We start from the raw sequence: 138987 nt of genomic DNA on the forward strand, positions 1-138987 counted from the left end.
ATTCCTGGACCCTTTCCTTCAACTTGTCCCACCAGGGCCCTCTGAGACCTCAGGGCCCTCCAGCAACCCCGATATCTTGGTCCTCTACCCCCTGGGCAGCCTCCTGAGGCCCAGGGGAGCCCCACCTTCTACACCCACCCACCTGTGACATTCTGCTCCAGAGCGGGAAAGCTGATGTGCGTGACTCCAGAACCCAGGGGCAGGGTGGCTGAGGCCCAGGACTGGGTTCCGGGGCTGCCACCACCAGCAGGGCCCTGAGACACGGTCATGGAGGCTCTGAAGAGCTCGCTTCCTGTTCCGTAAGGATGCTCTAATCTCCCCTCCCACGCCTACCTCATCCAACCCCAGACAAATCAGAAAACCTTGCCTCCCTATTGGGAAAGCATTCCCACCCCCTACCCCTGGGACCTCTCCAGCCCAGGTCCTGCTGACCTAGAACATGAGCGGGGGGTGATCTACTGGAGATCTGGAGTTTGGGCCCCGAGGGGTAACATATGGTGTGGCCTGGGTGTCCAGCTGAGCCTCCTGCACCCCTGCCATCCCTGGTGCGTTCACTGGGCCTGGAAGCCAGACCATGGGCCTGCCGGGTGGGCACCGGCTGTGAGATGGGACTGGTTTCCGCCCAGCAGCCCAACCCTCCCTCGCCCGAGGCACCCGGGCTCTCCCCTATCAGCTGAGTTTGGGACCTTTCAGATTGAAACACAAAAGCTGAGCTACTGGATGCAAACTTGTCCACGTGGTTCTGTAACTGGGGTCATGCCCATTCCCAGAGAGCTTTCATTGCTGGGGAAGGGGCTCAGGCACATACAACAGAGACCCTAGTTAGTGACCTTAGAGGGGTAGGAGGGACTGGAGAGGGAGGGAGGTGAGGGAGAGCCAGTCAGTCTAGCAGGTCAGCTCTTCAGCCCCCTCCCGTCACCAGACCCCAGCAGCCCCCCATCATGCTCTCTCCCTCCATCTCTCTCTCCCCACCCCCTCCTGAATATGGGATATTACACACAGGCTGGATATGGAATCTTTCTGGAAAAGCAACATCCTTATTCACAACAGCTGGGCTGTCTCGCAAGAGGTCTTCAGTAAACACACTGGTTTCTGTAAGTCAGTATTCAGGCCACATTTTTTATGTATATATGCTGCTTTAAGTTTCTAAATAAACTTTTTTTATTTTAGAATTGTATTAGATTTACTGGATTGTTGCAAAGATAGTACAGGGAGTTCCCATAGACCCCTCGCCCAGCTTGCCCTAATGCTACCTAACATCTTACGTTCATATAGCACATTTGTCGTAACTAATGAACCAATATCAATACGTTACCTAAGGCAACAGCTCAGAGATATTGCGGGTTCGGTTCCAGACCACGGCAATAAGTGAATATCGCAAGAAAGCAAGTCTCAGGAATGTTCTGGTTTCCCAGGGCATATAAAAGTTATGTTTACACTGTACTATAGTCTATTAAGTGTACAATAGCATTAGGTCTAAAAAAAACAATGTACAAACGTTAATTTAAAATATTTTATTGCTAAAATATGCTAACCACCATCTGAGCCACTGGTAAGCTGTAACCTTTCTGCTGACGGAGGGTCTGGTCTGGATGCTAATGGCTGCTGACTGATCAGGGTGGTGGTAGCTGGAGGTTGGGGTGAGTGCGACAATGTCCTAAAATAAGACCACCATGAAGTCCACTGCGTTAACTGACCCTTCCTTTCGTTAACGATTTCTCTGTCGTGTGCGATGTTGTTTGCTAGCATTTCACCCACAGTAGAACTTCTTCCAAAATTGGAGTCAATGTTTTGAAACCCTGCTGTTGCTCCATCAACTAAGTGTGTGTAACATCCTCAATCCTTTGTCATCATTTCCACAATCTTCACCGAATCCTCACCAGCAGTAGGTTCCATCTCAAGAAAACACTTTTGATGGCCAAAAAAGCCCATGAAAAGATGCTCAACATCACTGATTATCAGAGAAATGCAAATCAAAACTACAGTGAGGTATCCCCTCACACTGGTCAGAATGGCCATCATCAAAAAATCCACAAACGGTAAATGCTGGAGGGGGTGTGGAGAGAAGGGAACCCTCTTGCCTTGTTGGTGGGAATGTAAATTGATGCAGCCACTATGGAGAACAGTATGGAGGTTCCCCCAAAAATTAAAAATAGAATTACCATATGACCCAGCAATCCCACTACTGGGATATACCCAGAGAAAAACATAATTCAAAAAGACACGTGCACCCCAACGTTCATTGCAGCACTATTTACAATAGCCAGGACGTGAAAGCAACCTAAATGTCCATCGACAGAGGCATAGATAAAGAAGATGTGGTACATATATGCAGTGAAATATTACTCAGCCATAAAAAGGAATGAGATAATGCCGTTTGCAGCGACATGGACGGACACAGAGATTATCGTACTAAGTGAAGTGAGTCAGACGATTATACTACTCATATATGGAACATAATTTTTAAAAACTGATAGTAATTAACTTAATTACAAAGCAGAAACAGACTTATCGATGTCGAAAACTAATTTATGATTACCAAAGGGGAACCATGGGGGTGGGGGGCGTGTATAAACCAGGAGCTTGGGGTGAACATACACACACCACTATATATAAGACAGATAACCAACAAGGACCTCCTGTACAGCACAGGGAATTCTACTCAATACGCTGTGATAACCTGTAAGAGAAAAGAATCTAAAACAAAATGAATACATACATATATATGTACAACGGAATCATTTGCTGTACACCTGAAACTAACACAACATCGTAAATCAACTTTACTCAAATAAAATTAAAATTTAAAAAAAGCAAAAACTATGAGATTGAAGTTGGTAGATGTTAAGACGTAAAGCATGAGTTTAGGGCAAAGGTCAGCAAACTAAAGCCCACTGTCTCCTTTCGTAAATAAAATCTTATTACAACACACACACTCACAAAAGACATCACTTCCTTTGCTCATCCGTAAGAAGCAACTCCTCCTCTGTTACAGTTTTATCATGAGGTTGCAGCAATTCAGTCACATCTTCGGGCTCCACTTCTCATTCCAGTTCTCCTGCTATTTCCACCACATCTGCAGTTCCTTCCTCCACTAAGGTCTTGAACCCCCCAAAGTCATCCAGGAAGGCTGGAATCGACTTCTTCCAAACTCTTGTTAATGTTGATATTATGACCTCTTCCCATGAATCACGAATGTTCTTAACCATATCTAGAAGGGTGAACCCTTTCCGGAATATTTTCAGTTAACTTTGCCCAGATCCATCAGAGGAATCAGTATTTATGGCAGCTGTGGCCTTACAAAATGTATTTCTTAAATAATAAGACTTGAGAGTGGAAATTCCTCCTTGATCCAGGGGCTGCAGAACGCATGCTGTGTTAGCAGGCCTGGAAACATCACTGATCTCATTGTATATCATCTCCATCAGAGCTCTGGGGTGACCAGGTGCATCGTCAATGAGCAGTACTATTTTGAAGGGAATCCTTTTTTCCGAGCACTAGGTCTCAAGAGTGGGCTTGAAATATTCAGTGAACCATGTAGTTAACGGATGTGCTGTCATCCAGGCTTTGTTGTTCCATTTACAGAGCACAGGCAGAGTAGATATAGCATTATTCTTATGGGCCCTGGGATTCTGGGAATGGTAAATGAGCACTGACTTCAACTTGCAGTCGCCAGCTGCATTAGCCCCTAACGAGAGAGTCAGCCTGTCCTTTGAAGCCAGGCATTGACTTCTCCTCTCTGGCTATGAAAGTCCCGGATGGTGTCTTTTGCCTGTAGAGTCTGTTTTGTCTACATTGCATATCTGTTGTGTAGTGTGGCACCTTCATGAACGATCTCAGCTAGATCTTCCGGATAACTTGCTGCAGCTTCTCCATCAGCACTTGCTGCTTCACCTGGCACTTCGACGTTACGAGACGGCTTCTCTCCTTAAACCTCTTCAGCCAATGTCTGTCAGCTTCAGACTTTCCTTCTGCAGCTTCCTCGCCTCTCTCAGCCTTCACAGAATTGAAGAGCGTTAGGACCTTGCCCTGGATGAGGCTTTGGCTTAAGGGAACGTTGGGCTGCTCTGATCTTCTATCCAGGCCACTCGAACTTTCTCCATACCAGCAATAAGGCTGTTTTGCTTTCCTATCATTCGTGTCTTCACCGGAGCAGCGCTTTTAATTTCCTGCAAGGACTTTCCTTTGCCTTCACACCTTGGCAAACTGTTTGGTACAAGAGGCCCAGCTTTAGGCCTATCTCAGCTCTTGACATGCCCCCCCTCACCAAGCTTCGTCATCTCTAGCTTTTGATTTAAAGTGAGAGCCGTGCAACTCTTCCTTTCACTTGAACACTTGGAGGTCATGGTAGGGTTATTAATTGGCCTGATTTCAATACTGCTGTATCTCAGGTCAAAGGAAGGCCCTAGGAGGGAGAGAGAGAGACAGGGAACAGCCGGTCGGTGGGCCAGCCAGAACACACACATTGATCAATTCAGTTCACCGTCTTATATGGGTGCCGTTCATGGCTCCCCAAGCCGTTACGGTAGTAACCTCGAAGGTCACGGATCACCATAATGGATATAACATTAATGAAAAAGTTTGAAATACAGTGAAAATTCCCCAGATGTGACACAGAGACACAAAATGAGCACATGTTGTTGGAAAAAAGGCACCAACAGACTTGCTTGACTCAGGGTCGCCGCAGACCTTCAGTTTGTAAACAACACAATGTCTGCTGTGTGCAATAAAGTGAGGTGCAATAAAACGAGGTTTGCCTGTGTTTGTGTCCATAGTTTACTTTTCTTTGTTTTTTCCCTCATGTCCTCCTCTGTCCCAGGACCCCACCCAACATTTAGTTGTCACGTCTCCTAGGGCTCCTCTGGGCTGGCATGGTTTCTCAGACTTTCCGTATTTTCGATGACCTCGACAGTTTTCAGGAGATTGCTCAGGGATTTTGTAGAATGTTTTCAGCTGGGGTTGGTCTGGTGTTTTTCTTGTGGTTGGACTTGGTGGTGGGTTTGGGAGGAAGACCCCAGAGGGGAGGCGCCCGCCTCATGCCATCATACCAGGGGTGCAGGCCATCACCAGGGCTCATCACTGCTGGCGTTGACCTTGATCCCTGGCTGAGGTCGTGTTTGCCAGGTTCCGCGCCATCTCCACCTCCATGAAGTTCCTCTTTCTCTCACTCCCTGTAGAGCCCTCTTTATAAGGAGGTCACTGGGCACAGCCCACGCTCAAGGATGGTGGGTCAGGCTCCACCCCCTAGAGGGCAAGCGTCCACGTAACTCCTTTGGAATTCTTCTGCAGGGAGATTTGTCTCTTGTCCACCGTTTGTCTATTTATTCAATCATGTATTTATACGAGTTACAGGCTCACGGATATTCATGCTATCCTTCGAGTTATCATCCAATCCAACTTTATTTATTCTGTCCCAGCTCTGGTTGTTACAGCTTCAGCCATTGGGAACTGTGCCAGCCACATCCTGTGTCCCCCTGACGACCCCACTGTCGTGCTTCTGTGGTTCCTGCGGGGTTTTTTTTTACTTTTACTTTCTAGCACGACAAGATGCTCCAGGCTCATCCTGGCCATTTCCTGCCCCAGCCCTAGAATCAGCCATCTCCCGCAGAAGCCTTGGTCCTTGCTTTGGAGCATGGTGTTAGAAACCAAGATCTGGGCGCTGGGGTGCTCGGGGCTGCTGGGAGCTGTGTGTCACTTCCAGTCTCTCTCAGCTGATGGAGCAAGGAAACTGTGTGTATCCTACGCTGGGCTGTGTTTACACATAATTATAGGTATTCTCCATGCAGCCGTCTGTAGGAAGCCAAACCTGAGTGTGTACTGCATCTCCAGCTCTGAGCCACTGCCATGCCGATCATTCGAGCACCTCCCCTGCTGGTCTGTCCCTCCCACTCTAGCAGCTACATGCCAGGTCCCCCCCCCAACCCCCACCCCACGGCCCGGTTCAGTTCCAGTGTAGACATACAACAGCGTCAGATATCAGAGCCGTCAGCCCGCAGCCCCGGAAACAGCTTTATCAATTTAAGTGCGGCCTCACACAGTGCGTTTCATCTCTAATTTTACAAACCCCACTCGTCTCCAAAGCTGCTAGCTCAGCGGCTGTTCCCTCCACCCTTTCAGTGAGGTTGATTCAGGAAGGTTGTTCTGCCACCGTCTGCACGCCAACCTGGGATTCTCCCAACCTCCTAAGTAATTCTCTTTATTTGCACGCAGTAAGGCTCCCTGTTTGTTCAGTAAAATCCTGTGGGTTTGGACAAGTTTGCAGTACCCACCAGTAGCCTCGTACAGAATAGTCTCACTGCCCTGAAAATCCTGCATCTCACCTACTCGCTCCCCACCGGAGCCCCTGGCAACCACTGATCTGTTTACCATCTCTATAGTGCGACCTTTTACAGAATGTTGCATAAATGGAATCATGTAGTATGTAGCCTTTTCTCTTTCTTAGGCTTTTTCACTTAGCGATACGGATTTATAATTCCTCCCTGTCTTTTCGTGGCTTGACAGCTCATTTCTTTTTTATTAAGAGTGTTCCCTCTGTCTGGATGGACCTCAATCTGCTTGTCCATTCACCTACTGAAGGACATCTTGGTCGCTTCCAGTTTTCGGCAATTATGAATGAAGCTGCTGTAAACGTTTGTGTGCCAGTTTGGGGGTAGACTGCCAAACTGCTTTCCAGAGCAGCCCTCCCCAAGCCCTCTGGAGAGGAGGTGAAGTACTGGGGGGAGCCTCCCCTGACGCCCCTGCGGTGGCAGCCTCTCCCCTTTCTGAGCTCTCAAATGGCCTTGGGCATCTAAAGAGTTTGGGCCCACCGCCCAGCCCCTACCCCGCCTCCCTGAGGTCTCGGCAGCAGATGGAAAGGGAGGTCCCCAGGCATCTCTGCCGGGCTGCCCCGCCCCAGCACCCGGGGCCCCACCTGCCCCACTGGGCAGCCTGGGCTCCGAGCAGGCGGCAGGGCGGGCTCACAATGGCTCCTCTCCTGGCAGGAGCGCCGCCTGGAAGCCGGGGGCCGGGGTTCCACTGCTCCAGCTGAACCCGGGCGGTCACCTCCTCTCCGGGCCTCAGTTTCTTACCTGAGCAACGGGGCTACTCATGTTTGGAAGGATCATTACTCTGCTCTGAGCCGTCCGCCACAGCACGTGCTCATTACAGGTCTCACCCATCCATAGAAGGGAGACTGAGGCCCAGCAGGGAAATGTTTTGTCCACCAGTCTTTCCTGGGGGCAAGGCGGCCAGGAAAGCCTCTGTGAAGCACGTTGGCGCTGGGACCCCAACCCATGTGCCCCTCTGGGCTGCGGGCCTGGACTCACCTCTGCCTTGTGAAGACGGGAACCAACCACAGTCCCACAGGCGGAAGCAGCTTTTTCCAGCCCCGCTGGGTGCTGAGCACCGTGCCTCACGGGCTTCGGGTCGGAGTGTCCGCGGCAGTCCTACCAGGTTAGGGCAGGGCCCCAGGTGTCCAGGCAGGGAGGGCCTGGGGGTCAGGCTTGGGGACAGCTGGGCCAGGCCGTCCAGCGGGGGGTGGGATAGGGATGTCCGGGCACTCCTGGATTCAGACCCAGGGACCCTAGTGGGGTAGAAAGCCCCTCAGGGTGGGGCTTGGGCCTGGTAAGTGTCATCCATGAATGACTGCACAAACTCCCCTCCCCGGAATTCCCAAATGCCCAGGGCTTGGCCACCCACCCGGGCAGCTCTGACCTGCCCTTGGATTTTCACCTTCAAGGACACGATGGTGGTGACCTTCCTGGTCCCCCCGCCTGGAACTGGGCCCGTAGCCCTGGCCTCCTCCAGATGTGGCCCCAGGCCAAAGCTTCGAGGGCTCCAGCCCCCGCCCCTGCCAGGTCTGCGCCTCTGTGCAACAGTCCCTTCGCACGGAAGTGACACAGGAAGTGGCGACTTCAGAGCATTTTCTGGATGACCAAGGTCTTGTACACCTCATCACAACGGCTCTGGGAGGTGGAGGCGTCTGTCCTCGTGGTGGGGACGCGGAAACTGAGGCCCAGAGAGGGCGGGACCCGGCCTGCCCCACCTCCCGGCCCAGGCTGAGCGCACAGTAGGCCCTGCTGGGCATCCCTACTAAGCACCCGTGCCGCCCTCGCTTCTCCCACCCCAACCTTCCGATGTGACCAGCTTGGGGGAGGCGGCCTGGGCATCAGGATTCCGCGAGGCTCCTGGTGATTCTATGTGTAGGGCATCGGGACCCACTGCAGCGCGGGCTGCAGGGATGAGAGGGACAAGGGACCGGAAGGACCAGGGTGGGCTTTGCCCCAGCATTTCCAGCAGGGGGCAGTGCCGCCTCGCACCTGGGGCAGCTTGGCCCCGAAGCTTCTGTTCCGAGGCACCCAGCGCACCCTTCTACAGGGGTCCCTCATAACAGAGGTGGGGGGCTGGGCTGGTCCTGCCTCTGGGCCCCGTTGCCCGACTCAGAACTCCTCCCAGGGGCTCTGTCTGCATCAGGGAGGCTGCCCCGAGGCTGCAGCCCCCTCCCAGCCTCCTGTGGGTTCTCCGGGCATCCATGTAGAAGGCTTCTGCGGCTGGGTGGGGTCGGGGGGTTTGAAATGGCCAGTCCACTCTGACACTGAGTCCTCGAGGTCACCGGCAGTCGGGACGCCTCCCCTAGGGACAGGACGGATGGGAAGTCCAGAGGCAGCAGGCTGGCCGTTCCCCGCGTGGACCCTCAGCCACACTGGCACGTAGTAGGGCAGCAGCCTCTCCTCGTCCTGGCTGGGGACGACTCACTACTGCAGGGCAGCCCCCGTGTTTGGGGGCAGATGGGATTCTGTGTGGGTAGCAGGGGCTCAGGACTGAAATCGTGACAAGGCCCCTCTGCCTAACCCTCCACATTCCGGTCACTTCCTGCCTGAGGTCTCAACTCCCCTGACCATCTCTGCAGGGTTCTCGTCACTCCGGGTACGGCAGCCCTCGGGCCCCGTGATGACACCTACTCTTCTGCCCTCTGCATCCTCTGCTGGACATCGAGGCCTCACTGGGGGGCTCACCCCACCTTCCCAGGGTGCCCCCCCCATTTCCTACACATGCCCTTTCTCCAATCACACCGCCTGCTTGCTGACGGCAGGGCCAGCCCTTTCCTGTCACTGGGCTCCGGCACCCAGCCCAGAACCTGTTATCCAAGGGAGCTCAGCACGGTTCCATCCCAAAACCCCCCACCCAAATCTCACCTCTCAGGTTACAACCCCCAAGCCCTGCTGACTCATCCTGTCACCACCTGATCCTGCTGGTGATAAACTTATCAAGCCCAGCATCTCTGGTCCAGGGGGACCGCCCTGGGCAGGAGTCACCATGGCAACTGGAGGCAGCAGAGGGGCCAGAAGCCAGGTTGCCAAGCGATGCCCGTAGGCAGCCTGGGTCTCCGCTTGACTGGAGGCTCGCCAGGGGCACAGCTCTCCTCAAGAAGCCGGGTGTCGGAGCCCTGCCCACCCGGACTCACCCACCTCTCGGCCCCTCCGCCTACCAGCCCCTCTGCTGCTGTCCCTCCGGGGTGACGTCAGCCCAGGTGTGCTCCCTGGAGCCTCTGTCCTGGACGTTTGGGGGATGCTGGCCCTGGATAGGTCCTCGGTCACTGCCCTGCTCGGCCTGGGAACCCGCCTCTCCCTGCTCTTCCCCCGAGACCCCCGTGGCCCCTCCTCGCCCTGCAGCCATTGCAGCCATTCCTCCTCAGGGCCCACTTACGCCTGTGCCCCCGCACCCTGCCCAAGACACCCCTGCAGGATCCACCCGTGGAGGCCGGGCCCAGAGCTGGGCCAGGGTAGCCAGTGGGCCTGGGCATGTGGAAGGCAGGGCAAGGGGCCCTCAGTGGGTGGCAACCCTCCAATTCTCCAGGCCCCCCAGGGCTGACCCACTTTTCAGACCAAGATGAGGCCCCCACGGCTGGTATTATTTGAGCTTTTATGACAGGAAACCAGAGCCGGCCGGTCCCAGCAAGGCCCGGAGGCGGTGGGAGGCTGTCTCCCTGTGCCCGCCCCTTCCAGGAGGTCCAGGCTGAACTCCGGTGGGCAAGGCCACGCCCTCACTCTGGGGAGGCCCTCCCAAGCAGCAGCAGACCTGGCAGCGGGTCTCGGCGGCAAGGCCTCAGCACCCTGCGCTTCCAGAGTCCCACTGGCACAGCCTGCAGCCCTGGTAGGGACGGGAGCCGCTGAGTTTGTGAGGTGGTGTGTGTGCATGTGCGTACGAGCGTTTGTATGGGTGTGAATGCGCGTGTCCCCATGTATACTGTATGTGCACGAGCACATCTTGGGGGGGTTACCAGGGGAGCCCCTGCCTCTTGGGCCACAGGCCTCGTGGTGAGATTCATGCCCTCCTGCCGGAAGCCACCTTTGCCCTCGGTACCATGTGTCCGGCGCCACCGGGCGGGACTCTGGCCCTCAGGGTTCCCAGCTCCAGGACACCCCCGGGGCTCCCTGGAGGGTACCTGCTGGCTGGAGGTGCACGAGAGGGTTCGGGGACCATCACCAAACTGCGGCCAGGCCCAGCCCAGCCCCCGGACAGCATGGGGACGAGAGGGAGAAGGGGCGTCGCTACCTGCTCCCTAATGGGGCAGTTCCATGATGTCACTCATTCTGTGGCTGTGTGTGAACCTCCCGCCCGTTCAAGCCAGTGTGGACACCGGGGCTGGGCTCGGCCCACACCTGGCCCCTCAGACGCTGAGGGCAGCCCTCTCGGGAGGCCTCTGGACGGGGCCCAGACCCAGAGGCAGGCTCCCGGAGCTCTGTGATCAGAGCAGACCCAGGAGGAGAAAGGGCCCGGGGGGGCCCAGGGCGCAGTCTCACCATCCTGGACAGGCCAACACCGCCGTCCGGGGTGCAGTTGGGGCACCTGGTGTGGACCCGGCCCAGGTCAGGGCGAGGCCGGCAGGCCCTCCCCGTCCAGGGCGGCCAGAAGCCCCCGGCGTGGCTGACTTCCAGACCGACAGGAAAACCCCATCAGCACAAAGGCAAACTGAATGGGGATGTATTTTTAAACACTCATGTTTTGTTTGTTTCTCCTCTCACGTTTGGCTTTGAGTTTCTCTTTTCCACAATTCTAACACCATTGTTCGTGCATCCCCGGCACCTGCGGCCGCGAAGTTTTCGAGAACAATCACGTGGGGAAGTAATTTCACAGTCACAGAGTCTCGGGAAGGCCAGCTGGCAGCAGGGACAGAACAGAGCAAGGCTTAAAAATTACTCGAAAGGGGAAGAAAACCCTTGAAAGTTTCAGGCCCACCTTTCTGCCCCAGAAAGAAAACATCTATGTGCAGCGGTTTCGTCTGAAGCCCGTGCCCCGTCCCGAGAGCTCCCTCCTCCGCTCCACCTTGCGTGCCAACGTTGACTCAGAAAGCTTTCGCCTCAATCTCTAGAAGCAGAAACAAAACAAGTCCCCCCCTCCCCGCCACATCCTCCAAGTATACATGAGGGATAAAATTACATTTGTACAAAAATAGATTTTTTTCTACCTTTCCCGATGCTTTAGACATCTCTTTTCTCTGTATGTATTTGTCATCCTCTCTAAGTGTGAGCTACGCATCCCGGCTAAGGCATTCTAAGGACTGGGAACGGCTAAACCTGTTTGCTCCAAAGCATCTTAAAATAGATGCATCTCCTTGCCACGAGATATCCATTCGAACCCGGATTTCACCAAAGGAGGGGTCCTTACGTACTTGCTTACATGAAGCAAATCTGTAGGAAAACGGGGGGTTGGGGGGGGAGGAAAGTCTTGATTAAAAATAAACAGAAAACGCTGGTAACTGGTACGTGTGTGTGGATGGCAAGCAGGTCTGTGCACACAGCGTCTCTGTACAGCATGTACATTGTACACCACACACCTGCGTGGGCAGGGACCGAATTCTGTGATGGGGACGACATCAGCTCATTACCCACTGGCTGCACGTTCCAGCCGGTGGAGGAAGCTCGGCATGGTCTCCGGCACTGGCCACCGGCCTGCCAGCCCGAATCCTTCCGGAACACGGCGAGTGTGGCGCCGTCTTCCGCCCCCCCCCCCCCCCCCGGGGGACGAGAGGGCCAGGGGCTGACCCGGGAGTCATCTGGGCGGACGTCCCCGGGCAGGCCAGCTTCCAAGGAGACGCCTGACGGGGGACGAGCCGGAGTCTGGCTTTGCCAACACCTTCCAAACCCGGGGCGTGGTCGTCTTCACTCCTCGGCCTCGGGAGGCCCATCTGATGTCCGAGCAGGGAGGGGACGTGCACAGGATGGCTAATGAGCTGATGTTAGTGCTATCTTTAGAAAATTAAAGATTGTCCCACCAAAATAATAATAATAATAATAATAATTACAAAAAATCACCTTAGTTGAACCAGATTGGTAATACTACTGAAGGTCTGGTTAAATAAAAATCCTACCTCTCTACTGAGCAATGTGCCGTTTCCCCACCATCATCTTTCAAACAGCACTGCATGACAACATCGACGACAGCGGACCGAGGAGAAGATGAAAGGGCAGCCCCCAAGAGCCCGAGATGCTGCCGTGCCGGCGGGACCACGGGAGGCTGAGCGGCGAGGGGCCAGGGAGTTTCCGGCTTTGGGAGGGGGTGGCCTGGGGACCTCAGTGCTTTACGGGCAGCCAGCCCACGAGGCCGGCCCCCAGCAAAGCGCCCCATCCTGGATTTTTCCCACTGGAGCCACCACGTTCCCGAGGGGTCCAGGGCAGCGGGAGGCGGCTGGGCGTGGACAGGGTGCATCTGGCTGCAGAAGGCACCAGGGTGGCGGGCCGCGGGGTGGTCCACGTTCCCAGGGGGAGGGGGTCCCAGAGGGAGGCCCCTGAGGGTGCCGGCGTCCCTCTGCCTGACACAAGCGTGCCCCAAAGGCTGCCAAGACTTGCAGGGAGAGTCTGGGAAGAGGGACAACTAGGCAGGCGTGGGCTCGCCCCATCTCTGCCTCAGATGGTGGACGGGGCTGGGGGTGCCTGTGTGGCAGGGGACGCCTCGCCTGGGCCACCACGTTAAGGGCGGGGTGGGGTGCCAGAGAAAGGACGTGTTTATGGAAGCTTCCACATCTTCTGTCCAGGTGCCTCACGCTTAGCTCGGGCCAAACCCTGGAGGGCAAAGAATGGACCCCCTCCTCCCTAGAGGCCTGGAGGCCGGCATCTCCCCTTCCAGCCCCAGGGGCACCCTTGCAGCACCCGGGGAAACAGACTCGGGGGGAGGGCATCCACAGCCCCCATGCCCACCCCCGCTCTGGGGCCTCTCTGGTGGGGAGCGGCGGGAAGAAGACAGGCACCACAGAGCATCCCCTTCATGGGCTGAGAAGACAGGACTCTCCTCCCCAACCCCTACCCCCGGCCCCCCAGCCCCCCGGCCCGGTTCAGGCCCCCCCGACTGACAAATGCTGGGTCCATGGAGTATGAGGCATGCAAATGGAAAGTACTCAGACCAACGGGAGGGCATTACAGTGCAAAAGAGGCCAGTTCAACCTGAGAGACCCTGACCCCGCCCCCACCCCAGGGGCAGAGGGCCTGCCTGCCTGGGTTGGGTGAAAGGTTCAGGGGTGGGTGCAGGGCTGGGTGGGGTGCCCTCAACCAGAGCAGGTGTTGATGGAGCTCCCACAAAGGGCTCCATCAGCCGGCCAAGACAACAGCCGGGCTGGCTGTCCCCGAGGGGCATCCAGCCCCGGCCCAAGGGTGCTGGCACTCAACGGTTCCTGACCCCAAGAGTCCTCTGGACAGAACAGCCAGCGAAGGGGCCTCTCTACCCAGAGCGTTCCAGAATGGACCATCTGCCCCCTGCCCCGAGCCATGCGCCCACAAATCCCTCCTTCAACGTGCACAGCTGCCCAAGGACCCTCTGGGGAAAGTGACTCTCCTCTCCTCCCGTCCCTGTGGGCCTCCTTGGTGATGACCTCTGCCCTTGAGAGGTCAGCAGAGCCCAGGTCGGCATGGCCCTCCAGTGCTTCCAGGAGGGCCAGAGACCAGGCTAGCCCTCCAGGACTGGGGACTGGGGTCAGCCTTGGCCCTGGGCACAGACTGCAAGATTTGGGGGTGGGGTGGGGGTTGGTTACCCAGGGCTGGACAGGACCATGTGGGACAAGAAGCTGAAACCAGGACGATGCAAAGAGAGAAATGAGGTGGGGTGGGGTGGGCAGGTGACTCCAGTCCCTGCAGCCTTGAGGTGGCCCCAAAACCCTGCACAGAGGTCAGCTTCTGTTCTGACTGGCTCGGGGACAAAGTTGAAAGTCATCTTTGGAAACAGGGGTTGCTCACCCTTCATTCTGAGGGGAGACAAGGCTGCTTGCCCCAGAGCCCCTCCCGTCTTCCCAGGGGGCAGGTGGAGTCTTTTGCAATGAAATGCCAACCCCCCCCCACCTGTTCCCTCCTCCCAATTGTGGGTGAGGCCGGGCTGGCAGGTTGCCAGCACACACAGGAGACAGAGGGATCCCTGCAAACAGAGGACCTCGCGACAACAAAACAGTGACGGAACAAAGCCACCCTCTGACCGCTATAGCTCCGGGGGCGGGGGCCTGAGACCCCGTGAGCCGCCCGGGCTCCCCCGGGGCTCACACCAGTTCCTGCCACTCCGGCTGCCACACCAGCATGGCCACTGCCCGGTCCAGTCGAGTAGTACTGAAAATAACGAGGGTGGCAGCACATCTCAGGCTTAGCAGTGACAGGCCACGCCCCCAAGTCCAAACATCCAGGCAGAGGAGGGGCGGGGCAGGCTCGGCTGAGAAGAGCTGCTGGCAGCCGGGCGGAGCGGCCGGACCAGTGGGTGCGAAGAACGGCCACGGGCCTAAGTCATTTGGTGCGGGGCTTCCAGCATCTCCATGAGGAAGGTGTCGATGGGCGTGTCCCCGATGAGTTTGAAGAAGAAGAGGTGTTCCAGGCACTTGAGGCCGATGGAGCGCAGGGCCGGCAGACGAAGCAGCAGCTTTGCAAACCTGAGGGACAGGAGCCGCGTGAGGGGCGGGCGGGCCCTCCCACCCTCCGTCCTGGCGCCCGGCGGCCCCCTGGGGAAGGGACCAGGCTCACTGCCCCATCCCCCTGAGGCTGCCACGGCAGGAGACCCCCAGGGTGGAGATCCAGGATGAAGGTCCAGTGGCGAGACAGTGGCCGGGCTGGGGCAGGCTGAACGGGGTTTCGTGGGGAAGCTACGACACGTGAGCTTTCTCCAGTGCAAGAGGGAGCCACGGTAGGATTTTAAACAGGAAGAAGGGCTACGAGAAGAGATCTGAGTACCAGCAATGCCCCTGGGGGGCGCCAAAGGTGAAGCCGCTCCTGAGCTGGGAGCAGGTCTGAGCACCAACAAGCCCTTCTCAGCAAGGACCAGCCTCCAGGGGGCCCCATGCCAGCGCCCACCTTCCCCAGAAAGAGCTCGGCCAGAGGCACCTGATGCCCAGACAGGGCGGGTGGGAGAGAAGGAGGCTCCGCGGGCCGTGCCCACCCCCTGGGGAGTTTCTGGGGAGGACGCTGGGTGGGGGAGGAACACAGGAAGACTTTGGGAGCCTCTTGGAAAAGGGACGCCAGGCTTAGTGGCCCGGCTGCCAAGGACAGTTGCCGTGGGGGGGTGACGGGGCCACATGCCCCTCCAGTGACATCCACATCTGTCCCCCATGCCGTCCCCATCCCACGTGCTGCCTGGTCTCTCCACATGCCCCTCCAGGGGCCCCAGGGCCTCATTAATTATTAACAGTGTCTGTATTTCAGGGGGAAAAGCCCCGTGCTTGGCTGCAACACTACCCGCGTTTTAAAGGCAGAAACGCAGCTTAGAGGCTGGAACAGGGCCAGAGAACGAGCTGTTTTCTGCTGAGCTGGCGAGATGGGCTAGGGCGGGAAGCCAGGAAAAACAGGCGGGCCTGCCACCCCTCCTCTCATCCTCCTCCGGGAAGTTTCACTCTAAACCAAACCAGATGAGGCTGAGCAAGACAGTTAACCCTGTGTGGCCCGTGTGTGCCAGTCGGCGGGGCGGCCAGCGGGAGAGGGAGGGGGTAGAATCAGGACAACAGATTTGGAATGCTGTGAAACCACTGATGCTTCCCCTTCCCCTGGACACCCACGGCACGCCTGGCACTGTGGACCCAGAAAGGAGACAATTCCAGCCCTTCCGGGGCCCACAGTCGGCCAGGAGAGACGGGCAGGTCTGCAGACCACGGCCATCTACTCTGCATACGCTTATAAACCACCTACTATGTGCTGGCGTCCTTCCCTGCTAGGGGTGAGCACGCCAGGCCCCTACCTCTAGCGGTTCCCTTTGGCAGGCGGAGGAAAGCACTGACTTCGTTCACGTGCTTTACAGCGACAAGCACCTACTGTGTGCCCGCGCTGGGCCCATCTTTTTGGTGGGGCTACAAGGAAGCGTGAGAGCGTGCCCACTGAGGCCGGGAGAGCGCCTCAATCCCCCACTGCCCTGGGTGAAGGCAGGGTGTCGCCTTCTAATTCACAAGAGTGTCTGAAGGGCTGGTGGCGGGGTCCTGCCCTGGGCAGGGGGTCTGCAAAGAAACCCCGAGGTCCGTCCAGGCAGAGGCTGGGCCGAGGCTCACCTTCCTGGCTGCTCGGGGTACTTGTGTTTGCAGTACGCCTCCAGGGACGCGTAGACCTTCTCGCGAAGCGCCTCCACCTCGGCCGGGTTTGAGAGCCCCTTGGAGTCTGTGAGGGAGCAGGGGCCGCAGGTAAGAGCCCTGCCCGGGGAACCTGCCCCAGGGACCGAGAGCCCCGACTCAGACGAGGCTGCTCGAGCCCTGGCCCTGCCGCTTGCTTGCTGGCCACTTGACCTTGGGCCAGTCCCCTGACCTCCTGCCATTCAGCCCCATCTGTACAGTGGGATGGGCCTGCCCCCGGGGCGGCTCCTGGTTACCAGGGAAACCGGGTGGACTCCAGAGGCCTCTGCTGCGTTGGGTCTCAGCCCCTTGGAGCCAGATGAAGGCTCCAAACCCTCTTGTACCTGAAAGAGCCAGACCCACGCTATGGGGGGCCCTGAAGCCATCCTGAGCCCTGGGACCCTGGCGGCAGGGGCCCAGTCTGGAAGGCTCTGCCTGTGGACGGAGATACCCGGGACCAGGGTCGCCAAAACCCCCAGGGCCCAGGGGTGAGGCTTAGAAGCACGGGCCGCCCCGGCTCATCTTCGTGAGCTGTCACAGGCCTCTCTCTGAGGCACTGAGAGCCCCCCGGCCGGTCAAAGCTTTGCTAATAAGCCCCTGTGCTTCTTTATCTCCTGAAGTCACCCAGCAAGCTGACAGTGGACGAGCCTCTCTCTCTCCCCACTGCCCCCGGACAGCAGTCACCACTGGGCGTCTGGATTTGGGCTCACACAGCCCTGAGTCTGGCCCCAGCCAGGCATGGTCCATCCTAGTGGCTCAGGGGGCAGAGGCTAGAGCCTCCCTGCTGCTGGTTTGAAGCTGACGCAGCCTCCGGGGGCTCAGCCATGGAACAGGACTGCTGTCGGTTGGCCCGTGAGTCCCAGACCAGGGGGTCCCACACCGGCCCTGCCCTGGCTGGCTGATGTCCCAGTAGGAGCACTGCGGTCCAGTGTGAATGCCATGGTGGCTCGGGGTCCTGGGCACCTTGGGAACATGCCAGGCTCCGCTGCAACTGGGCTCCCCCAGGCCCTGGGGCTCTGCCAGCTCTGGACATCTCCCTTCTGTCCCCAGCAACCCCACGCCTGGGCCCCAACAGGTGAACCAGAGCCAGGAGCCAAGCCACGCACGACTTCAATGGGGATCCCGCCAGGCAGGGCCGAGACACGTGGCTCAGCCTCCCATGCCGGCAGGGTCACGGGCTCGAGCACAAAGCTGGGGAACACACGTCCCTGGCAACGGGCTGTCCCCCACGAGCGGACTCCATCTCCACCCCAGCCCGGCCCTCAGCACTGGAGCCGGTGGAGGGCAAGGAGTCAGGGCCCGTGACCCCTAGGGCCGTCCCATCCTCCCACCGCCTGGTCAGCTCCCTGCACCTCCCCCTAGAAACCCTCAGCAGCCCCAAACCTGCCCCCGGTGTCCCCGTCCACCCCCCAAAACATGCGGGCTCCAGAACTCCGGCAGCAGAAGCGCGCGAAGAGGCCGTCTCCTCTGGAGCCCAGGATGCCGGTGCGAGTGGGGCCTCGCTTTGGACACAGCGCCCAAAGGCCCGGCCAGAGGCCTCACCAAACCGCAGAGGATGAGCTCGGCTGCGCAAGCCTTGCCCGACCTTCACGAGGGCCTTGGGAAGAAGGTGGCATGGCTGTGCCCCCATCGTAAGAGAGACACCGAGGCTCGGAGAAGGGGCAGGTCGCCGACGCTGCAGCGCCCGTGAGCAGTGGGGCTGGGCTGAGAGCCCGGGGACTCTAGTCCCACAGGTGGGCTGACACCCGGGCCTGGACAGCAGGTGAAGTGGCAGGAAGGCAGTACCGGGGTTGAAGAGGACGATGGCGCGCAGGCAGCCCAGCTCCGTCTTGTCCATCTGCATGTCCCGCATCTTGGACACCAGCTCCGTCAGCACCCTGCGGGGGAAGCAGGCAAATGCCGACGTCCCAAGTCAGACCACGACCCTCACAGGACCCGCCAGGAACCCCAAAGCGCTCGGGAGGCCCGCTGTGGGCCTGGAGGGCAGCTGAGAAGAGCCAGGAGACCGGGGGAGCTGCCCAGCCTGTCCCACCCCGCCCCGGGGGCGCCATGCCTCTTCCTCAAGAAGGTCTGCGAATGGGATTTTATCCTGGGGGGCCAGAGACTAAGGAGGAACCTCGTGACAGCCGGGGCGAGCCAAGGCCCCGCACGTCCAGGGCAAAGCCCACCGCCACACGTCCCCACGGGGATGCAGACCAGACACGGCGGCCTGAGCGCCGCATTCCTGCCGCTCCCCGGAGTCCGCCCACGGGAAGGCACTTCCCCAGCTCCTGGGCTTCCTGGCTCCTTCCTTGCAGCCGGAGCAGGCTCCGTTCCACTTCCCGACACCGGCCACTTATTACATTCCCATCACCGTCACCTCTCTAGCAGCTGGAACCACAGAACTGTCAGCTGGGTGCGTGACTGAGGCTGCACTTCTAAACATGCCCCCAGAGGGACGTGCTCTCCAAAGAAGCCGTCTGTGGGCAATAAACCCCGCGCTCCACAGCCCCTTTTGGTGGCACTTCTGTACACGAGCTCGTTAAAGGCCCTGAAACGTCCTGTGGCAAAGACACATCCCTACACTGTCTAAACCAGTGCTTGCCCACAGTACGTGGTGCCCCTCTGTTCTCCCTGAGCTGTCCCACGGGGCAGCAGGGCTCCCACATTTATCCCCAGGGGGCTACAGGAGGGGCTTCTGCTGCTCCCCTCTAACTTCAAGGCTCCTGTACTCGGGGGCTCGCCTGGGACCCCTCCCACCACCATTCCCACCCCCCACGCCCTGCCACTCGCTCCTTCCCACTCACCACTCCTGTACCACGCCCCCCACACCCGAGGGACCCTGGGACGCCCCTCCCCAGCCCTTCCCACTCTGGCTGGCTGAGCTGACACCCAGGTCCCCAGGTCCCCAGGTCCTCCGGGCTCTTAGGCAAGGCCCAGAGACAGGAATGAGTAGCTCCTGTCCGCCCTGCCTGGTGCAGCACAGGTGGGCCATGATTCTGGAGGCACTTGAACGGAGCCCCCTGCCCACCGCCCAGCACTGGCCCCCTGGCTGTGTGCCGAGGGGCAGAGAGCGGTGTCTCCACCGGGGACACGCCAGAAGCAGCGCTGAGATGCAGCCGGGCACCCGGGGACAGGGTGCGCGCGGGCTCACAGGCGCTGCGATGCTTTTAGTCTCAGCTCGTAAGAGTCTCCGCCGCATCCGACATGACAGTGCCACGGAACAGCATCTACGGCACAGTCTCCCTTTGCATTAAAAATAGGGCAGCTTTCCTTCCCATGGGCAGGACTTGAAAACATACTTGGAGAAAAGTAAACCAAAAACGTCAGCTGCAGCTGTCGGGTGTCCCCGGAGGGATTTTAACCTCAGTCCTTGCACATCTCTGTATCTCCGCAAGTACAACCCTCGTGAACAGGACAAAGGCCAAGCAGGTCACGGCCGTGGGCTGGGCTGGGCCCCCACCTGTCAAAGATGGCGCCCACCCCCGCGCTGTGGGCGCTATTGCGGTGGACGTGCAGCCCGGTGGCCAGGAGGATGCCGTCCTTCACGGCTATGGAGCGGTGGGAGAAGGAGGCGATGAGCAGCTCGTTCCAGCCTGCGGCGGGGAGAACACACGGTCACTGCTGTCTCCAGACCCCCGGGCCGCCCTGCCCCCGACCCCCGTTGGGCCCCCCAGAGGCAGCTCTCACCCTCCCAAGCCACGGTTCCCAAAGTGGGCTCCATGAAACCCCGAGCCCATGACCGTTCCACAGAAAGGAAGTTCCCAAGCATGGACGTTTGGGGGATGCCTCTACAGTGCGTGCAGTAAAGGCCCCGAGAAGTCCTGCACAGAGCATGTCCTGTAGCGTAGTTTAACCCAGGCTCCCCAACTAGGGTGCCAGGGAAGTCTCTCTCTGCAAGTGCCAGACACTTGTGCCACGGAGCACAAGGGAGCTCCCAGGACCCTCTCCAGGCGGCCCCGGAGCAGCTGCCGCCAGTCTGGCCCCCCACGGCAAACTCCCAGAGACTGACATTTTGTGGATGCCACAAAACAGTAAATTATTGAGCTGAAACAAGGCGTGTTTAGAGCCAAAGGCCAACTCACCGCTCTGTCTACATGAGGCCCTGGCGCACCCAGAGTAGGTGCAAGGGCTACAAAGAGGGATGGAAACGATTCTGTGAGCAAGTGTTTCGATGACCCTATAAACTGAACAGCATGAATCATCCCACAAGACTGTCACCAGTGACCGTCACAGCCACCACTCCTGAGTGCCCTGAAGGTTCTGGGCTGGTGGCTGCCAGTATCACAAGAATCATCCCATTGAATCCTGATTCAACCCTACAAAGCAAGTATTGGCCCCGTTTATTATGCAGAGGAAAATTGAGGCCCAGGGAGAGGAAGGGGCTGCCTGGTCAGTGAATCAGAATGCCCTCCAACCCCTGGTCCCAGACTTCCCCAATCCCTACGGGTCTGACGGCTCTGGGTGTTGGGTTTTGTGCCCCAGAGTGAAAACTCCTTTGGGCACGGGCTCTCCCCGCCCCCAGGTTCAGCGCGAGGGACACCCCGCTGGCCAAACACCAGGGCCAAGGACCAGAGCTCTGCGAGGGGCCAGACCAGCCCCCCAGCGCCTGCCCTACCTGCCACTCTGCGATCACTCTGCCTCTCTCCCTCCCATCCCCCACTGAGGCCCACCCAGCCCCTTCCTACCTCTGACCCTGCTGCCACCTGTCCTCCTGCCCCAAGAGTGGGCCCAGCAGGCGCTGGGCTGGCCCGATGCTCCTGTGGCCCCCAGCACAGGCCCGGAGCACGCAGGTCAGCAGGTGCACACCGCAGGGCCCAGTGCGCACGTATGGACCGGTGGGGCGGGGCTCCCGCCCAGCACCTCCCAGCTGGCCCGTCCCTACTGTCTCTCTGGCAGGAGCTTTGCGCCAAGGACCCCAGTGTCCCAGCAGAAACCGGCTTCCACGCGGCAAGGCCGTCATGCCCACTTTCCAGATGAGAGAACGGCCTGGAGGGCGGGCGGCTGCCTTGTCGGGACTCCAAAGCTGCCGCTCCCATCCCCCGCCCCCGCCTGCCCCCAGGTTCCAGGATCTCCCTCACCACCTGTTCGGCGTGGGGTGTGTGCTGAGCACCGAGCGAGCTGTTTTTGCACCAGCTTCGCGCATCGCAAGCCCAGCCTGGGAAAGGGGCTGCGGCCTGAGTCGGGGGAGAAGGCAGAACACACAGACCCCCAAGGGCAGCCCTTGCTGGACATGCTCACCCCTCCCTCTCCACAGGTCCCCCAGACGGCCCGTCACCCCTCTGAAGGCCACTAGGAGAGACCCCAAACTGAATCCTTCCTTATGAGGGAGGGGAGGAAAACCCAGGCTGCGGTGGGCAGTGCAGGAGCAGAAGCCCCGGCCCGTGCCCCTTCCCCTGCGGCCCCACACAGCAGCAGGAAGGCCACGTCCCACCCGCGGGGCCCCAGAGCCCCCGCCCCTCTCCTGTCCACGCCTGCCCAGCCCCCGCCAGGCCCGGCCACTCACCTGCCCGCAGCAGGATGACCTGGTCGTCCAGGGGCAGCTCGGAGAAGTGCGGGATCCGCTTGGCCCACTCCACCAGGGTGAAGAGCTGTTTGTCAGCCGCTTGGCAGATGTTGGTGACAGGGTCATTGGGCTGGGGGAAGGGGCACCACGGTGAGCACCGAGCAGAGAACGCGGCCCCAGACCAGGCCCCGCCACACGCCTTACCCGGCAGTGGCGGCTCAATAACGCCCCCAGTGACACCCACGTCCTATACCCCAGAACCTGCTAATGTGCCACCTTACCCGACAAAGGGAACTCTGCAGATGCGGCCGAGTTAAGGGTTTTGAGATGGGAGGTTACCCTGGAAGAAGTGGGTGGGCCCAGTGCCATCACGAGGGTCCCTACTGGAGGGGGGAGGAGGTCAGAGCAGAGAGAAGGCATGAGGACGGAGGCCGAGGTCGAGGAGGGAAGACGCTGCCGGGCCCGAAGCCGGAGGAAGGGCCGGGAGCAGAGGAACGCGGGCAGCTCCGGAGCAGGGACAGGCTGGGCAGCAGCTTCTCCCCGAGAAGGGCCAGCCCTGCCGATGCCCTGATTTGGCCCAGGGACACTGAGCTCAGACTTCTGACCTCAAGAAGCATAAGATACTAAACTCTGTGCTGTCTTAGGCACTTGATTTGTGGTCACTTGTCCTAGCAGCCACAGGAAGGACACCGTGCTACGACCCACTCAGTCCCCACCGCAGCCCCGGGGGCTGGGGCCGGGTGACCCCGTGTCACAGGCCAGACTAAGGGGTGGCACACAGAGAGGGTGCATCAGAGGCCCCTCCAGAAAGTTCTAGCCAGAAGGGGACGCCCCGGTCATTCTCAGAGACGAGGAAACCTAGGCGGCCTCAGCGGCACCCTGCTGCTCCCGGCTCCAGCCTGTGGGGCTCGGGTGGAGAACCCTCTGGGCCCGGAGACGGGGGGACCGAGGCCCGTGCACGGGATGTGGAAACCCCTCATTCCAGAAACCATGACGGTCAGGCAGCCACACGGGGGAGGCCCCCTCAGAAGAGCTTCCCCTGACAGAAACCATCCGCCCTCCAGTGACGTAGCCTAAACAACCTAGCCCCGTGAAGGGCCTGCTGAGGGCTCTCGTGGGAGGCCCGGTGACAAACTGGCACCGAGGCCACCAGGGTGGACAGAGCCAGGCATGCAGAAAGGGGACCTGGGACCCCGGGAGAGGCGGCAGCCGGGGAGCGTGGCCAGTTGGTCCGCGGACCTCAGGGGGAAGGGGCAGACAGGCACCAGCCGCTGGGCGCCCCCGCCTCCACCTGCTCTGCAACAAACCTCCCAGGAGCGTCAACCAGAAGTCCACACACTCGCTGGGCCCCGGACACCACGTGCCCAGGACACCCTGCGGGCATCGCCCACCCCATCCCGTCTGATGGACAGTGGCAGCCACGGGCACTCACACGAGCGAAACACCCAGCAGCTAGCGTGCCAGAGGCCAGGGCCAGGTTCTCGCCGGAGCCACTGCAGCCAGGCTGCACTCCCCGGGGACCGTGCTCCTTGCCCTTCCACGCCGCAGGGCAGCCCCTCGAGGTGAGAGCACAAGCCTGATGGTGGGGGGCATGGGGGAGCCATGCAGGGGGAAGCAGGGGGCATGGGGAAGACCCGAGGAGAGCCCCAGGGGTCGGGCCTTCTCCCTGGGCACCGGCCAACAGTCCCCTCCGAGCCCTCAAGGGGCCCAAAGCAGGCCCGGGGCACAGGCCGTCACCCTGAGCCACTCCCGGGCAGGCCGGGGCCTTGTAGGTGAGCACAGTCACGCCTAGAGCTGGGGGCGACGTCTGCCTGCACAGTGGGTGCAGGACTAGGCCTGGGGGGCTGCCCTGGGGGAGGGGCCTCCAGCTCTGCCCTGCTCCGTCCCGCAGGGTGGTCTCCAGCAAGTACTTGACTTCTCCGAGCCTGGATTCCCGCTCAGAGACAAAACAGGCCTCATTCAGCGGCAGTTTCTGGAGCTCCAGCCCGTGCCTGAGAGGGCGGGACCTTCCCTGTCCTAGGAGGTGACAGCGGGATCCCCAGGCAGAGGCCCGAGGCTGCCCCAGGGCAAAGAGGTGTCGCTGGTGTCGAGAGAAGGGGCCTAACGAGCCATCCCCGGGGGGCGGAACCCAGGCCAGCCCAGCGCAAGCTGCAGCACGAGGGCAGGCCCTCTGCCCGGCCGGCCCGCCTGCCTGTCCCCTAGACCCCCCTCCGCCTGCTCTGAATTTGTGGAGAGAGAAGACGGCAGATTTGTTTTCTTCCCAATAATGTCCTTACTTGACAAAATTAAAAGCTGGCAGCCCAGGACTTCTCTTTCGGGGTTTCGACTCAGTCGTGAAGCCCTCCCCACCCCGCACTGGGACCGGAGAGGGGGCGTGGGGTCGGGCCGGACCACAGACCAGATGGACTGCTGAGCATCACAGCCGACGGGAGTCATTCTACGAGAGGCCGAGAGGCGGCACGCCCAGGAGAGGGCCCGCCTTCCCTGGCACGCAGCCGAAGCGGGCGTCTCAGAGGGGCCGTGGTCCTGGGGCATCACAGTGCAGGGCAGCAGGGCGACCCCCCACAGATGAGACGGGACCCTCACACTCGGAGATGGGGGTGGGGGCCACGTGAGAGCGCCTACGGGCAGGGCAGGGTCCTGTGGGACAGCCTGATGGCAAGGATGGAGAATTGACCCACCGCACACGCTGCGGTGTGGCCCCCACGTGCTAGGGGCCGTGAAGAGTAACGTCAGGGGCTCTGAGCCCACAGGACAGGGGCACCAGTGGGGTCAAGAGAGAAAGGGGCTCCGCGAGGAAGTGACACCTCTCTGAGGCTGAAGCCCGAGGAGGAACAGAGGGAGCGGCACATGCAAAGGCCCTGGGGTTGGGGGTAGGGAGCTGGGCAGGTGTGTCTGGTGCCGTCTGGGCCACCGTGAGCCAGGGAGACCTCAGGGCAGGCCACAGGGCTGTGGTCCCACCCTGACCACACACGGGAGACACAGATGTAGTCTGGACCTAACGCTGCCCGCAAACCTGGGGCAGACAAAGAACCCCTGAAACCCGGCTGGACGATGGGCCAGAGACAACACGAAGCTTGAAGGTTACCATAAAGTCCTGGGCTTTGAGACAAACAACCGAAACCTCACCCACCCGACTGGGGACATTACAGAGGGGGTCTCCCTCCCAGGAGCGCGCCGGGGCCACAGTCCCCAGAGCAGGGCGGGTGTGCACTCACCGAGCTGGGGTTCAGCCCCACGTTTGCCTCCACGTACGTCTCGGTCTTGGGTTCGACGGCCAGCTCGGCCTCCAGGATCTTCTCCACGGGCATGTCCTCGTTGGCGCTGCTTGTGGACTCCACCTCGTTCTCAGCCCGGTCCTTGCCCCGCTGCCGCTCCTCCTGCACAGCTGAGGCACGGGGAGGCTTCCAGTCAGCCCGCAGCTCCCGCGGCAGCCCCTCCGCCGCCAGGGCCCGAGCAGCGCGCCCACAAGCTGGCCGGGGCCGGGGAGAAGGATGCTGCTCAGAGCCGGCCAGACTGCGGCCCCCTTCTCTGCCCCAAGCCTGGCCTCCTGGAGGCTGTGTGCTCTGAGAACAGAACACGCTGCCTCTCATTAATTCATTCACCTACTGGTCACCCCAGGACCCGCCCAGTGCCAGGGCAGATGGGACCCAGCTCTCAGGAAACTGACAGTTCAACAGGGATCTCAACGTGGAGTGAGAAGGGCTTTGATGGGCTACGGACTGAGGCAAAGCCAGGAAGGCTTACCGGAAAAAGTGACAATGAAATTGAAGGAACGGGAAAAATAGGGAGAGCAATGCAGGCAGCAGAGGTAGCACGTGTCAAGGTCTAGAACCAGAGCAGAAATGCTGCTGACGAAAGGGCCTCTCACGTCAGCTAGGGAGCAGGACAAGGGGTGCAACGGTGGGGAGCGTGGCCGAGAACAGGGTCCAATGTGCCCCAGGAAAAGGATGGGGTGAGATGCAGATCTCTGATAGTCCCTTTCTGCTGCGGGGAGGAGAGGGGCTGGGGGAGAGCACAAGCTGGGTCAAACCCAGGCTTGAGACGGGACAGCCCGGGCTGGCCGGGCAGGTGCGGGGGTCCAGCACGAGGGTAGAACCTGAACAGATGCTGCAGTCGGGGCAGCCTAGTTTCTGGGAACCCAGGGAGAGAAGCTGATGGGAGGAGGCGGAGAGGGAACGGTTCATTCCAACACATCCCCGCGGAGACCCAGGTGGGAGGGAAGGCCGAGGGGACCAGGCACCCCACGGCTGGGCGTTCACAGACCCTCGACTTCACAGCCCATGCAGCTCAAGCCGCCCTTTCCCAAGACGGGCCGGGACCTCCCTGAGGTCACCCAGCAGGCCCAAGGCGACGCTGAACCAGAGCCAGGCTGTGGACCCCACCCAGAGCCCCGCAAAGACACAAGAAGGCTCCCGGGGGCTTCTGCAGCGCCCTCTGCTGACCCTCACACCCCCACTTCCTCTGCTGGGGACACCAAGAGCCCTGGACCCAAGGAAAGGAGGCCTGGCGGGGTGGGAGAGGCTGCCCACACAGCACCAGCACGGGGGAGCCCCTGGGCGTATTGGGCCTGTGCCTCCCCAGGGACGCGCCAGATGCCACTAAGCGAGGGCCGCAGCACCAGGACGGGGCCCACCACCGCCGCCGGCCGCCCTCCCTTGGTCCTGCTCTGCTGAGCCAGAGCAGATGTCCAGACGTCCCCCGACACTCCCAGGGCGCCCACGGCCTCCTCAGGACCAGCTCCTCAGCCCCCACCCCACACAAGGCTTCCTGGGGCCCCTGGAGGCCCCAAGGCAGAACAGGAGCTTATGCGAGGCGACTTCCCGAGGGCTGCAGTGAAACTTCTCACACACTCCCAAGCCCCACAGAGGGGAAGGCCCTGCACGCAGCCCCCAGCATGGAGCCTTCCGGAAGCCGGGAGGGTGCGGCCCCTCGGGGGACTTCCCACGTGCCATCACCCCTCTGGGCCTCAGTCGAGGCTTACCGTCCCCTGCAGGAAGTCTGGACCGGGCAAAACACAGTGCCCTGTTCCCGCAGACGCCGCTGTCACGGGACTGCCCCCCACCCCGCGTACCTCCAGACCCACCTGCCCTGCCCAGCTCCGGGGCCCGAGCTCGGGGCTGCCTCACCCCGGGCCCTCTCACCCTTGGCCTCGGGTGGGTCTTGTAAACGCAGGGGACCAGCAGGAGGGAGGAGGGGGTCCGTGGCTCTGGTGCCCGCCCTGCCCGGCCACGGTTCTCAGCGGCCACTTCCTCCTCAGGCCACAGCTCTAGGGGCTCTGCCGGCCCACCCCCGCTCCGTCCTCCAAGCCTGGGGGTGTGAGGGCTCCCCTCTCTTGCTCCCTGGGGGTCCCCCGGGCCCGTGCGATTCTTGGAACACCGCCCACAGCTCTGCAACAGTCCATGTGGACCCCTCTCCAACACGCCGGCCCCGCCAACGACCGTTCAGACCCTCTCCGGGCCGCGGGGCTCCCTGAGGGCCGGCCCTGCATCCTTCCTGCATCCACAAATGGCTATTTACGGATGGCCCCTGCCAGGGGCTGCGCTCTCCGAGACGCAAACGCTGACTCGAGTGAGAGATTTTCCATCCGTGTGGCGAGACTCAGGACAGAGGGCTGGCCCATGCTTCAGATCCACCAGCTGGGCCCTGGAGCCAGGCGGGAGGCCTCGAGTCAGAGTTTTTGCAAGCCTGGTGCTTCTGGAAAGTCTGACAGCCGGTGGGGCTGGGTGGGGAGCTCAAGCTGGCCGGCCTGGCTCTGGCCTCTTCCGACACAGCGGATGCTGGGCTGGAGCAGGGCACCTCCTCGTGTCGCCGTCTGCTACAGGGGACGGGGTCACAGACCAGAAGAGTGGACCCGGTGGGTGGCAGCCACACAGGCTGATCTGGACCAGCATCCGGAGTGATGGGGACCCTGGCAGGCCGGTGTCCCTGAGACCCTGACGGTGGGGGTCCCCAGGGTCTGTCCTCTGAACAGAACCCTAAATCCTCAGAGCTGGGACACAGCTGAGAGGCACGTTTGAGCAGGTGGGGAAACAGGCCCAGAGCACCAAAGGGGTGCGGCTGAGCCCTCAGGAGAACAGGCGGCTTAAAGCTACAGGCTCTGGAATCAGACACTGCTCTGCCCCAGCTGCTGTGTGGCCCCGGGCGAGTCCCTAGCCTCTCAGTGCCCCAGCTTCCCCAGCCACAGAGTGACAAGGTCGGCACCGGCCTCCAGGCTGGATCCGCAGGAGGCACCCTCGGGACGCTCGCGGCTTCGTCCCCGCGCACGGCGGCCCAGTTTAAGGGGCTCTCCTCCCCTTCCAGATGGGACAGGGTGGCAGGTGGGGGTCCCTCAGCACTTGCCTCCTACGTGGGGGTGTCCGGAATTAATTAGCGAGCGCTCTGTGAAGCGCTCTGAAGCCATGAAGGGCCGGGCCGCTCTGAGCAGCATTGTTACAAATGTTATTGTTTTATTTAAACACGGGGGGGGGGGGGGGGGGCAGGGGGGAGGGGCTGGGGATTCATGCTTAGCCAGCTCGACCACCTCTTAGACGTGGCTGTGTTTGACTTATGTCCGCTGGCGCCGGGAAGCCTCGGGTGGGAGGCGCCGGCCAAGACAGGGCCTCGTTAACCTCGCAGCCCCGAGCCACGGGCAGAGGGGCCGGCACGGGGAGGGGGCGCTGCCGGGAGGGCAGAGGAGGCCGGCCCCCACGCCGAGGATCCCCAGGAAAGCCCCTGGGGCCGACCCTCCCCCAGCAGCCGAGCACACGCCTGGGAGGGACACTCAACGCCCAGCATAAGCAGGGTCCCCGGCGTCAGGAGACAGCTGGTGCCGGACGTCCTGGGGAGCAGCAGCCCACAGCCAGGGTGGGACCCCCGCCCCGTGACCTGCACAGTGCCCACTGCCGCCCTCCGGCTCCTGGGACCGGGCAGGAAGCCGCGAGGTGGGAGGGGTGTCTGGGCGGGGTGGGGGTGGGGGGACCACAGGCCTGCCACCTCCTTTGCTTTGGCACCGCCAGCGGCTGGGCCCTTCCTCCATCCCCTGTATGGCCCCCGGGGCAGGCAGGGCTGGACTTCTCCAAGGGCCCTGGCCCGGCTGCCTCTTCTCAAGGCCGGCGGGGCATGTCCCTGTCAGAGGTCACAGGGCGAGTTATGTCCCCCGAGCTCGGAGGACACATCCCTCCTTCCCTCAGGGGGCTCAACCCAGGACAAGACGCCTGCACACAAGAATGATCACGTGCAACATACACAGGCACGCACACGGGTTCACACGCTTGCACACACGCTGCGGCCCCCACTCTTTGACCCCACCACCCGCCAGGCGCGGGGCTGGCACCCGCCATGTTCCCTCCAACAGGCCCTTCGGGGAGCCTGCCGACACCCCCATGCACCGCGTGGAAACTGAGGCTCGGAGAGGCAAGGCCACGCGCCCCACCTGCACAGGGAGGCGGGGGAACCAGCGGGGGCCTCTCCGCAGCCGCTGCGGGGCCATGCCCGCCGGCGCACACGCATCAGGCATTGCCGTTTCCACACCCCAGTCCCTCGGAGGCAGAGGACGGGGCGCAGGAAGGAAACGGGGAGAGGCCTTCCTCAGAGAGAAAGAAGGAAGCAGAGGCGGGGCAGCGGGTGACCCTCCAGCCTGCTGCTGTCAGGTCTCCCCCGTTCAGACGGGAGCACAGGCAGGCCCCCGAGCCCCGCAGCTGCACGCCCAGGGGACAGGCCCGGGCTCAGCCTGGGGAGGGCCGGCCCGCGGGGCAACTCCCACCTGGGCCCCACCAACCCCGGAATGCTGCGGAACGAGCCCCCAGGGGCTGCGTGTGTGCGCACGCCCCTGTCATTGCCCGACACGAGACGCCGTGGGCCTGCCGCGTCCCTCCTTACCAGCGCGGGGGCAGGGTGCCCGTCGGCCCTCCCTGCGGTCGGCCGGTCCAGGGGCCAGCCCCAAGCCTGTGTCCCACCTGCCCCAGGGGTGTGATCACAAGCCTCTCCCAGGGGTCGTGCGGCACCGAGGCCGGTCAGCATGGCCGCCCGTGTGGGGCTGGCACCTAGGAGGGCTCAGACCGGCCCTGGGGGCGGACAAGCCACATCCTGTGTGCTCCCGGCCAAGGCTGGGGTGGCACTCCAGGCCCCCGTCCCCCTGGGCCCCACTGTGCCCCAACTCATGCTGCCACCAGCCCTGCCACCGCCAGGGAGCCCTCCTGGTGGGGGTCGCTCGAGGACAGCAGAGAGGAAGGAGGCTGCCTCAGGTCCAAGCCCCCTGCAGGGCCGGCACTGAGGCTGCGCTGGGGCCACCCGTCACTCCTCCCGAGCGAGAGCGAGGCAGTGGGCCGGGCCCCGCAGGCGACGGGAAGCACGACGGGCGCTGCCACCCACGCCAGGACAGAGCCTCCTCCCGTGGCCCCAGGGCTCGCAGGCCGCACTGCGGCGGTGAGGAGAGTTTTACGTTGTGTTGGGAGCAGGGGAGGGCGGTGTAGGAGGGTCCTGACCGCCTGCTTGTGACTTATAAATCCAGCAAGAGGCAAGGGGGTGGGGGGGGGGTCCTGATGGGATCAGGTATTTATCTAATGGCCCATAAATCAGGTCTGCCTCTGGATCGCGCCCAGCGCTCCAGATTTATGCACCAGACGAGAGACGGGCGGCGTGGCTCCGGCCCAGGCAGACGGGAGCAGCCCGGCCCCGCCAGTGTGGCCCTGAGACCTCCGCGAGCGCCCCTGCCCCCTGCACCCCGTTTCTCTACCCGGGAGGTGTGGGAACAGCGTCACAGCACCACGGCTCAGAGTGTGTGCGACAAGGACAGGGCCCCCAAAGAGGCTCCGCACACGGCAGGCGCTCCTAACAGCCCCCGGTGAGCACAGGGTAGGGGTCAGACCCGGTGCCTCCCCAGCCCCGAGCCTGCAGCTCCACTGGGACAGGAGAGGGGTGTCATCCACTCTCCCCCAGGCCTTGGGGGAACAGGCAGCTGGGGTCTGCCCAAGGCTCATAGGTGGACAGGCTGAGGGGGCCTTGGGGGGGGGGGTCAGCGTTTCCGGGAAAGCCCTGGGGACCCGTGGACGGTCACTCTCTGGGGCCCCACAGTGCACCACATCCACTGAGTTTCTCGGCCTCGGCGTGCGCTGACCCCGGCAGCTGGGCACGGGGTCTGCCAAACACCCTTCCACTCTTCTGGTGTCAGCTGGACATCTGCCCACCCAAGCCTTGCCTGATGTCCACGGCTGGGCCAGGGGCCCACTCTAGGCTCCCACAGTGCCCTGGGCTTCCCCTAAGGCAGCACTGCTCACACCTGGGGGGCCCCGCCTGGCTGTCCGACGGTCACTGTGAATGGACGGATGCCCATGGCTCGCTGCTGTGTGCCCAGCGCCCGGCGTGGTACCAGGCACCAGGGGTGGCCAGCTCAGCAAGCGAGTGACGTCACTCTATACTGTGGTGCCCACAAGGGAGCCCCGAGCCGCAGCTGCATGTCAGGGTCCCACCTCCCCTCAGCACACTGGCACCTGCCCTCTGGCCAGGCTCCACATCTGGATGCAGTCTGATCTGCTGCCCACCACACGCTTGCCCCCTGCCCAAGTTTCCATCCTTCAGGAACCACGCTGCGCTCACCACCTCCAGGAAGTCCACCCTGACTACAAAGGGTGGCCAGAGGAACCAGGGCTGGGCACAGGCCTCCCCCAGCCAGGCACGTGCTTCCTCTGCCCTCTTGCTGGTCTAAAGGAATAGATCTGCACTGGAAGCCAGAGGCCCAGGCTCCAGCCCGACATGTGACCTTGGACAAGCCCTGGACCCTCTGGGCCTCAGCTTCTCCACCCACACAAAGAAGGGTGGGCCAAGGTCTCCATGGAACACGTCCCCTGATCAGGAAGGCCCGGAGCCCAGGCCGGCCCCTCGCTCACGCTGAAGCCCAGGAGGCACCCCGCACCTCACCAGCGGCTACCACCGAGCCCCAGCACATCACTGCACCGCACAGGCAGCCTCGCAGCCTCAAGGAGCAAATCCCGCGGGACCGCACGGCCCAGCTGAGGTTTCGGTTTCCCAGCAAGAACAAGTGGGGCTGAAGAGATAAACAAGTGAAAGGAGATGAAAACTGCAGTCCCCACGAGAGAACAGTCCTGGGTGGTGAGACGCCAGCCCGAGACCCCGACAGGAGCCGGTGGGAAGGAGGTGGAAAAATACAAGCCACGCGTGGACCATGGGAACAGCCGCAGCGGAGAAGGGATCCCAGACAGCGCCTCCTAAACCCACGAGGCCCCAGGCACGAGACACTCAAGCAGAGACGCAGACCAAAACTGAGAGAAGCCACCCAGAATACAGGAGCCACCAAACCTGCGCTGGGGAAACCGAGGCCCACGGACGGCAAAGGGCTACGAGGAGCCACCCTGGGCTCGGGCCCAGGTCTGGCTGGACAGCTTGACAATCTCAGCGACCTCAGGGAAGCGGCCTTCCGTGCTACGCGCCCCCACCCGCCCCTAATAAACGTCACAACCCAAGGCCGAGAGACCCGCAGCCCGAGTCCCTCTGCTGGGAGGACCTGGGGTCGCAAGGCACCCCGGCCAGATCTGTAGGAGGAAGCACAACCCAGGACCAGCTGGCATCCAGCACGCTTGGGAATGTCCCGATGGTCTCTGGAGTTCCCTGCCCCACCCCCGACCCGGGTCTCCTCGACCAGCCCCTACTGAGCAGCGGGAACAAGGCTCCAGGACCCCCACGCACGCCTTCCTGGGCTCGCTCATTCAGTACCCGCATCCCCCACCCCCAGCCTTGGCTCCCGCTGCTTCTGCCTCTGCCTCTCCCAGAGCCCAGGCACTCGGCCGGGCCCACTATGACCTTGAAGAGGCTCTGATCAATGTCTGTCCCCAGCGGGGCTGGGAGCCGCCAGCAGGCAGGACCGAGAGTGTCTCTTCCGTAATCCCAGAGCCTAGCACACGGCAGGTACTCAGGAAAGAGCCGGTAAGCGAGCTCACAGCCCCCGGAGATGTGCTGCCAACAGAGCAGCAGCCGACCCCATCATCAGAGGCATGCAAAGGAGGTCCGGGCAACCGCCACGTCCAGAACCACACCCTGTGCTCCAAGAAGGGAGAGGGCCAGCACCACCTACCTTCGCGTTTCATGCCCATGGCCAGGCACTTCTGGTAGCGGCAGTACTGGCACCGGTTCCGCTGCCGCTTGTCAATCAGGCAGTCTTTGTTGTCCCGGCAGGTGTAGGTCAGGTCCTTGCGCACCGTCCGCTTGAAGAAGCCCTTGCAGCCCTCGCAGCTGTACACCCCATAGTGCTTGCCTGCAGGTGGGGCGGCCGTGAGCAGCCTGTGGCCAACTGGCAGAAGGGGCTCGTCCCACCGGGGTAAGGGAGCCAGCCTGGGAGCGCAGCAGGGCTGCATCCCGGCCCCGCCCAAGACCTGGACCCCGGGGTCCTCGCCGTCTCCGCGTCTGAGATGGCGGCCCGAGGAGGTCGGCCATCCTGCCCCCGGGGCTGCCAGGCTCGGGAGTGGGACGTGAAGGGCCCTTCACCCGGGGCACAGCCCTGCTGCCCCCATGCCATCGTCACCACCACAGCTGCCTCGTCTCTGGAAGCCTCAAAGCCACGCTGCCGCTTACCATCTCCCGGACGTGGACACACTAGAAGGTCCCGGGTGAGCGGCTCGGAGCTCCAAGCAGCCCCCTGTTGGCCAGGGGCCCTGCCGTCCCCACTGTGCCCTCGGCGGCTTACCTGAGGAGCGGTCCCCGCAGATAGCACAGATGTGCTTGGTGAAGGACGCCATGTTCCCTGAGGGGTGGGCCGGGACTTTGAGGACGCCGTTTAGGCCCAGCGGGGGCTTGATGTCCTCGCTGCTGCTGACGGGGTTCATGGGCGAGTTGAGCTGAGGGGGGGGAAGCCGGGGTCAGCCCTGGCAGGCTGCTGCTAGGCACCTGCTGCTGGGCCAGGAAGGTGCTACCACACACCCCCTTTACTGAGAGAGAAACTGAGGCTCGGAGAAGGGCCTTGCCCACCCCAAGCCACGCGGAGCGGCAGGGCCCAGCCCCGCTGAGCGCAGGCGGGATGCCGGGCACTACTTACTCAGCCAGGCTGGGAGGCCGTCCTGCCCTCAGGGCCCGACCCTCCCGCAGGACCCCAGGCTCGAAGGAGGACCCGCAATGCCCCTGCTCACACCCTCTGCCCCTCGCCCACCTAAATAAGAACTGCCTGCCATTACTGGGCGCTCCCCCGACAGGACAGCGAGAGCGCTGGGACCTCTGGTGAGGCAGGCGCTTTGGGGACTCCCAACCCATAGATGGGCACCGAAGCCTGGTCCCAGCAAGGAGGGAGGAGATCCAGGGTCCACCAGCAGGCCACACTGCCCCGGCCTCGGCAGGCAGGGTCGGGGTCTTGGATCGTGTGACCCAAGGAGAGAGGGAGGAGACAACATCCCTTACACACACACACACCCCCCTCCATCCCTCCCGCCATCCTGACACTGCTCCAGGAAGAAGGGTGGGAAGCTCACCGGTCACCCTGGCAACAGCTGCAGCGGCTGCAATGACACAGCAGTTTTGGTTCCGCTGCGCCCACCCCAGCTCTCCCATCAGCGCCAAGGGCCCCGAGGTGCTTCCCGCCGCATCCTGTGCGCCAGCCGGCCCCCACAGGCACCAGGACGCCAGCTGGGCGGCCCCCCAGCACCCCGACTTCTGCAAACCCCTGACAAAGGCGGAAGTCAGGTCCTACGATGTCTCTGGATGGACAGCAGCTGCCACGCTGCCCCCTGGTAGCCCCAGGCTGGGCCCCTCCTGCACAAGGGAACCTCACCCCCTTCCTTTCCCGTGGCCCCCAACCCCCTACTCCCATCCCCCTTTCTCACGGGACGGGAAGAGCCGGGTGCTCAAAGCACAAACCATCCCAAAGGCTGTTTCACACCAGCCCCAGCGCCTGCAGGGATTCTTCCAGCCCTGGACAGGTCTGGATTCTTCTGCTCAGGTGGGCTGTGGTTCTGTCAGGTCACTTAACCCCACGGGACTCGCAGGGGGCTGCAAGGAGGCCGGGAGGCCAGCCCCGGCCACCTGGGGCTGTCAAGATGCAGGAGGTGGGGCGAGAGGGCGTCCAGAGGACCCCACTGCACCCAAGAACACGTACCCCACACCTCCAACCGCCCCCGCAGGACCTGCAGGCTTCAGGAGCATCTCCCAGATAAGCCTCAACTAAGCAGGGGCGCTGACTGTTTGCTAAGGGCCACTATGCACGGCACCTGTCACGTGGAAAGCCCCTAGTGAGCAGGGAGAGCTGCCCTCCCCTTTCCAGAGTGGACACAGAGGTTCAGGGAGGTCAGGGGACCTGCAGAGAGCCCATGGGGGCTAAGTGGCCGAGCAGGTGTGAGCTCAGGCCCCTGGGAGCCACAAGCGCTGAGGGACTCCCCGCACACTGCAGAAGGGACAACCGGGGCCCCAGGGGACGGGCCGGCCCAGAGCCGCTCAGTGATCCCATCCACCAGACCATCCACTGAGCATCCAGCCAGGCTCCCGAGGCCCCGAGGAACAAGCCCTGCCCAGCCTACGGAGCTCGCCCACGGCCGTAGGCGGGACGGCCACAGCTTATCTCGGGATTCTGCCTCCTCCATTCCCTGTGTGACTGTAGGGAAATTATCTAACCACTCTGGGCCTGACGCTCCTCGCGTAAAAACTGGAGAAAGCTGAGTGCCTCCGTCCCAGGGCTGCCATTGGGGCAACGGAGTGATTCACGGGCAGCGCCAACAGCAGAGCTCACGAAGCCAGCCTGGGGTGCAGCCTCTGCATTAGCACTCGGGCTTCCGGGGGCCGCCGCTAGGCCAGCTGGGCCGCGGACAATGGAAGGCGGCGTCCCAGGCAGAGCCCCCCCCGCCCCGCCCGGAGCAGACGTCTGGAGGTGGGGAAACCAAAGGACTGTTGGGAAAAGGGCAGGAAATCCGTGCGGCCGGGAGTGGAGGTTCAGCAGCAGGGGCCGGGGGCAGGCCTTGAGGGGCCACTGGGCGCGTGGGAGCAGCGGGCGCAGGCTGGAGGCTGGCACGAGGCCTCTCTCGGGCTGCGGGAGCCCGGCCGCGACTCCACGCGGCTCTGGATCCGCTAGGCGGCACCGAGGAGGGGAGCTTGGGCGTTTCCTCTTTCTGTGGTTGCTCAAACCATGCCGGGTGGGTAGGGGCCACCTGTCCTCTCTCCCAGGCCCCCACGTGCAGGCCCTCGGGCCCGGCGCCTCCCCTAAGGAAACAGGCAGGCCGCAGCACCAGGGAAGCAGCTGCAGGCAGGATGGATGGAGCCGTCAGTCACGGTCAGTGTCGTGGCCAAGCTGGCTCCCAGGCCACACGCTGAGGGCATCCCTGCCCTCCCGGGCTCAGGCTTCCTTCCCGTGGGCACAGCAGTCAGCCCCGAGGCTCTGGGGAGCCCTAGGAGACCCTGCACGTGTGTGAAGATGTAGGCTGGTTGTAGCCCCATCCTCACCCTGGGCCTGGGGCCTCCACTTCCCTTCTCTGCCTCAACTGGTGGGTCCTGGCACGGCCGCCATGGCAAGGCTGAGGGGGACAGGGGTCGCCCTTCTCCCTCCCTAGCCCCAAGCTGGTGGGCCTTGGACTGGTCCACAGCCCCCAGGACAGAGCGCGGGGTGCCTTGTTCTGCCAGACACGCACACCCACCCACCGTGGGCTCAAAGCCCCCCCCCCGCACCTATGGGGGATGGCTCCCCTCCTGCACTCCGTCCCGTGTCCTAGGAGACCCGGGGTACCAACAGCCCCTTCTGGAGGCCAAAGACTCCCTGGCGTGCCCAGAATGGGGGTCCCATCCCATTTCCCCTTTCATATCCTTGGCAGGTATCTCAGTTCCCGCAGAGCCTACAAGACTTACTGAAATAACCACCCGGCTCCATCAGGGCCCCCCAGGTCTCCTCGCCGCCCCTCTCTTCCACGCCCACCGTGCCCTTCCTTCCTGGCCCATGCTGGTAAGGCCCATCACCCACGGTCAGGACGGGGTGGCAGGCCCTTGGCCCCGCTGGCCTCCATCTGCCCATCAAGGCAGGTGGCGAACGCCATGAAGCACACGTGGCCTGCTGGACGCCCCGTCACAGAGGCCTCCCAGCTGTGGTGCCCACAGTGAGAACAGGCAGGGACCACGCAGGCCCTGCTCCAGGGAGGCTCGCCAGGCTGGTGAGGCCAGGAGACTGAGGCGCCCACACGTGCCAGGCCCTGTGGGCGGGCTCTGGGATGTGGTGGGGAATGTTCCCTGGGCTGATGGAGCCCCCGAACCCGGGGAGAGAGGCGGGGCAACTCGGCAACAGTACCTGAGGTCCAGCCTGGCCCTGCCCAGACCCACCCCCGCGCCGTTTCCATTTCCCTGCAGGGTGGGGTCGAGGAGGAGGCCCTCCCTGACAGCAGAAGTCAGAAAGCCTCACTGGTTCCGGCCCTGTGACTTTGCGGTTGTGGTTTTGAGGCAGGGTGTGGGGGTATGTCCCCCTCGAGCTCCACCCACACTTCCATGAATCTGGGGAACCCCAGGTTTCCAAGACAAACTGCTGAAGCCTAGAAGCTGAACTCAGGGCCCAGGGAAGGATTTACGGGGGCAGGGGTGGAGGCAGGGGTCAGGGGGACTGAGGCCGCGCACGGGGCTCAGACCACGGCTAAGCAAACTGCGGCCTGATCGACCTACGGAGGAACAGGCAGACGGCTGACCAGAAGGGCAGCCGTGAACGTCTGGGACACACGGGGTTTGTTCCCCACCCTCACCCCCTCCTAAGCTCCACTCCCGCCCTCATCCCCTCATCAGCCTCACGGGACCTGCGGCCCCTCGCTCACAATCAACCTGCATTCAACAAGCACCCACCGTGTGCCAGGAACCTGGCTGTGTGCAGGGAACAACAGAGAACAGGGTGGACGTGGCCCCAAACCACCACTCGCCAGCACCGCCCACCCTTGCCCCCAGACGGGCTACCAGTGCCAGGGGGCACCAGGCTCCCTCAAGGTTTAGGGGGCATCACTGCCACCCTCGGGCCCTGCCCCCGCACAGCCCTTGCTCCAGACTCCACACCCAGGCTCCTGCCGAACGCCTGCCCGCGGGGTGTGCAGGGCAGGCACCAGGCCCGGGGGCCAGCAAGGAGCCTCACGGGGCCCTCCCTGGGAGCCAGCCTCTGTCCTGGTTCGCAGGGGACAGGGTGCAGGCCCAGCCCTCGTGTGCCCTCCCGTCGAGCAGCATCGTCAGGGTGTGGCGGCCATACGCTCACAAGAGCACGGCCGGGCCCAGGAAGGCAGCCAAGACCCCCGTGCCAACACCTCCGGCCTACTGCCTGCTTCTGGTGACAGGTGACATGAGGGGCCACCTGAGGCCCGAGCTCCTCCGCACCCGTCCTCCAGGCACAAAGGGGCTGATGAGGTGGCCCCGGAAGAGCCAGCAAGATGCTCCACCAAGACCAGCTCTGGACAGGCCCAGCCGATGGAGCGGGGGAGGGCTGTCCTGCAGGCAGCGTGGCTCCGTGGGCAGCTCTGGGCCGTGGAGCCTGCGCCCGAGTCCCTCTCTGGCCGCTGTCCTGCAACCCCGTGGAAACAGCTCCCAGAGCTTCCCCCACGGAGCCCTCCTCTAAGGGGACCTCCCTCTACGGGGATGAGAGCCGGACCCAGACTTGAACGACGCTCAGAGCAAAGGGGGTCCCACCAATGTCCAAAAGGACAGTTTGAGCCCCAGAAAGAGGGAAGACCCCTGGGATTCAGCAGATCTCCCAGGCATCCAGTGAGAAATCCACCAGGAAACCCCCAGAGCCAGGAGAGGAGATGCCTAGCAGGGGTCCTGGGCACTCAGGACAGCTCTGCAGGGGTTCAGACGAGAAGCGCCCAGGGGAGGGTGGACCAGGCCTCGGGGGTCCCCACGGCAAGAACTGGCTGAGTCAGGCCCACCAGGTGCCAGCAGCTTCCTGATCTGGACCCAACCCCGAAAGCCAGGCTGTTCAGAGGAGCATCTGGGCAAACACGACCACAGAGACCACCGAGCCTGGCAGATGAGCCTCGGGCCTGGCACCCCCGAGGAGGCAGCATCTGCCCGAGCCTGGGGGTCGGGGCAGGGAGCACCGAGACACCCCGTGTGGGGAAGGGTCCGGGCCTGGGCACAAGAAGGGCAGGCCAGGGGACGACGGGGCTCCAGGTAGGCGGCTTCAGCCTGAGGACCTAGGAGTCCCCACCCTACAGAGCTCCGAGTCCTAGGGGCAGGTCCCCCCCGCACTGGAGGGGGCCTCGCTGGGACAGAGGGCCGGCGAGGAAGCTTGGTCACTGACCCCCGAGGGCCACGGGTGCAGGAGCCGGCCAGACCTGAGCTCAAACCCAGGCGAAGGCTGCCTCTCTGACACTGTTTCCAGAGAGGAAAGGTAGAAGTGACAGCACCTGCCTCCCAGGGTCCACAGGACTATGCGGGTAAAGCCAGGCCCCGCCCCTCTGGTCCAGGCCCCGCCCCCGCACTTACCTGGGGGCTGCCGGTGCCGAAGCCCAGTGTGGGTGTGGTGGGCACGGACATGGAGTGGGGGCCCATGGGGGAGCTGATGACCGAGAAGGGCGGGCCCATGCCGTTGATGGGGGAGCTCAGGGTGCTGATGGGCGAGTGCAGCTGTCCCGGGGAGCCGAGCGAGGAGCCGATGCCGGGCCCCAGGGAGGGGTGCAGCGAGGGGGCGGCCATGGAGCCGCGCCCCGTGGGGGAGTTGAGGGAAGAGGAGTTCACCTGCGTGGAGAAGTCTGTAAGACAAGAAGCCACAGGAGGCCAGTCAGGAATCCACACCTGAGGGATATAGCCTGGCCCGCTACCCCTCAGGCCACAGCTACCACACCAGGCCGTGGAAGGGCAAGGGACCCCCACTGCCATCCTACGGCTCCCCAGCAACACGAGGCCAGGCCAGCCATGCCCAGAGCTCCCCTCCAAGGCACCAGCCCCACCTGGCCCAACTTTAAGGTTCAGGCTGGGCCCCAGGCAGATGCCGGAAAAGCAGGCTGACAGCTGCTCTCAGATGCCTATCTGGGCAGGGAGGCCAGATGGCTGCCCCTGGAACCCTCAGCACCCCAGGCCTGTCCACCTGGAATGCCTGGTGGCCGGGAGTTGCCAGCCCCTCTGCCCATCTACTCCGGGGGTCAAGGTGAAAGTCTGGGGATAATAAAAATAATGAAGGCTGACATTTTCAGAACACCCACTATATAGCAGAAACGGTGCATGTCCTCAGTGGAGATGAACGCACGGAGTTAGGAGGTACACGGCGGTCCTATTATCCCATTTTACAGATGGGGAATTGAGGCCCTGTGTTTTTACCGCTGCCCACAGCAGGGCAGGCCCAGCACACAGCCTGGGCCTGCTCAGGTACCCCAGCGGCGGTGGCCAAGACAACAGGCCCCCAGGCCCCTCTACCTCATGGGGCCCCAAAGAATACAGCTTCCTGTGTGCCCAGGCCTGGTGGTGTGTGGCCTGAGGCAGGGGAGCTTCCAGGCAGGCCTGGTGGAGGGGGCCCAGGTGTGCACCAAGCCTGCAGACGGGCAACCCACAGAGGCTGCGGCAGTGAGAGGCCGGGACCTCCCACACACCAGCCTTTCATGCCAGGGATTTCAAAGCCCCACCAGGCACTAATTGGGCCTCCCCTCCCTACCCTGAGGGCTCAACAAGAAGCTTCCCCAGGAAGGAGGCTCTCCGGGTGAATCCACTGCCCTGGGGCCTGAGCAGACCGTGGGGAACTCAGAGAGGCCCAAACAAGGCAGCATGAGTCAGAGCTGCAGGCCACAGCTAGTCCAGTCCGGCCTCTGGCAGGGTGTCCTGAGCAAGCCACGCCCCCTCAGTGGGCCTCAGCCTTCCCATCTGCAAAATGGTCTCTCGGGCCCTTCCCGCCAGGCCTGCAGTGATCACACATGCTTCTGAGAAGTCGAGCGGGCCACGGGTGTGATCGGGCGGCCCCCGTCCACGTACCCCCAAGTTGAGGGACGTGCCCTGCTTGCACCACCCAATAGCCACAGGAGAACTTCGCCTGCCTGAACCTCGGAGCGGCCGTGCCCCGAGCGGTCCCTGAGCGCCAGGCTTGGAGCAGGAAGAAGCCTTGTTTATTTGTGCATCGCCCCCAAGTCCTCTCACCCACTTTGGTCACCGGTGCAAACTGAGTCTCGGGGACAAGCTGCAGGACACCGCTACCAACAGTCAGGGCCGGGTAGACCCGACTCAGGCCAGAGCTGAGCTTCCTCCAGGGCCTTGTGGACTTGTCCATGGAGGTGTTGGGCGGTGGCCAGCCCGTGGGGTGGGGTGGTCCCCGCAGGAACATGGGAGGCTCTGCCAACCCTGGGGACCCCCTTCTCTGGGAGCACTTACCCATTTCCATCCTGTAGCCCCCAGCCTGCTGGGCACCTCCTCCCTTGCCTGCCCTCTGAGGGAGGAGGGGCACGGGAAGGGGGCCTAGAATTCCCTGCCAGGGAGTGGGGGCCTGCCTGCCACTGCACCAGCAAAAGAGCCTCATCTGATCCGTCTGAAACCGTTGCCATTCACAGAACTGGGAATAAACCATTTCACTGAACTTGAAAATAAGAGCTTAAAATTCCAGAACCAGATGGCGGCACCTATTGGCAGAGATGGGTACTGCAAGCCAGCCCTATTAGTCATTAAGCTCCCTGCACCCACAAGGTCTGGCTGCACATCCTTGACCTCACGGAATGCTTGTGACCCTGTCCACCCACCTGTGACAGACAAGGAAACGGGCACAGGGAAGGTGCAAAAGTTACCCAGGCACACACCCCAAAACCTGCAGCTGCCCCTAGGCCGAGCAGCCACGGTTCTTTCTACCAGGCCCCTGGGACAACTGGAATGCCCATTTCACCTGGCCCTTGACCACCCCTGCATGAGGAACCCTGAGCCAGCTGGTCCCTGTCCAAGCCCACCCTGCAGGATGCAGGCTAGCGCTGGCCCCTCCCCTTTACTCAGTCCCGAGAAGCACACCTCCGACTTCAGGCGGGGAGGGCAAGGGAAGCAAGATGGACATTACTACATCCGTTTTGCAGACACCTCCACCAGAGAGCACGGGGGGCAACTGCTGGGGCTCTCGATCGGACAGGGGTCCCAACCCCAGCAGCGCGTCCAGAAGCCTGAGGGCCTGGCCACCCTAGGGAAGCAGCCCACTCTTCTCCCCAGCCTCTGGGAACGAGATGGGGGTCTGGGGCCAAGAGGGAGACAGCACTCCGGGATTCTCACAGCTTCCTCACCTCCACCCGCTGCCCGGAAATCTTGGGAGGACTGGGGGGCTCTGAATGGGAGAAGAGGACGGGGTGGGGGACTTCTCGAGGGCTGCTCTCCTTAAGGGGCAGAGTGCAGCCGGGAGCGCCATGGGGCCCAGAGCCTGTCGGGGCCTCTGCTGCGGGCCGGCTACACCTGCGGGGTGTGGGGAGCCGGGCTTCCCGTTCACACAGCTGCAGAAGAGGCTCCCCAGGTCCACGCTGGGCCTATGGGGCCTGAGCTGCTTGATTATTTGTTTGTTTGTTGCTCCCTGGCAGGAAGGGGTGGGAGAGGCAAGAGAAAGCTTTGGCCGGAAGGGAGGAGGGAGGGAAGTGGCTCCTTAGACCGACAGCTACCAGGCTGCACCCCAAAGCTTCTGCAGCCCCTCAATTCTGGGAACCGTGAGGAGGGCAACAACGAGATGGAAGGAAACTGGGCAAGACAGGAGGAGCCGGGTACAGGGGGGCAGGGGGCCTCCGGTAAAAAGGGGGGGGCCAGGGGAAGGGGCACCAGCCTCCAGCCTCTGCGTGTGGCCCGTCTCCCAAATGCAAAGGTCGCGGCCCGGTTCCTGAGCCCAGCCCCCATCCTCTGAGCCCCAGGGTCACGTGTACAGCAACTGCTCCAAACCAGGGACTGTGAGCCCCTGGGAGGGGCCACCCCGGCCAAGACCCACCTCAGCGACCCCCACTCTGGGCCCTTCCTGTTGACACAGAACATCCACAGCAGACACCTTCCTGGGGCCTGGGTGACAATGGGCAGCGGGTATTTTCTGGAGTCCTCTGGAGTCTGGCCAGGAAGGGGACGTTAGGAGGAAAAGGGAAAAATGCCTAAACACCCCCTGCTCGCAGAGAGGCCCCGCCCTGCCCTCCACGTGCACGCAGCCTCTGCCTTTTCCGGGCCTCTATCTGTCCCCACCCACTGATAAACAGTAGATGCGATAAGGCGCTATTCTTGAAGTCATACTTTGGACTCGCAGGGGACTTGTCACCAGCGGTCACCACACGCTTATCTGATCCTGGGCTGCAGGACACCAGGCTCAGGCCCAGACCCCACCCTGGGAGCTGCTGACACCCAGCTCTCCCCACCCAAGGGGGCGCACGGGGCCTCGGAGGGAGGGGCAAAACCCAACTGCCGACTCCTCCCCCCCCCCACCGCCGCCCAAGAACCCGGGCCTCGCCAGGCCTGAACCCAGCACCTCACACCGCTTTACACCCTCCATGCCCCTGGGGACCAGCAGTAATCCGTGAGACTCAGGACTCCACGGAAGGAGACCATGGCCCGGGAGCTCACAGGGACCTCCAACAAGAGACAGGCCCCCGTCCAGGCAGGAGGACATCCCAGCAGCCCCAACACAGGCAAAGGGACTTCAAAGAGCTAGCAGATTCAGTTCAGGAAGGCTTGCGTGGAAGAGGTGATGGACAGATCTCTCCCTTGGCACAAAAAGCGTTTTAGGCCAACTGACTCTAAAATGCAAATACCTGGAGGCCAGATAGGGAAGCCACGGAGCAGAGATGGAATGCCCTGGAATGCTCGGTGCCCAGAGCAGGAGAGCAGTAAACCCCTGGGCCCCCAGAGTATATGGGTGTGAAAAGTTACATTCAGTAAAGTTAAAATAAAGAATGTTCTCACGGTAACTGACAAGGGCACAGGCTGCTCCTTGAGGTAGTGAGTTCCCCGTCACAGCTGTATGCAAGCAGAAACTACAGCCACCACTCAGGAGTGGCCAACCAGGTGGGCCCTGAGGTCCCTCTGAGAGAGGGAAGGGACATTCCCCGCCCCCCCACCCCCCGCCAACAGTCCTGAACTGCACGGGCTCCCTCCAGAATGCCCGCCAGGACCCTCCTGCCCCCCCGCCCCACCCCGGAACCCCCAGCAGGAAGCGGGGGAACCCCCACCAACTCCTTTCTGGTCTCTGCCAGACAGCCTGGGAAGGCGGGGGAGGTGGCAGGAAATACCAACCCCGCTGAGGCTGCCCGGCTGGGGCGGGGGTGAGCCCCTGGATCTCCAGCCCCTCTTCGGGAGCCAGGGAACCCCCGACTCTCAGAAAGGGGAGCTCAGGGCTCCTCCGCGGCCCTTCTGAACCTACAGGGCCGATCAGGGCAGGGTCCGGGCGGGCCACAGACTGGGGTCGAGAGCCCAGCCAAGCAGGAAGCCCAGCAGAGGGAGGGGAGGGACAGGCAGTCCAACCGAAGGAGCACGGGAAGGAGTCCCGTGGGGCTGGAGTGAGCGGGAACTTCAGAGGGGGCCGTGCAGGACAGCACGGAGGTGGGAGAGGGGGCCAGGAGGGGAGAGGGGCACAAAGGGGGGAGGGGAGCCCCGAGGGTGCCAGCTCCCTACCCTGACAAGAATGAACACAAATCCGCTCCCCCCCCCCACCGCCCCGAACCAAAACCCCACCACGGGGGTGCTGGAGAGCCCTCGGGAGCTTTCTGGGACGCCTGCCTCCAGACCCCACCTTCCGGAAGGACTGCTTCCCCTGCCGCCCAGGGGAGGGAGAAGTGGCAGCCCGCTGGGGACTGTGGTGGCACCGTGGCGGTCGGGGTTTGGGGGAAGCTCGGGGTGGTTGGTGCAGGGGAGGGTGGGGCAGGAGGCGTCCACAGGCTCCATGGGGTGAGGGGCCTTCAGGAACTGCGGCGGCAGGGGGTGGGGGACAGACGTGCCCCCGACAGGGGTGTGCCAGCCCTGGTGGGGAAACGCCCACCACTCAGGTTCCTCTTCTGTAAAATGGGTACGCCGACAGCAAAAGCTGCTGTGACAACCCACAGGATGGGCCCCACGAGCCCTTGCAGGGTAGGGCTCCAGCGCAGGCCATGTGCCTGCAGGGGGTGGACCTACCACCTCCAACCCCAGGGGGCATGGCCAGCTCACTGCCTCTGGCCCAGTGTCAGTTTACAGCTCAGGTGGCCTAGCCTGAAATTTCAGCTCCTCTGGGGTCGCCCTGCCCTCTCCCCAACGAATGCCCCCAGCCCCAAATCTCAGCCCCCGCTGAGGACACAGGTCAGCTCAGCCCTTACACACGATCAGGAGAAACTCCCGCCTGCCTCCGGCTCTCCCCCAAGAGCCTGGGGCCTCAGAACAGGGTCAGATAGGGAGCCCACCGGGCAGGCAGCCTCAGGGGCGCCTACGGAGAAGCCCCCAATGGGCCAGGAGGGACCCAGGCCCAGCAATCCGTCGGCCTGCAGGGACCATTACTCAGGTCCCAGCTCCACACCAGAGCCCAGGGTGGCGCAGACCTGCCCAGACCCCAGGGGAGAGAGGAGGAGGGGCAGGGTGAACCAAGGCATGCACCTCCTTCACCCCACACCCCACCGCTCACAGACGCCCACTGGTCACCCGACAGGGGCTCCACCCCCTCCCCAGGCCGCATGGACAGCAGCAGCTGGCCTCTCCCAAGTACTGCTTCCTGGCACCGCCCTACCCAGCCCTCCGTGACACAGGCGGGGATGCCCGAGGGGAAGGGGGCAGGAGGGGGCAGGCAGAGTGGACGCCGAGGAACAGGCAGGACACTGCTGGGTGAGGGACAGTCACCACATCTCCAGCAACCTCAGGGCTGCTCGGGAGCCCAGAGTGACTGGGGGCTGCAGGCCCGGTGGACAGAGGCTCCACCACCATCATCACCACCTGAGGGACCCCTTGCCCTGCTCCCTGCACAGACAAAAGGCTGAAGCCCTAAGAGGCGGATGGTGACGCTGAATGGCTTTTGCCACAGGTGACAAACGGACGATGTTTCGGGCTCTGATGGCCGTCCTGAGCCGGCCAGGGCTGGTGAGGGGCGGAAGGAGGAACGGGCAGTGGCGGCAGCCGCCCTCACCCAGCACACTCGTACAGCCTGGGGGCACCGTGACCGGGCCGCTGTCAGGGAAGTGGGGAGCACAGCCGGGAGGAAAGGGGGGGCCAGGAGGGGCTCCGTGTGACCAGCCAGCCAGTGCCTGGGCCTGAAAGGTCCAGGAGAGAGCTGAGGGGTAATGGTACCAACGCACTGGGGTGCTAGGGCCAGGGTCTTGGCAGGAGGCTGCCCCCCCACGCCCACCCTCCAGAAGCTCACGGTCCAAGAGGGCTGCGGCCACAGCCCTCACACGAGGCCCAGCTCGACGGTCAACCAACGTGTCTCCACCACTTTCCCCCGATTCCTGCGGTGGGCGCTACCACCACCCACCAGGCCAGTGGCACCCAGGCAGATGTCCGAGGGGGGTGCTACCTGGCGGTACCCTAGGCGCTGAGCTGCACCTGGGGTAGCACCGCTCCAACCACCACGGTACAGAGGAGGGATCTGAGTCCCAGAGCCGCGTCCACTACCTAACTGTCCGCAGCTTACGGAAGCACGCTCGGGGAGAGGGGCCTGGGGGGTGCAGGGAACACCCTGGCCGGACCCCCAGGAGGTTGGGGCCGGACTCCTCCGGCCCAGCTCCCTGGCTGCGTCACGCCCCTCTTCGCCAGGCCACGCGGCGCGCGCCTGGTGCTACAGGAAGAAGCCGCTCACAGCTTCAGGGTGACGGGGACCAGGGCCTGCTACTGGGACACCTCCCTCCTGGCTCCATCCTGCACCCTACACAAATGCCCCAAAGGCTGGTTCAGGAAAGGTCAACTCCCCACCTTCCCCGCCCCCTTCCCCATGACTGTAGGGCCTCCTGGACCTCGGGGCACGGCCGGTTTTTCAGGAGAAGCCAGGTGGCCACAGGCAGAGCCAGTCCCTGGCAGTCCTGTCCCCAGAGGCCTTGGGAAGCTTGGGGGTTGGGGGGGGTGTTCACGGTCAGGACTGGCAATGACAGCTGTGCCAACGTGACTCTGAGACCCAACCCAGCGCCGGGCTGCCACTCGGGTGCTGTTCCTCCATCCAACCAGCAGGGTGACCACCCCAGGGTGCAGGCCACAGAGCCACCACCTGGGGCCCCCAAACACGAGGCCGGTCATTTTAGGAGAACTCCAAGGCGTCTGACTTTAAGGGGAGGTTTCCCCACTCTCCCCGCCCCAGAGGCGGCTGTGGGCCAAGCGTTCACTAGCCTCACTGACTGGACCACCACCCAACCCAGGGTCCCAGAGGTGCGAAAGGCCAGCCCAGCTGGCACCAAGGAAGGAGTCGGGAGAACACGGTTGACAGGCAGTGCCCGGCTCAGCCCCATCCAGCAACACTCCCTCCAGCTGGTTCCAGAAAGGAGCCCCCCCCCCCACAGGAGGGCTGCCAGGTGGAGGCAGCACAGGGCCACCCGCCCAGAAAGATGCCAAGGGACAGAGAGAGAGTCCCCAGAGCTGGTTTCCAACCCCGTGGCCGGAGGCCCTCGGCAGGCCAGCCTGCACCCCTGCAGGGCCGTCCCCTCCCCCGGGCATGGCAGGCAGACGACCCCGATCCACCGCTGGACCACTGGGCCATGCCTCCTGTTCAGTGGCCTAACACGGGGTGCCCGGGGGAGAGGCTGGGGAGGGGCAGCAGCCGACCCCCAGGCCTGCTGGAATCCCCAGGGGGGAAGCACAGGCACAGAAAGGGGGGAGGGACAAGAAGGACGGGGCCACAGAGCAGCTGGGGAGCCAGCGGCAAGTGAACCTGCGTGTGATGCCGCGAGCACCGCGGCCTCTGCAAAATGGAGATCCCCAAACCCACGGCCTGCTGGCGGCCCCATGGCTTGGGAACCCCCCCCCCCCCCGCCCTGACCCCGCAGTGAAATCAGAGGCTCCAGAACACAGAGCTAGAGTCTAACAAGCAGCTCCTGTGTGGCTGCCCCGAGCCAGCGTTGATCACAGGGGCTCCGAAAAGCCTGGGGACGTGGGCATGGCTCCGTCCCACCTGCAGAGGAGGAAGGGGCTCAGGGAGGGAGGGGCACTCCCCAAGCCAGAGCCGGAGTCAGCGGCCGGGGACCAGGACCCAGCTCTCCACCCTGATACTCCCAACACACTTCACTCTCACACAGAGCCCCCGCAGCCAGCCTGGGTGGCCGGCAGAGCTCCAGGCCGGACCCGGTGCCAGCAGGCACGCCCACCGTGGGGTCGAAGGGCACGGGGAGCTGGGAGCACGCTCACCTCTCCGGGGTCGGGCAGGGGCTCCCGGGTGCCGCAGCCTCCTGTCCAGGCAGCACCCCTGAACCGTCCCCAGCACCTCCAGGGCGCCGGCCCAGATGGCGGGTGGGGGGGCGCGGAGAGGGGGGGAAATTCCTGATGAAACCCCGCCTGCTCGACGGCAGCCTGGGTGGTGGGGGGCCCCGAGCCCGTGGGCTGGCTGAGGCAGTTTCTCTTCAACAGGAAAAGAATGACGCTTGTTTCATTTTGAGCCGCGTCGCTCCGGCTGGCTCAGGGGCCCGCGGCCCGGCTCTGTCGTGGAACGCCTGTGCTTTCCACCCCCACTACAGCTGTTTTTCTCTCTAACTTTCTCGCAGCCCCTGCCGGCGTCGGGAACATGTTTGCAGACACTCAGGCCCAAGTTCGCCGGTGTCCCATCCACCTGTGCTGGAGTCGGGGGGCTCCGTGCCAGGTGGCCAACCTGTCCCAGTAGTGTGGAGCGGTCAGGGAGAGATCAGGGCCCGCCTCCTCTGGGCCCGGCGTGGGCTGGCCTCTCCCGGGGCGTCCCCAATCCTCCCACTGCCCTCCGAGCATCGCCACTTCTCGGATGTGGGCACGGATGCTTGGCACCTCCAGCGTGTGGTAGCCCAGGGCTGCACAATGGGCGGGGCCGGGCCAAGCCGGAGACCCTGGAGGGCAGAGCGCCAGCCCAGCTCCCGAGCGGCTCACGCACGGCAGGCTCTCGGAGACCCCGACTGCTGCGTGCTGAGAGCCCGGCCCCTCAGCGTCCTGCCCTGAGCAGAGGCTGACCCACACCGCGCTGGCTCAGCCAGGTCGCCAGGCTGGTGCCGTCGTGGGCGGAGGCACAGATGGCAGGGGCTCTGCAGACAGCAGACAGGACCTCACCCATGAGACAGACCGAGAACGGGACATCCGCCTGCTGGAGCGGGGCTTCCCCATCTCGGCCGCAGGAGGGGCACCTCCCACTCGGACCAGCACAGCAGCCCCAATCCCACCACTCCTGCAGCAGGGCCTGCAGCCTAGCCGGCTCTCCCCTGCTCTGGAGAGGCCCCCTCCTTCAAAGGGCAGCCTCCGGGGGCGGGGCGGGGCGGGGGGACCAGCCTCTGAACCCCCTTGGGCCGTGTCGCCACTGTGCGGGTTCAGCTGGGGGCCCACGGGGCTGGCAGGATTGGTTCCCAAGCTGAGATGCGACTCTGCTACCCCTTGGGGACCTGCTGTGTGACAGGGTCTACCCTTCATCCCCGCCCCCAGGCCCCCAGCAAGTGCAGGGACAGGAGAGTGGGTTCGACTCTGCACCAGGAAACGGAGGCCCAGGAGGCCCTAGAACCTCCACCCCCGTCCTCACAAAGCACTGAACCGCGTCCCCAGATCTCCGACCTAAGGCCTCATTCCTGACACACCTTGCCGGGGCGGAGCGGCCAGGAGGCTGAGAACCTTCTCATCCCACAACAGGCGCTTTTCAGGGGCTGCTACAGCAGCAGAGGGGACAAGCCAGCTGACCCCGCAGACGCGAGGGTGGACGTGTAACAGGCAGCATCCGTGCCCCATGACCCCCTGCCCTGAGAACCCAGATGGGGCCTCAGCAAGCACCCATGGCAGCACCCAGCCCGGCCACCCAGCCCACAGGGCCTCCAGGCGGGAGGGGGATGGACAGACTGACAGTTGGAAAGTCTCTCCCTGGGCCCGGATGACCATGACCTCCGTCCGCACAGCACCACCCCCCGGGAGTGACCCACCAGCCCCTTCGTACAGACGAGAGCCTCAGGTGGCCAAGCTCAGATCTGGCTGTGGCCAGGACCCAGCCACTGGCTCTGCGTGCCCTTCCCATGGCCGCCCCCTGCACTGGTCACTTGGCAGTATGGCCACCGTCCACTCAGTCACCACCAGAACCTTCCATGGCTCCCCACCACAGGCCCCAAACTCCAAAGCCCGCCCCCCACCTTGTTCCGGCCACCTGGGGCCGGGGCCTCTGCCCTTGCACCGCCGCCTCAGTGTCCCTTCCAGGCCCTCTCGGCTTCACCAACGACCACAAGCAACCCCCGGGGGGGCCGAGGTCAGGGTCAATGCGGGGAGGGAATCTGGGAAAGTATGTTTCCACTGCTGGCTCCTGCCCTTGGGAATATATCTGCCGACAGCTTCCAGCGACTGTGAACCACGTGCGGTTTTGAACACAGGATGGGGGCTGGGGGCTGCCCACCGCGCAACCAGCCAGGTGACCGACACGTGCTCCCAGCGGCAGGGCCGTGTTGAGGGGCCTCAGTGACCAGACCTGTGCCCAGGGGTGCTGGAGCTCGGTGAGGCCCAGCTTGGAGGGATGGGGCAACACCAAGGCCTAGGGGGACACACCAGGCAGGCAGCAGCCTCCAGCTCTCATGGCTGCCGGAGGGAGGGGGGTGCCCCTCAGCACCTGACAAGGAGAAGCGGGGACCCAGAACCATGCCTTCCAAAGCTCCAAACCCACCCCGATTCCCCAAACCCGCACGCAGTCCACAGAGCTGCCTGGGAAGCAGGGCTCAGTCCCTCCTGGGAACATACAGCCCGCTGGACGTCTGGGGAGCCCTTAGCACCTGGCCCCGCGAGTGATCAGCTGTCACCTGCATCGTCAGAGAGAGGACAGTAAAGTACCACCTCACTCTGTCAGAGGCCTCGAGTGCAACACCCACGCCTACCCAGACCCAGGAGGGCTGCAGATCCAGGCACGGGAAGACCCCAGGTACTAAGAAAGCCAAATGCACGCGAAACAGCAACTCCAGAAACTAAAAGACTTCACGCGTTTGGCTCAAGGAGACGCCCTTGCTCAGAGCCTATTGACTCAATGTTACCCACTACGCTAACAGGCCTCTTTGGATGATTTCCCAGAGAAGGACAAGTGGAAAAAGCGAAAAGTGGTAGCAAGAGATGCTATAGGTGGGAGACAATGGGAAAAAAAAAAATCAACCCACCATCTATCAGCCAAGTAGGTGCATGCTCCACGCAGAGAAACCCAAAAATACCCTGCTCTCATTTCCTGTGTGTGGCCAGAATAACGGTCCCAATCCCCTGCAGGGAGACAGGCAGCATGCCCGGCAGGACACTCAGAACACCCAGCCCAGCCACCAAATGCCCACGATGACCCCTCGTCACACTCCCATGGGTTGCAACAACCAAAATGCGCCCCTCGTACACATACGCAGCTTCCAGTTGAGAACTCTGGAAAGAAGTCAACACGTTCCCCACTCTCCCTACGAGCACAGAGCCTGGCCTAACAGCCCGGGATGTTTTCTGTATGAACGTAATTTTAGATGATTTTAAATGTTCTGTCACGTCAAGAGACGAACTGACCTGGAAAATTCTCTTTCCTGCGCTCAGTTTACAGACAAGGAAACCAAAACCAAGGGCTGAAGAGGCCTGTCCAGGGCCCCGTGTGTGGGGGTGCTCAGTCCTTGCCCTCGAGGAAGAGCTGCCGGAGGGGTGTGAACGCAGACCCCCACTCACGCCTCCGGAACAGGAAGGCACAGCCCCCAGTCCAAAACACATGCCACAGAGCTCTTTGCTGCAGGAAGACGGGGCCTGTGAGGAACCTCGGGCTCAGAGACTCAGACCTGGAGTGAGCCTTCGCGGTCACTCAGGGAGGATGGGAGACACCGAGCCCAGAGACGCCCAGGGCCGGCCCCAGGACACAAGCACACCCTGAGTGCCCGTCCCTGAAATCCTGACCGAGCAGAACGTGGGCAAGGCTTGTAAAGGGCAAGGTAGGGTGGGCAGCCCCCCAGTCAAGACGGCCCAGCGCCCCCGGCTGCAGTGTTCTCTCGTTTTGGGTCCCAACTCCAACACCAAGTGGTTCCCGGAGATGGCCCAGTGCAGCCTTGCCGGGCGTCCACACCTTCCACACGGCGTGAGGAAGGCCAGGTCACGGCCCCCTCCAGGGAGATGCAGGCGAGGCACCCGAGACGTGGGGGGCTGAACGTTCACAAATCACAAAAGGCCTTTAAAACGCCTGGAAGAGCCAGGTGGTCCCGGCTCCCACCCCGGTTGCCACATCTTGCTGGAGGCCCTCCCCTGAACCTCCGCGTGGCCCTGGGAAAGTAACTTCACGTCTCTGGGCCTCGGCTTCCCCCAGAACCTGGGCACAGGGGAGCACGTCATCCTAGGGGCGTCGGTGAAGGGTCAGTGAGTGACCCACACGAGCCCCGGCTCAGGGTGAGCATGAAGAAATGGAGCTCCTTGTAACCCAACGAAGGGAAGCGGCCCGTGAGCCGGGCCAGGAGGGGAATCAGGTGTCGGCCCCCCATAAGCACGATGGGGGAGACCGGGACCCGCTGGGATTCCAGCCTCTGGCCTCCCTGCAGGCCTCCTCCCTGACAAACCCCTCACCACAGGAGCCGGAGTCAAGACCCAGGGGCGAGCCGGGTCCAGGGCCATCTGTCCATCCCGGGCCGGCTCCGGGCAGCCCAAGCCCCGTGCGGCCTCATCACAGGGTGCCTGTGGCTCCCAGAGCGGACGTTTCCCACACCAGACCCAGGAGGATGGTCCAGGTCCACCACACCCTCCAACCAGACAAGTCCCCGCCATCCCCAGCCTCAGTTTCCTCATCTGAAAAGCCAGACCCCAAGAGGCCCTCCAGGGAGCCTCAAGGCAAGGAGAGGAAAAGAGCCAGCCCCTTTCCCTTCCCCACCCAAAAACCCGTTGGCCCAGACACCCAGGGCAGGCCAGAGCCCAGCAGCCCCGGCCTCGGGCCGGGGGCAAGAATCGGGACCCCGACCAGATGCGTCGAGCACAGCCGGGCACCTCACGTGCGCTGGGCAGCCGTGACTGGCCCTAGACAGGCACACTCTGTGCAGACACCCAGCACCGGCCCGGCTCTCCCCACCTGTCCCCCGCATCCCCCCGCCCCGGCGCGGTCACCACGAGCACCGCACCCTACAGACAAGACACAGGCACCTCCCAGGCCATACCGCCCCCAGTGCCCCCCAAGCCCAGCCCTCACCTGCCGGCCACCTGAGGTCGCCCGCCCGCCAGGCCAGGCCACCTCCCGAAAGGCCAGAAGGTGCAGCCTCATGGCCAGGGCGGGCGAGAGGTCCCCCCACGGGGGCGGCCCCATCAGCCCCCGGCCCGCCGGCTCAGGGTCCCACGGCCTCTGGCGATGCTGCACGGTGGACGAGCAAAGCAGCAGAAGCCGGTGAGGAAGGAGGCCCGGGAGGGCCAGCGTCTCCGCCAGGCAGCTGGGAATCCACCGGAACTGCTGAGTTCCCCTTTCCCAGGGCCGCCCGGCCCACCACCCTCACCCAGACACCTGTGACCACAGGCGGCTCCCGCTGGCCGAAGCCAAGTGCTTCTCAGAGGAGAACAGGGACCCCAGCCTCGTTTCCTCCACCTGAGAGCAGTCTCAGCCTTCAGACGACGCGGCGCATGGGACCCTCGCCCAGCCAGGGGCCCAGAAGAGGGAGAGGGCAAGGCCCAGACCGGAGTTCAAATCCACTCCTCCACTGCCAGCTGCGTGGCCGTGGGCAAGTCAGGAGACCTGGCCGAGCCCACTTCCCCAGCTGCAGGCTGGCGTGAGGGCGCGGGGATGGGGCACGACAGCTCCCCGACGCGCTGCCAGCCGGCACACCCAGTCACGCTCATTCGCCCATTATGTGCGGGCCTGGCGGGGGTGGGGGGTGGGCTGGAAGAAGCCCAAGCAGCACTCGTGGGGGCCACAGACCCCCGCCCACCCTCAGGTCCCCACCACGCCTCCCCCTGCTCCCCGACAGGAGCATCCTGTACCCTGACGCGCCAGCAGCGAAGGTCCTGCGGGAGGGACGACGGCGCAGGCGCAGGCCGAGCAGGGGAGAGGCGGCGGTGCAGCAGGGCCTTGACAGCCGCTGGGAGCCCCCCAGCCCGGGAAGCAGGGCCTGGACAGGACTAGACAAGCCCCGGGTGGGGGCTCGGCCTCAGAGCGGGTGTGCAGGAAGTACGGAAGGAAGGAAGGCTTCGTGGCCCCCGGCCACCCTCCAGCCACACAACGGGGTCATTCTCCCGGGGCACAGAATGCCTTTTGTAGCCCATCAGCCAGCAGCCCAGCCCAGGGCCGGCGGTGGAAGTGAGGGTGCGGGGGGCTATATCACACGGCCTTCAGCCCCGCTGCGCTCTGGCAGGCAAGTGGGGCATCCTCAGTCCCTGCCCCCCGGAGGCCTAAGGTCCAACCAACACTGTCCACATCAGGCTGCAGGGGCCGAGGCTGCCTGCACACGGCCTGCTCTGTGGCAGCTGGCGGCCAGGCCGGCCCCGGACAGAAGGCAGGCGGTGCCCTCACTTGAGCACATGGAAACCCTGCTGCCCACTCCAGGCCTGGCACTGGCCGTGGGGCAGGGTCGGGGCCCAGGCGGCCTCGCTCGTCCAGCAGGACTCCTACAGAAGGACCAGGGACTCCCGCCCACGCTGACCCGGCTGCCGGCCCAGCAGCAGCCCCCCTCCCCTGCCCCCCAGGCGTCTCCAGCGCACCCCACCATCATGCACCCATCCGCTCGCACGGCGCTCTCCACCTGAGACCCAACTTGCTGTGGGACCCGGGCAGGTCCCTTCCCTCCAGGGGGCCCACCACCCACCCCGCCCTGACCATGGAGGTCCACACTCACCGGAACCCACTAAAGTTTGGGGATCAAGGATGAAGAGGGAAATCCCCAGGGGTCACACTGCAGAGTGGCGGGTCCAGGACGCCCAGCTCCAGGGACGGAGATGGGACATCCTTTCCCATGTTATTTGTCTCAGGTTTCTGCCGTGTGCACGTGTGGTTTTCACGGTAATGACATAAACAGCCTCTGCGGAGGCCTGATTTTAGCAAGAGCCTGGCCAGACGGTCCCGAGGCTGCTGCCGCCCTCCTCCGTATTGGCCGGGATTCCTCATTCACTCCTCTTCACAGCTCCGGGCTCCCTGCTTGCCTGGTTCAGGGCCCGGGACCACACCTGGCTAAGCTCACCCGATGGATGGGGGCGTGGCGAGGGCCGGCCTGCAGCGAGGATCACAGCCCAGCCCCAGTCACAGATGCAAGCCACGCCCACTCAGCTGTGGCTGGTGGTGAGCCGTGACCCCCAGCTCCTCCTCGGATGGGGAGGTGCCTGTGAGGTCCTCTGGACCCTAGCCCCACTGACTCAGTTCACTTGCGCCCAACGAGCCTCACCACTTGAGCGCTACCGCACCAGGGCAGGAAAGGTGCTCAGCCCCACAGGTGGCAGGCGGGGTCACCTCTCGAGTCAACAGAGACTTAATCCTGCCTCAGCAGCCAGTGCTGGGCCCAGGGCGCATCCTGGCCAGCAGCTGGCTCCCAGCCCACCACGCCCCCTCAGCCTCAGGCCCCCCGAACACCACCCCATGCCCGGACGGTGCCACCTCCTGTGCCGGCGCATCACTGGCAGGAAGACCCAACCTCGGCGCCCTCAGAGAGAGTGCAGCTGACCAGGCGCTGGGCCTGTCCCACCAGCTGGGTGGCCTCAGGGGTGACGACGCAACCTGGGCACGTGACCCACCTGTGTGGTGACAACTGGGGGTCCCCTCGCAGGACTGGGTGCTCAGATGCCCCAAGCCCTGCCACCCCGGCCTGCGTGTGCGTACACGAGCCACATCCACGTGGGCCCCGAGGCCCGGAAGTCTGCGCTGGGCACTGCCAGGTGCCTCCTGCCCCCCGGGGGTCTCACCAGCCAGGCCCTGCCCTGGGCTGGCCCAGCCAAAGGCGCTCAGACACTTAGCGAGTGCCCAGAACGCGCTAGGCGCTGAGCAGAATCCCAAGCAGCAACACGTGCTGCCTCCGGGTGGGCAGAAAAGGGGGGCCCGGGGGGGGCCCGGGGGGGGGGGCCCGGGGGGCTGAAGCAGCTCACACGCGCATCTCTTCCCGACCAGCGTTCAGCGACATCACGTCAGTGGCTTCAGGCTGGCCACGGCGGGAGTGTCTACCCCACAGAAAGTAGAGAAAAACCACAGATCACACCCCCCGCCCCCCGGGCCACAGGGCTGCCCCTCTCCCAGCCCCAGCTTCCCCCCAGATGTAACAAGGGGGTCGGCATGCGGCCTGAAAGGTCCCTCCCCTCGCCCCCAGCACCTCTCCATCCCAGAGACCTACTGTTCCTTCCAAGCACAGGGGCCCTGGTCCAGACCCCGCTTCTGGGCCTCCTGGACAGTCTGGCAACACCCAAGATGTTGGCCCCGGGGTTGCCCCTGGCAGACGGGCTCTGGGGCAGCCTGTCTCTCCCTCCAGCTGTCCTAGACCTGCCTCAGTGACTACCTCCTGGCCCACCAGGCCCCGCTGCAGCCCCCTGCCTTCCCCAGGCCTCACCCTCGCAGTCAAGGCACTGGAGGCTGGAGCCCAGGCCCTAGCCAGCAGCCCCGGAGCCCAGGCGAAAACAAACACACACACACACACACACACACACACCACCCAACCCTCAGCTTCCTTCCTCCCCAAGGCCGGCACGAGAGAACAGCAAGCAGGGGCCGGGGGTGGGCGGAGGCACCAGCCCACATGGCTACGTTGAGCCCCCGGCGCTGCCCCCTGGCTCAGCCAGCGGCCCCCTCCCTCTCGCTCACATCCTGGTGGGGTGGGGGGCGGGGGGGGGTGCTGGAGGGGCAGCACAGAGACCAAGGGCCACGCTGAGGCCAGCGGGCGTGGGGCCGGGGGTGACGAGGGCTCCCTGGTGGGCGCACCAGGACTGCTTATGGCTCCACCTGCAGCCCCCTGCCCCCCACCAGGAGCACTTGATTCTTCCTGTTTTCCTACACCCAGGAGGCGCCCACAGGGACGCCCAGGAAGTCAGGGGCTAGTCCGCCGTGAAGCCACCCCCTCAATGCCCTGAGCAGGGGACCCACCCCTACTGCTGACCGTTACACCTTGGAAAAACCCTGAATTCACCCAGGGGTCTCTATCGATCACTCCCACCAAGGCCAGCCCCACCTCCCTCTCTCAGAGGGGCCCTGGGGCCACCACGGCCAATCTGCCCCACAACGGTCTCGGTGCCCAGCCCAGCGTCCCCGGGAGGCTCCAGCTGGTGTGGCCATCAGCCCCTCTCAGCCCCAGGCCTGGCCCTCAGAGCAGCATGGTCATCCCCTCTGGGTCTTCCTGTCAGGGACACCTCCTCCAGGGAGCCCTCCTCACACCTGCTAGACAGAGTAGGAAGGTCTGGACAGAGCCCCAGCCCTGTAGATGCTAGCTCAGGTCCGAGCCCACCGCCCCAGAAGGCAGGTCTGCAGACAGGCCGGGTCCTCCTGGACACCAGCCCCAAGCCCGGGCTGGTCACCCCACCCCCGCCCCCAGGCATGCTGCCTCTTCAAAGCCTCTGCAACCTCTGCCCTGCTCCAGCCGCCCCGCCTCCCCTGGGACCTCAGTGCCCCAGCCCAGCCTGCAGGCCGCTCCCTCCCTGCAGCGGTGCCCACACCGGCCCTCAAGGGCAGGAGCCCTCCCGCTTTGCAGAAGCAGCAGCCGAGGCTCAGAGGGCACACAGTGCCCGGGTCACAGATCCGACAAGAGGCTCCGCCGGGCTCAGGCCCCGGCTCAGTCTGACTGCCCTGTGCGGTGGGCACCACGCCCCACAGCAGGGCCTCCACACGCCCACTGCCCCTGGGGCTCTGCTGTCTCTGCCACAAGCGGGAGAGCGGGGTGCTGACCCTCAGGAGGAGGTGGGGCTGCTGCCGACCCTGGAACCCCTGCAGCTCTAAGCCCCCCGAACCCCGGGACTGGCGGCCCGGAAGCACCACAGAGGCCTGTACTCTGGCCTCTAACCCCCGAGACCCGGGGGGAGGGGTCTGCAGGTGTTCAGCAGGCCTCGGTGGCCAGCGTTATCCCCAGCCGGACAGGAGGGTTGGGGTCTGGCCTGGAGGTGCCCTGGGACAGCGGCAGCTGCCCCTTCAAACTGAGCCCACTGCCATGCTTGCCCCCTGGACATCTAGGGACATCGACCCACCCGACCCAGGGGCCTGGACTCCGTGCCCATCTGCCTCCCCACCTCCCCGTCCCCCTCCCCCCCAGCAGGTTCTCTGCCCACCTGGAAGGCAGGCACCTGAGCAGCGTCTGCTCCGTGTGAGGCTCTGAGCCGGGCCGCAGGCAGGAGCCCCGCCCCCCACTGCACAGCCCGGGGAGGGGAGGCTGGGTCTCAGAGACCCCAACCCCAGATCTGGGCCTTGTCCCAGCTCCTCCAGGAGGCGCAGGCAGCCCCCGGCCCCCAGTCCCCCGGGCCAGGCCGGCAGCGTGCCCTGTCATGCCCGCCCACGGCCGGGCCCCCGCCGCCCCGGCTCCCAGGCTCCGTGTGACTCACAGGGCCGGCACGCCACCTCCGGCCCCTCCACAGGCGGCCGCCCTGAACACACACGCCACACTAGTCCAGACTTGATGCCGGCGGCCGGCGGGATGGGCCTGGGAACCGGGGAGGGGGCCGGCCAGGCACTGGGCCACAAAGGGGCCCTCAGGAGGGGCCCGGGTAGGTCACACTCAGGCGGGTGACCCAGGAACTGTAGCCCCTGTAGGGCTGGAGCCCGATCCCAAAGACCCCACAGGCCCCGGGGAGCGGTGCAGGGAAGGGCCTGGGAGCTGGGGCCCACACGCTCCTCGAGTCACCAGCCCAGAGGCCAGTGTGCCCACTGACCAGGGAGGGCGCTGAGGCCCCCAAACCCAGGCCCGGACCTCTGCCCTCCCCCTGTGAGGCTGAGCTTCACCCTAGGGGCCAGGTAGGCCAATGGGCCCTGGCACCCTACAGGCCACAGGCCTCTGGGTCTCGGGCTCTGGCCGGGGCCACACAGGGAAGCCCACCCCAGGGAGGGTCTTGGCCAGAGCGTTCAGGCCGGGCCCGAGGTCTCAGTCATCAATCAGGAGTGTCGTGTCACCTCCCGGGAATCAGGGGGGCCGAGAAGGGGTGACGGCCGGGAGGCTGAGGGCCTGCCAGCCGTCAGGTGAGCATGGCAAACGCCTCTAAGAGGGCGGCCACACCGCAGCTATAAGGGCTGGAGCGGGCCTCCGACACAGAAGGGCCACCGCCCACCCACCATCCGGGGCGGGGCCCTCCTCAGGCTCCCCCGTTGTGCCGCCGCGGCCAGAGAGCAAGGGAGGCCCTGGCCCGGGAGCCCCCCGTGCCGGGCACCCACCTTGAGGCAGTCTGTGCCCCCTTCGGTCCGCAGGCATGGACACCGCTCCCTCAGCCGCAGGAACCGGGAAGCCCACAGGAAGTGGGGACAGACCCCCGGGGGCAGAGTGAACGGTGGCGGGGTCAGAAGGGGAAATAAAGGCCAAGGGCCCAGGAAGAGCACAGCAGGGACAAGCAGGTAGGACAGGGAACAGCAAACAGGTCCACTCCTGCTGCGAGAGGCGGCAGGCAGGAGGGCCAGCAAGGCGGGAGCTGTGCCACTGGGCCAGCGACCGTCAGCGGCTACAGCTGCTATGACTGCTGGACGGACGTCAGCGGGGCCCACCCCCGCCGGAGGGAAGGCGAGGGGCGAGGGGCCCCACGAGGCAGGGGCTGGCCTCTCTTCCGGGCACAGGATGGAGCAGGACAAGCCGACTCGAGGAAACGAAACAAAGTCACGGCCAAGGATGGCCTGGCTCCCCCCCTGCACTCGGTTCAAGGGGATTCACAAGGCAGCCGGGCGGGGCCCGGAGGGCCACCTGTGGGCAGGACGTCCGCGGGATCCCGGAGGCAGATGGACACACGGTCAGGCTGCGGCACCTCTGGGGTCCAGAGCCCTCAGTGTGCGGGGGGAACCAGCCTCCCTCCACAAACCCGGCTCCAGGCTGCCCTCCGGAGCGGAGCAGGGCAAGCACGCGGGGGTCGGAGCGCCCCACCTCTGGCTGCAACGGAGCTCTCGACCGACGCTGGTGAACCACGTCTCAGCCAGCCGGGGAGACAGGGAGAGCTACACCTCACACCTGCCCCCGGGCACTGCCACGGTCTGGACGGGCATCAACAGCCCCACCCCCACCCCCGGGGACAGCTCCACGGGGACGGGGGCCAGGGAAGCATCCTCGTTTCCCTGCAGGCCACCAGGAACGGGCCACCTCTTCTCCCTGCTCCACCCTCCAGAGACAGGAGTGTGTGGCCCCTCGGGGGACAAGAGTGAAACTGCTCGGGGGCTAGGACCCCGCCCCGGCCCAGGGACCTGCACACAACCATCACACGGCTACGCCCGGGGCGGCCTGGCTTCCCTGCGTGGCCCCAGCCGATGGAGAGCACGCCTCTCTCCCCATGACGACGGCACCCGTCCCAGAATGCGCCCCTGAAGCAGGCCGGGGTGGCCTGGCACCCACGGTCCCCCTCTCCCCGGCCTCTTCCCGGAGCCCGCGCCCTCGGCCCCTCCCTGCCTTGCCCAGAAGGCTCGCGGCTGCCAGCTTCCTGCTGAGCTGCTTCTAATCCCCAAACGCAGTCAGTGTGAAACCTGCTCGGTACCCATGGCACCACCGTCCGCCGTGCAGCCCCCATCTGGGAGGGCAGGGTGTGGGGAGGGCCGTGGGCTTTGACCCCCAGGGTGGCCGGGCGCCCACAGCCCCGCCCAGCCCCCAGCCCCCAGCCACACAGGCACCTTCTCAGCACCTGCCACCTCCCCCACCCGAGGGGACGGGACGGGTTCCCGGGACACGGGCTGGTCTGGGCAGCAGGGGTCCGTGACCCACGAAAACACACACACACACACACACACACAGAGGACTAGAAAAATGGAGAACTCAAGACTCGCAGGTGAACATGATAAATCTCTGGAAGACAGGGGGCTCCCCACTCCCCCAAATCCTGCACAGGCAGGCGATGGGGAGTGGGGACAGGGGCCGACACCCCACATCCCCCCGAGGCACATAACCCCAGGGCCTTCATCCGCCACCAGGCTCTGCGTGGTTAACAATAGGATGTGAAGCACCCAACCTGTGTGCAGGGCAACCCTGACACCCCTGGGCACAGCGCTGCCCCTGAACATATGCTCCCCAGCCGTGGCAGCCCCGGGCCCGGGCTACAGAGGCCCAGCGACACACGTGGACGAGTTAACCGGCCACACACATGGTGAAACTTGACGGTGAACTTGTCGAAGGCAGAGTCCTGCCTCCTGGGATGAAACAAAGAAACAGACGCACCCCCGGGCCAGGGCCGCGTGAAGAGCGGGTCCCGACAGCCCGTTCCCGTGAAGTCTGAGGGGAGCAAAGTGAAAGAGGTGAGCCAGGGCTGACGGGGGCCAGCTCTCGCTCTGGGTGCCCCTGAACGTGGGCGATGCGTGCGTTTCACCGCGAGCGCACTGTACCCCAGAGCCCAGGGCAAGCTCCAAACGGGGCCTGCCCCATGGCGGAGCTCGACGTGGGGAACCCTGCACCGCTCTGGGCCTCAACACGACGGCCCTGGAGGGAGGGGACCCGGGCTACCCCCATTCTCACCTGCTCATTGCTCAGCGGGGTCACCAGGACAGGCCGTGACCCCTGCACTGGGAAACGGCCCACAGTGACAGCAGGAGGGTAGCCAGCTAGCCTACCAACAAACAACCCGACAGGTGACCACCAGTGCCCATGGAGAGCTGTGAGTGCCCACACCGCCTGGGGGCCCAAGGGAACAGGGGCGGGGCCCCCTGGGCCCACAGCTGGGAAGCAGCAAGCCTGGGGTTCTGTCCCCAACCAGGTCCCAGAGGCTGCGCAAAACTGGCCAGGCCCCTCCCCCAAGCACCCCAAGGCCCACTGCTAAACGCCAGCCAGGCAGGGGCACTGCCAGCATTTCCTGAATGCCCAGTGCCCGGGAGCCCACACTGAGCACTTCAGAGTGTGTAGCTCATCCAGCTCTTTCAGAAATTCTACAAGCATCACTGTCTTTCTACAGAAGAAGTGAAGCTTGGAGACACAAAGTTCAACCTGCCCAAGGCCACCCAGCTGGGTCAGTGCAGGCGAGACAGGGGTCCAAGGCTGCCTGGGCACAAGGTGCAGGGCTGAGGGAGGTGAGCAGAGCGGGCCAACAGGGGGACAGACAGCGAGCAAAGGCGGGATCCTCCACGCCACAGGGCATGGAGACACCGGGACGGGTAGCGCAGACGGGTGTGAGCACACACGCGGGTCAAGGCGTGTGCACACACACATGCCCTGCTGGGGGCCCAGAAGCCCCTGAATCCCCCCACCTAGCAATGCCCTCAGGGGAGCCGGCAGTGCTCGAGGGTTGGGGGGCTGTGGTTGGCACAGGATCCTCCTGGGTCCTGGGTCCAGAGTCTCCAAGAAGCGGTTCCCTCCTCCACCGGCCATGGGAGGGCCTAACCCCCCACACCAAAGGCCTCCTTTTCCTCCACCAAAAGGAAGGGGGCGTCTCGCCTTGCCACTGGAGACCTCAGCTTTATAGACACTGAAAATCTGCATTCCATTTTTATTTAAAGCATAATAAACACCAAGATGGGCCGTTATCTGTCTACACGCGGAGGGAAAAGGCAGCCAGCAAGCTAACCTTGGGTGGGTGGGACTCAGTGGCTGGTTTTGACTTTCTTTGGTTTTGGTAACAGCGTTGCAGGGTGCTTGAGTTTTGTTTTCTCTTTTGGTGGGGGGGGGGGCGCGGGGAGGTAAAGGTTGCTTTACAGAATCTCAGCATTTCCCCCATCAGCCACGTGCACAAATTCTCCCACCAAAAGCGCTCTCCAGGCCAAACACGGATTTGATTTCCTCCAGAACCCCACCCGCCCCAGAGCCCTTCAAAGGTTCCCCCAGCGTGGGCTGGAAGGCGCCCTAGGAGGGCTGGGGGTCCCCTGCCCAGCCCCACACCTGCTCGTCGCCCCACCTGTGTTCTCGGCTATGAGACAGCTGACCAGCACCACTCGGGCCCGAGCTCTAATGCCAACCCATCCGAGTGGTCCCTGGGCTAACCCTGAGATGAACTGGGGGTGACTCTGGGCCAGGGCCTGCCTGAAGCTTCTGCCAGCTACCTAGGACCAACCTGCCTCAGCATCCCAACCCCAGAGCTCCAGAATGGGCCGAGGCCCACCAGGAGACCCCTCAGCCTCCCCCCAAGAAGCTCACCCATCTCCCAGACCAGGACTGGGCCAGCTGAGTGCCCAGATGCCACTGTCATTCTGGAAGCAGGAAGGTCTCCTGGGCGCCCAGGCCAACGCAGGCCATGAGAGCCACCTCCCGCCCTCCTCCTCGCCAGACCTCGGCGCCCCTGGCCCTCCCCAATCTGAGCCTGCCCACTCTCCACCCACAGGCTTGGGAACCGAGTCATTTCCAGAAACACACCAGCTCTCTCACCTCTAGGCTTGGACATGCTGCTCCCTGGGCCTGAAACTCCCCCTACACCTCTCCTGGCTCACTCCAACCCCGTTTTAAACAACACCTCCTCCAGGAAGCCCTCCTGATTCTCCCAGCCAGGGTAGGGATGTCTTCTACTACATACCCTCAACAGGGCACTCACAACACCACAGGGTGTCCCCAGCCCACTAGTCTGAGACTGCCAAGGTCTGGGGCCTCCAAGGGCTGGAGCCACAACTGGTTCACCAGGCATCCCTGGGGCCTGGCCTGGGGCCCGGAACACAGCAGGCACTGAATAAAGACCAAATGGACTGGGGATGAGAGGTGGGAAAGGGCCAATACAGGCTGCAGGATTCACCACAGTCCTTAAGAACCAGCTGAGCAAGCACCAAGTTCCAAGGAGGCCCTAAGGCGCGAGGAGGAGGGCGGGAGGTGGCGCTCATGGCCATCGTTGGCCTGGGCGCCCAGGAGACCTTCCTGCCTCCAGAATGACAGTGACGAGCACCAAGTTCCAAAGAGGCCCTAAGGTGCTGACAAGCTGTGCAACCCCAAGAAGGCTGAACAACCCCTCTGAGCCTTTATCTCCTCTTCTACAAAGAGATGTCGCATAAGAAGAAAGCGGCCAGGAGGCAGTGGACGTGAACGAGTGACCACGAGGCTGGCCTGTCCTCATCCATCCCCACAGGTGGTGAACACAGGTGTCCCACAGCCCACAGATCTGGGTTCGAGTCCTGGCTGCTCAGCTCACAGCTCGGTGTGGCGGGGGGGGGGGGGGGCGCGGGCATCTGACCCAACCCCACTGGGTCTAAGCGTCCTCGTCCTCCGAAAGGGGACAGTGCCCTCGGCTTCGGCTCCCTTCACGTATCACGGAGCACCCCCTAGTGGGACGCCTGCTCCCTCACTGCCCCCCACTGTGCTGGGGACAGGCAGACAGTCAAGGCCAGGCCCTGCCAGGGACAACCCGTCCGGAGCCAGAGGCCTTTTCCAGGAACCCAAAGGGCCCAGTCAGTCAGTGATGCAGCAGAAGGAAGGGTACTCTACCGTCCTGTCGGAGACTCCACTTGCCTCCCTCCAGCTATAACCTACCGTAGACTCCTACATCCCCGCAGACCACGCCCTGAGCTATCTGTGCACAGCTGGGGGATGGGACAGACCTGCATGCATGCCCACCATGAGGACAGTCACCCCAGCCAGAGGCCCAGGGAGGGCACCAGACTCACGCAGGGGACCCCTGGCACCGGAGGCGCTGAGACCAGGGTCCAAGTCCAGCCCCACCTCCTCCTGACCAAGGACCACAGGAAGCAATGTCACCTCTCTGGGCGCCAACGTTCTCATCTGGAAAATGGGCGAATAAAATCTCCGGACAGGGTTGTTTCAGGACATAAATGGTGCAAGCTGAGCACGGTGCCTGGTGCACAGCAGGCAGGCAGCAACCACAGTTCCTGGGACACAGTAGGTACTCAGTAGCCGAGAGCCACCTCGGGGGTCACCGCTCTTCCCGTTACTGTCACTCCCAGCCCCAGTGAAGGCGCTAAGTGTCACCGCCTGGAACCTGCGTGGTCCTCCCCACCAGACCACTGAAACTTCCACCTTACCAGCGCATGGGTCTCCCGACGCACCCTCTGTCCACAGGCCCCTGGCTCAGCGGCTGCCTCGCTGTGTGGCCCAAGCCCAGCCCCTCACCCTCTCTGAGCATCCACTTCCTCATCCATAAGAGGCTAGTCTCCAGGGCGCCTCCCCCGCCGACGGGCGCCGGGCAGACGCCACGGTCAGGGTGAGGCCGGCCACAGGTTCCTAGAACCCCAGGCCCCACCCCGCAGGGGACCTGGCTGGGGGCTGCAGGAGCGCCATGCTGGGAAGACGGTCCTGAGCCCCTCTCCTCTTCCTCTTAATCCAGAGAGCCAGATTCCAGCCCTCAACCCGCTCCACACCCAAGCTGGCAGAGGTCCCTCAGGGATCAGAGAGGTTGCACAGCTCAGAATGGCAGGGCCAGGACCTGCCACGGGGGGTGGGCTTTTCCATTACACCACGTCCTCCCAACCTGACGCGGCAGAATCCTGGAGAGTGTGGCCCTCACTGGCCGCAGCCTAGACACCAGCTCCCTGCCTCCTGCTGTGCGCCCCCAGCAGGTCGCTTGGCCTCTCTGAGCCCCCGTTTCCTCTCTGAACACTAAGCATAAGAACACCCACCCCAGGAGGCTACAGGCAGGGCTCCACGAGCCCCGGAAGTCGAGGGCCTGGAGCACAGCGGATGATCAATGAACCTGCAGCCACCACGGTCGCTGGCTGCCCACGCACAGGGCAGCGCCAGGCCCGCTTCCCACCGTCTCCCCAAGGTGGAGGGCCCACACCCCCAGTCCAGGGCTGCCCACCGGAGGGCATGGGAGCCAGGACTCTTGGCCACCGCCCTCTGCCACCAGGCTGGCGTGTGTCCCCCCCGGGGCCAGCGGGACATCCTGGCCCGCCTCCTCCTCTCTCCGCCCCTCCCCTCCCTCCTGCCCAGGAGGGAGCATCGGCACAGACTCAGAGGCCTGGGTTCAAATCCTGCCCTCCACACCAAAGCCACCTGACTTCCGTAAAATGGGCAGGTCACAAGGGTTACGTGGGCCCAGGGTAATGCCACCCTGCCCTGATGTCACGACCTCTGCCCCACCCAGGTGGCGGTAGGGGAGGGGCGGTCTCTCCTCGTTTCCCCGGGGAGAAAACGGGGAACTGGGCACCCCAAGAGGGAGGCCCCGGCCAGGCCTGACACCCAGGCTCCTGACACGCGGTCCTGTGACAGCTGGCAGGATGTTGGGAAACCCATAGGCACTTATTTCAACACCGCGGCCGCGTCAGCGACCAGTTTCGACACACAGCGGCGCCCGGGGAGGGCCGCGGCCCTCTCGTCCGCCTGCCTGGCCCGACCCAGATGCGGCCCTCGTCCTCAGGGGCGCACAAGACAGGCTGGGTCGTTTCGAAGGTGCAGAGGCCGGCCCCGCGGCCCCGGGCCACCACAGGCCCGCTCTGCCCCAAGCCTCCCGTGGCCCTGAGTTGGCCCAGCGCTCAGCGGACCCACCAGGGGCCAAGCTCGGGGAGATCACGTTCTAGAAAGAGAGAGCACCCCGGGGCCACTCCTCACCAGCCCCGGGAGGCACAGCCGAGTCAGGGAGGGTTCAGCCCGGCCCGCCCAGGCCTCACAGTCAGCGCACGGGTCCAGCCGAGCCCAGGGCCTGCACGTGGCCTGCATCCCTTGGCTGAATTTTAAGCAAAAACAAGAGGGGCCTGGGATGGCAGCTGCCACTCAAGGGCACCCCTGCTCCCCAAAAAATGGTCCCGCTGAGCCCCACCCACACAAAGAAACTGAGGCCCAGTCAGGGCGAGGGACTCGCCCAAGGCCAAACCTGGAGGAGCGGGGGCAGCGGGGACCCAGCTCTGGCACCACACCTGGTTGCCCGCACTGGGCCAGGAGGACGGGAGGGTTTTAGTTGGGGTGGGGGGTCTGAGTTTGAGTTGGGACAGGGTCCACCGTGGAGGTAAATCCCTCTCCGCGTGCCCTCTGCTGTGCATCCCTGGGAGGGAGGGGGCGTGCCCAGGGTCCCTCCAGCCGCTGACCCCCAGAGCCAGCCCAGGGCCCCCAGCGCCAGCCGCCCTCCCCCATCCCATCTTCAGCCCGGGGGGCTGAGGTTCCCGGCACAGCCGCCTGCCGTTTAGGCCTGACACGGCCTGGCCCCCGGCCCCCGAGAGACATCCAGGACCAGTCAGTGGAGGGGACGCTGCAGGGACCGCCACCCCCCACAGTGACTGCACCCCTCACCCAGCCACCCAGCCTGGCGGCCCCCCGTCTCAGCAGCATCCTCTCTTAGGACGAGGGGCCCTGCCGTGGTCAGAGCTCCACTGGGTACACCGCCCACCAGGTCCTGCCAGGGCCGGCCCTTCCCAACCTGCAGACTTGCCACACCTGGGCCTCCACGCGCCCAGCACTCCTTCCCGGGTGCCCCCTGCCAGTGGCCAGCACAATGCCCAGCTGGCTCTCAGAGACAGCTCAGCGGTTACCAGGAAGGATGACGGGGCCACCACACCATGGTCTCTCTGAAATCCCGACAGGTTCGACACGGCCGGCGGCACCCAGAGAGACACAGAATTTCAAATGACTCTACCCCTTCCATCAGGTGGGGACCGGGTGTCTTCTCCACACCAGGTGCTGCTCTAGACCTGGGCACGCAGCAGAGAACCCACAGGGGGATGGAGTGCGAACCGGCACAGAAATAAGGCAGGTAATTAGGAGGCACCAGGTGGGGTCGCCCGGTCTGGACACAGTGGCAGGGCAAGGCCGGCAGGAGCAGGCCACGAGGGAGGGGGCCCGGTGCTCCCAGCAGCGGGAGCCGCCAGCCAGAGGGGTCTCCTGCCGGGGGGAGGGCAGCCTGCCAGGGTCCAAACTCAGGCCCGAGGTCATCAAAACTCAGGCTCCCCCAGGGCCCACCATGGATAGAAGTCACCCCACATGCCCTCTGAAGCCTCCAGAGACGCCCCCGATGGGCACAGACAGGTGGCTGTCCCCGCTGGCCCCACATCAGGAGACCAGGGGCCACACCTGGCTGCATCCCAGCATGTCAGGCAACAGGATCCCCTCCCCAGGTGCCCGGGAGCCCCAGCCCAGCACCCCGCTAGGTCTTCAGACCCAGCAGAGTCTGGAAGCCGGAGAGGGAAGAGGAGAGTGTTATCCATGGCGGGACGCAGCGCCCTGAACACCGCGCTCGCCGCACGTGGAGACGCGTGTCTATGCACGTACACGTGTGCGTGCGCGACTGAGTGTAAACAAGAGGGGTAAGGTCTCAGGCTAATGGGCCTTGCGCTGGGAGGAGGGGGCCTCGCCCCCGGCCCGCACCTCCTTTTCCACCTCTGAACCTCAAGGCTGCAGGGGACGGCAGGGCAGCTGTGCGACGGTGCCCGCCTGGCCGGAGAGGGAAAAGGACTTTCCGAGGTCACTTGGCCGAGAGGGACCCAGGCACCCCAGGCTGGACCTCAGAGCCAGGCCCGTAACTCCCAAACCCGGTCAGCACCCGAGGGGCGAGGAGACCCTGGGCTGGGCTGGGGGTGTGGGGACCTCACAGGGACAGGGCGACAGGACCCCAGAGGCCCTCGTCCCTCACACCCACACACGCGTGTGCACCGCCCACGGAACGGAGCCTGATTTCACTCAAAAAGACAGCCAGCGCTCCGAACTCTCTGCCGTCTACCCCATCCAAGTACCGGGAGGTCCCCGAGGCAGGGGCCGTCTGGCCCCGGGAGGGAAGCCCCAGGCCCTCGGGGCCGAACTCACCAGAGCCCTGGGATGGCCGGGGTGAGAGCTGCTCCCATCTTCCTGGAAGGGGCCTCACCTCCTCCTGGGAGCCTGGTCACGCCTCCGTCCAGCCCCCGACCGACCGTCTGCTGAGCCGGTGGGGGCACCGGGCACTGGGAGCCCGGACTGGACAGGGCCACATTCCGGCGTGTCCTCCTTCACCGGGAAGAGGTCTCTGCAGGGACAGGGGCGCCTGGGGACAGGGCCCAGCGAGAGGTCTCAACTTAAGGCCTCTCCTCCACCTCCACCCCCCACCCCCATATCTTACACACGTGGTAAGCGGGGAAAGGAGCCTCCGTAACTGAAGGAGCGAGAACCAGGTGAGAAACGGGCTGGTGCTCCCCAGGCTGAGGGCCCGGGCCTCCTCCAACCGCGGACCCCGGGACTCAAGCCGAGGAAACTCCTGCCGCTGCCCCTCAGACGGTGGAAAGAGTCCCGGGAGACGGAGAAGACCCAGGCCTATACCCGCTGCAGCTGAGCTCGGGCAGCCCGGGCCTGGAGCCCAGCGCTCATGCTGGCACCTCCACAGGGTGACCGAGCAGGGTTGTTTAATAACAAATTACAAAGAGCCGTCGGGGAGTGTCTTATCAGCAAGGATCTCCGGCAGGGCCGATCCCATGGACTGATGTCAGGGAGCTCTGGGAATGATTGAGCTTAATTAGCAGTTCCTGCGCGATCAGCAAAAAGCACTGGCTGAGCCGGGGCCCGGGAACCAGCGTAGCCGCCAGAGCCGGGTCCCTGGGTGACGCCAGAACCAGAGGTGCCAACAGGTTGCCACGAGGCAGCACGGGCACTGTGGGCGCTAAGGCCATCTCTGCCCCTCAGTGGGCACGTGGGCTCCCACAGGCCCACTGCACAGCTGGGCAAGTCGAGGCTCGGGAGACTGCACTCCAGGCAAACTCAAAGTCCAGGGCACACCTCGAAGGCCGGCCGAGAGAAGCCCACCACGCCCTCCCTGGCAGCCCGACAGCTTGGCAAAGGTTCACGTCCCGTCTATGAGCAGCTGGCTCCTTTACTGCTCTGTGTCACCTGCCACAGAGGCCCGAGAGCACCACCCAGCCACCCCCTCCAAGGGCATGGAGGCAGGGGCCAGGCCTTGGTCCCAGGGCACCGCATGGCCTTGGGCAAGGGATCCTCCGCTCCGGGCCTCAGTTCCCCATGTGTCCGTGGACGGCGCCTCCCGGCCCTTCAGACCCCAACACTGTTATTATCTCCAGGTGCAGCTTCTGGAAGCAAGAAGACCAGGCCAGGCTGGCCCGGCTCGGGACGAGGCCCAAGCCCACCGGTGGGGGACGCTTGATCCCCACCCTCCCACGCCAAGCCCTGCTGCGCTGGCCCCAGGCCGGCCTCACGCTGCCCGAGGATGCTCAGGGCTGGGGCAGCTGTGGCTGGTGCCGGGGAGGGGGCCGCTCCCTCGGCCCTAGGAGCCCGCCACAGCCAGGCGCTCTGTCACTGACACCAGAGGTAGTGAGTTCCAGAGGGGCCGGGGGAGCACAGGAGCAGCCCTGCCCTGCGCCCTGCTGAGGAAGCTGGAGCCGCCGGAGATCACTGTGGATTCCTGAGCCCGTGCCAAGGCCCTGGGGCCCGGAGGGGCAGTGAGCCATGCAGCAGAGAGGAAGGCCCTCGCCCCCTCCCCATGCGTGCGGGGGCATGCGCAGGGGGCCACCCAGGCAGCTCCGACGCCGGAGAATCGCCCCCAGGACCGCAGTCCCTCCCTGGCCGCCTCCCCGCCGGGGCCTGGCGTCTCCCAGCCTCAGTCTTCCTGTGCGACCGGGCACAGCACGGCCCGCAAGGCCTGGCCTGAGAGATGCTGGCCAAGTGTCAACCCCACCCCCCAGAAAGGAAGGGGTGCAAGAAGCTGGCGCCAGACAAAATCCTACAGTCTTAAGGCTCAGGCCAAGAGAGAGCCATGCTCCCAGGGGTAATTCGCCTGGCCCCCCGACCCCGACCCATCACCTCTGGGCTACCCACGGGCTCACACGGAGGGCCCAGCTTTATCAATGCTGCGCGTCTGTGTGTGTGCCTTTCCCCACCAGCCAAGCCCCCCAGCGTGGGACCCGTGCCCCAAGTTGGGTCCTGATCCAGGCAAGATGAATGAACGGCGGGGTGAGTTCTGCCCAAAGCGTCTTCCCTTGCATCCATGGAGCGTGCCAACTGCCCCTCCCCAAGTCTGCCCAGCTCCTCGGAGCCACCCCCCCCGAGGCAGCCACCAAGGTCAGATGTAAAACCGGTCCATCCCAGGCCCACCGAGGGACAGCAAGGCCCCAGTCCCCGCACACAGCACAAGCCACTGGGCCCCCAGCGCCCCAAGCAAGCAAGAGCAGGGGGCCTGGCCACACACAGCACCAGGGCCTGCCACCCACGCCAAGGCCAGCGTGAGACCCAGAGATAGGCCAAAAACGCCCGGTCTCACACCACTACCGGGTGCAGCTGCGTGTCTCAGGGGCGGACACACCTGCCAAACCCCATTCGCAGGGGCAGGGTTGGCCCACACTCCAAGCGCACCCAGGGCCAGGACCCAGATGCCTCCTTGGTCACCCGCCCAGGTACCGCTGCCCCCACCCCGGAGAAACAGCTGGTGGGGCAGAGGGGTTTCGGCCGGGCACCAGCAGGCCAGTGGCTGTGACCCTGAGTCTCCATCTCTTTGTCTTTAAAGCAGGAGTCCCCGAGAGGACCCTGAGAGATGGCACGCGGGGTGGGGGGCTCTCCCGAGGCCCATGTGCAGCCAGCCACAATCGTCAGCAGCCCCTGGCCACGCACCCACCCCACCCCCACCAGGAGCTGTCAGCTCCCCACCTCCTCCCTTCCAGCACCCGGACCCCAGCTACGCTGCCCACCCAAAACCTCACAGCCTTTACCACGAGACACGCCCCCACCAGATGCTGCGGGACTGCCCGCCCCCCACGGGGTGACCTCGGACGGGCACAACCCTCTCCAGCCTCAGTTTCCTCATCTGAGAGGGGAGGGGGCGGAAAGGAGAAAGGACCTGGAGATCCTCATGCAATGTTCAAAGGCCAGGGCCCACATCCCAGCTCATGGACCTCCTGCCCTGCCGGGACACACGGGTTCCCACCTCACGGCTTCTGCACCCTGGTCTGGAAGGTCTGGGCAAGACGCCATGGACCTCGGAAACTCAGCTCAGCTCAAGATTTAGGGAGAAAGATCCATGACATCCCACCGGTGGAAGAACCTAGAAAAGCAGGCTGGAGGAGGAGGGGGGCGGGGCGGAAGACCTGTCCGGGAGGGGGGTGCCCTAGCAACCACGCCCACAGCGCAGGCTGCCGTCTTTCGGGGGGTGGGGGAGGTTGCCGTTCTTTTCTCTGGCTGTGAAGTTCAGTAAAGGCTCTTCCCCCCCAAACTGCTAAAGCAAGTGGAGGTGACAAAACATTCCTGCCTGAGGTTTCCGCAAAGGGCGCGACTGTGTTTACCCAAAACTCACGCCACCCGCGTCTGCCCGAAAGCCGGCGCCCTGCCCCTCCCACGCACTTGCTGGAAGGTGGGCGCTTCCCCCGACGCGAGGAGGCCCAGCGGCCCCCCAGAACCCGGTGCTTTCACCGTCGGGAAGGTGCAGCGAGGGGCCGTCCTCCGAGGGCTGTGCTCAGGCGGGCGGCACTGCTGCCGTGCCAGCCGAGCGTGGCCGTGCACTTAGTACCTGGCACGGCCCAGGACGCGGGCTCCTGGAGGTGTGCTCGCCGTGTCCCCTCTACACGACCCTCTCTGCCCACGTGCGCCGTCGGCGCCTGCCTAGAAACGCTGCCAGCAAGTCACAGAAACTGCGGAGACAGGCGCACCTGCAGGGTGAGGGCCAAGGAGCATGCCAACAGGCCCTCAGCAGAGCTTTCTCCTTTCTCCTTTCCGCTCCCTCCCCTCTCAGATGAGGCAACTGAGGCTGGACAGGGTTGTGCCCGCAGCATCTCGGGGCTCACCCCTGGCCCATTCGGGCTGGGCGCTTAGATGGGAAACCAGTAAGCCGTGAAATTAGCTGATCCTCTAAATGGACCCCCTTCCACCTCTCCCCTCCGACAGGGAAGGGGGTGGGCAGACAAGGCCGGTGCCTCCTGGGCCCAAGGCTTGTCTCCCCAGGGGAGGGGACGCCGCCTCTGAGGCCGGCCCTGCTGCCACCAGGCTGTGCAGGAACAGGGAGCAGCGAGGCCTTGCTGCCCACACACCCACGGCCATCACTCACAGTACACCCATCACAAGACACGAAGACCCCCAGAAGGCTCCCCACCACAGACAGAGCCCTGCAGGAAACGAGCGCCCAGCAGCCCCGGGAGGGTGACCATACCGTCCCGGACCTGTCAAAGGGAAGGGGGTGGGAGGAGGGGCGCCAGCTCTGCGGCCATCCCCGTCCTTCTCTAAGGACAGCAAGCGTTCGCCCAGACCGGGGCTGGGAGCTGGGGAGGGATGGGATGGCTGGGTCGGAGGGCGCCTCGGGCCCGAGAAACATGGTGTGGGAGCCAGGCTCAGGCGGGGCGGGGTGGGGGGCGGGGAGGCAGGGCTTCTGGCGGAGGAGAAGACCCCTCCCCAACTCCTGCTTGGAGCCCCGACAGCCAGGCTTGGCCATCATCAAGAGCGTCCACCCCAGCCAGGAGCTGGCCACGAGAGACAAGTGGCTCAACACAGACTCTGAGGCTCACCCCTGGGGACCTCCGGTCTCTCCTGCTCGGGGAAACAACTCACGTGGCCCCAGGGCCCCCCACCCCAGGGAGAGAAGGCGGCCCGTCTCTGGGAGGCAGCTCTGCAACCTCGAATACCACTGTTTATTCTCTCAGAGCACCCGCGGCCGCGAGCGCTGTGCCGGGTGCTGGGTGCACAGTGGGGACACGGCCAGCTCCACTCCCGCCCTCTGGAAGCTCAGCCGGGCAAGGCTTGGGGAGACCCTGGACCAGCCACCAAAACACGCTGCCTGTGGCAGTAGGGAGAGACGTGGGGCTGCGGGAGCGTCCACAGGGACCACAGTGGGCGCGAGGGGTCCGGGAGACACCCCGGCCCCACACAGACCTCTGGCCCCCATACACGAGACGATCAGGAGCCACAGGGGGGCAGGTCGGGCAAGGAACACGCGGGGCCGGGGCGGGCGATAGCCCAGCGGCGATGGGGACGCTGAGGCACGAGCGGGGGCTGCCCCAAGCAGCAGGGACAAGCAGAGCCCACTTTCCAGAGCCACGTCCCTCCTGACCCCCTCGGGCAGTGGGACAACGTCCAGGAGAGGCAGTGCTGGCCAGGGGCGAGCTCGGGGCTGGGAGGGGGCCAGAGCTGGGGCACGTCGCCTGCACCTCCGTCACCTGCACCTTCTGGCCACGGCTGTCCCAGCCCCCCCGGATGGACTCGGGCTGGAAAGAGCGAGAGGGACGGGGGGTGGGGGGCGTGGGTAGCAGGGGGTGATGCGAGGAGGGACCACGGGGCCCGAGGCGCCGGGACAGCTGGGCAGGTCCTGAAATGGGCCACTGCACACAGTGGGTCACAGGCCCGGATGGCGTCAGGGCCAGCGCAGGGACAGCCGCCCTGCCGCGAGGGAGGCCTCGGTCTCCCCACCCGTGACGTGAGCTCTCCAAGTTTCCTTCTGGCTCTGAGACCAGGTGCCAGGCCCAGAGAAAGCTCCAGTGTTAATTAGTTCATGAGCAAATTAGCAAAATGGTCACCGCGTTACTCTGATGAGACAGATGCCAGGACGCATGGCAAAGTCAAGTCTGACACCGAAAGGCTGCTCGCTCCCATCAGATAAACTCCCAGCGGAGCCCGCAGAGGAGGCGCTGGCCTCACTGGGCTCAAAGGGAGCAGGGGGCGGAGCCAGGCACCGCAGGGGCACCTCACAAACCCTGCCAGGCCTCCTGGGTTCCCAGACCACCTGGAGGCGGCTCCCAGACCCCAGACCAGAGCAAAGATGGGGCTCAGCTGGGGCTCTCATAGCCCCTGGGGATGGGCCCCGGGCCCAGCCCAGGACCCCTTCGCCCAGCCTGCCCAACAGCCCCATTCGGCGCCCGCCCAGCCTGCCCCCGCCTTGGTCCCCCGCGTCCACCATCCCCCAGGCGAAGTCCCAGGTCTCGGCCCAGTCCGGGGGCAGCCAGGGACCCCAGGCCTTGAATGGGGCTACTCCCTCCAGGACGTCCTGGCCAGAACTCCTCCCTGGGTGGTCCCGGATCCCGGGTTGCCCCCGGACAAGTCAGACCCTGGGACCGAAGCGGGGGCCCCTCTGCTGCTAAAGACCTTTCAACAGGCTTGGAAGCAGCGTCTGGACGAGGGGTGCTGGGCAGGGCGCGGCACCCACGTCGTCCCCATCGCCTGTCCTCCAGACGAGGAGGCAGGCTCAGGGATGCCATCTCGAACCCGGCACTTCTGCAAGGCCACAGGGCACATCCGGCCTCACTGTCACAGCACGGTCCCGTGACCAGCACGGGTGGGAGCGGGGAAGGAACAGCTGCTTCCTGCCAGCTCGGCCCTAGCCCCGACCACACGGGAATCTGCAGTCCGTCACCGGCTCAGGCAGCGGCCGGACGCCGACCCCTCACCCCGCAGCCTGGGCAAGGCCACCGAGAGCAGCGCGTGGCTCCCAGCCCGGGCCTGGGGACCCTGGGACCACCACCCCCACGCGCCCCCACCCCCCGGGCAGTGAGAGCAGGGGCTTTAGGTAAGAGCCTGGGGGCTCCTGCCACCTCTGCCTCTTGGGGGGTTAAGTGGCCATGAAAAAACCAGCCCGGATCACGGCTGAAAGACCGGACGCGGCACTCAGCACAGCCCGTCCCACCCCGGCTCAACCGCCTTGCCTGGCTCCTTGCCCCCTCTCCAGCCCGGGACCCCGGGAGGCCCCAGAACCTTCTGCCTGCCCTTGGTGGGGCGACAAGGAGCCTCAGTGCATGAGCTGCTTCCCTTCACAGGCCAGGCCCACCAGAGCCCCCCGGGCTGCCCTGCCCAGCTAGACAGATGGCCTGAAACAGCCCACGAGGGAAGTGGCCAGGAGGTGGGCCAGGGCACCAAGGGCTGTCACAGGACCTCCCAAACCATGGCTGTGTGTTTGGGGAGGGCGGGGGGTGGCCACAGTAGGGGCCGCCTGCCACCTGCCCCCGCCAGGGCTCCACCGCGGCTGGTTCTGACCCCAGAGCCACAGGTACCTGCCCTCTCCTGGGATTCAGGCCACAAACGATTACTGGGTTTTTTATTACTTATTCAGCAGAGTGAGTGACGGGTCCCTCTTAACCAATCTTCGGGAAAAATCAAGCCCAGGCCCACGGAGAGAGGGTGGGGGCCAGCCCCCTCCCCTGGGGTCCCACCCTCCCCAGCCCAGCACCCTCCAGACAAAGGCATACACAGTGTCCCCTGAGAGGGCGCAGAGCCCAGAGGAGAATGAGGACGACGATTTATGGAATTCATTTTCCACGGAGCTGGGGGGCTGGGGGCTGGGAGCTGGGCAGATGGGGGGCTGGGAGCTGGCGAGGCGCCGCAGGGCAGGAGCGCCAGAGAGCCAAGAGGGATGGAGAAGGAAAGGAAGTGAAGCCAGAAGAAAAAAGTGCCCGGGGAGGGGCAGCCTGGGGCAGCAGGCACCCCCCGCATGACTAATTAGCTGGTTACTGGCGAATAAGGAGCAGAGGTGCCCTCCAAAACACGAGAGGCCCCAGGGCAGCCCCGACAAGGGAGCCCCATCAAAGCCGCCTGGGCTCTGCAGCCCTCCCAGGCTCTGCGTGGCCTCGGGCATCCACTGCTGGGCCTCAGTTTCCCCAGATGTTCACTGAGACTGGTGGGTTTCAAATCCGGTTCTTAGGCACCCTCATTCAGGTGGGGCGGGGAAGTGGCCCAAAGGGAACACCTCACTCTCCTCGCCTGTCCCTACTGATAGCCTGGGAGACCCGACCCCCAAGGGCCCCCACTCTGCTGCAGACCCTGTTTCCTCCTGGGCCTCACCCCAAACTTCTCCTGCACCAGGAGGTGCTCAAACGCTCCCTGGACTGAACGGGCCCCTCTGCCTTGGAAAGGGGGAGGTGACACAAGGCTTAATGAAAATCCCCCCCAACACGGGGTGTGAGCCTCTCGGCGATTCTAGCTTGGCCCACAAGGCTCCCCCGCACCCCTTCTTTCCTTCCGCTTTTCTAAGCTCTAGGGGATGCTGGGACACGCCCCCCCTTCCCTCCCTGAGCCCGCAGCAGTGAACTGTGAACTGCGGGGCTCCTGGCCCTCTGCCCTCATGCACAGCACGCTTTCACACACAGGCCAGGCTCAGACCTGCCGGCATTCCCAAGGCTGCCACCACCGCCTCGCGGAGACCCCAGCCCTGGCCCAGGCCTGCCCCAGAGCAGCTTGTGTCGGGCAGGGCCAAGCAGTCCTGCCCCATCCTGCTGATGACAAGGGGAGGGAGAGCCTGGGGGCAGCGCTGCTCTACTGAAACAGCACCAAAGGGAAGCCTGGAAACCCAGATTCCTGGAGAATTCTCGTGAACTGGACCTTGTTAGCTTCCGCATACAACACGTCCAGGGTTCCCACAGGGTCAAGTCCAGACCCGGCACAGGCCCTCTGGGGCCAGCCCAGGCTCAGGCCTTGACTTCCCCGCACGAACCCAGAAGTCCCCTTTCACCTCTGGCCCTTTGCAAATGCTGTTCCCCCATCCGTTCCGTTATCTAGACCTGCAGGTTGTTGCCTCTTCCAGGAAGCCTTCCCCCAAGCTCCACCCCAGCCCAGGTTGACGGAGGCCCTTTCACCCTGGACTACAGCTGCCCACGTCCTGCCCGTCGCCCCAACTAGACCCTGAGCCCTCGCCTTACCTCCTGCCTGGAAGTAGCCCCCTGCCCAGCTCACAGCTCATCAGGCCAGGACAGTCTCCAGGTGAGGACACCCAGCCTGGGCTGGGCAGAACTTGGCGGTCTGGGCTCTGACTGACCTGGGAAAGCAGTGACTGTCAGTTCCTTCCTTGGTCGGGGGCAGGGTGGCCAGCGGCAGCCCTCTCAGAAGTGACACACGGCCTCCCACGGGGACCCCTCTGAAGGACACAACCCTCGGGTGGGCAGGCGACCAGGGTCCGTCCACGAAAACACACGCAGGGGTCGCACCTCACTCCCGCCATGCGTCCCGAAGGATCCCCAGGCCACCCACGGCCCGTGCTCCCGCCGGCCTTCCCGTGCTCCCGGGGCACCGTGGATAACTGCGGCCGCCCCCGGCCTCCTCCTCGGCCGTCGCTTCTCCCCGCTGCCCTCGGGCCTGCCACGAGCTGCCGCCACAGTCTCATCCCCTGGTAAGACAGGTCACAGGCTGCCAGGGCCACACTGGTCAACTTACAGAGAAAGCACGACTGACACCCCCTTTTCTAGGAACGTGGGCTCCGCCCTGAGGGTGGCCCTGCTTATTTCTGAAACAGGCCCGCGTCCTGGGACGTTCTGGCTAACAGAAAGCCGACTGCTGCTTGGATGGAGCATTCCCTCCCTAAACGCCGCTCAGGACCGTGTCCACCACTGCATCCCCGGGCCTCAGGGGGCCTGGCGGGCGTGGGGTCGCCAGGGCCTCAGCGGCTCCCGCCCTCCCCTTGACCCAGCCGTCCCGGGCCTGGCACAACTCCTGTGGACAGACCCCCTCCTCCAACCCCACCCCCAGGCCCAGGAGGAAACCGAGGCGGGAAGGGCCTGACGTCACACAGCTGCAGGACAGGGGCTGAGGCGAGACCCAGCTCCGTGCAGGCCTCTCCCCGGCCCCGCAGAGCCCGCTTTTCCCCAGGACGGGGCCGGGGGAGCGGGGAGGAGGGTGCAGGCGTGTCCCGCAGCAGCCGACTCCGGCTGGTTTCCCCTCACGGGGAGCAGGCCCTCCACCAGGGACCTGATCCAAACCCGTCCAACTGCCCCGGACGACCCAGCACCGGGCGACTATCCACTCCAACGCGTTACGCAACCCGGCCCCCAGCGAGTGACTGCAACAGGCCGCTGGGCCGCAGACAAGCAGGCGGAGGCGCAGGGCGGGGGGACTGGGGGCGGATTTTTGCTTTGCTTTGTGTCTCGTTTCTGCTCCCCAGCCCGGCTCGGGCCCTGAGGTTGCTAGGTGGGGAAGGAGGCAGGTGAGGGGGCCCCGGGAGACACCCCCTATCAGGGTCTGGGCTGAGCAGGCCCCGGGCGAGGGGAGGCCTTTCCCGGCCGTGTGGGCACACGTGCCGCCGGCCGAGCTGTGACCCCCCCCCAGTAGGACCCTGATGAGAAAGTCCACCCTCCCCGTCTGAAGCCCAGTGGTGTCTGGTCCAAGAGTCACGAACAGGATCACCCCCGTGCGCCCGGCACACAGGGCCGTCACTTGGGGGCGGGGAGGGCCCCACTCCCCCCCAGCCTCCTCTGTGCACAGGGTCCCCTCCCTCGTCAGCAGGGCTGGGGGACGGGCTTGAAGAGGAGCCCGCCGTGGGCACCCTCGCGCCCCGTGGCCCGCCCACCCACCAGGGATCTTTTCTCACGCCCAGATGGTGAGCCCAGCCCGAGGCCAGACCCGGGGACCCCAGACCCCGCCACCACGTGCTCCGTCTTCCCAGCATGAGCCAGGCCGTTCCCCCCCACCCTACAGAGACCCAGCGAGGCAGCACCTTATTCTCTCCATTTCAGTGATGAAGAAACCAAGGCTCGGAGTGCTTGAGTAACTTGTGGCCCCCTGCTCCCCAGTGGGGGCACCCCCAAAAGCCTGACGCTGTGCCACCCACCCGGGACCAGCCCCACAGGGTTGGGGCAGGGAAGCTGGACGAGGGTGGGTCGGCCTCCCGAGAAGGCCCCTAGCCCGTCCCAGACCGCCTGGGGTGGCAGGGAAGGAGCAGAGGCCAGCAGGGTTCATGCTTCCCCGGCCACCAGGAAAAGGAGGCCTGGTCTGGGACAGCCTGAGCCCGGCTCCCACAGCGAGAGCTCTGGTGGGCCCCGCTCTGGCTCCCCGTGGGGACACAACCCTGCCTCCTCTCTTCGGAGGCATCCAGGTCCAGCAGCCATCCCAGACCTCGTCCCCCAAACCCGGCTGTGGTCAAACCACCCCCCCCAAGGGCTTATCTGACACCCTTAGGCTGACACCCTTATCTGACACCCTCACAGCCTCTGCTCCCCTGGGACCAGGGAGCCACAAAGCTTTCCAAAGAATGCAGACTCCAGGGCAGGGCAGAGCCAGGGCCCTGGGAGGAATTCCCCGCACAGCTGCAGGTTGCACAACGGGCCAGGTCTCTACCTGCCTCTGCAGTGTTGCAAGGACCCACCGCCCTTCAGGCTGGAGAACAGAGCGAGGGCAGAGGCCGGTGCTTCCCCCACCCTCAGGGGGGCAGGGTCCGGGCCTCCCAGACCTCGCAGCACTCAGCCCTGGCCACAGAGGACGCCTTGCAAACCTCTCTGCAGGTAGCCGCCACCCCATCCCTCCTCTCGGGCTCTGCTGGCCCCCGAACTCTGGGCCTGTGCCTCTCCCTTCCCACCCCACCCGAGAGGTGAGGCCCAAACAAGCGAAGATTAACCAAAACTGACAAGCAGTGATTCCCAAGGCTGTGGCTGAGCCACGAGCACCGTTCACCTTCCCAGCCTCCCGAGGGCAGATCAGGAAACTGAGACTGGGGCGGGGTGGGGGGAGGTGCCCGACATCTTCCTGACCCCGGATGACGGTCCGGCTGGTCTTCACCATCTGTCTTTCAGTTGCCAGGGCTCCCTGCCCCCTACAAGTCAGACTGGCCGCCTGGCCCAGCTGCGGAGCTCAGATGCCCAGACCGCCAGGCACCGCTCACCCTGACCCTGGGGACCCACAGCACAGAGCCTGGGACCTGGGCCTGCACTTCCCCAGGTGAGGATGGACTCCGGGGCAGAAAGAGGCAGAGGGGATCCAGGCACAGGGGAGGGCTCCTGCCTGCAGGGAGGGGGTGGCCCGGCCCCAGCCCCACCCTGAACCCCAAAGGCCAACCTGGGCAGGAGAAAGGATGCACGGCCCTCCTGCAATCACGGGTCCCGGGCACTCCTGGAACAGATGCCCTGCTCACGCAGCTTCCTGAGAGCAGGGGAGCCAGTCTCTGGGGGGTCCCTCTGGCCCAAACACCCCACAACACTGAAGCAGGGTCCCCAACTACCAGTGGAGACTTGCTAGTGGCCTCAGTCCCTACATGCCCACGCCCATCGCCGGCCCTGGAAGGCCCACGGGCACTGGCAGGGAAGTCAGCGTGCAAAGGTCTGCAGGACGGGAGCCACGGATCAAGGACTCGGAATCATCACCTGAGGAGCGTGGAGGGCCAGGGACATGGGGCCAGGTCTGACCCAGACCAACAACAGAGCTCCTTAAGATTTAAATCTCCTGGGAAGACACACACACACACACACACACACACACACACACACACACACACACACACACGGAGTTACAGGAAGGATACCGGGGAGCACCTGGCCCAGATGATACCTGCACATCAGTGTCACCCAGGGGCTGCTGAAAAGCCCCAGTGCCCAGGCCCGGCCCCCAAGGCTGCTGATCTAATTGGTCCAGGGCGTGGCCTGGACACCAGCAGTTCTGAAGGCTCCCTGCTTTCAAAGGAGGGCAAGGCAGGGAGGGTTCGGGTTAGGGTTAGGGCAGCCAGGGTGAGAAGCTCCGACCGGGTCACTTTCACAAATCCCTCAGGCCTTCTCCCGCCAGCCTGTTCAAGGAGGGGGGATGCAGGGTAACCGGCGGCGGCATCGGCGAACAATTCTGGAGGAGTGATGATGACCACGGACACGGCCTCGCCATTCAGCTCCTGGTGACAGAGCTCAATCCCAGTAGCCGCGGACGCCGGCAGGCCCAGGACGGCAACGGCGTGGCACACACCTCTCCTGCCCCTGATCTCCCTGCTCGCCATCACTGCACCTCTCCGAGGCCCCAGAACTTCTCCCGCTGAGCCCCTGGCGGCCACGACCAGTCAGTCAGAGAGGCCTGCGGGCTGGGGCCTGCGGGCTGGGGCAGACCTGAGTCCCTGCTCCAGGGGCCTGGTGACCTCTGCTCCCCGAGACAGCACCTCTTGCTCTCCCAACCCCATTCCCTGCAGCACCTGTGGAACACTGCCCCGAACTGCAGACACAGCTTTCTAAAAGCACCCTCAGCGTGGCTCGGAGATGTGTTTGGAGCTGTCCATGAGTCTTTCCAACATCACCAGGGAGACGTCAGGCATGCCAAGTCACAGATGGCTCGGCTCGCCAAACAGGTACACCTAGCCCTAGAAACAAACCACCTTCTAAAGGGACCGGAAGGCTTCAGGGAGGAATGGCCCCTTCCCTTCCCGAGGCCTGGTATCACTGCCCAGAGGGCACCTCAGCCCTCCTGCCCTGGGAAGGGGTTGGCGGGAGGGCAGGCAACCCGCTGGTCTGGAGTAGGAGGGCTGTATCCAGGCCACCACCTTCAGGAGGACCGGAAGGCCCAGATGGACACACTGGGGACACACAGGTTCCAAGAAGCTGACAGGGCATCACTTGGTAGAGTCTGAATTCTTTTGAACACAAGGGAAGGTTTGCTGAAACAGGGGAATGTCCAGGGCGGCCACGCGAAGGGAGACCAGCCTAACGCCCCACATGTACACACACGGCAGCACGAACACACGCACACACACACGTGCCCACTTGCACACATGCAGCCCAGGCCGCCAGATCCCCCTCCACTTCTGTCCACCAGGCCCAGGCCTCCCACACCCAGGGCTGTCAGAAATTCCACCTTCTGGGGACCTTCGTGAGTACAATTCCAGCAGCCTTTAAATCCGCCTAAGAAAATAAACATGCCCTCTCCCCAGCAGAGCCGGCTCAGGCCAGGGTCTGCCCTCGTCGCCTCGGGCCCCAGAATCCTGGCTGTGGGCCCACCCCTCCCCGCCACCAGTGCCAAAGGGGGATCCAACTCGGCAGACCCTGGAGGACCCCGGCCAGTCCACTCACCCTCCCAGCCCACGCACCCGGGGCCCAGCCCGACGGCACGGGGAGAACCCAGGGCGCGAACTGCCCTCTGCCTCCCCGGGTGCAACCAGTGCCCACGCTAGGAAGTGGGGGTCCCGTCCCCCAGGAGACAAGGAAGATGGGGGAGACCGCGCAGAGACCCGCTGCCCTGGGCCGGGGAAGATGAGCAGATGGGGCCGACGTGCCCAAGGCGCTGCAGCCCACGCAGCTGCCCCCGACCCCCGGGATGCGCAAATGGAGCGGGCACCTCGCTCTCCCAGAGGACCGCGCCCCTCTCTGCGCCCCATACAACGTGCAGGGGACGCTAAGGACCGACGTGGAGCCACTCCCCGTGCTGGCGCCGCACTCGGCCCCTCAGTCGACCCCACGACACCCGCACCCTGACTCTGTTTCGCAGGGGAGACCGCCGCCGAGTCAGGAGGTAGCTGCAGGACGTGGCTGGGGCACGCGGCCCCCAGCGCCCGCCGGCAGCCGGGGATCAGCGCCGGCCCCACCAAAGGAAAACAAGGGAGGCCCAGCAGAGGGTGGCTGGAGGCTGGGTGGTCCAGACACTTAGCCTCGCACGGTCTGCTCTGGGCGCGCAGCCACCTCTGCCCGCTGCTGGGCAGAGGCGAGGTGGGGAGGGGCAGGGCGGTGCTGCCAAGCCCTGGGCCGCCCGTCTGTAGGCCCGGAGTGGGACCCCTGCACCCTCCCTGGTGCCCAAGACGCACCCGCGGGCCCTGATGCACCCCAGGTGGGCCCTGGCGAGCGGCCACCAGGCCTGGCTGGATCCCCCAGCCCAACGCCGCTGGGGTGTCCAACCCTCCCGTCAGGAGTGGCAGGGTCCATCCACGTCTAGGCTGCCCCACGGCCCGGGAGGCCTGGGGGCGGCTCACCTGCCCCCTGCCTCGCCACGTTCCCATCACACACCTGGGCAGGCCCAAAGCCCACTGCAGCCCTGGGACCAGGCCCTCGATCCCTCGGCCCTCAAGCCCAGAACACTGTCCCCTGGCTGCACCCAAGCCCCTCACACATCACTCCTGGGACCCTCCTGCGGGGCCATCAGGGCTCCAACTCCCCACAAATCAGGCCTCCTGACCAACAGGAAGCCAGACCTCAGCCCCCCAGGCTCTCCCCGTCCTGACACACGTGCACACCTGCACACTTACACATGGGCACACAGAGACCAGAATCCACCCCCCCCACCCCGCCACATACAGACCAGAACGACGCCACCAACACACGCCAGCCACACACAGCCCGCCCCCAAGAGGCCAGGCCCACAGCCTCTGCGTGGCCGCCACAGACCTCCCCGAGGCCCCCGCGCACCCACTCTCACAGACCCCACTGGGCGCTGTTCACCTCTCATTTGATGCTTAAAAATTCATTCACGGCTCCAGATTGGCTATTACACCTCGGCTTTAATTAAAGAGGGCCGCAGAACGGCATTTTAAACAGCAGTGTCATTTTCTAATTGACAAGGCTCCATCATCAAAAAAAAAAAATACTCAGACGGGTCTGAAACGGAGCCGGCGCCCCTCCTCCACCCTCTCGGAGCAGGCGACGAAGGTTCAGCTTCAATTTTTAATCCGCTGATGAAATATTCACAGGCCAGGGAGGGGATCACGTTTCCCAAGAGTAGGATCCCTGGCCTCTCCAGGGGCTCCCCGAGCTGGGAGGACACCGAGTTTGGGGTGATGAGGTGAAGGCGGGGGCTGGACACCTGCCCGCCCCGCAGCCAGCACCCTGTCGCCGCCTGGGTCCACAGGCTCTCCCCTCCCCTGCGCCCTGCCCTGGGTGCATCACAAACTCCACTGCTGGGGGTTGGGGGCCTCCGGGGGGTGACTCCTTGGAGGGGGACACAGGGGCCCAAGGTCACCAGCAATGTCCCCCCAGGCCTCCTGGTCCCAGCCCTGCCATGTCTGGACCTCCAGTGCCAGTCCAACCTGCTCCAGGAGAACCAGCTCTGTCCCCAGCACTGTCGTTTCCTAAGTGAAACGTCAGAGGCCCAGCCCCCGACGCCAGCATTTCCTCATGATCAGGCATTTATACCTCAAGGCTGCAAACGCTTCTCGTGATGGTTAAGTCGGCTGCCCCCCGTTTTACAGGCGGGGATACTAAAGCGGAGCGGAGAGGTCCCGGCCGCCCTCCCAGGGCGTCTGCCCACCCTCACCGAGGAGCACGGGAACGGCCAGGTGAGAGGGGCATGTGACACTCGGCCTCCGGCGGTGGCAGCGCAGCCCCTGCCCCCTCACGGAGCGCACAGTACAGATGAAGAGGCAGAGCCGGCGAGAGGGGCCCCAGGACTCAGCTCCCCGGAACGCGTCCCCGCGTGCAGTGGGGTGGGCGAGGACCCCGGCCCACCTCCTTCCCACCTGCCTCCGAAGAGAGGGTGAAAACATTCCAGATGAGCAGCCCCCTGGGTGGGAGGGGTGGTGAACCAGGCCGCCATGCCCGGCCGGGCACCGAGGCCAAGGTCCTTCAATTTCCTGTGCAGGCCACACGGTGAGCACGGCCAGAGGACACATCCGTGGGCCTGGCATCATCCATCCTGGGCAGTTGGCCGGCGGCCCGCTGTGCCCTCCGCAGGGGAAGACCCTGGACGGAAACTACGGGCCTCTGAGGAGGATGACCCCGCCACAGGCAGCCCCAGGGAACCCCCAGCCGCTGACCCGCCACCCGTGGGCCTCTTCAGCACCAGCTGCGAGACCAGGATGGCCAGCCTCCTCTACAGATGCGGGAACTGAGGCTCAGAGGAGCCGGGGGTCTCTAACGCCAGTAGTGTGTTTGGCCCTCCACCCTGCAGTGCCAGCGCCCCCAGCGCTCTAGAAGGCCCATCCCCCCCACCTCCCCCTCCCTCCCCAACCCCTGCAGCACCGTGGCAGCTTCCACGCATCCTGCCGAGCGAGCCTGACACTGACCAGCTGCCCAGCCGGCCTGGACAGGTCGTTTAATCAAAGCCTGCGATCAGCACAGCCTCTCCTGAGATCACTGGGCAGATGCACCCGCCCAGCCATCTGGCGCAGCCACTCTTTCTGACCCTGGACCCACGCGTACCCCAGACAGAGGCGTGAGTCCAGGGCCCGGGGAAGGGGCCCAGCAGTGCAGGAGGGGGACAGTGTTACGGGCAGAACGCTGGTATGTGCCGTCAGCCAGCCGCCAGCTGTGTCCCTGCCCGACCCCCCGAGCCAGCCACACTGCCCGCCTCTGAGCAGCCGTCCTGGGTGGGCACGGCCCAGGAGCTCGGCCCTGGGGGACCACGTGCAGAGCTGTGATCGTTGGGTTTACACCCTAGATACACACTCAAAGCGAATATGGCCAAATTCTCAGACACGGAGATACAGACAGCCTCAGGGGGGACCGAAGACCCAGACAGCCCAGCATGGGGCCTCCGATGTCGTCAGCCCAGCCCACCCGCGCTCACCTAGACTCTGGTCCCCGTCCCCTAATGCTCCCTGCACATAATGAGCCCCAGGGACCGAGAGGCCGCGGGCCCCAGCCCACCCCCTGTGGCCACCACCCCGCCCCCGCCAGCTGCAGCAGCCCGACACCAAGAGACACGGCCCGCTCGGTCCCACAGACCCTGAGACATCAAACCTCATGTGGGCATCGGGCCACCCGTGGCCCCCAGGTCAGGTCCCGGCCCACCAGCACACAGCCCACCAGAGGAGGCTGCTTCTCCCTCACCCCCTCCCTGGCCAGGCTCCTCAACCCCGACACACCAGCCCCCAACTTCAGAGCCCCCCCGGGGCAGACAGGCCAGTCCCTGTCTGCTCTCTCCTGCCCCATCAGGGATGCCCCCCCACTCCCCACTCACCAAGCCCACCAAGCCCTCCACCCCGGCCGGGTCACTCCCTGCCCAGAGCTGCCCAAGCAGGCATCCGGGCAGGGGATCACAGGCGGGGGCAGGCAGCAGCCCCAGGCCCGGCCAACCCCCTCTCCCGGGAGGGCCTCCATGCGGGCCCTCCTGGGCTGGGGCAGCACTCAGGGGACCCCCATCCCCACCACGAGTCCAGGGGCAGTGCAGGTCCCTGCCTGGTGGCGGCGCGACACCAAACATCACCCACCACTTCAGCACAGGCGCTCCCTTCACCGCCTGCGACACAACTGGGTCTCCGACACGCCTGCCCCTCCCCGGAGCCTCTCTGCCCAGTGGCGCCACACCACAGCTCCCACTGGTGCTGGGCGGAGCTGGTGTCCGGGGCGCTCCTGGAGGCCGGGGGGCCAGTGTTTGGGCACCACGCTCAGAATTCTACTCTCACTCGGGGGCTGTGAGCCCCCCACCCGGGTCCCAGCTGCCCCCCGCCCCAGCATCCAGCATCCCTGGGAGGCATCCTGGTGGGACTGGACACCTGACAGCGGATGGACCCCAGGACAGGGCGAGGGTCTGGATGTGCAGGAGCGGCCCATCTCAGGAAGACAGGTGAGCACCGGGGTCAGGGGGTGTCCCACAGGCAAGAAGGGATCAACAGTCCCCGATATCAGCACATGGCTCCCCAGCCATGACCAAGCCTGACCTGCAGCAGGGCGCTCCCACGACCGCCCTGAGCTCAGATAGCACCCTCACTCCCACGGGGAGCTCACTGCCGAGCACCCACCCCTCCACGGATGCTGTGCTCCCCGCACCAGCAAACGCCGCTCTGACTGCCCTACCGCCTGTTCCCACCCTCGAGCCCCTGCTCATGCTGACCAAATGCTGCACCGAGAACATTCCACGCTCTGACCACAGGCCCCAGATTCCCAAATCTCTCTCCCAAGACTGGACGTCAGCGTCCCCGGCTCTTCCAATCTCCATGTGGCCCTGTGTGGCCTCACTGACCACTCGGGACTCCGGCCTCTTCCCCCGCCAAGCCCCCCACAAACAGCACCACCTCTCACCAAACCTCACGGGCACCCCAATTCCCAGAGCCCCCAGCCCTGGCCTGCTGGGTGTGGCTTTAACTGCAGCCCAGACCCACCCACTTCCCCATCCCCACAGCCGCCACCTCCTCAGGGACTGAGGACCCCACCCCTGCCCCTGGGCCTGGTCTCACCAGCGGCCAGGGCTTCCCTCCCCTGTGGGACAGGCCCAGAGCCCCACTGGAGCCCACGTGGCTCTGCCTTTCCCGGCACTACCCCTGTCCCACCTGTCCGCCATCCAACACCAGCCTCTGCGCTGACCTGCCCAGGTCAGGCTCACTCCCACCTCAGGGCCTTTGCACATGCTGCCCCTGCGGCTGGGAAAGCTCTTCCTTCCCGTCTCTGCCTGGCTGCCTCTTCTCGTCCTACAGCCTCACCTCAAGCGTCATCCCACGTACCCAGGACTCGGCCATTATCACCGCAGGCCCCGTGCTCCTCTGGACGTGGGGGTGTGGAGGTCAGAGGCGAGCCCGGCTCTGAGCAGCTAGGCCACGGAAGGCTCCTCCAGGGCCCTCCCGCTCAGCAGACGCACCGACACTGTGACGGCCACCCCCCCGCCCCCCAGCTCCCCTCCATCCGGGCGGAGGGCGCGCTGTCTGCCCCTGGGACGATGGAGGCACCAGCCTCTGCTGGGGGGTGCAGACAAATGCAGGCTGACCACCCTGAGACCGCAGTTAATCTCGGTCAAAAGCGTGGCAGGGGGCGGGGTGTCCTCCACCCAGTGATTTGCATTTTTATTAAATCACACAGAAAACTTAGACACATTATTGCCTCCCTCAGCCTTTAACTCCTTCTCTGCCCTGCACTGCACACAGCCACTCCGCGGTCTGTCCCAGGGCGACACCCAGGCTCCCGCCCCACCGCCACTTGCCTGTCGCCCCCCCAGCGCCGGCCCCTGACCCTCCCCACAGCCAGCCAGGGCTCCTCTTCACAGTACAGGACAGGGCCCTCCCCGCAGCACAGAGCCCTCCCCCGCAGCACAGAGCCCTCCCCACCAGTACAGAGCCCTCCCCCCCAGCACAGGACCCTTCCCCCCCAGCACAGGACCCTCCCCCCCCAGCACAGAGCCCTCCCCCACAGCACAGAGCCCTCCCCACCAGGACAGGACCCTCCCCCCCCAGCACAGGGCCCTCTCCCCCCAACACAGGACCCTCCCCCCCCAGCACAGAGCCCTCCCCCCCAGCACAGGACCCTCCCCCGCAGCACAGGACCCTCCCCCCCAGCACAGGACCCTCCCCCACAGGACAGGACCCTCCCCCCCCAGCACAGAGCCCTCCCCACCAGCACAGGACCCTCCCCACCAGCACAGGACCCTCCCCCCCCAGCACAGGACCCTCCCCACCAGCACAGGGCCCTCCCCCCCCAGCACAGGGCCCTCCCCACCAGCACAGGGCCCTCCCCACCAGCACAGGACCCTCCCCCCCAGCACAGGACCCTCCCCCCCCAGCACAGAGCCCTCCCCCCCAGCACAGGGCCCTCCCCACCAGCACCGGGCCCTCCCCCCCCAGCACAGGGCCCTCTCCCCCAGCACAGGGCCCTCCCCCCCCAGCACAGGACCCTCCCCCCCCAGCACAGAGCCCTCCCCCACAGCACAGAGCCCTCCCCCCCAGCACAGGGCCCTCCCCCCCAGCACAGGGCCCTCCCCCCCCAGCACAGGGCCCTCCCCCCCAGCACAGGGCCCTCCCCACCAGCACAGGACCCTCCCCCCCAGCACAGGACCCTCCCCCCAGCACAGGACCCTCCCCCCCAGCACAGGGCCCTCCCCCCCAGCACAGAGCCCTCCCCCCCAGCACAGGGCCCTCCCCCCCAGCACAGAGCCCTCCCCCGCAGCACAGGACCCTCCCCACCAGCACAGGACCCTCCCCCCCAGCACAGGACCCTCCCCCACAGCACAGAGCCCTCCCCACCAGTACAGGGCCCTCCCCCCCAGCACAGAGCCCTCCCCGCAGCACAGGTCTCTCCCCCACAGCACAGAGCCCTCCCCCACAGCACAGAGCCCTCCCCACCAGCACAGGACCCTCCGCCCCCCAGCACAGAGCCCTCCCCCACAGCACAGAACCCTCCCCACCAGCACAGGACCCTGCGCCCCCCAGCACAGAGCCCTCCCCCACAGCACAGAGCCCTCCCCACCAGTACAGGACCCTACCCCCCCAGCACAGGGCCCTCTTCCCCAGCACAGGGCCCTCCCCCGCCAACACAGAGCCCTCCCCACCAGCACAGGACCCTCCCCCCCCAGCACAGAGCCCTCCCCGCAGCACAAGACCCTGGCCCCCAGTACAGGACCCTCCCCCCCCAGCACAGGGCCCTCCCCCCCCAGCACAGAGCCCTCCCCCCCAGCACAGGCCCTCCCCGCAGCACAAGACCCTCACCCCCAGTACAGGACCCTCCACCCCCAGCACAGGGCCCTCCCCCCCCAGCACAGAGCCCTCCCCCCCAGCACAGAGCCCTCCCCTCCAGCACAAGGCCCTCCCCACCAGCACAGGGCCCTCCCCCCCCAGCACAGAGCCCTCCCCCCCCCAGCACAGGGCCCTCCCCACCAGCACAGGACCCTACCCACCCCAGCACAGGGCCCTCCCCACCAGCACAGGACCCTACCCACCCCAGCACAGGGCCCTCCCCACCAGCACAGGACCCTCCCCCCCAGCACAGGACCCTACTCCCCCAGCACAGGACCCTACCCCCCCCAGCACAGGGCCCTCCCCCCCAGCACAGGGCCCTCCCCACCAGCACAGGGCCCTCCCCCCCCAGCACAGGGCCCTCTCCCCCAGCACAGGGCCCTCCCCCCCCAGCACAGAGCCCTCCCCACCAGCACAGGACCCTCCCCCCTCCAGCACAGGGCCCTCCCCCCCAGCACAGAGCCCTCCCCACCAGCACAGGGCCCTCCCCCCCCAGCACAGGGCCCTCCCCCCCAGCACAGGGTCCTCCCCCCCCAGCACAGGACCCTACCCCCCCAGCACAGGACCCTACCCCCCCCAGCACAGGGCCCTCTCCCCCAGCACAGGGCCCTCCCCCATAGCCAAGGTCCTCTCCCAGGGCCCAGCTCTGGCCAGTGCAGCCAAGAGGCAGTACCTCCCCCGCCTCCCACAGTGGCCTTGAGTCAGGCAAAGCACCTCGCCCTTGGACCTGTTTTCCCCCCTATGACATGGGGTCTCGCAGGCCCAGCTATGACCCCACCCTGACACCGTCCCAATGGGGAGGCCCCGAGACCTCCCACCACCCCAGGCTCCGCAAGCCTGCGGGGAGGCGGCAGGGGGCGGGGCAGCGGCAGTGGGGGCTCGTCCCTGGGCAGCCCAGCCCTGCCCCCAGCCGCCTTCTTCCTTCACCCCCTGCGCTGAAGGCCTGGGGAGGGGGCGCCAGGAGTTGGGCAGGTCCCACAGCCCCTGGGAACCCCGAAGCCCCAGCGTGCGTGCCCCCGTCAGGGGACAGACAGGAGCCCTGCCAGCTAATCGCCTGCAGGATGCACAGGGCCTCAGGAGGAAAGAACAGGCTCAGGTGGCCAAGGGTGACAGTGGGGGGAACCAAGGCCACGGCAGCCCGGGGGTCCACGGGGGCGACACCCACGCGAGACCGGAAGGAGCAACGGTGGCTGCAGGGCGACCCGGGGAAGGGCACTCCGAGGCAGGAACAGCATGTGCAAAGGCTGTGAGCAGGGGAAGGGCTGGGAACATTCTAGCAACAGGAAGCAGATCGGTACAGCTGGTCCCCCGGGGGGAAGAAATGAGAGACAGGCCCGGGGCTGGGACTTCACCCTGAGGACCACGGCAGCGTGGGAGGGGCATAAAGACCACAGCGTGATCAGGGTCAAGTGCTTCAGAACGAGTGAGCAAAAAAGCACCTCAAGGAGACGCTGTGTGGCCCGACGCCATCACATCACTCTGGGTGTCACCCCCACGTGCCCCACCCCGAGAAGCCGCCGCCCCCTACTGGCAACACGGTCCTTACAGGGCAGGTGGGGAAAAGACACCATCAGACGCACAAGGCACGGGGTCGTGGGTGTGGGGGAGGCCCTCCTAAGGGGGGCATCAGGAGGGCTTCCCATAGGAAGGGGCGTCTGAGCACAGCCCACCAAGCAGGTGCGGCACCACTGCCACCATCGCACCACGCGGTGCGCTCATCTGTGCCAGGAGTTGACCCAGATTTAGTCATGAATGAACCTGGCCGAGAGTCGAGTCTCTAATTACTTTTCACTTCCCCTCATCATGCATTATGCATTGACAGCGAGCGAGCAGAGAGAGGGGACAGGAGGAAAAGCACACAGCACAATTAATTTCAGCTCCAATTGTTCTCTCCCGCCTCGCCCGCCCTCCCCGCTGCGGGGGGAGAGCCTTTCCTAGCTGATGTTTCACAAATACCTTAAGGGGTCAAGCACAAATACCTTAAGGGGTCAAACACCAGAGCTGTTTTCAGACGCTGGCACATCAGAGCAACAGAGATGCATCCCCACCAGACCCAAGCCCATGGCCCTGGCCGCTGCCTGCGGGAGGCCACTGAGGCAGGGACAATGGCTTCTCGACCCCCAAGAACCAACCCCCCTGGCTGGCCAGCTCCATTCTGGCCCCGGGGCATGGCTGGAAGGGCCCTGAGCCTACCAGGTGCCCCCACCGCTGACGGCCCAGGGGACACGAAAATCCCATCTCCAGATTTGGCCCAAACTTTCAACATCCTTCCCAGCAGCCCCATTGCTTGGGCAGAACCTCAGGTTGTGCAAACATCAGCTCTGGGACCCCAGCGGGAGTAGTTATCCCCACCTGACAGGTAAGGAGACCGAGGCCTCTGCCCAAGGCCCTGTCAAGACTGGGCGCCCACCCGCTGGGGCGCATCCACTTCCATCTTCCAGGCAAAGAGGAACCACCAAATGCTCTACCGAGGCGGAGAGCCCTCCTGTTCAAGCGGCCTAAGCAACAGGCCCCGTGAATGCCAGACCCCAACTCTCCACACGGCCCAGAGCCCCAGGAGGCAGGCCCACCCTCCGTGGCTGGCATCGATCCCCCGCTCGCCCCAACGCCACATCCACTGTCTGACCACGGGGCCAGCGCTGACGCTGACGAGGGCTCTAAGCCCACATCCATCACCCCCTGCAGGGCGACGGGACAGCGGGCACTGTGGCTGTGGGGTGGAGAGGACCTAACCCCAGGGGAGCGTCCAGGAGGAGGCCTAATATATGCAGACACCTGGCAGAGCAGGAAGCTGGAAGGTGAAGGGGCAGCATGGGCAGGACCCAGAGGAGGGAGCAGGCGTAGCTCCTGAGGACAAAGGGGCGCAGGGAGAGCAGGGCTAGGCGGCAGTGAGAACTTCATCCCGCGGGCACTGGGGAGTCACAGAGGGTGGTGCACAGGGGAAAGGGCAGTCCAGCAGGGCAGGGAGGTAGGCCAGGAGCCACGGGAGCAGTGGGCCCCGGAGCCCAGAGCTGGCTCCAGCCCCAACCCAATCTCCTGCCGGGAAGCCGGGCAGGAACCTAGGGCTCGACTTCCCACCTTCACAAAAGAAATCTGGGCCATGGGTGCCCCGGGTCGGGGTTTCTGTCGAGAGATCCGGTCTCCCCCGCCCTGCAGGTGCTGAGTCAGAAGCCCGGGGGCGGGGGTGGGGGAGACCCAAATCACACCCCCTTCCAGCAGCGCAGGCAGGCAGCTGAGCACGCTGGCGCCCAGCTCCCCCCACCCCCGGGCCAGACCGGAGCTCAGACGGCCAGCTCCCGGGCCCTCCCGGCCCCAGCACCCCCTCGCCGGGACGTAAGCCACAGCATCCTCACTTGTCAGCACCGGAAGGGACCCACTTGGGGCCGGCGACACAGAGGCCTGGGGCAGGACAGGGTGGACTCGTCCACGCTTGGCCAGATCCCCTCCTGGGGCACAGAGCAGGGACCCTCAGAAGGCAGGGACATCGGGCGCAGGCCTGGGGACTGTTTCAAGGTGGGGTGGCACTGGAAGCAGGCTGCTGGGACAAAGAATCGGAGCAGGGGCAGGGCGGGCCCGCCAGGCAGAGGGAACAGCACGCGCGAAGGCTCAGAGGTGGGGACACAGACAGCGCGGCCCAGCAGGGACCTCTCGGGGCTCTGCTCCGCCAGTGGGGCCCCAGAGGGAGAAGACTGCCAGGTCTTCGGGGAGAGCTGACAGGCCTGAGCACCCCACTCTGGTGGGGCCACGAGGGCCGGCAATGGGCCCGTGAGTGTTGCAGGCAGGAGGGCAGAAGGGCAAGAGGGAGCCGGGGACGTCACATCTGCTGACCGAGCCCCCGCCCGCACCCAGCTTTGGGGAGGAAACGCTCTTTCCCACAGTTTCGAAAGATCTTCTTTGCTTGAAGGAAGAAGCAAACCCGGAATCACACCATTCCATGGCTTGGGGCCGTGCTCTCTGGGGCTGGGGCACTGGTCCCCCGAGCCCGCCCACCAGAGAGCCACCCACCTGAACACACTTCCCTGCCCAGGACATTAAGCAGGGAAAGGCCAGTGGGGACTGGACACTTAACCCCCCAAGTCCGCGTCAAGGCTGCACCTGGCAACGGCTCTCGCTTCCTGGCCCTGGGAGATCCCTGGGCCCCAGAAGGTTCTGGAACCAGCGGTCCCTGAAACCGCCCCTCCCAGGGAAACACTTCCTCCCAGGGGAGAACTCCCGCATCTCCCCCCATGGCCCAGCCCATCACTGGGGGCCGCAGAGCACTGAGGGGCAGCCCTTCACAGGCCCCCCAGCACCAGAGCAAGAAACGCCTCTCCCCAGCCTGCAGATGCGACACTGAGGGTCAGGGAGGCCCCCAGCCACCTGCTCCCCGGCGAGAACTAAAGTTCCGACCCTCCTTAAGTTCACCCTCACGACCACCCTAGAAGTAAGTGTCATCACCCCACTCCACAGATGACAAAGTCCAGGCTCAGAGAATGAGATGCTGCCCCAGGTCACACAGCTGCAAAGGGCTGAGCCGGGACCCGAACCAGGCACGTGAGTCCTCCCCCCGTAGCAGGCCAGGGCCACCCAGCCCACACGTGGCTTCCCAGGCTCATAGAAGGAACCCCTCACCAGAGCAGTGACAAGGCAGCCCCACCAGCCAGATGGCCCTCTGCCCATGCCACCTCCCCAGGGCGGGGCGGGTAGAAATCCCATAATCTCTAGGGCCTCTCCAGGGAGGAAGTACCCCCCCACCCCCGCCTGGGCCACGGGATTAGGTTTTCTGTCCTCTAATCAAGAGATTCCCCACAATCCTGGCAGCCACACGTGCACGCACCCCCAGACACCTCCAGGATCAGCCCAGCCACAGCACTCACGCCAGGAGGAGAGGCCACCTCGGCACAGGGCAACAGCCACGGCCGAGTCCGGCTGGGCCAGCCAGGGCGGGAAGGGCCAGGAGAGAGGCCGGACTGGCTCCTCCCTCAGCGCCCTCCACCGGCCCCTCAAGTCAGAATCCCAGACCTACCAGGTCCATCTGGGCACTGCTGGGGCTGCCCATGCCAGCCTGGGAAGCCCACCCAGCACCTACGGGGTGGCAGAGGGTCCCAGGTACCAGTGGGGCTCAGCAGCACAGAGTCCAGGATCAACCAGCTGCTTGGCACCTGCCTTACTGCCAACAGGTGGGGTGACGGGCACAGAGCAGGCACCTCGGTGCAGAGGAGGACGGGGCCGGGCCCCGGCCTTCCCACCTAGCGTGTGTCCTTTGTCCATCGCCACTCACCTTGGCAGCCCTTCCTGACCCGCAGAGCCCTGTGTCCTCAGGTGCCAGCAGCACGCTGGGGTCTCACCCAGGCCCACTGGTCCATGCTCTGACGTGGACACTATGAGTGCTGGTGAGATGGACCTGTCTGCGTGGAAAACATCTGTGTCCCACGTCCCCATCCCGGCAAGCAGCCCCCCAACGTCAGGACCACGTGGGCCTTCTACTCTGACCTCACAGCCCCTCGCCAAGTGCTCAGGCCCGCAGCAGGTCCGGGATAAACCCTGCCCCTCGGCCATAATGGCTGGGCCAGTCCTGCCCAGCCCCTCCCCACTGACGGCCTGGGGCAGACAGCAAGATGCAGTGTTCCCAGCTCGGGCTCTGGGGCCCTGGCACCTGCGGGGCCTCGGCAGCGGCACCCTGGTTCTCTGCACCTCAAAATACACGGGGTTGGCGGCCCCACGCCCACAATCTGTGTGGCCTCGAGGACCTGCTGGGCCTCTGAACCCGGGCCTCACCTGCAAAGGGAGAGTGCGGTGGGCTAGGCACAGGCTGGCACCAGGCCACTTGGTGGACCGCAGCCCACCGGCCCTCCACCTGAACTCCAGCCCCACCCAGGCCTGGGAGCCACGGCGGGCCTGACCCCCAAGGTCAGGACCCCCAACCGCCAAATGCTAGCACAGGGCCCAGCCGTGCCCACGCAGGCAGGCGAGGGTCCCTCCGCCCCAGGCCGGGTCGTAAGCCCTTGGGGCGACGCCCCCAACCTGGGGTTTCCACGTCCCCCGCAGCCAGCAGCACCCGTCACAGGAAGACCTTGCGGGCCAGACCCTCCAACACCCCACCCCCACCCCGGCCCGGAGGCGGGCTTGGCCGACCCCTTGGCACAGCTGGTCCCTCAGAGGGCCGGGCCTGGGCCCGCGGCAGATACAGTCTGAGTGAGGCCAAGCCCAGCCCTCCCCTCGGGGCACCCTGCCCGGCCAGTCAGAGGCAGAAACACTGAGTATTTATTTACCCTCATGTCCCTGACCCACCCCACCCAGCAGATACACCCACACTGGTCACCCTTTCTCCTCTGTCATGAGGTTTCACCCCCAACCTCAACTTCCAGCGGAGAACCAGGCGAGAATGGGAGGAAACTGAGTCATGAGCTGGGGCACAGCCACTGCCACCACACACTCCCCACAGCTGGCCCCAGGGGATGGAAAGGGGCCACCCTGCAGAACTCTATACCTGGGGAGAGAGTGAGCTCCCTGACACCGAGGGTGTGCAAGCCACGCTGCTGAACCGGGGTCTTGCACACACGCTTGGTTTCCCCAAGGCCCCAGGCCCGAGCCAGGAAGCCGGCTGTAGACTGGAGGGCGTGGGCCTATCTAACCCAGAGCTGCTAAAAAGAGCCAACAGGGAAGTAAAAATAGGAAATAAAAATAAAATTGCTCCAGCCAGCCCTGGTTGTTTGTGTAGGAAACACTGCATCTCCCGGCCCAGCAGGGCGGGCTCAGCTCTGGGCCCCTCCCGGACAAGGAATGTCTCTCCCCACATCCCCCCTCCTCCCAGGACTTAAGCTGTGCACCCTGGGCAGGAAGTGCCTCCGAGAGGGATCCCGAGAGCCGGGTTCAAATCTCAGCTCTGACACTCATCAACTGTGGGACCCTGGGCAGGGAGCTGGGCCCCCTCCCAGGGCTGCAGACCCCCACCCTGCCCTGCCCGAGGCTCCGGCAACACCGGCCCACCACCTCCTCTGCCAGGTTCCCCTCCGGGACCCTCTCCATCTGCCCCGAGGTGGGCAGTCAGGAGATAAGAACACCAGACTACAGTGAGGACCAGACCTGGCCCTCCGCGCGGCTCAGAGCTCAATTTCCGTATCCACACAATTAGAGGAAGTCTTCCTTCTCATCCTTTCCTGCTGGTCCTTTCCAGGGTTGGCATTAGGCTCATTCTCACTAAAGTGTGCATGACTGACCCTGGCTTCAAGACCGGCTCGTTCTCCCAGGGTGCAGAACCCCACAGAAGAGAAGGCACCCCGGCCAGAGGGCCGGGCTGCGGCTCACACATCCCACCACCCACCCTGCCCCGCCCTTGGCAGGCAAGGACCCTCCACCACCCGCTTCATTCAGGGAGGCACTTGCTGGATCAACGCTCATCGATTGGCCAAGTCTGCCGAGGGCGCCGCTGAGAGGGCTCGGGAGAGCTGCAGACCATTAGTGACGCTGCGCAGCCCGAGCCCGGGCCCGGGGCAGTGGGACACCAGCCGCGGACGAGCGCCTCCACCCACCGTGTACCTCTTCAGAGTACCCTTGTCGCTCCCGCGGCCCCTTCGGCCCCCACCACTGGGTCTGACGTTCGTCTAACCCTTCGCCCAGGCCGGGGAACTGGGGTGAGCCCTGGGGGACTGGCTGGGGAGGTCTGGGGGTGACATGGCCGGTCTGATCCAACACCGGTCCAGTGACCCTGCCCGACCTCTGCGCCCCACGTGGTTCTGGTTCCAAGTCCCCAAGGAGGGTCTGGGGAGGATGGGGTCCCTGAGGGTGGGGGTGGGGGTCAGCACACGCCACTCCCAGTCCTGGCCTTGCTGCCCAGTCCCCTCCGGCCCACAGACCCTCTGAGCTGGCCAGAGAGCCCGAGCTGGGGGTTCCACGGGTGAGAGCACAGGACAAGAGAGCAGACCCTGGGCCCTCTGGCCTCCAGGTCCTGGGGGCCAAGCCCGAGGTCAGGGACGCCAGCAGCCCACCCAATATAGGCGCGTGGGCCAGCGGCCACCAAGCACCGAGCGAGGAGTCCAGACAGCCAGGGATACGACAGGAGTGACGACAGTCATTTCAGAAACCAGGCAGGGGGTGTGTGTGTGCGTGTGTGTGTGCGTGTGCGTGTGTGTGCAGGGCCAGCCACCAAGAGGGGCTGAGGGTCAGCAGTGGAGGGAGGTCCGGGGCAGGCCATCTCCAGAGCCCTAGAGGGATTCCCTGAGACCCCCAGGTCCCCACGAGGCCCGTTCACTCCCCCAAGGCCATGATCTGCCTGCCCCCTCCCGTCGCCCAGGGGCCCGGGCAGAGTGCAAGGCCTGGCCTCGACGCAGGACGGACATGACGGCCGAGGGGGTGGGGGGCCCCGGCTGCCCCTCCAATAACGAGCTCCATAGCTTATCAGCCACGTGCAGGACCAGCGCGGGCTCGGGAGCCATCCCCTCCCCCCTCCGGTAGCCGGCCATGAGAGCATCCCCGCTGCCCAACGAGGAGACACAATAACTGTCCACAAGCAGATACGTCTCAGCAAAGAGGTGCGGGCAGGGCGGCTGCTGCAGCCGGGAGACACACGCGGGGAGCACACCTCTCCCGAGACCTGCAGCCAGTGAGGGCACCGGGAGCTGCGACCTTGCCCCGTGGCCCTGGGACTTGGGGTGGGGAGGGTGCCAGCCGGGGTCGGAGGGGCAGCGCCTGGACTGGGGGGTGGTCAACCTAGAACCAGAGCTGCCCGCGGTCCTGCAGCCGGATCGCAGCCCGGCAGAGGAGGCCCTCTGAGCACCACGGCGTTTCCTTTTTATAAATCCCATCCCACGCCAGCCACGGGAGCCAGGAATGAGTCGGCAGGGATCCAACGCCCAGTGGCAGCCTGTCCCAGGCCGGCGGCTGTGCCCGCATGCCTGCCCACCCTTCCAGCCTGGGAGGGAAGCCCAGAGAGGCCTTGGACATCTCGGGCTGTGCTGTGCACTCTGCCTGCAGCATCTCCCATACTCTCAGGCACCCAGGCTCCCATAAGCCCCGTCTACACCTGTGGAACTAAGCTGGAACCGCCAGCCAGGCCATGGGAACCTAAGGCGCGTGCTCCAGACTGCCCAGCTGCCTGGGCCCAGGTGTCAGGCTGCATCCTACACCAAAGTCCTGATTGCCCCCCCAGACCTTCCTCTAGAGTTTTCCTCATCTGGTAAAAGGCACATCACCCTTCCTGTGCTCAGGCCAAAAGCCCCAGACCACTTCTGCCTCATTACCACTCCCCCGCCCTGCCCTCTGCCCCCTGCTTCTCACACAGCAGCAGAGCCTCCTACCAAGCACAGGCCAGACGCCACCCTCCCTGGCCCAGGACCCTCCAGTGGCTCCACCTCCCCGGGGCAGGGGTTCCATAGGCTTCTCCGTGCTCTCTGATTCCATCTCTACCCTTTCCCCTCACTGGCTCAGCTCCAGCCACACAGGTAGATTCAAGGAACTCTGAGTGGGAGGCCTCAGACGGACAACACTGACGTGCGGATCCGAGGACGCAGAAACTGACTTCTCCCAGGCAAACTCCTATGCATCCCTCACAACCCAATTCAGACGGCCCAGCCCACTGAACAGCAGGGCAAGCTGATGACCCTTCTCCTGTGCCTGCCCCGCTCCCAGTAGTCCTCCCAGCGCCACACTCACACTGTCCCCTCCCCCACAGTGAAAGCAGACATGACCACACTTATCAACCACGAGTGACCTACCCCGATGCACATTATCAGCCCCACTTTACAGATAAGAAAACTGAGGCCCAGAGAGGTTTTAAAACTCTGGCCCAAGGTGACACAAGTGGTAGTGTGGCGGCGGTCCACGCCAGCCCCTATGACCCCAGGCACCACTCACCATCTTGGGGGCTGAGCCTCACCCAACGCTGCCTCCGCAGGGACCAGCAGGTCCAGGCGTCTGCAGACAGACAGCCAGTCAGACGGACAGAGGCACGAACAGACGGCTGGCAGGTGGGAGCTTTGCTCTGAACCTCTCGGCCAGGCTTTGATTTCTACCCTCTCGCCCCGCCGGCCAAGTTTCAACAAGACGTGCTGAGCAGCAGAGGAAGGAACCACGTCTCGACACAGGCAGTCATCTGGGGCTGAGGACCCCCCATGCTGCATCGGGGCACTGAGTCCACGGGACACCCAGGTCCCGTCCAGCAACAGGAGGCAGCTGCATCTAAAGGACGCAGAGCAGAGAGCGGGGGAGGCTCAGCCCTGGACGGGGACACCCACGGTTGCAACCCTGGCCTCAGGCTCCCCAAGGGCTTCCAGCTGCCATCTGGGCCCAGGGATCCTCCAGGGCAGGGTCTCCGTCGATGGCTCCAGGCTCTCCCTGCTCCACACCCAGGAATCAGCACCAGGGTAGACACACAGCAGGACTTCCCTCCCTTGAAAGTTGGGACGGACCCCCAGAAGAAGGGTGATTCAAACAATGATGCCTTTCAAAGTCACTTTGCAAGGGGTGGGCTCCACCCCCCCCGTGACGTTTCTCAAGTGGAGGGGGTGGGGGAGACATTTGCAGAAAGCACTAATTCAGTCAACAAACATTTTCTGAGGCTGGTGCAGCGCCTGGTGCTGTGCGCTCGGCAGCCAACTAGACCTGAGAGCCAAGCCCATTGATGGGCAGGGGTGCTCGGCGGTCTCAGGCCCCGCGGGGAAAGAGCCGTGCCTGACTGGCGGTGTCTGCCAAGGGTCCCGGCCGTGGAGCAGCGGCATGCCAGCCCTGTACTTCCCACCTCCGACTCGGCCCAACATCCTTCCTTCCATTTCACAAATGAGGAAACCGAGATAAACAGGGAGGAAGTAACGTGCTCCAAGTCACAAAGTTCATGTGGCAGAGCCGGAAGGTTCAGGCCAGGGGCTCTGAGCGGGCCACCCATCCCCCGTCAGCGGTCTGCAGGGATCAGCCTCTTGGGGGCAGAGGCTGGCGCCCCGACCTTTGCCCAGGGAGACAGAACAGGGAAGGGGGAAGGCCCTGGCTCCCCTCCCTGCTGTCCACACCCCTCCAGCTGGACCCAGGAAGGTGGCCACCAGTGCCGCCCCGCCCCACCCCAGGCTGTGGCCCACCTCACCACCATCTGAGCTCAGAGTGGCCTGGCACTCACTGCCCAAGGCCCCCACCTCCTAGCACTCCTCCTGACCTTGATCCTGGGCAGAAAGTCCAGGAGCAGGGGAGGGGCGGGGGCAGCTCCGCCACCTCCTGTGGACTCTGGCCCCAGTAAGAGCCATTTTTCTCAATCCAGGCAAGGAGCGGGTGAATCGAGGAACCATCAGACAGCCCAGCACTCCTGCAGGAGGTTCCACGAGGTGGGGGCAGGGGCACTTCAGGGATGGACCAAGGGATGTGGGGACAGACAGGCGGGTGGGGAAAGGACCCCCAGCTGCTCCACCCAGAGAGGGGCCCAACTCTGGCCACTCCCCCCAGGAGCCAGAGCTCCGAGCTGGCATAAGAACACAAGGTGGGCCAGCGTGGGCCACGCTCCAGACCAGGACATCCCAGGGCCCGGGAAGCAGAGGGGACATCGGGCCCGCAGACATCGGGCTCAGAGGCGCTGCCTGCCGCCAGGCTGGGGGTGGCCAGGTCGCGGCCAGGCCCACTCCCAGCCTTACCTCCTCCCAAGGTTAATCACTCCCAGAGCAGCTGACCACACCCCTCACGCTCACGTGGGTCCTCACCAGCACAGGCCGGTAACCAGCCATCAAGGGGCCAGGTAGAGGAGCCTGGCCGTGCCGTTGGATCCTTCTGAAATCCTCCAGGGACAGCCCACCCAACAAACTCTTATTTATCCCGTAAAACCTAACTACAACATCACCTCCTCTTTGAAGCCTCCCTGACTTCCCCAGGCAATTTACAGGTGGAGCAACTGAGACCCAGAAAAGTAAATTTGCCAGCCCAGGGCCACACAGCCCCCAGCTCAGAGCTGGTACTCATTCATCACACCAGCACGCTTTGAACACAAGAAAGCCAGAAAGCAGAGTGGGCGGTGCCTGATGCGGGGGGAGAGGCTGGAGGGTCACGTGACACTGAGCAGAGGCCCGAGCTCCACACAGGGGCAATGGGGGCCCGCGGAGAATTCCAGCTTGGGGATGTCAGGGCCCAAGGGGAGAAGGGGCCGGCCCGGCCTTGGGTGGTGGCTGGCGTGACAGCACCTGCAGCTCCCCTGCCCCCGCTCTGCCCAGCCCCCATCAGTAAGATTATTCCCCCCTGACATGCTGCTTTACCCCCAAACCGTCTCACCGTAACACTCCCAGGTGAAAGCCAGAGCTGGACCCGGCGGGACTGACCACACTCCCCACCGCAGCCGACTTCCTACCTCCCACAGCTCAGATCCTGTCCCCTCAACAGAGGGAGGGCACGGAGCCACTTCCTGAGGAGGGGATCCCCAGCTCTGCCACCCCAACTGCAAGGCCACCAGCTCAGGGGAACAGGGCCAAGGAAGGGAGGAGCAGAGGCCTCTGGTAGCCAGAGGGCCCCAGGGAAACCGAGGCCCGCGGGGAGAAGGGACCTGCCCGGGCACGCAGCAAGCTGCTCAGAGAGCCAACTGGACCGTCCACCCAACCCTGGGCTGCAGCCCTGCAGGGGAGGGGCCCTCCTGCCGCCCGGAGGCGGGGGAGGGGTGACCACCGGCCTGCCCAGGTGGGGCAAGACAAGGGGGTTCAGGGGACACCCCAAGAGCTCAACCATACAGGTCTCTCCTGGGAGCAGCAGGGACAGCCTCTACTGAGGGCACCCCAAAGCTGCTCCAGATGAAGCCGGGTCACGGGGGTACACAGCCAGGGCACCTTGGGCACATCCTTCAAGCTCCCCAAGACTGAAGTCCTCACCCCCAAAACGTGGACACAACAGCCCCACCCCAGGGCCTGTCCACTTGGAGGGCACTCAGCCCAGGCCACCACCCTGCCACCGCGGCCCAATGCCGCCCCACGCCGGGCCCGGCCTCTGAGGGCCAAGCAGCCAGCAAGGCGGGTTCTCTGGACAGGAGGCCTGCATCTCCTGGAGAGCGGGGGCCGGGCTGGACCACCAGCCCCTCGCCAGGGCCCCAGGCGCATCCTCCATGGCGTGGGGTGAGCTGCCACTGACGGCAGTCGTGGGTCACCTCCACCCCACTCCTCAATCATGGGCGCTTTCCTGGACGGCTTGGAGCCCACCGTGAGCACTCCCTTGGCTGACCCTCCCGTGTCCCTACGAGGCAGCGTCGTCACCCCGCGTCCGAATGAGAAGCGGCGGCGCTGAACCAGGGTAGCCCGGCACCCCGTCCAGAACTGAGCCCACCGCCCCGTACTCTACTCGGTCGGCTCACAAGCGAAAGACCGCGCACAGCCTGGCGGGAAAAGCACTCAGGCTGCCGGAGGACACAGCCCCGCAGACCGGAGGGAGGGGACCGGGACAGGGGCCTCCACGGAGGGGCTCGGGGCCCGCCGCCCGACGGCGCCTCCTCCAGAGGGCCGGGCAGAGAGCCTGTGAGTGCAGCGACTCCGGCCACCTGGGCTGTCACCACCTGACCTCTGCCCGGGGCCAGTGTGGACACTTAAGCTAAATTGGTCAATTACGGGATACTTAGATCCCTCCCCGGGGCTCCCCAGCCTCCCTCGGTTCTGGGCCGCAGCACCAGGAAGCCAGTTGAATCAGTAACCTCATTACAGCCCAGCGGCCGCACCCGGGGCCAGCTTTGAACTCCGCGGGGTTTATCCATGACCACTGCAGGATTTACACACGGCTGGCCCGGGCCCAACTTGCTCTCCCCTCCCTCTCCTCCCCTCCGCGCAGGAGGCTCCAGACTCAGGACGGCCGCGGCCTCTGCTGAGACCCATCACCACCGGCCCGGAATCCTGGGCACAGCCAGAGAAACCGAGGCACGGCGAGACACCACTGTTGCTCAGATGAGCCCATGGAGGCGCAGGGGTGCCGGGGCCAGGCTCTGGGTCACCGGGAAGCAGACCAAGGGCTCCTCTTTGTGTCCCCAGCCCCAACTGACGGCGCGCCCCACACCTGTCTCAGGAACTTGGGACCAAGGGCCAGCCGTGAACATCTCACGAGGAGGGACCCCAGGGCAACAACTCACACCGAGGCCCTCAGTGGCTCCAGCCCCACAAGGCCCCCCAACATCCCATTTCCCAGCCCCAAGGTCAGTCCCCACCTGGGTCCTCGAGTCCTTGCTCTGACCCCAGGAGGCCCGGTCGCCCTGCCCCGGCACAGACAGCCCATCCCCCAACTTTGGTGCTCTGGGCCCGACACGGCCTTCCGGGACTGGGCTCAGCCCTCTTGACTTCCAGACTGTTCCATCACCTTTCCCAGAGACCCCAGGCCCCCTCGCTGAAGCCACTAGCACCCCAGGCCCTGGAACGTCTCGGATGATGTAATGGGGGGCCCATGGGGTGGAGAGCACGTCCCCAAGGACAGGCCAAGGGCCCACGGGCCAGAAAGGGAGAAGGGGACAGGAGAAGAGCCAGGGCCGGGCAGGAGTTGGGGGGTGGGGGGGGGTCCTCTCCCAACCCCGTGCTCAGGGAGGTGAAGATCTCCAACCCAGTGGCCCAGCCTGACCCCCCCGCCAGGAAGCCACTTGGGGTCCCCGCCCCCAGTGCAGGCCGCTGTGCTGAGACCCAGCCAGAGCCCACTCACAGGGGCACCTACCCCATCGGGCTCCAAGCCCGCCCAGGACCCTTCTCCTCCAGCCCAGCCTCTGCACATAGCTGGAGGCCTAATTCCGACCCCAGGGCCCCGGGGCCCCTCCTGGTCACCGTGTCAACCAGCCAGCTCTCACACAACACGGTCTCTCCTAGCTCCGGCCACACGGGCTGCTGGGCCCTGTCTCAGCTGACCCTCCACCCGGAGCGCCCCTCCCCCTGACCTGCCGCAGCCCTGCCTCTGCTTCAGAGTCCACGCCAGGACTGGCTCCCACAGGAAGCCCGGCCGCCCTCCCGCTCACAGCCAGCTCCGGCCCGGCCGGCGCTCGGCAGGTGCTCCCCGGGCGCCGTGGGGACTGAAGCCAGCCAGCAGGCCCGAGTCCTTCTAAGGAAAAGCGCATTGAGACTTTATTAGAATCAGTTGGGAAGGCCAGGCCCGTGCGCGTGTCCGTGCACGCGTATTTGTGTGCGCGCGCTCGTGGGAGTGGGTGCGTGAGCGCCCGTGCGCACGTGTGCACGTGTGTTCGTACGTGTGCGTGTGTTCACAGCTGTGCACCTGTGTGCGTGTTGTGCGTGTACGCGTGGAGGCGTGCGGTCACATACACGCGTGTGCGCTGCCCACAGGGAATGCAGAGATAAGGGGACCAGGTGTGGCTGTCCTCGCCCAGTACCCCCACCAGGTCCCTCAGGAATTTGCTGCCAGACAGCTCTGCCCTGGCGGGGCGAGGACGGGGACCCCAGGCCACGGGCGTCTTGAGGCTGCGCCTCTAGCTGTCACCCAGCCCGTGGTTTTCCAGTCTATCAATAATACCCTCGACCCTGCGCCACCCCCAACCGGGGACAATCCCGGAGGAGGTTCGGGGTCTCTACTCCCCAGAGGACCTTCGAGGGGTGAACAGGGACAGAACGGGGACAGACGGGGACAGCGAAGCTTCAACCTCCACCAAGTCTCGCAGAACAAAACGTTCCCTCACCTGAGGGCCCGACACGCATAACAGGGCTCCCGGGGAGCCAGGACGGGGCACAGACCCAGGCCCCGCCAGGAGAGCGGCTTCTGAAGAGGCCACCTGACGATCAGGAGGTCGGGGGACAGCGGCGCCACCCCAGGGACTGGTCCTGGCACAGCTGGTGCTCAGGCCCCGCCACTGGGACACCAAGGTGCTGAGAGAAAGCAGGCAGGACCGTGCAGAGGCGCAGCGCGGCACAAAGACCGCGACGGACCTCACGTTTCCGTGGGCCCCGCGAGGCTGTCACGAGGTCCTAGCAACTGAGGCCCAGGGACACAGCAGGCGCCCAGGGAATGGAGCCATCATGTCCTCGGATGGACGGCACAGTGCCCCGGACACGTCAGAAGAGATTTAGAGACATGGGACAGACGCGGGCCAAGGAGGCCCATCTGGCTTCTGGAGACCAAGGAAATGGGTCCCTGAGCGGCCGCCCCGTTCACTTGCTTCACTCACGCAGGGACGCGGGTCCCAGGCACGAGAGGACAGACAGCGCCAGGCACAGGGCAGGCAGGGCCCAGCTGCGGGGCCTAGAGCAAGCGCGCGGCTGCAGCCGCCTGAGCGTGCGCACACCGCGTGTCCCCACTGTCCTCCGCGTCAGCCGGGCCAGGTTTACTGAGCTGCTTTCTGCTCCACCACGCTCACTCGGCTGCTGAGCTAGACGATTGCTTTGTAACTCTAGGGTGCAATTTCTCCGTCTGTGAGGCACTGGGGCACGACTGCTCGGAACACCCCGCACCAGGCTCAGTGGGCGCGCAAGCGAGGCCCTCGCCCCACCAGCTCCTGCGGGCCTCGGGGAGGGTGCACAGAGCAGGGGCCGTGTCGGTGCTCGCTCAGCATGGGAGACGAGGCCGGGGGCAGCCCTCCTCTCCAGCGGGGGTCCCGCAGCCCTGAGAGCAGCAGCCATGCCTCTGCTTTGTGCTCCTGTTTCAGCCTAACACTCGAGAACCGGGCCACTCGCTGATCCAGGCAGGGGGCACGGGGAGGCTCTGGCCACGGGCCTTGCCTTCGAAGAAGGGCCGTCAGGTAGACACGCCCCTGAAATAAGATGGGCTGCCTTTCCGCCAGCACCGTAGAAGGGCCAACACACGTGTCCATTTTACAGATGGACAGTTAAGGCTCCGAGAGCCCGGCAGGCAGGCCACACACACAGGCAGCAGGGACAGAGGACCCGATCCCCAGTGGCCTGACCAACAGCCCACAAGAGGACATGGTCCCCCAGGAAGGTGCAGCTCCCAGGGTCTGCTCCCCCTCTCCCCGGGAATGGCCGGGTCATTCGAGAGAGAGCAGGTAGGGGGAGCAAGTGACAAAGGGGCCTGAGGAGGAGAGGAAGGGAGAGTGAAGATGGAACTGCCCCTTGGAAAACGTAAGCAGTGCAGGCAGGGGAGGGGAGGAGCCCGGCCCTCTCCCCGCACCTTCCATAGCATCCAGGTAACAGACCTGCACCGTGCACGTCAGGGCAAAGATATCTGATCCCCAAGCAGACCCCAACCTCACCAGCCACCCAGGTTCTCAAGGGCCTGCACCCCTGCCCATCCCTAACCCTGCCTGTAGTCAGCTCCCATAGGAACAGACCAGTCGATGGGACACCTCAAGGCCCTGGCCACCAGAGCCAGCTAGACAAATTGTGACAAACTAGGGGTGGATGAAAAGGGAAGGTGGATCAGGTCTTGTCCTGAGCCAGTTCAGTGGCCTCTGCTCTGTCCTACGGACAGCAGCTGAGTCGGGCCCAGGAGCCCTCCTCTCCTAGAGGACGGGCCTTCCTCGAGACCACTGCCTACCGTGGAAATACACCAACTGTGGAGAGAGCCCGGGCAAGCCAAGAAAATGAAAGTCCGGAGGCAGCTTCCACCGGCTCTGGGCAGGCGTTTGGGGCCTTCCCCCCGACCCCACACCACCTCCTGTGCAGCCACTGTCTGTCCCCCCTTGGCTCACCGAGGGGCCCCTCTCCTGATGCCAGAGCCCGTGGTACCCACACCCAGCCCCATTCTGTACCACACAGTAATCCCACCACCAGCCCCCAGAACGGGAGACAAGGACCACCAACCGAAACCCGCCCACAGAGGCACAGAGGGGGTGGGGCAGGGGCCGGGGAAAGGCAGGCAGAGGGCCTCCTGGAGGAGGCCCAGCTCCCCGCAGGCCCGGAAGGACAGGCACAGCTGGAAGAGCTGGTGGAGCTGGGATCAGGCCCCCAGCAGCTGCCCCGGGGCGAGCAGGGCTGCCCGCTCAAGTCTGCCAAACCCCAGCTCAGCGCTGCCCGCCCGCACGCCCTCCGTGGCTCCTCCTGGGGGTCCCCAGCTCGCCCCACCCATGTTCGGGCAGAGTGGGTCAGGGCTACACGCTGGGCCCAGGCACAGCAGACAGGCAACCGAGCCCAGGCAAGGATGCAGGCCAGCAAGGCCACGGCCACGGCCACACCCATCTGAGGGCTGTTTTTCTCACCCTGACACTTCCCCCATCAACAAACAGAGCCCCCTCCAGAGTTTACCAAAACAAACGCCCCAACAGTCAGCAGTGCCCAGGCCAAGACAGGACTGCCTCGCAGGCCGGACTCCAAGCCCAGCCTCCAAGCCCAGCCTCCAGAGAGACACATGACCCTGTTATTTCGGGAGGCCCCGGAATGTGCTCTATTTTGGGTCCCGAGGGCTCTGATGTTACCAGATGCCCCTTACCAGGGCTCCAAGCTCTCCCAGGTCCCCAAGAGCTGCCCAGAGGGTGACCAGTGGACCTCCTGCTCTGCTACTGCCCCCCACCCTTCCCCGGGCAAAGGGGCTACTAGCAGCCAGGGGTCTGGGGTCTGAGACCTTGGGACACTGCGGACTCAGCCTTCCAGTCCCACTGTCCATCCTGATGCCAGCGCACGTCTCCCCTCGACGGGCATGGGCACTGGTCCGCCCTGGGCAGTGGCAGCAGGGGCAGGGAGCAGGGGCTGCCTTGGGCACGCTCCTTGGCCTCCAGATCTGTACCTTGGGCTCAACCCCGCCCCGCCCCCACTGGAAGGCTCAGCAACTGGGAGACTCCCGGGCGGGTGACAGCAAGCACCCAAGCCCACCGAGCCCCAGGCGATGGGTGCTGGAAGGAGCAGGCCCTCTGCCCAAGGCCCCGAAAGCGGCCGGACAACCGTATGGGGCAACGCCACCTGCCCAGCAGCTCCAGGTCCGCCCTGGGTCGCCAGCCGCGCCTGGACAAGCCGGGCCTCCTGATACTGACCCCCAACGAGGGATTAGGCCGTGTTGACAAAAGGGCTTAGGCAAGTAGCCGCTTAAATGGACCTTCAACTCCACTGGACTTCAGAGCTGCTCACAAGCTTAGAAAAAAATAAAGTGTAGTCAGAGCCCAGGGCGCTCCACTCGGGCCTGGGGCATGAGCTGCCTGGGAGGCCACAGGCTGAGTCAAGGAGACAAGCTCCCCCAGCCAGCCAACTTGCAGCAGCGGGGGGGGCGGCGGGGTGCAGGGGAAGGGGGTGGGGTGGGGGGGGGGGGGGGAAGGGGGAAAGGTGCGGGGAGGAACACAACACCTACCCAGGTTCCTGGGGCACGACCTTTCCTCTTCACAGGAACTCCAGCACAGCGACCCTACAGCCTGGACCCTATGTGTGCTGGCTCCCAGGACCCTCCCAGGATGTCAGACACTGGGACCTGTCCCGCTCCAGGTACCCAGCCATGGCCCTGCCTCATCGCGGGGGCCAGGAGGGGAGCAAAGGCAGAGCTGAGCATTCTTGGTCCAGAGGGATGCTCTGTATGTGCACACACGTGTGCAAAGCTTTAACGGGGGACAGGAGAGGCTGTCGGCCTCCACGGGGCCCTGCCAGGCCCACGCCAGGCCCAGCAGTGGCAAGTCAAACAACTCAGCTTTCAATCCTGCTACACACACACACACACACACACACACACACACACACACACGGTCACCAAGGGCTGGGGGTTCAAATCCAAAATCCATCACTTTGTAGCCTGTGGCCTCAGTCGCTCTCAACCAGGTTTCTCATCTGCAAAATGGGCATAAGCACCCACCCTGGGGGCCCTGGGGAGGAAGGAGGGTGCTCAGCCTGGTGCCTGCAGAGGTCTTCGCTGTACAGAGTCAGGGAAGGAGTCTTAGATTTGACAAACTCGGAACCCTGCCCCTGTCACCCTGCCATATGCCCCTCTGTGAGCCGGCGCCGAGTGGAGTGCTCAGACCCTCGCCCAGACATCCCGGGGAGGGGGGCCAGCTCCACGCGGCTCCCCTCCACCTCCCCGTCTCACCAAACGTCCCTGCAGCTGTGCTGAGTTCTGGCAGCCAAGCCGGTGGCCAAACTGCACCCCGGGCTGCAGGAGGGTGGGCAGGCAGGAGGGGCAATAGACCGCGGGTTTCACCCCCAGTCAGCTGCTCTAATTTCCATTCAGCACAGACCCTTGGCCCAGCCTGACAGCCTAGCTGCCGGCCGCACCACCAAAAGCTCATGCATAAAGTCTCCCCACCCCCTCCCCCCTTCCCGGCCTCTCACTGGCTCCCAAACCCTAGGGAGGACGACGGCTCGGGGCACCTGGCCATGCCCCCTCCTCCTCCTCCGTGGGTCCAGGCCTTGAACTGGAGATTAGTCCGGGGCAGGGAAGCCACTGGGTGGGATGGCAGTGGGAGAACAGGAAAACCGGCCCCCCGTACCTCTAGGGTGTCCACCCCAAGTGCAGGGCCAGCTCCAGAGAACGCCCGGAGAACACTCTGGTGCGCCTGAGTGAGGGGCCCCATTTCTGGAATGGGGCCCCAGGTTTGATGTTCCCGGTCTTACGGCCCCTTGGCGACCCTGCCCACCCGCGCCCGGGCTGCTCTGGGGGAGGAGGAGTCCTGAGTGTTCCAGGGCCGGCGGCCTGCTGGACTCGGCATACCAGGCGGCGGCGCAGAGGCCGTCCCGATGCCAGGGCGGCTGAAGGCTAGGAGCGCACAAGTTGCGCCGCCCCGCTGGAGGTGGGCGCCCGGGCGGGGGTCGCGGGTCGCTGCCAGGAGGGGCCAGGAGCCCCCCGCTTCCAGCCGACCGGCTACCCCTCCGGCCCCGCCGCCCGCCCGCTGCCCACTCCCGCTCCGCCACCAAGTCGGCGGCCCGGCGCGGGCCGGGGGGCCGCCAGCCGCCCTCGCCCCCTCCCAGCCCGGCCGGCCCGGGTAAAAGTTGCTCGGCCCACCCGCTCCCGCCCGGCGCCCCAACTCCGCGCGGGCCGGCTGGGGGCGCGGGGCTAGCCGGGGCCCCCGCGCGCGCCGGGAACGCGCCCCGCCGCCGCCGCCCCCGCCGCCGCCCGCGATCACTCACCGAGCGGCAGGAAATGTTTGGTGTCCATGTCTGCGGCGACCTCGCGGCGGGAGGCGGACGAGCGCGGCGGCCCCCGGCGCGGCCGGCCGGGCCCGGGCGGCGGGAGCCGGCGGCGGCGGCGGCGGCGGCGGCGCGCGGAGGCCGCGGCGCGGCGAGTTGTTGCAAAAGTCGCCCAACAATGTAAACTACTTGTGCTGCGCGCCGCCGCCGCGCGCCCGCGCCCGCGCCCCCGCCGCGCGCGCCCGCGCCCCGCTCCGACCGCTGCGGCGCCGGCGGGGGGGCGGCGGGGGGCCCGCGACGGGCGCGGACTCGGCGCAGCGCCGCCGCCCGCCCGGCCTGCGCGCCCGCCCGGCCCCGCCCGTCCGGAGCGCAGCCCCCGCCGGTCCCCCCGCCCGGCCGGAACGGACTGCCCCCTCCGCGCCCCCACCTCGTCAGCCCGGAGCGCGCCCCCCGCCCCCCGCGCGCCGCCCGCCCAGCCGCCGAGTTGCGAGCGAGCAAGCGAGCGGTGCAAACTTGCAAGTTTCCCTCCACCAGGGGTTCCCCGGAGCCGCGCGGGGGCGGCGGGGGCGCAGGGGCGGGGGGTGGGGCGGGGCGGGAGCAGTATTCCCTCCCCGGCCTGCCCCAAAAAAACCACCCGGCGGAGCAGGCGGAGAGCCTGGCTGGAGCGACCGGCACGGCCGGGCCATTGTCTGGGCGGCCGCACAAAGCGGCCGGCCGCGCTGCGCGCCGACCCTGGCCGGCACGTGGGGAAACTGAGGCCCTGAGTGGCCGTGAGCCCGGACGCGGGAGCACAGGCTGGGCTCCGTCATCTGGGGAGTGTTTTATTTTCTGGAGCCCCCAGTCCGCCCCCGACTTTCACACTCAGGGCAAGCAGAGATCGAAGGGCACCCCGGCCCCGCCCCCACGGACCCTCCCCCTGGCCCCCCGGGAAGGAGGGGCTCCCGTTTCTGCTGCACTGTGGCCCTGGCTTCGGGGAGCCCTCTTTAAAGGCACCAGGCTGGGGACCCAGCTGCCGGGAGTTGGGTGCTGACTTAGTGGCCGATGGCTATTTTTACGCCTTCGACAGTTCTCTGCCCTGGCTTTTAAATTCATGACTTGTTTGTTTAAAAGCGAAAGGAAGGACGCCTGTCCCGACCGCTCGGGCTGCTGGAGTTGGGGCTTCGGTATGAGTTACCTGCGCGGAGCCGAGCCTCCTGAGCAGGCGCAGGCCAGGCGCTGCCGTGCCGTCGCTGTGTCCGGCCTTCCAGCGCTGAGCCGCCCTCCTCACAGACCCCTGCTAGACCCATATTCCCAATGGTGACCCAGGCTCGTTGGGGTGGGGGTTTGGGCAGAGGGGCTTACCAAGGTCACATAGGCTGCACGTGGTGGCCCCCGGGCCAGGGGGCACTGATAGGGAGGTGATGACTGGATGGCCGTCACCGCTGCCCAGGGACAGCCACTGCCCTTCACAGCAGAGGGGGTCCTACTGCGGGGTGCACCACTGTCACCTGTGTGACCTCAAGCCAGCCTCACCACCCTTCCGGGCTTTAGTTTCCCCTCTGTGGAATGGGGGAGCAACGGGACCACCTCCTACTGGACAGCCAGGAGCTGGATCCCACCAAGGCCATTGAGACCCTTCCAGGAGGGAGGCCCTCGGGTCACTTGGAGCATCCTGAGGCAGGGCGCTGTGGGACAAGTGCTGGTGGGGGAGCCTTCCCTCCCCCAGCACAGACCACGGCCCAGGCTTGTCCTGTCCCCTGGCTTCTGCTTGATCCGTGCCCCATCCCCTCACGGAGAAAGCCCTGTCTTTGCTGGCTCCTGGGCCGCCGACCCATCTGCCCTCCCTCCAGCATCAGGCTGTGTGAGCGTGGCCTTCATCCGCCGTCATCACAACAAACGCACCCCCCCTTTCCCCCAGCACAGCCACCCGCTTCTACAACTGATTTCCTCCTGCCAGGGCTGGGGGCAGGCAAGCGCCCAGGGAAAGGATGAGAAGGAGCAAACGGGTGCTGACACGTCTGGGGTGTGTGCCGTGTGCCAGCCCCAGTTCTCAGGCCTGTCTCCGTCACCTCTGGCTTGGCCCTAGCCACGTACAGCATCAGTGGCCCGTCTGAACCCCATCCTCCCGGACTGTCCTCCTGACCCGCATCAGACCTCGCCACTCCCGCCAGAGAAGAAGAGGCCAGATGCCCTCGCCACTCGGGGGCCCCACTGGGCACGAGGAGGAGAGCTCCAACAACCCGTGGGCCATGGGCGCTGCTGCCCACCCAACTGATGAGGGCGGGGAGGCTGGGAGAGGCGACACGATGGAACAGGCCACGCTGCAGTGAGGACGAAGCCAGCGCTTGAACCCAAGGCCTGTCCTTGGAACCTCTGGGCCACTGAGGGTGTGAGCCTGCACAGGCCCCCCGGGCTCCCCAGTGACCTGCGGTGCAGCACTGCCTTCCTGTCACATCCTGTGTGGACAGCCCATCCGTGCTCTGCTGGATGAGGACGGGTCGGGGGTGTGCTTCCATTGCTGTGGATCAGTCGTTCGTTCAACAAACATCACTTAAGCCTTTACCAAGGGGCCAGACCCTGTGCTCAGGGAACTCATGTGGAGGTGTGGTCCCAGATGAACAGGCAAGGGCCGATCCCAGCTCTGCCTCTTACCATACGTGTGGCCTGGCCAGGTCACTCCCTTCCCTGTGCCTCAGTCTCCTTATCTGTAAAGTGGGCATGGCCACCCCCTCCTGCTGAGTCATGGAGATGACTAAACAAGGTAATGCAGGAAGAGTCTGGGCCCGAGGAGGTTCGTGATAGTTACTACCACTACTGTTATCGCTATTATTATAAGACGGTGAATTAGGCCCTCTGGTAGCCCCGGCCCAGGGGGAGATAAGACACATCCACCCTCCCCCAGCCCCTTCCCCCTTGCCCTGGAAAACTCGAGACTCCCTTTGGAACTGTTGGCACTTGGAGCCAGGGAGACACACACAGGCAAACTTCCATATGGGTTCCTCATGCCGGGCAAGACACAGGCACCCAGATTGCCGAGGCTGCAAGAGGGGCTTCTGTTCCTAAGAGAGACCTACGAAGGTGTCCCCCAGCCCCAGCCTCGCCCAGGGCTCCAGGAGACCTCATGGACAGTGAAGGGAGCATGGGGTCCAGAGCCACGCAGACCTGGCTCCAACCCATCCTCAGCGCCTACAGATGCCGAGCTGCTCTCAGCCTCCCCTTCCCATCTGCAGGGGTTCGGGAGTGGCAGTGGGCAGGGGTGTTCCAGGAGCCGGCTGGCTTGGAATGGGGAGGGGGGCAGACACCCGGGCTCCTTGACGGAAAATGTGTGTGCTGCTTGTTATTTCTATTTCGCACTCCCCCCTCGAGCTGGGGCGTCTTGGTGCAAACGATCCCACAGGACACCGCCCGGGACGGTGGCTGCCCCATTTGGAGTCGCCAGGTCCGAGCTAACCATGGAAAAAACCACCCCCAGCCTTCCTGCCATGTGCTCCTGCAGCCAAAACTATTTTTATAGTAATATCCATCTATTTACAACCTGGGATCTGAGAGGGTTTTGTTTTTTGTTTGGGGCTTTTTATCCCCTCCTGAAGGATGCTTTTTAAAGGTACTTTGGTTTTGTCCATGCGCCTGTCTCAGCTCAGTCTTGTAAACGGTCTCTGGAATCACTTGGTGAATAATATTTTTAAAGGCCGGTGTCTGCCAGGCTGGAGCCCCCAAGGCTGGCGTCTGGGTGGACGGCTCCCAGCAGTTGCGGGGGCACCTCAGCTGCTTCCGGTTCCTTCACCCAAGGGACGGTCCGTGTGATCCCAAACTGGCAACCGGCAGGATCTCGCAGGGGGTTGGGGCCTTTGGCCCCCATCAGGCAGGGCAGGGGCTTAGGCACTCCAGCCTGTCCCAAAGTCCCCCAGCCCGGAGGGCACTTTCTCACCGTCTCTGTGGCTCCTTTGGGGGCGACAGTCTCTATCCTTGGTGACAGATGACTCAAGCTAGGAGGTGGGGATGAAGCCCAGAGAGGCAAGGGCTCACCTGAGCTCACGTGGCGAGACAGATGGAGCTGCCCTGAATCCTGCCCTGTCTCTCCATCGTGTGGGGGAGTGCGGGAAAGCTACGTGTCCACCCTCAGCCTCTAGTCTGTCCTGCTTAGTAGGGAGAAGAGAAGGGATTGGGGCGGGGGGGAGGTGGAAACGCAGTGGAGGAGAGGACGCCTTCTGTGAAATGTCTGCTCCCATCAACAGGCAGCTACCAGCGCTGAAGGACAGCCAGCCCCACACACCCAGACCGGAAGAGGCCAGAGGAAGGTTAGGCTCTGTTTCAATGAGATGCACTGAAGGCAGCCAGCTTCCCTCCATCGTGTGCGAGCCTCTTTCCAAACCTCTGGGAGCTGAAAGGCAGTTTGAGCAAACCAGTTCATGTGAGACAGGCCTGAGGGGATAGGGGCCGCTGTGTGAACAAAGACCGGGATTTCGGGGCAGCTCCAGGCAAGAGCTGGTGGGATCCTTCCAGAGGCCTCCAACAAGATGCTCCCTCCAAACCCCAAGGCCACTTGGAAGGAGTCACAGATGACGGGGGAGGGGGGAAAGGAGGAGTGGGAGGCAGCTCGGGGGGTTAGAGTGTGCCAGGTGGTCCAGAGGGTTCCGAGCCAGCAGAGGAAGACACTGGTGTTTCCTGGGGACTCTTGGTGCCAGGTCTGCCACACACTGCCAGGCACCCTCTCCACCAACTCCACCCCAGCCCTGCAGACAGATTCCTGCTTCCCCATTTCACAGATGGTGATACTGAGCCAGAGGGGAGCAGTGACCGGCTCCAGGTCATGCAGCGGCTCCAGCACCGAAGTCAACAGATTCACAATAGAGGTTGATGGTCAGACCCCCTTAGGACAACCACCCACCTCAGCCTCTTGCCTTCACAGTGAACTGCCCCACCTCCCTGCTTCTCACTGGTGTGTGGATGGTGATACCAGAGTCCAGACAGAAGGGCCAGGCAGCCGACTTGGAAAACTGGGTGCTAGGGTGGGTACCAGGAGGAGGAAGCCTCACCTGGCTCAGCCACCAGTTCTCACATGGCCCTCTGTGAACCTCAGTCTCTTCTTCTATAAAATGGAAGAAAATAGCCAGCTAATCATGGAGCCTTTTTTATATGAAATGAGAACATCGACAGGGACATCAACGTTGACATATACCAGGAGCTCAGGAGAAGGGCTCAGGCCAAGAGTCCAAGCCTGGGGTGCCGATTCCATCCTGGGCCTGGCTCTGAAGATGGCCTGCCCCTCCCTGGCTCCCCTCCATCATGCCCCTCTCCAGACGCCGCAAGAAGATAATGTGTTTTACCGGGAGCATTTATTATCAACAACTGCTACATAAATCTCTCTCTGTATACATACATGTACATAAGAGGTGGAAAAACAGAGCAGAGCCGCTGTGTGCAATCTCGCTGATGTAGTCAACTTACCCCCAAAAAGATAACGGGAAATGATTCAGAATATTTATTTGGCAGACATGATATGAACCGTAATACCTACGTCTCTGTCATCCACCAACGTGGTTTAAATATTGTACATGCGGCCACTGCGGCAACAGGTACGTCTCTGTCATCCACCAACGTGGTTTAAATATTGTACATGCGGCCACTGCGGCAACAGGGAGATGGGAGTGGATACTGATAGCAGCCGTAAAGAGGAGTCCTTGTGCGTTGAGGAATGGGAAAGTAGCGGAGGAGTTTGCCCCGCGCTCCTTGTGCTTGCATCGAGAGAAACCTTTCCTGAAAACACGGGTCCGCCACCCCCGGGGCAGAGACTGCCCGGCACGCGCTGCTCTGCAGCACTCGGCCAGCAGCGTCCCAGGAGGGCCTGGCCTGACTCCAGGCTGCAGCTCAGGGTCCGCTGAAGCTGCCACCCCCGCAGAGGAGGCCCCAGAAGGCCCAGGCCCCACCCTCGCTGGCCGGAGACCCCTGCCTGATGGGCCTGTCCTCAGCCTCCGTCCACCCAGCGTAGAGCAGAGCCCTGGCGCCGCCCCCATCCCCCCGCCCCATCAGGTCACTCCCAGCTTAGAGACCCTTTCCTGCTCCCCATTCCCCTCGGGATAAAGTCCAAGGTCCTAAGAAAACCAGCCAGGCCCACCCCCCGCCGATTCATCTCCCTCCTGCCAGCGCCCGGCCTGCCCACAGGCCGCCCCCATCCTAGGCAGACTGCAGCTCTGACCGTCGTCGTCCACACCGGCCACTCTGCATTCCACTGGAAGGTGCAGCCCCAAGGCGGCCGCTGTAGGCAGGCGGCCGACCGCCCCGACACACGCCCCCGAGCCTGGCTGGGCCGTCTCTGTGCCCCACGACAGCCCGCACCCTCTCTATCCCTCCGTGAGGTCCCATTCCTTGCCATTCCCACCGGCCTGCAAGCTCGCCGAGGCTGGGGACCTGGGGATGGGACCACCGGCTCTCCGTTTCCCGACCCAGGACATCGTGGGAGCTCAAACTATTCACAGAGGGAGGGCGGGGAGGTAGGAGGATATGCTGTTTTCAGGGGCCAGGCTCCTACCATCGCGGCAGTGGCTCCTCTGCAAGCCTGGGGGTGGGCCCTCAGGACCCCTGTTTACATCTCCGTCCTTCTGCACTTAGAAAAACCACCTTTCCCTCCCAGGGCCTCGGTTTACCCATCAGTACAATGAGTCTCCGGTCCCTGGGTCCGGCATGTACCCTGAGCAAGGCTTTGAGGGTTTGCTTTGGGAAGAACCCAAAGACTTAGCTCTGAGAAAATCTCCAGGAGGGTGTTTAACCCCCTCCACCGTTACCCACACCACGCCCCACCCCACCTGGTCCCACCCGCCTGCCCCCAGGCCCAGAGCTCCCTCTGGAGGAGCCCCATCCCCAGGCCGAGGCTGACTATTGGCCTTTGTTTCTCCCGCTAACCGGGGTCCCTGCTCCCCAGAGGAGCCGCTTCTGAGCTGTCCTGAAAAAGAGGGGTTGTTCTGGAAATGTTGCCCAGGGCGAGAGCCCAGACCCACCTGCCTGCAGCTGGCCCAGGAAGGGGGACGTCACCCTCACAGGCAAGACGGACGGACAGGAAAGGTGAGGCCCGGCCGGAGCGGCGCTAATGAGCGCGTTTCCCCGGCCACAGGCGCCGTCCTCCATCACCGCCTCAGGGAAGCCCACTCCTCCTGGGCCCCTGCCGTCCACGTTCCCCACCTCCTGCTTCCAGGCGGGACTAGCCACATGTGGGCACCCACCAGGCGCCCCCACCAATACGTTGCCAGGACAGGGGTTTCTGCTTCGCCGTGGCAACCCGGGGGTCCTCCCAGCCTCACCCTAGAGCCCCGGACGCTGTGTGCAGTGGGCTGCCCTCCCCTTGCCCCCTCTCTGGTCACTCCGTCCTCATCTCTTCCAGGGATGTGAGCATCAGGGCTCCCACCTTCCCCGGGGTGATGGTGACGCAGGACGGGGGACAAAAACCAGGCGGTCAGGGGCCCCACGCATGGCCTGGATGGCTGCCCGGATCCAGTGGCTTCGAGTGGGCATAGCAGCAAGGCCCTTTCCTCCCAGGCCCCAGGGAGGGAGGCAGGGGTGAGACGGGGTCGAGGCCAACTGGGGCTCCGGAGCCTGCCCACTAGTCCCCCACCCCTGAGGGGCCAGTCCAACCCCCGAATCAGGAGGGAAGCCCTACTAAGGGGGGATGACGGGGCTGATCCTGTGGCGCCCAGGGTGGACCGAATGAGATCAAGTCACGAAGCCCCTCCTGGGCCTGGCCTGAGCGAGCAGGCAGGAAACCGCTTGGGTGACTGGGTCACCAAGCCGGGCCGGGCCCAGCCTCCGTGGTCACTGTCAGGGTACATCTCACACCCATCACCCCCCAAGGCACTCCACCCAGAATCCAGTCGAGCTCACCCAGGCCAGGTCCCAGCATCACCCGGTTTAAGCCTTGTGGCCAGAAATTTCCAGATCGTCCTAGCATTTAGATGCGGGTCCCTGATATTGCAGGGCACCGTGCCTCTGGGTGGGGACAGGCCCATTTCAGCTGAGTCTGCCCACACCACACTCACGGCTGGGGAGACGGCCGTGGCTCCGGCCCTTGGAGCTGAGCTGGTTAAGGGCTCCTCCCCTCGAGCAGTGCTCTGCTGCTTTGGCCCCTGGGTCTCAGGTCTTAAGAAGCATACGCTTGGGAAGGCCCAGGGGAACTCCCAGCAGGCCCTTGGGGCTGCTCAGGGCTGGCTGGGAGGGCACAGGGACACCAGCAGAGGTGAGCTCTCGCCTTGCCAGCTGCACTCCTATCTCCCCTGGGCAGGAAGGGTGAGGCAGAACACCTGGGGAAGCTGCTGTCCCCACACAGCACCACCCTTGCCTGTGTCAGGCCGTCCTGAGGAGCTGGCCGGCCAGGCTGGCCCCGTGAACTCCTGGCACACGGCAGTCCAGCTGCTGGCCCTCTCGGCTCACCAGGTTCAGAGAAACATTAGCCGACCAGGACACTGTCACCCTGATAGCCTGACCGGTGTCACTTCCTAGGGTTCAGACTCAGGGAGGTGCCCTGGTCGGTTCAGCCTGTCTGCTGGCCGTCCTCTCCCCAACCTCAGTTTCGTCCTCTGCAACAGAAGCCTGCTGCCCCTCACCCCACTGGTGTGTGATCCCAGAGCTCTGTCCTGGGGATGACCCGGTCGCAGCCTCACCGGGAGCAGAGCGAGAGCCACGCCCAAATCTAGGCCGGCTGCTCTGCATCCTAAGGAAACGGACACTCAGTGGGAGATTCAGCGAGGAAGATGAGGCCCGGCGGCAGCTGGGAAGGTGGGAAACAGCCTCAAGGGACCCTGATGATCGTCTGTCTGTTCAATAATAAGGGATCAGGGACTTCCCCGGCGGTCCAGTGGTTAAGACTCCGCGCTTCCAATGCAGGGGGTGCGGGTTCAATCGGGGAGCTAAGATCCCACATGCCGCGCAGCTCAGCCAAAAAACAAAAACAACAGTAATAAAGGATCAGCTCCGATAGAACACATGCGTGTGCTAAAAACAATACACTGCCAAGTGGGAAAAAAATTCCAATTATAAACGCATCCACAAAACTCAGGAAAGAAGCCCCTCCTCCCATTTGTTACTGGTGGGGAGTTCTAGCAATGGAGCCAGGAGCTTTGCACATCCTCCTTTATAATTTTCTTCGTTTCTCTGTAATGAGCCTTTATCACATTTAGAATCGGGGGAAAAAAATAGGGTTAACAAAAGCCTGTCTGAATGCATCTGAAATCTGACTCTCGGTGCTGTAGCCAACCCCGGCTCAGCTCAAAGACCCAGCCCGCTCCCACCTCCCTGTGGACCCCTGTGACAGCCTCATGGGCCCTGGAAGCCAGTGGTCTTGTCTCCTCTCCATGCACGACTGCTCCCCCCAGCCTCCTCGTTGTGGGGGACTCCCAGCCCCCACCATCCTGCCACCCCCATCTCCGGGCAGCCTCTCCTCCATCGGTGTGGAGCCGGAAACACCCGCGTCTACTTTGTACCGATAAGGATACGCTCTCACTCGCTCGATCAACTACGGGGCTATTTATCTGATCTGCCCACCTTGTCACCGGGCCAGGTGAGATTAATAATACACTTAATTTCACAAGCACAGAAGGTTTCGTCTAAGTGGGCAAAATATTTGGACCACAGCATGACAAGTGAGATCATTTCGGTGGTTTTAAAGGCTGACGCAGAAGCCACTTGGCTTTTGTTCCTGGCTGTCTGTTGCCAATTCAGCTGAATGGCTGGCTTCATCCAAGACGTTCTGAGCTGCAGGACGGTGCCCTGGACCCTGGCACCCCGCAAATGCCACCGTCCCTCTGCGGTGCCTCCCGGGAGTTAGCGGTCAAGGGTCAAAGGGGAGGGGGCGACGAGAAAGAGGACACCACAAGGTCCAGGACCCCCTCCCTCCATCTCCAGGTGACGCTGTGGTGTGACACACACCGAGCTGGACCAGACACTCACAGACCAGAGAAGGGGCAGGACATAAGGCCAAGGAGAAAAAGGAGATGAGGGATCAGAGACAGCCAGAAAGGGCTCTGGGGCCCTCTGACCAGGTGTCAGGGCACGGCGCTCTGAGGTGCCTGGACATGGGGCCGGGGTCTGGCCAGGGGACATGAGAAGTCAAAGCCTCCTGCTGGGGAGGTCAGCCGGGTGGGTGGGGTGAGGGCAACTACGGGGGGGCAGGGGTGGGGGGCAGGATGCTCAGTGGGGAGCAGTGGCTCTGCCCCTGCAGGTCGGAGTGGCCCAGGTTTGGAAGGGCCTCCAACACCCAGCTAAAGTGCTGTGGAAACGGGGGAGTGGGACCCCCGGGAGGGTCCGAGCCCAGGGGACCCACCCTCAGGTGACAGTAAGCTAGGTGCTGCGTTCATTGAGGGCTTGCCCTGACGCTTTCATTCATACACAGAGACAAACGCCATGATGGGTTCCGTTTTGTAAAGGAAACCAGCTCGAGATGCTGTGACTTGCTTTATATAGTGGCTGGCCTGGGGCACCTCCCAGAACGCGGTCCAGGATGGTCTGCAACTGGAGCCTGGTTCCGAGAGGGCAAAGCTGATCAGACCTGGCCGGAGGAGGAGGTTGGGGGCACTCCTGCACAAACCCACCCCCAGCTCAGCCCAGGTCAGCTCAGCTGCGGGGTCCCCGCTGCCCTGGGCTCCAAGAAGAGCCTGCGGCCTCGCCCTGCCCTGATCACCTTCCAGAGGACTAGAGAGAGAAGCTGTGCCAGGCAGGACTCAGGAAGCCCCCAGACCACTCTGATCCCCGGGAGACCTTCTTTCCCTCCTCCCAATTTTACGCATGGGACTCCGTGGCCCAGAAGAAGGCAGGGGCTCGCCCAAGGCCAGCTCCCAGACCTTCCAACCCTCAGGCGCTTCCAGCAAGCTCTGGAGCTGAGTGGGGCTTGGCCCTCCCTCTGGCCCCGCCCCCTCCAGCGAGCAGCAGGGATTAGCGCCTCTCCGAGGTCCCTGCCGCCTGGCCTGAGCTCTTCATCATGCCCGCTGCCCCCGGGAGCGGCTTTGTCTAGACGCCACTTGACAGATGGAGCTGAGCAAAGGACTAACAGGATTTCTCAGCCCTGTCACTCCTGCCCTCGCCCCCTTCAGCCATCTGAAGACGAATTAGTGTTGCCTCTCCTCCCTCCATCAGACCACCAGCCCTGAGCTGCTCCCCACGCGGCTGCGTTGTATGGTCAAGCTCAGAGCTAAGCTGGATCTCAGGCCTCTCTGAGCGGGATCCACAGGCCAAGGAGCCTGGACAGACACACAGCTCTCTTGTGAGCTAGGCAGCCCTCTGCGCCCTTATTGGGGGCCCATGGGGTGGAGGTGCAGAGAGAGCTGGGCCTTCTAAGCGACCTGCGTTTGGATCCCTGCTCTGCCAGCTCATGAGTCCATGGAGCCTTGGCTGCCCTGCTCCTGCTTCCCCCCGACTAAAGCAAGGGCCCCAGGACCTTCCAGGAAGGCCCTTGTAAGTGTCCGAGATGCAGCTTGCAGAGGGTCAGGCCCATAGTAGGTACACGGTACCTACTAAGTATCACTGCTGTGATTGGACCAATGACGCCTACAAAGGGTGCTAGTTAACTGAGCCTCGCGTCTCATTCTAGTGGACCCTCTAACAGACAGTGGGTTTGCTGGGTCCCATGAGGAAAGGTGCCCACAACACCGTAACTGCCCCCAGGGGCGTCCAGGGTCTCTGTCTGGAGCTGCCAAGGAGTTCTGGGCAGGCGTCTGTGTCAGTATCTCCGACAAGGCTGCACAGGCCTCGACTGGCCCAGGGTGACGCCCTGCAGGGCCCTGATGGCTTCACCCCTCCCACGTGGAACCCACAAGGAGAGACATCTGGGTCTCAGTCACCCGAAGTCTCCGGGGCACTCCAGGGCAGGATAGGAGGACTTGTGGCATGTCCTGTGGGGCCTGGCTGACCTGGGGTCTGGCTGTGTGTCTTGGGCAAGTCACTTCTCTGAGCCTCAGTTTCCTCACCTGTAAAATAGGAACCAGCACCAACCCCACCCCCTTAAGGTGGTTGCAGGGCCAAAGAGTGTGGCACAGTGCCCGTACAGAGCAAACATTCAGTACATTTGCTTTAAGAAAATAAAATCAAACTTGACTGTGGGAAGAAGAAAAGGAAACTCCCAGAGACTCCCCAAATTATCCTCATGGCTGAGGAAGGAAGCCGGTTCTTTTCCCGTAAGCAGTGCACCCACACTTCCGAGCAACCCCACCCCCACCCCGCAACTGGCTGGCCTACCGTCTTTCCTAGGGTCTTTTCAGGAAAAGGTGGCCCTGCTGAAGCAGAGGGTCCAGCCCCACCCCTGGCCAGCACTGCCAAGATTTTTATTAAATATCTGATATAAGATTTATCAAGAGGACACGGCACCACTTCCGCACTGAGAGCCCACCCAGCCCATCAGGGAAGGTCGCAGCTCTGGGCAGCAGAGACACCTGTGTTGGATTTCCTGCTCCTTCAGAGATTAGCCCTGTGACTGGGAGCCTGGACAAGACCCCAGCATGTCTGAGCCTCCTTTCCATCTGTAAATGGGGCACAGACTCTGCCGGGGTGGCAGTGAGGAGATGGAAGCATGGTAAGCTGTGCTGTTGTCACGATTATCAGGCTTCAGGCAGTGACCCACAGCCTAGACGAGGAGGCAAGACAGATTTCTAAGTTCACAGAAAGATGGATAATGGCAGCCATGACATTGCCTTTATGCATGAAGTAACCGAGGTCCAGAAAGATGAATGGATGCTGGCACAAGACGGTTTGACCTCGGCCTGGAGCAATGACACAAGAGGAGTGCAAGATGGACAGATGGCCTCAGGCAGAAGCCTGGCAGCATGGCTTTGGGGAGGAGACGGGTGATGAGGTCTGAGCTGGGTGGGGTGAATAGAGCCCTCGTGAGAATCCAGGAGATCCCCCGCCCTTTCCACAGCAGGCCAAGGAATTCACTGCTTCATAGGCCAGTTTCTGTCCTCATGCCCAGAAATGGAATCATAGGTGTGACTCCTGGATCCAGCCTGTTCTCTCCAAATATTGGGAATAACGTTGCAATCAAAAAATGACCCCACATATCAAAATTTTGGGGATGCAGCTAAAGCGGTTCTTAGAGGGAAAATTATAGCTTTAAATAATTATATCAGAAAAGAAGAAAGATCTAAGACCAATGACCTAAGTTTTCACCTTAGGATAATTTAAAAAAAAAAAAAAAGAGCAAACTAAATCCAAAGTAAGTAGAAGGAAGGATATAATAAAGGTAATAACAGAAATTCACGAAATAGAAACAAACCACAGAGAAAACTGACAAAGCCAAAACTGGGTCTTTGAAAATATCAACAGAATTGACAAACCTCTACTTAGAATGATCAAGAAAAAAGAGAGAGCACAAAAATCACCAGTATCAGAATGGAAAGGGAGTTATCACTACAGATCCTATAAATATTAATAAGAGAATTCTATGTACAATTTTATACCAAAAAATATGACAATGTAGATGAAATGGACATATTTCTTGGAAAAGACAACTTACCAAAACTGACAGAAGGAATAGAAAATCTGATCAACCCTATAGCTATTAAAGAAATTTAATTTATCAGAAATAATCTCAAAACTCTAGACCCAGATGGTTTCACTGATAAATTCTAGCAATCATTCAAATCTTATATCAAATATTTAATAAAAATATTTTTCAAAGATTTAATAAAATACCAAAATATTAACAAATTAAATCCAATCCAAAGTATTAAAAAAGGAATGATACCTTGTAAGATAATATCTCATTGAGATAATATTTCAATCCCTGAGACTTATCTCAGAAATGCAATGTTGGTTTAACATTTGAAAGACAATAGGATTCACCATATTAACAGGTTAAAGGAGAAAAATCATATTATTTCAAAAGAAAATATGATTCTCTCAAAAGATTCAGAAAAAACATTTGACAAAATTCACTACCCATTCATTATAAAAACTCTCAGTAAACTAGGTATAGTAGGAAACTTCCTCAAACTGATCCAGGGAATCTACAATAGACCAGCTTATAGTCAACATCATTCTTAACAGTGAAAAACTGATGTGTTTCCCTGACACTGGGAACAAAGATGTTCTCTTGCTACTCCTGTTCAACATTGTACTGGCCATCCTAGACATTGCTATAAGCCAAGATAAAAGAAATAAAAGACACAAATATCAGAAAAGAAGTAAAACTGTCCCTATTTGTGGATGATATGATTATTTATGTAGAAAATTCCAAGGAATGTACAAAACAACCACAAGAACCAATAAAGGAATTTAGCAAAGTCATAGGATACAAAGTTAGTGTAAAAAATCTATTGTACTCTTACATGTAAGCAGCAAACAACTGGAAAATAAAGTCTTAAAAACTCCACTTACAATAACACACAAAAAATAAAGTGCTTAAGAATAAATCTAACAACATTTGTCCAAGATCTCTATGTTGAAAAGCACAAAATAGTGCTGAGGGAAAAAGAAATAAAGATCTAAATAAATAGAAGAATGTACCATGTTCATGGATTGTAAGGCTGAATACTGGATAAGATGACAATTTCCCTACAATGATTTGACACAATTCCAATCAAAATTTCATCAAGCTTTCTGATAGAAGTTGACAACTAACCAGAGTCAGTGCACAGGGGCACCGGCACCTCTTCCCCTCCGGCCTGGGGACAGGAGGCAGCAGGAGTTGCAGCCGGGGCAGCCCACCTTCCAGCAGCTCCGACTCCTGCTCTCTCCTCCCTCTCTATTCCCCTTTCCCTCAGGGCAGCCTCAGTCAACCAGCCAGTGAATCCCCCAGAAACGGGGCCTGGCAGGAGAAAATGCCAGGCTATGGTCAGCATGGGACTGTGAGCTGCCTGGGTGGCATCCTCCAGCCAATCTTGTCCGCCAGGGCTGCCCTGCCCTTGAGCGAACGTGCCTGTGGCCGCCGGTGGTACCCCGCCAGGGAGCTCTTGACTCACACTGTTTGGGGCTCTTTCCAGGCACACAGGGCCTTCCTTCGGTGACGTTTTACAGCTCTGTGAACACCTGCCTTCCCCCTTGCTGAGAAGTTGGAGCCAAGCTGACTTTGCTCTTTGTCTGAAGTGGACCCCATAGCAGGGCAAGGTCCAGGCAGGGGGCTCAGGTCTGTGATGTCAAACCAAGCAGCCACCTGTAGGGGGATGTTCATTCAGGAAGTGGCTGAGAACCAGAGCCATCCAGTTCCAGCTAGCTATTGCTGCATTACACATTGCCCCCAAATTTAGTAGCTCACAGCATCTATTTTATTATATCTCAAGATTGTGTGGGCCAGGAATCCCACTGGGGTTCAACTGGGCAACCCTCCAGCTCCATGTGGCACTGGGTGGGTTCACTTGGTGTTATTCAGCAGACAACCAGGCTGGTCTGGACGGCTTTACTCTCAAGTCTGTTTCCTCACTGCATGACTAGAAGGCTGGGCTCAGCTGGGACTGTCACCCAGATCACCTCCACATGGCCTCTCCAGCAGGGTGTTCTCAGGGTAGCTAGACTATGCATAGCTGAGGGCTCCTAGAATGTCCTAAGAGGTCTGGGCGTCAAGGAGGCTGCAAGACTTCATCTGACCTAGCCTTGGAAGTCACATGGCATTATTTCCTTGGAGTTCTATTGGTTAAGCAAGGCATAGAGCCAGCCCAGATTCAAGGGAAAAGGATTTGACTCCACCTCTCTGTGGGGGAGGGATCACTTTTGTAAGGACTCTCTGGTGAGGCTGTTTCCTTGGCGGGCTGTACAGTCAGCGCATGAGAAAGGTGTTTCATCATCTCCATCCCAGCATCATGGCCACCACCATCGTCATCTTCACCATCCTCATGGCCACCACCATCGTCATCTTCACCATCCTCATGGCCACCACCATCGTCATCTTCACCATCCTCATGGCTACCACCATCGTCATCTTCACCATCCTCATGGCCACCACCATCGTCATCTTTTTTACCATCATCACCACCATCACCACCGTCACCAATCTTCCTCTTTACCATCATGACCATCAACCTGTACTTGCGCCTCTCTGAGGCTAAGGCTGTTAGAACCCCTACGGAACAGATGAAGAAACCCAGGCACAGAGCACCTTGCCCATGCTGACCCTGATAGACAGAAGTTCCCATGAAGTGTACACTTTTCAAGCACCTAAAGTCACGGAATTAAAAAAACAGCAGGTCACCAAGATGCAAGTTGGTCTGCACCACACCCTCTCACATGAGCTCCCTTTAAGCACTGGTGCCCCTAGTCTTCCCAGAGCTCTTACTGAGGTTAGCGCACACGTCCTCACCACAGCCTTGTGGGGGAGGCTTTATCATCCCCAAACTAGAGTCAAGGAGATCGGGGCGCAGAGAGGCTCAGTCTCTTGTTTCCAACATTCTTTCTCTTCTTCTGCAGCTGCCTAAGCTCAGGAATAGAGCGGAAGCGGGTATGCCGGGCAGACATTGGCGGTTCTGTCTACACTAATCAAGTTAATTGGATAATTGCCACTTCATGGTGTTTGGTGTTGACACAACCTTGAACTTGGCTTTTTTACAGAAGGTTTCCTCTGAACCTCTCTAGGAGGCTCCTCTGGCTATGAATAGAGCCTCCTACTCTCCAGGCCAGGGACGCTGGGGGTCTCCTTTTCTAGCCGGTGGGGGCAGGGGAGGGACTGGCGGACAAGAAAGGCTAAATGACTGTCCAAGGTCACGGAGTGACCTGTGGACGAGGTGACAAGAGAAGCCCACGCCTGCCCACCGCCTCCGGCTCTGACAACTAAATCACCCCAAAGAGACGTGTGTGGTTTCATTTCTATTCCATCTGCAGGAGGGGGAAAAAATCAATGTTTGCTAAATGAAAAAGAAAAAGATCGGCAGGCGGAAAATGTATTTTCAACTTTTAATAGCGTGTTACCGACAACGGCAAGTCCATGGAATACAGCAGGCCCACCTGCCGTGGGACTGGGCTGTGATGCGGGGACATGATCTCAGTGGCCAGGTGTCGGGGATGGCGGAGGACAATGGGAAGGGGCACAGACACCCCCGTCTGCCAAGCCTGGGGTGGCTGGCAGCCTCTGAGTGAACCCTAGGTGGACGCCCCCAATGGGCAGAGAGGGGGGGTCAGCTGGGCAAGTAGGACAAGGACCCCTCTGTAAGGGGGGGCGGCAATCTGAGAAAGATGTGGTCCTTCTGCAGAGCCCAAGCCCTGCTCGGGCCACGAGACTCGACAAAGAAGGGCCAGGAGGACTTGGATGAGGTTTCCTCCAGCAGGAAGGACGCTGCCCACTCAGGTCCCCCACAGGCTCTGGAGACCTACACCAGGCACCTATCAGGGCAACCTGGACTGGCGAAGGTCTGCTTTCATTCATTCCTTGATTCTGGTGTCTAGAAAGAAGTTGTTGAGTATCTCCTGAGTGGGGGGCACACTGCCCAGTGCTGGGGACACAACAGTGACCAGGGCAGAGGCTGGCCCTGTCAATGGGGTTTCTGGTTTGGTAATTACAGTGATAGAGGATGGGCATTAGGCAAGGGGGGGGGAATGATGGCCAAGGGTGGGGGGCACCAGGGCTGGGGGTGTAATCCAGCCAGGGGCCTCTGTGGAGGCTCCCAAGGAAGGGATGCAGCATGTCTCAGAGGAAGTGTGTTCCAGCTGAAGGAGAGGGGCCAGTGAGGCCACAGAATGCACCAGGCTCCCCGGGTCCCACTACGGGGAGAGGGGGCGGGGGAGAGAGGTGAGCCATGGGCTGGAGAGGTGGTGCCCGGGGTCCGCCTCTGCCCTCGCTAAGCCGGGAATCCTCCGCAGGGACTCAAACAGACACCCGTGTCAAGGTGGATCCAGACTCTGCAGGGGAGGAAGCATGCACAGCTTTCAGGCCTCTTGAAGAAAACAAATAAAAATTGCAAGTACAAAATTAGGTCCAGGGCCTCAGAAGCAGGCCCTGCAGGTGAGGGATGTAACAGTCAAGCTTCATCAGCCTCCTGGGAACTCCCCTATCCATCTATAGATCTTCATCTCCTCCACGATTTCTCTTAAAAACCTGTTTCCTTTACGTTCCATTCTGTAACCCTCGAGACCATAATCACAGGGCTTTATCTGACCCCCAGTAGCCTCAGGGTGCTCCATCCACCCCTTGCTGCCTGTCCGTCTCTTGGTTCCTTCATTTTTTATTTCATTTATTTATTTTTTCTTTTGCGGTACGCGGGCCTCTCCCTGTCGTGGCCTCTCCCGTTGCGGAGCACAGGCTCCGGACGCGCAGGCTCAGCGGCCATGGCTCACGGGCCCAGCCGCTCCGCGGCATGTGGGATCCTCCCAGACCAGGGCACGAACCCGTGTCCCCTGCATCGGCAGGTGGACTCTCAACCACTGCGCCACCAGGGAAGCCCGGTTCCTTCATTTTGATTCGGCTCTCGGTGACCTGTGTTTTGTTGTTGTTGTGTGTGTGTGTGTGCGTGCGCGCACGTGTGTACGCGTGTGTGTGCGTGCGTGCGTGCGTGTGTGTGTGTGTGTGTGTGTGTGTTTTGGCCACACTGTGCAGCTTGCGGGATCCTAGTTCTCTGACCGGGGATTGAACATACGCCCTCGGCAGTGAAAGCGCAGTCCTAACCACTGAACTGCCAGGGAATTCCCTCTTCCATGGCTTTAGGTGCTCAATGAGTGTACATTTCCCGGGACCTGGCAGGTCTGCCAGTGTTCCCACCGGCTCCCCAGCCAGACGCCAGCTCAGCTCAGGAAGACTCAGGACCCTGGGACGTGCCTTCCTTGTCTTGATCAGACCTCGGTGTCGCCTTGCAGAGCGACAGGGTTTACAGGAAGAGCACCTGAAAGGAGTCAGGCCTGGGGAAGGCGTTTCGACCCAGTCTGAGGGGACAGATAACCGACAGTGAGACAGGCCAGAGCCTGCCGTGACCACAGCCCCTGGAGCCTTTGCTGGGGTCCTTCCCACCCATGATGCAGAGAAAAGACATCTGGAAACTGTAGAGTGCAGTGCCCATGTGCATATGTGTGAGATGTTGTCACATAATGCAGTCTGCCCCAGATGTGACTTCTGTCTGTACTGGTCCTTTGTGGTGTGAATTTTTAAGTTCTTTCCTTTTTAAACAAACAAACAAAAAAGTAATTCATTTGAGAAAGTCTGGAGAATGTAGAAAACTAAAGGATAACAGACAAAATAAAAATACCAATAATCCCAGCATGAAGAAGTAATCATTATGAATACTTTGCTTTTTTCCACCAGTCTTGTTTTCTGTGAATATACACATATACACATTTTTTTCACCTAGAGAGCATACTATATTTACCATTTTGCGCCCTCTTTTTTCTATTAAAATTATATAATGCACATTTTCCTGTCTCATTAGATACTTAAATTATCATTTATAATGGTTACACTGGGGTCCAGCAGACCGATTTAGATTAATTTACTCAACTCTTCCTAGAAGTAAGGACCTCTGATGAATGTCCTTCTCCGTACATCTCTGTACATCTTGGTTATTTCCGACTCCCTGCCCATGGGGCAAGGAGTCAGAGGAGTGCTCACCGCCAGGCTTGACACCTGCTACCAGATGGCCTTTGGTCCAGCCGTGGCCCTTGATCCAGCCATGCCCACACAGCCTGGTGATCCCAGGAAGGGACCGGCACCCACTTTTACTCAATTCTTGGCAACTTTTTTTGGTGTCCTCTTGGGGTGTGAATTTACGTTTCCTTTATGACCTGGGTATGTGAACACTGCCTCATGTTCTTATCGTCCACAATACTGATCAGAGCTCTGCTTCCCCTCCCAGAGACAGAACTTCCAGGAAGAGCAGACGCAGTTTGTCAGCTGTCCTTTGCCCATTTTCCTCTCCAGATGCCCATCAGTGGGGGGGCCTCTCATTGGTGCTCTCAAGCAAAGTAATTTGAGGAGTGCTTACAAAGGGGAGGATTTGCAAAGACGTGGGAAACTGCAAGAGGCAGGGTCCTACCTGGGCTGGAAGCAAGGACTGTCACCACCCGAGGCTTGAAGGGGCAAGGGGGAGGGGGTGGTGACCTGAACCCGGAGGCAGAGTGGGCTTGGGGTGGGGGGCACCTGGCAGGCACTGCTCTTCCGGAGAGAAATCAACATCCTTACCATACCTGCTACCCTGCCTCTGAAGCTGGAGGGCAGCAAACTCTGGATTCCACCCGTAAGGGTCAGCCTCTGAGAACACAGAGCCACGGGGAGATGAGAGAGGGTCCCCCAGGGGCCGAATTTCTCTTTTTTAAAAAATGTAATTTGGGACTTCCCTGGTGGCACAGTGATTAAGAATCTGCCTGCCAATGCAGGGGACTCAGGTTTGAGCCCTGGTCCGGGAAGATCCCACATGCCACGGAGCAACTAAGCCCGTGCGCCACAACTACTGAGCCTGCGCTCTAGAGCCCACGAGCCACAACTACTGAGCCCGCGTGCCACAACTACTGAAGGCCGCACACCTAGAGCCCACGCTCCTCAACAAGAGAAGTCACCGCGAGGAGAAGCCCACACACCGCAATGAAGATTAGCCCACACTTGCCACAACTAGAGAAAACCTGTGCGCAGCAACAAAGATCCAATGCAGACAGAAATTAATTAATTAATACATTTTAATTTTATTTATTTATTTTTTTGGCCACACCATGCAGCCTGTGGGATCTTCGTTCCCCGACCAGGGGTCGAACCGGGGCCCCCGGTAGTGGAAGCGCAGAGTCCTAACCGCTGGACCGCCAGGGAATTCCTAGCATTTCTCATGGATCTGTGGACCCTCTCTACTATCGTGGCATCGGCCCCCCCCTCCAGCACCCAGCTTCGGTGGCATAATCCACTTTCGTTTTCACTGTCCGGCCTTGGCCGCTGTGCACAGGACAGGATGCACGTGGGGATGTTTTCACCATCAGTGCCCAGGTTTGCCAGCCTTCTTGCCTGCTAAAGAGACCGTGTCAGGCAGCTTTAAGAGTATCAGCTCAGCCGAGAGATTGTCCCAAGGCTTAGTGCAGCAGGAGTAATCACGGTGAATTATCGTCGATTTACCTGGAGGGAGTAAAAGCAGCATACCGAAGGGTCGAAGAAGCTGCGCACACCAACTCCAGAAAGGTTTTGATTTTAAATGTAAACTTCACGAGTTCATGCGTGGTAGGCATTCTCCAAATCGGCCCTAATGACCCCACCGCCTGGTGTCCACACCCTCGTGTGGTCCCCTCCCATGATGAATAGAGGTGGCCTGTGTAACCAGTGGGACACTGTGGACATGATGGTGTGTGGCTTCTGAGGCCAGGTCCTAAGACATTTGGCCTCCACCTGGCTCTCTCTCAGACCACTGGCTCTGGGGGAAGCCGGCCACCCTGTCCTGAGGACGCTCAAGCAGCCCTGTGGAGAGGTCCGTTTGGGAAGAACCGAGGCCTCCTGCCAACAGCCAGCACCAACTTGCCAGTGACGTGTGCGAGCCCCTTGGAAGTAGACCTTTCAGTCCCAGTTAAGTCATGTCAGCCCAGTTGACATCTCGACTGCAACCTCTTGAGAGACTCCAAGCCAGACCAGTTTAGCAAAGCTGCTCCCAAATTCCAGATGCACAGAAACTGCGGGAGACCGTAAATGGTTATTATGGCTTTAAACTGCTACATGTAGCATTATTTCTTATACAGCAATACAAGCACAGTATTTCACTGCAAACCTACAGAGCAGTTTGAAATCAAGGGCTGGAGTCCAAATTCTGGGTCTCCATGTGAACCCGTTGGAAGCACCTAGCAACACAGGGGCTGCTGGAGCAGACCTTAGGGAAGAGAGTTCAAGACTGAGGGTTTGGAGTTCAGAGCTCCCCATGGAGTCAGTGTTCCTCTCTGAGCCTGTCTCCCCGTGTGTAAAATGAAGGAGCTGCGCTAAGAAACCCAGACCTTCTGAGATTCCGAGGTCAGCATGGACAGAGCCCATCCCACTCCTGACGCCTGCCTCACTTCCTTGAGCAGAGCCTGGGCTGTACCTGTGCCCCGATTCCAGAAGCACCAGAAACAGGACCCGCTCTGCTACTTGTTTGGCCAGAGAAGAGGGCATTGCCCCTGGCCAGCCAGAGGTCCCCCAAATGGCTTTGTGTGTGTGTGTGTGTGTGTGTGTGTGTGGTGTGTATTTTTTAAATTGAGATATAATTCACAAACCGTAAAAGTCACCCTTTTAAAGTGTACAACTCGGTGATTTTTAGTATTTTCACAGAACTGTACAGTCATCATCACTAATTCCGTAAGGTTTTCATCACTCTAGAAAGAGACACTGCACCATCAAGCCGTCACTCCCACCCCCCAGCCCACCCCCCAGCCCCTGGCAACCACTTATTTACTGTCTCTGTGGATTTACCTATTCTGGACATTTCATATAAGTAGGATCATACAGCATGTGGCCATTTGCATGTGGCCTCTTTCATTTAGCGTAAGGTTTCTGAAGTTCATTCACATCGTAGCATGTGTCAGAACTCCCTTTTTATGGCTGAGTAATATTCCATTGTACGGATGAACACGTGGGATGAACACGTGGTTAGCCGATGGACATGTGGGCTGTTTCCATCTCTTGGCTGTTGTGAATAGAGCTACCCTCACCCCCCCCCCCCAGGAAGCAGAAACCAGCCAAGGAAGCTGACAAGCAATTCTCTCATTACGGGAAGCGTCAATCCCTTCATCTACATTTTAAGGTCAATTTGTGAATCGATCTCTGGGAGGGAACCTGTGGCTTTGGATTTCCAAAAGCACTTTCTGTACCTGAGCGAAGTGGGGGCTGGCCCGAGACCTGAGCCCCCAGTTCCAAGCTCCGTTCCCCTGATGCTCTAAGGCTCAGCCTGGGCCTCGGTCTCCCCGTGAGGTCAGGGGTCAGGGAGGACCCTCGCCAAGACAAAGATACTCCTGACTTTGCCACTCAACCCTGACCCCCGTGCCCAGAGGCCCAGAGGCCCAGTCTCCTCCTCTGTGAAGTGGGGACACTGCCGCCCACCTGCTAGGACTGTGGGAGAGGTCAGAGGCCGTGCTGGAGAACACGTGAACGTGAATGAGGGGGTTTACAGAGAGGAAGTGAGAGCGAGGGCCGATAAGGACAAGTGGCGAGTGAGGAACAAATCACGGCGTGAATAAGCAATCGGACAGATGCTCCTTTGGGGGTGTTGGATGGGGGTCCTTCCAGCCGGGCCAGTTGCTCTCCCACACCAGGGCTGGACACAGGGCTGCCTCCCCTGGGCCCACACATGGCCTGGCTGACTGCTGGGAGAGGAGGGAGGAGGGAGGAGGGAGCAGATTACAGCTAGGGCGAGGCTGGGGGCCCGGCCCCTGAGAGGCCCAGACTGGGTCCCCAGGAGACCCCAGGAGCAGAGGGGCTCCAGGGCAGGGATGGGCACCCTGTCTTCAGCCCTCAAGGCTCACACCTCCTCTTGGTGCCCAGTCCTGGCTCCAGGCAGGAGTGCCAGGGCCACAGGGCTGGCGGGTAGGCAGGCCTCCGCTCCCAGGGCTCGGGGCCATCCATCTTGGTCTGACCCTATTAAAATACATTATAAAGGGAAGAAAAGGGTGGGCCAGAGAGTGAAGGGGAGGAAAATGATGCTGCGTCAGGCCTTTGTTTGTTCCTCCCCCAGGACCCGGAGCAGAGAAGATAAAAGGGGGCCTGGGGCTTTGTTCTCAGGGGCTGGGGGCAGCCAAGCTCAGTGGGGGGGGCTCTGTGGGAAGAAGAGAGGCCAGTGGGACGCACCGTCTCGGGCCTGCCCCTCCTATGCTGGCTTTCGTACCCTCGGACACCACAGCTGCCTCACACCCAGATGCATGCCAGCGCCGCCGCCGCCCACCCCCCACCCCACCGCCCCGACCCGGCAGCTCCAGCTCCGGTCCTGCAGACCTGGGGCAGAGAGGCGGGCTCCAGCTGCACCTGGGGTGCAGGAAAACCATCCTGGGTCTTGCAAAGATGGAGCTTTGGAACTTTCCAGCTCCTGAAGCTGGTTCCCAGCTCCTGCTGGGGGCCCTGAAGAGCCCACAGGGGAATAGTAAGAAGCCACGCACGGGTGGGCCCTGCCTCTGAGATGGGACCCTGGGCAGCTGACCCAAGAGTGTGGGCCATGTAGGCGGCCCAAGCTTTCATCCTGGTGCTGGGAAAGGGACAGAGCCACCCAGAAGCAGATTCTTCCCTGATGCCCGTGGGCACTCCCTCCGCCAGGCCCCGCTGAGAAGCCAAACCCCACAGCTTCCTGGGGGCACCTACTGAGAACCAGGACGGGCGACGCCTCTTCCCAGGGTGATAGCTTTGATCCTTGACATCAGCGGTTATGGATTCAATTCTATCCCTACCCCCAAAAGCTATGCTGAAGTCCTAACCCTCAGGATCTCAGAATGTGGCCTGATGTGAAATAGGGTCACTGCAGATGTCATTAGAGTGAGGGCATGCGGAAGCAGGGTGGGGCCCCGTCAGCGATGAACGGTGTCCTTACGAGGAGGGCGCGGTGTGGAGACAGAGACCCGCACGGGAAGGCAGAGGCAGAGATCGGAGGGGGTGCGGCTGTGAGCCCAGGAACGCCCAGGCCACCAGAAGTGGGGACAGCCACTCCTGGCAGAAGACATGGGATCCCTTCCTGTTCCAATGCCCTAAGAAGGTGTTTGCACAGCAGGGCGGGGGCCGCGGCTCTTGGGTTTGGGAAAATGATGCCCTGATCCAGTTAAAGAACCCAGGGTGGCTTTGCTGGCCGTGAACGTGGCCGGAACACTGTATCAGAGTCAGAAAGCCTGGAGACTGGAGGCAAGCGGGCCCTGTGATTCCCTATTCTTGTCCCTTCTTGGTGCCCTGGGGACTCACCATCTCCAGGTCTGAGGCCGAGGGTCTTGAGCACGTCGCATCCACGTGCCGGGCCTCCCAGGCCACACACTGGGAGCGGCACAGCTCGACAGAGGCGAGGGCCGAAGCACACCATTCACGGCCAATAACTCGGCCCAGTCAGCTAGCTGTGCCCAGCCCTCCTGCCCGGGGCACACACATGGGCCCACAGATCTGCTGCCACAGTGCCAACCTGCACTGACTCACCATGTGAGGTCCTCCAAGCAGAGGCCGGGGCCCCAGCCGGAGGCTCCTCCCATATTTACGACGTGCATTCCCTGGGATGAACAGTGCACAGTGCAGACCTGGCCCTCACAGCCCTCACACTCTGGGAGGAGGGATGTGGGGTCACACCTGCTGTGTTAGGGGCTGTAAGAGTTCAGAGCAGGGACCCTAACCGGCCCGAGGAACCAGGGCAGGCTTCCTAGAGGAGGTGTTGGTCAGACCAGCAGGGAAGGGTGTCCCAGGCACAGGGCACAGCCTGTGCAAAGGGCTGGAGAAGACACATCCCATCATGAGCGTGTGTAGCCACGAGGTAGAGGTGGAGGTAGGCACAGGAGGGGCGTGGCCAGCTCCCACAGGGCCTGTCAGTCACATGGCCCAATCAGGGCACTGGGGAGCCACAGAAGGCTTTGGGGGAGAGGAGGAGGGTCGTTGGTGTGAACATCCGGAAAATGCTCCGGATGCCACGTGGAGACGTGGGGGCAGGTGTGCAGGCAGGGAGCCCCTCAGGGGTGCACATGCCACCACGGGGGACACCCAGGACCAGGCCTGGGGGTGGGTGTGGTGTGAGGTGGGGTAGAACAGGAAGAACACTTTGCACCTCTGGCTGTGTCTGCTCCACTTGTTTTCTGGAAGGACTCTGCCCCCTCCCCATGCCTGGTAGCAGGCTGGTTCCCGGCTGGCACCTTGCGAGGGGTTGGGATTTCCATCTACACCTTCCCTGCTGGTCTGTGCCATGAGTTCATCTCCTCCCAGGCGCCGGGGCCAGGGACCCACCGGGTGTCCACAAAAGCAGGGTGGGCGGAGCCCCCCAAAGGTTCCTCATCAGAGAGTCGTATGTGTGGTTGTACGGGGCAGGCAGGGGCGCATTTGGTGCATGTTGGGGGGTCAGCACTGGGGAGAAAGGGTGCAGAAAGGCAGAGGGTTTTGTTTCACTGGAGAGAGAAATGCAGGCAGATGCATTAAGATGAATGTGATCGCCACTTTTCTGTGTCCGCTTGCCTGGGCCATGGGGGTCCCAGAAACTTGGTCACACGTTATTCTGGCTGTTTCTGTGAAGGCATTTCTGGACGAGGTTAACATCTGAATTCTTGCACTTAGCAAAGCCGATTGCCCTCCCCAGAGTGGGTGGGCCTCATCTAATCAGTCGAAGGGCTGCCTAGAACAAAAAGACAGGCCTTCCCTGAATAAGAGTGGACTCTCCAGTGACTGCCTTCAGACGGTCTGCACCGTTGGCTCTCCCCCTGCCAGCCCACACTGCCCATCTGGACCTGCCATCACGGCAGGAGCCAACTCCCTATAATAAATGTTTTTCTCTATCGGTACCCACCCTCCCCGTTCTTTCTCTCCAGAGGACGCTGATGGATAACACGAGGCTCCCACCCAGGCTGGCTGGGACAGAAGCAGCTCTGCAGACCCAAGGGGTGGCCAGCACCCTCTTCCCATGGCCTTCAGATACCGGCCTCCAGAAGCAAGGGAAGCGGGGGTGGGTCTCAGCTGGTGGGAGCAGGGCTTAGGCACTGCTGTCAAGACTCCAGCTCCTTCCTGGGAGAACAAACAGGGGTTTTTGTTTGTTGTTGTTGTTTGGGACCCCAGAACCTCTGGGATCACACTGGTAACCAGCTGAATTTCTGCCATTATCACAAAGACCCGCGAGGTGGCCTGTGCCCTAAATTGGGGAGAGGGGGTGGGACCTGCGCTTTGATCATGTCTGGAAGAGGCAGCGTGTAGAACACAGACCCAGTAGGAGGGTGTTCCGGGCACCATATTGGAAAGGACACCAGGCAGGGTCCCCGCTGGCAGTCCCAAGAGAGAGGGATTTGTCCAGCCTGTGATCCCCAGGTCAAGCTGGTCTTTTATTCCCCCTCATCGTGAGGGCGCAGGCGGGAGGTTCTTCCCCAGCCCATTTCCCTCCCAGCTGACACTCACCCCCCTACATCAGGGATGCCTTTCCTGGAAAGAATCTCCTCTAAGGTGGGTCAGTTCAGACAGTGAATGGGAGCATCAAGCCAGCACCCGACCCGGCACACAGCAGGCTCGGGACCCACGGCCGCTCTGTCTCTCACACCCAGGTCCAACCCGCCTGGTCCACGCAGCCTGGGGTTCCAAGGAGAGGTCCCGGGGACAGTTGAGGCTGGCCACCGGGGGAGGCCCCACTTCCCCACCGGGGCCAGCAGGGAGGCCACTGTCTTTGTTCCATAAATTGAGCTTCTGTGCAAGATTCATTTGAAGATCCACACCTGCAGCTTAAACTGCTGACTTGGGTACACAGAGGCTTGGGGCGTGGACACGTCCCCTTTCCGGTGATGGTCACTGAGTGAGGAATGGAGCAGAGTCTCCATCTTGCAGGGTCAGGTCCTCAGGGATCAGGTGTCTGTGAAAACTATCCCCAGAGAATCACCCGGAAGCTCCACTTGCAGCCAGGGCTAGGGTTCCAGAGGTTGCCCGGAGCTCGTCAGGAACAGGACAGATCGAATAAACGTCTTTCGGAAGCCTCACCGCCTCTGGGAGACTGGGCGTGTTTGTCAGGCGTCTCTCGTTCACTCAGCTCGATTTCACTGTAGTCCCATCTTCCCAGGGCTGGGGAGACAAAGGTGATGAGACAGCGAGTTTACCGTCGGGGGGTGGGGAGGTGGGGAGGAGAGACCGCCCTACACTGCCCTTCCCGTCTGGAATGATTTCATTGCTCCTGTGACTGACCCGGGCCTGGAAGGAACAGGCAGCCAGACAGTCTGTGCAGGGAAGCAAACCGCAGCACTCCTGCCCCGGCCTCCCTGGTCCGGGGGTGGGGGCTCGGGGATGGGACACGTGTAACTCCAGCCAGGAGGCGAGACCCCGGGCGGGGGCAGCGTCCACGTGGGCCACAGGTAGTGTCACTGTCTGGACGAGCCCGACTCTCCCACCGGCTTTCCAGGACAGAGGGTCCGTGGGAAGGGCCTCAGCCCATCTCTCCCGCTAGCCCTAGTGGACTCGCTGCATGGAGCAAAGCTGACGTGGAAATCGGGGTGACTCGCCAGACCCCTCCACGCCCAAGACGGCCTCAGTCATCCCGCGTGAGCGGCAACTGCGGGCGGTTCCAGGCTGCCCCAAATCCCCGCACGCCAGCCAGGGAAAGGCCCGACCAAGCCCTGCTGGCAAGTCGGCGGCCCCTCCTCCAAGATGCTCTGGAGTGCAGACTGCTCAGCTGGCCGAAATGGACATTCCTCATCTCCCAGCACTTACTGTCATTTGTATGTTTCTCCCCAGAAACGGGGATTTGGACATGAAGGTGGTTCGTGAC

The 138987-nt window shown here is 63.1% G+C and overlaps 2 protein-coding genes across 13 annotated transcripts; one reads left to right on the forward strand and one right to left on the reverse strand.

Moving 5' to 3' along the window:
• Positions 1-10946: 10946 nt before the first annotated feature.
• On the reverse strand, positions 10947-110863 carry RXRA (retinoid X receptor alpha). Of its 6 annotated transcripts, none has more exons than XM_089913954.1 (11): positions 110735-110753; positions 42859-42971; positions 39423-39688; positions 33697-33847; positions 33088-33267; positions 25238-25491; positions 22020-22149; positions 19977-20109; positions 18320-18411; positions 16478-16583; positions 10947-14878 (listed from the first exon to the last, which is right to left on the reverse strand). In XM_089913954.1, exons 3-11 carry the CDS (start codon positions 39630-39632, stop codon positions 14731-14733), a joined length of 1404 nt encoding a protein of 467 aa, XP_089770080.1. In that variant the 5' UTR covers positions 39633-39688; positions 42859-42971; positions 110735-110753; the 3' UTR covers positions 10947-14730. The 6 variants fall into 6 exon arrangements, with proteins under 6 accessions (XP_089770080.1, XP_089770079.1, XP_089770078.1 ...); XM_089913953.1 differs by lacking the exon at positions 110735-110753 and adding an exon at positions 68678-69814; XM_089913952.1 differs by lacking the exons at positions 42859-42971; positions 110735-110753 and adding exons at positions 68678-68891; positions 68971-69813.
• Positions 76050-88376, forward strand: LOC111177073 (uncharacterized). 7 transcript variants are annotated; one of them, XR_016393680.1, is made up of 10 exons: positions 76050-77512; positions 78042-80022; positions 80311-80455; positions 81278-81553; positions 81681-81836; positions 82301-84120; positions 84660-84746; positions 85049-85621; positions 85847-86974; positions 87822-88372. XR_016393680.1 is itself a non-coding variant. In XM_089913956.1 (9 exons), exons 5-7 carry the CDS (start codon positions 82799-82801, stop codon positions 85058-85060), a joined length of 294 nt encoding a protein of 97 aa, XP_089770082.1. In that variant the 5' UTR covers positions 76050-77512; positions 78042-80022; positions 80311-80455; positions 81278-81836; positions 82301-82798; the 3' UTR covers positions 85061-85621; positions 85847-86974; positions 87822-88376. The 7 variants fall into 7 exon arrangements, 2 of the variants coding, with proteins under 2 accessions (XP_089770082.1, XP_089770081.1); XR_016393682.1 differs by having other exon boundaries at positions 81278-81836; positions 82419-84120; positions 87822-88374; XR_016393683.1 differs by lacking the exon at positions 81278-81553 and having other exon boundaries at positions 87822-88374.
• Positions 110864-138987: the final 28124 nt, after the last annotated feature.

The sequence above is a fragment of the Delphinapterus leucas genome, chromosome 6, assembly GCF_059928025.1.
Source record: "Delphinapterus leucas isolate spDelLeu-1000000601 "Yukka" chromosome 6, BTC_Dleu_Yukka2, whole genome shotgun sequence".
In the NCBI taxonomy this organism is placed as follows: domain Eukaryota; kingdom Metazoa; phylum Chordata; class Mammalia; order Artiodactyla; family Monodontidae; genus Delphinapterus; species Delphinapterus leucas.

What these genes read in the sequence shown, in the direction of transcription:
- LOC111177073 (XM_089913955.1), top strand. Translation starts at nt 82,799, where the DNA reads ATGCGCAAATGGAGCGGGCACCTCGCTCTCCCAGAGGACCGCGCCCCT. An exon ending in GACCGCCGCCGAGTCAGGAG is followed by an intron (nt 82,994 to 84,659) that starts GTAGCTGCAGGA and finishes CCCGTTTTACAG; the next exon opens with GCGGGGATACTAAAGCGGAG.
- RXRA (XM_022578273.2), bottom strand. Translation starts at nt 110,762, where the DNA reads ATGGACACCAAACATTTCCTGCCGCTCG. An exon ending in CATGGGCATGAAACGCGAAG is followed by an intron (nt 25,492 to 33,087) that starts GTAGGTGGTGCT and finishes GGCCCCGGCCAG; the next exon opens with CTTGTGGGCGCGCTGCTCGG. An exon ending in GTGGGCGCCATCTTTGACAG is followed by an intron (nt 18,412 to 19,976) that starts GTGGGGGCCCAG and finishes CTTCCCCCGCAG; the next exon opens with GGTGCTGACGGAGCTGGTGT.